We start from the raw sequence: 144,179 nt of genomic DNA on the forward strand, positions 1-144,179 counted from the left end.
TTTTCAGAAATGTCTTGTGAGAATTTCCTGTGCCTTTAACAAGACAGAGTTAGGCCATCTCAACTGATTATTTGGGAATACTATGCCTGTATGTATATCCCTGGTGCTATCCTGTTATGTTACTTTTCTGCAATGAATCACTTCTTCGTTGTCCCTAACCTAGCCATTCCTTTTTCTTCTGTATCTCCCATCTATCCCCCTGTACACCCTCAGTTTCTTTTCTTGTCAGTTACATTGAAAAAACTTCTTGCATAAGTAGCAATATTTAAGACTGGGTAAATAGATGATTGATCTGGCCTATAGACAATTTAAAGGAACATCATTCAGTTGTTGCTTTCTTAAAAACAGGAATCACACAGCCAACAGCAGTTTCTTTTTCTTATGTCGTTACTTTTTGGTAAGGTCTTGGAACATATATCTCTAATTTTTTTGGCTTTTCTGCAAGGTCATGCAGTGTTTGTCCATTCTATTTTTTCTCTGTTGTATAAAGGAGCCTTTTTTTTTTTTTTCTGTTTTATAGGTGGTTTACTTCACCACTGATGAAACACCATCAAGGATTGCCTACTCCCTAGTATAGCAACACTGTGGGCTTTCACTGAATATGAAGCATTAGTGTTTGCTTAGCAAGTCTGAGCAGTACAAAGTGAGAGAGAGAACATACTCAGTAGTTCCTCAGAAACCTGCTAGAAAGTCAAAATGGGAATTTTACATTAAACTGGGGTAAAAAGAGTGAGGATTATATTTATGGAAGGATTAAGTTTTACTAATTTTTTTTGCTGATATGGTTAAAATGCCTGGGTAGAATTAGGTGAGGGACAGGTAATACAGAATCATCAAAAAGAATAGAGAGGTGCCATCAGTTTTGCCACTTCATGAATGAAAATTCAAGTAAAGGGATGTGTGGTGTGGGGAGCCTTTAACACAAAGAATGTCAATAACAGAGACTAATATGTAAGTGTTTGCCATGGTCATGTACAACATCAGTTGATTCAGTAAGCTAAATATGTGATGCAATGCAAGACAAATACCAGTAGAGGTCATGAAGCAGGAATAAAAGCATGAAAAACAGCGACTTATGGAAAAGTTATCTGTGAGGGGTAAAAAATAACGGCTGAAGAGCAAATCAAACAGAGAAATTACGGAGTACCAAATGAAATTCAGTAGCTCATAAACCTATATAATATATTGCACTAATTGTGAACTTAATGAAAGTGTCACCATCTCAGAAAAAATCAAACTAATAAAACCAAGTTAAACTAAGTTGCATCAAACTGCAGTGCAAATTATCTGCAAGTAAGATGTAACTAAATAATATACTGGATTAAAGAACATTCAGGAAGATATTACAAAAATTAAAATCAAAAGCGAAGTGCCATTCATCCCAATATGAAATGACAGGTTTTTAATAAAGACCAATTGTATTCAAGGAAAAAAAAAACTTGGTACAGGTAATTTATATTTGCTTATTCAAGGTTCTCTTTGTAAAATTTCAACATTTATGTATGTAAAACTTTCATGATTGTATACACTAAAATTATTTTCTTTTGGTTATTAAATCATTAAAATTACTTCTATTGGAAACTGGGAGGGTTAAGCTTAATTAGGAAGCTATTACATTCCATTTAATTATCAGGAGAAACTTTCAGTAGTCTGATTTATGTGAAGTTTATCAGACTGTATGCACAGTGCCATTATTTTTATAGGGCAAATAAACACATATTAACAAGAAAAAATTTAAAGTCTATTTATTAATGTAAATAGTTTGACAAAGTTTTTACAAAAATAGTTTTTGCTTGCTAAAGTAATGAAGCTCTAACCAGGAAATGGCAATCAAAGAGGAAGAAGGAAAAGCTTACTAGTACCTACATTTGTGGCCTCTATTCCCCTACATTAACAAAAGCTATAAATCACTAGGATGTAAAAGTGGAATAATTTTAAATACCAAAGGCAATACAGAGCAATTCCCCTAAATGCCTTTTATGTTTTAAATGGTACTACAGTGATTTCTTTAGAATGAAGTCTAGCTCCATTAGAGACAAATCTTTATTTTTTAATGAATCTGCTATTGATCGACCTGAAAGGATTGAGCCAAACATTTAAACAATGGTCTCTATGTTTGCAGGTCCATGTTTTTGTATGCTCCTAGTTTGGGTACCATCATGTTTTGTCTTTACAAATGTGCAACTTTTATTATTGTAGATTACTGTGTCCTGCAAAAATTAGAAGTTTGAGGCTTTGATGTATCTTAGCCAGTGTTTGCTTTAAGTTACTCAGAAAAATAATCCACTGTTCTTTTTTAAACAAAGATTAATTTTAATCTTTTGAACAGTAAAAAAAAAAATAAATAAATAATTCATGGTATTGAGATTGTAAATAGGAGATCTAACTCATTAAAAGATCTTTAATTGATTATACTGTGGTCAGTTAGACTTGCTTAATTTCTCTGACACTGGACAGGAAGAGAGGACCCTAGAAGGTTTCTTCCTTGATCTTTTTTCAGTTCAACTGGTCAGCCATAAATGAAAGTATACTTGGACTGTAAAATGAGCAATGAAAACATGATCTCTTGATAGCTTTTAAAAATTCTTCCTCTGGAATCTGCTGTGTTGTCATAAACATGTCAGGAGCAGAATCAATTAGATCAATGAATATTCGAAGGGTGGGGTAACTTTTAGTTAGAAAACTTATTTTCTGGCTTTTCGTATTAGTGTAGGCAGGACTGGAGTGATGGCAGCTGTCACCAAGCTTACATATTATAAGTGGGAATATGATCTAATGAAAATGAGTATGTTCAGTAACTTTTATGACTTCTGCTTGGGGAGTCTTTGATCTTAAGTAATTACTTGCAATTACAATTTATAGATCTATAAATTTGTAATTACTGCTTTTTTTGAAAAAAATAATCAGTGCTATTAGAAGAGATTCAAGGTGATATGTATCACAATTAGCATAAAAATTGTGGGAAAAATCAACTGTATGACTAGAAAAATGACCTATAAGATGTGCACTGGTAAGATCCAAAATGAAACTTTAGGTATTATCCTGATTGAAAGTGAAGCTTCTCAGCTATCTTACAGGTAAGGTAGTTGTCCATTAAAAGGGTTATAAGTTTAGCAGTGGTTCATAGGAGTAAGTCACTTACAGTGAGGGCAGCACTTGGGAAGTCTTTAGGAGCTTTAACAGGTGCTCATGGCCTAGGATCCTTTTTACTCTTGCTTCTGAAGCAAGTAATGCCTATATACCTTATATCATGTATATCCATATTATGCATATCAGAGACATTGTGAAGCAAACAGCTAATTCCATCTGAGCATAAGAGAAGAGGTCTTAAAGAATGAATTTTTTTATGAGTACCTTTACTAGATAAAACAATGAAGCATGAGAAATGCTGAGTGATGAAGCTTGACATGAGCAGTGATCAAACTTGCCGTGACTGGGATTTTCACAATGTGTGGACTCTTTGATGTGTTTAATCAAGAGTGCACTCCCAATACAGAATTAGAACAATTTATTTTTGAAAAGACAGTTAGTCACCAGATACAAATTATTGAAAAACAGATTTTTCCATGCCAGTACTTACAGGACTACACACTTAAGAGTCTAAGTAGTTAATACTGTTTGGTAGCAGTGATGCGTTCTAGCCCTAGCATGTGATTCTCACTGCACTATTAGCATATGCCTTCTAGCTTTACCTATTTCAAGAACATGTAATAATAAGTTCAGGCCACTGTAACTTTGCCTTTGACATTTATTTTTTGGGTCGCATATTTCATGGTGTTTACAAGTAACTGTACATTCTCTTCCACTTTGTGTCCCTGTCCTCAAGGTATCTGCCCTTTTCACTGTGCTCCAGCAGTAACTTATTACACTGCCATTGGTTCCACATTTTAGATGTCTACTGCCTGAATAATATTTAGACAATTGACCCTCTGATGCCTGTATGTCTTCACTAAAATAATGTGTGTACCCTAAGTAGAAGTGATCAAACAATATATGAGCAAGAAGGAAAGTTTTCTGTTTCGAATGAGAGCAAATCCGCAGAGGCAGTCGATTATAAAGTCGGAGGCTAAACATCACCAGTGAGTTGTCGCTATTTTTTGACACCTCTCTACCTCTCAGGTAAGAAACTTGCAGGAAACTTCAGAGAGGTCACAGACAAATACTAATCTAATTTACCTGAAATAAGCTGGGAGGTAGAGATTTGGGGAGATGCCAAGAAATAAAGATTCTCTTCAACAACTCTCTTTAAAAAGTTTTGACCCAAAATATATTTAATGAACTACAATATGTGGGTGGAAAAAAAAAATGATTATTGCCAGAAGCATGCTGCAGAACCTACTGAGACTTGTCAAAGACAGGAGACTTGAATCACATTTTGTAAAATTTTGTGGATGTAAATTTGATCTGACAAATCATTTATTAAAACTTGGAATGCCATTTATTAAAATTTGGAATGTCTAACTCAGAAATAGCTGGACTCAAATTATGATTCACCTTTGGTAAGTAACATTTCTTAATTCCAGGGGGACCTGTGAGTAGAAGGAAAATGGGATGGTGGAGAGAAGTTCGTTCTGTACAAGATGGAGAGTAAATTTTACACAGCTTTAATTTTTCCTAAAGGGTTTCTGAGAACAATGCTTTTCATGAAAGCTAGAGTCGTTTTTTTGGCTGGCAAGCAGTTGAAAGGATATTTTTCCATGGTTTGGTTGGGGTTTTTTGGGCGAGTGGTGGTTAGAAAATTCCCTATGAGTTAGTACTGCTTTGCACAAAGAATGTGGGCCCTCTTGCCTGGATACTACCATACATTCAGGGAGAATACTATTCGTTATCTTATGAGGTATGTTCAGCCAACTGTTCGTATCAAGGTGAGGAAAGGAGGAAAAATAGCTTTATTTTGCAGAAAGGCTAGGTTTTAGCTGGGATTTCCCCTCTATTTGCAGTGCAGCCTTTTAAAATTAATACTTTTGTGCTGATTTTCCACTGATGTAAATGTAGTTGAGCTGTCTTCCACGGATCAACACTCCTTTCTGGTAGTTGAGTGTCTGACATGTGGTATGTGTATCCTAATTTTAAGATTTATGCTCCTCAGTAGACAGTTTCTTAATTTTTTTCCACGTCTGTTATTTCTATGAGAAAAACAATCACAGGATTCTGCTTTGTACTAATGAGGTACATAATGATTTTTAAATCGTTAGTATTAATATCAGTGTTCATAGAATCAGAAATTAAATGATGCTAACAATATGTTTGCTGGAGATCCCAGAAGCTGAACAAAATGAGGATGAATAACCTTGCACTAGCTGTGAAAGTAATTCATGCTGCAAGATACCATAGCTGATTTGAAAGGATTTATATTACCCAGTTATCAACTGGGTAACAAATCAAATAAACCCAAGCTAGAAATGCATTGTACTGAACTTAGTACTTGTACTGAACTTTTAGTACTCATACTGAGAAACTGATACTTGTGTTGCGAAACACTTTACAACTTGAAACACAAATATTTCAGTAAGGGGGAGCCAACTATGAATAATAAAAAAAAATTACCAACATTGCTATAAATTATTTAGACTGGGGGAGTGCGTTCACTCAGCAGAGGACAGGATACTGCATGATTGCAACAAATCCAGGATAGCAAAGAAACACTGGACCAAATTTTGTCTTTGTTAGGCAAAATCTTTATTGTGTTAGGGACCAGAGCAGTTGGTAACTTAGATGTTATTGTAAAAATGAGCTGTAGGAAGGAAAAAGCTTGGAGTACTTTAGTGGCTTAAATTTAAACCATAAAAGCAAGTACAATAAATTTAAGTAAAAGGAAAAGAAAATCAACATAAAAAATATAATGTGTAGCTTTATGAGGACTTTCTTGGAGTTAAAAATCTCCACCTCGACAATATTCACATTCAGTTAATGTTTTTAAGGAGGGGAAAAAAATAGGAACGACAGAAGTACAGAATGAGTCAGTGCTAGCCAACGGGAAAAGTGGATTATCCATCCTTGAGGGGAATGAAATTGGTCATGACTCAAGTGTCTGAAATGCTGAGCTTCTATTTAAACTCTGATTTTAATAGGGAAAACAATGACAAGAAGTTGAGCATATAGGCCACAGTCTGAAATCTACTGACCTTGACCAAATCATGCTTATTAATTTGAATGTGTTGCTGAATTAGCCTCATGGTAAATAAACATAAGGACCTAAAAAAAGAAGCATGTATGAATGTAGCCTGTCAGCCTGGTGATATGCATATGAACAGGACAGGACCTAGTTTATCAACTCACTGTACCTCTTTCTTACCTATTGACCATTTAGACCCTTAGTTACTAGATCTAATGAAGTAGATAGGACACTGTGCTTGACAAATGAATATTGATGAGGAAATGACTCTTTTTTTTAACAACTTATAATAAGGAGTATAGAGGAGGGTGCCTGAATTCGTAAAGGTATTATGCAACTCTATGGCATTATCCTGATGATAATGCTCTTAGACATAGAGGAACACCACCACCTGCTCTTGAGAAAAGTGCCCTGCTTCTAGTGACTCTCTTACAGTTGTTTGTTTTGTATATTTGCACAACTTCTGCTTGGAAAAATAAAATAGAAGAATTAAAGATAATACCTGAATTTAAAAACAAAGATGCTTTTCTCCTTATTGCTTCAAATGTAAGTTGTGTTAGGACTCCGTTCTCCAACTGGAAAACATTAAATGGAGAACAAGCTCTCCATGTCAAAACCTTACCCTATTTACACAGAAACACCTCACTCCCTTTCAGATGCAATTGCTGTAACCAATGAAAGGCAGTTAATGTTCTTTTAGGGATTTATCACAGAGTATGTCTATTAACCATCAGGGAATGAGGAACAGTGAGAAACTTGTCATGAAATAAGTGGCAGCTGAGTAGGTTTCTGGATTTGAGGTTTTTTCCTCTTTTTATGCCGATGATAATATTCTGAGGGAAATGGACACTGGCTGCACTTGTGACACTGTTCCCTAGGTTTTCTGACTTATTAGATGTATGTTACCAGAGAGTCAAAGAATCTAAAAGCAGGAAACCAACAAAATAAAGCATTACTTTTCAGTGGGAACTTATGGATAGGGAAGAACCAACTGTCTTTATTTCTGGAGCAGGCATGGGGAGATGGGGAGTGGCTGAAGGCTATGAGAAAGTTTGCAGTAGAGCTAGAACACAAATCCAGGTTAGCACCTTTAACACATGTCTAAATCCATTGTCATTCTACTTTCTTCTATTAATCTGTTGCCACAGCCTTACCCATCACCATTTGGTTGCTTAAATTGAAAAGAACTTTAAAATACTTTACCAACTACATTTCTCATATTATTTCCCCCTAGTATTTTTTTCTACTTGGCAGATCTCTTGCCTCACAGGTTGTCTGTATCTTGTCTGGTTTTTGGCAGAATCAGATGTTTAGAAAATAAGTTACTGGGAACTTTTTCTTCTGTATTACTTTGTCCATCTGAGAGAACCTTCCTTCTGCATGGTCCACCAATTCATATTAGATGCTGAGCAACATTAGTGTTTAGCTGATTGTATTGGTCATACTCAGAGCTAGAAATCTTAGCTCCATTGTCTGTTTAATTTAGATTATAAAGTCCATTGAGAAGGAATTACATATCTTCTGCATATTGCATATCATTATCTGTAAGATTGGTCATCAACAAATCAAATTAAAAGTATGCTTACTAATAATGATGCTATGCTGCTGTTGTTTGCAGTAACCTCACACAACTATTTTTTTTTTCTAACTGATCCTCTTTTTTTCCCCTTTCCTGGCAACTGACTTTAAACTGATATTGCTAATCAAGCTATAGTTTAACAAAAATTACTTAGTTAACTAACTTTAACTAGTAAAAAGGAAGGGAAGATTCCATTATTTGTTCTAAAATCGGAATATACCATCAAGTTTATTTACCTTAATCCATGACTATGAACCTCTTATTCCTTTTATTGACCAGTAACTCACGTTTATGGGGAAAACCCCTGCAAGTAACCACTCACCCATGAAGCAGGCTATTCCCTACCTGGCTCACAATCAGACAGAACTAGAAAAAAGGCTGCCCCAACCTTGGCCACCTTTATCAGCCATTGTAAGATAAATCTCCAAAGCATATTTAGTTTGCAAACGAAACTGGTATTGCATCTCTCTGTGGGCATTTTAAACCCATTGTTTTGGTCTATGTAATAATGTTTTCTATTGCTTATGACAATCACCAATGTTTTATGAAGTGCTGCATTTATTTGCTTAATGCTATTCCAAATCTTTTCTAAACAGCCCTGAACTGGGCATGCCTGACTGCCTGGAATGCTGACAAATATCAGTGTTCATGGGTGGTTAACTAGGCAATGAGCTGTTCACCACCTCAGTATGGAACATACTGTATTTTTGAAAGGCATAAGAACAAATGTATTTCTCTCATGTAATACAGAATGTAAATTAGATTTATAGCTGGCAGAAATAGATTAATTGGTATGACCAATACAAGCTAAACTTTGCTTAAGCTTTGGCCAGGGGCACAGCACAATGGCTTGTTTTCTGACAGAAAACTCCTGTTCCACCTGGTAAATAAGTTCGTCATTTAAGGGTCACTTGTAATGCACCAGGATGTATAGCTGGTTTTGTTGTTTGTATTATACCTGCACTACAGCACCTGTTATTCAGACTGGAAGTTGGGTAAACTGCTTTTTCAACAGTTGTATAAAATCCTACTTTACTTACGTGAAAGGATTTCTTTGCTTCTGCATTGGTCTGTTTGACTCTTTTTTGACTAATAGATATTTCAATAATATCTTTGTTTCCTGAATTGATAGAAATATCTGAGATTAAAAATGAGTAATGAAGTACATCATTTAAACTAAGAATATGCTCTGAGATGGATCCAGTCATGAGAAGTTCACGTGTTTATTCTGGTGAACTTACTGCTTAAAAGCTGGAAATTTACCAAAGAAAATTTGTATCTGACGATGGGGTGGGTTTTTTTGTTTGTTTGGGTGTTGTGGTATCTTGTGGGGTTTTTTGGTTTGTTTGGATTTTTTTTTGGGGGGGGGTGGGGGTTGGTGGTTTTTGTTGTTTTCTTTTTTTTTTTTTTTAATACAAAAGGTAAAGAAACCAAAACAAACTCTGATGCATTGGTTCAGTTGGTGTATGTTTAAGCTTTGAGATCTTGGTTCCCAACAAACCAAACAGTAGAGATTGGTGTAGCTTATAGCAGTCTTGTCCTTGAGAGTAGATCTTCCTACAATAACTAGAGTATGTGGCAAAAGGCAATGGCATGGTCAGATCTTAGTGCAGAAGCAGACTTACAGACAGTAGTAATGCAGTAAAGCTACGGATTTTGTCAGTGACACAGGCCACGGAGTTGAAGTCAGGGTTATTGACTCAGGCCCAGAATCTTGCAAAACAGAAGCATGTGAGTGTGACTGTATAGCCCTTCACATACTAAATTTCCTGACCTCTCAAAATGTACAACTTTAAACTACCTTGCAGTGTGTAATTTTTAAAAAAGAAAGGTTTATTATTATTATTTTTAGAAGCACTGTATTGACTTTGCTGCAGGCAATAGGTAGAAGGATAATGGCACTGTGTCTCAAGAAAGGATTGTTAGCATTCAGTTAGAGTAAATGATTGCTGTTAGCATTCAGCTGGAATAAATGATTACTGCCAAGAGACAGCTATACTGCAAGCTCTTCAGCTGTTCTGTTTCAGTGTTACTGCATATAGTTGAAGAGCCTTCCAAACTCTTGCATTCGATCTTCCAGAAGAGCTATCAGAATATCAGATTTGTACTCCTGTGAGGGAGTGGAAGGGGGTGGGGGGGAAGCTATGTGTTTTAATATTTGGAATAAAGAAGAAGCTACTGTAACTGCAGCAGCCTGAGTAACAATTAGTGCTCTAGATTGTTTCATTATAAAGCAGCTATCACTTATATGTTGATTAGAGGAGAAGAAGATTCTGAGAGGTTAAGGGAGAGACATGTTTACTTGTGACTTTTAGAATGTGATACCAAATGCAATTGGCCACCTACAGACTGAATTCATTAATACCAAATTTTATTTAATGTTGGAACAGCAGGAATTTACTGAAAATAATTGGGGTTAAAAAATCGACCATTTAACTCCTTTCACAGAAAATCTTTCTTTCAAAAGCTGCTATGAATTTAGGAAAAAGGTAGGTCTCATAGTCATCTGAGGAAAAGGGGAAGGATGGTAGCCTAATTCTAACAGAAAATACAAAACAAGATAATTTAAATGAAGTCATACTATCATGAGGCTAGAGAGTCACTTTATGTTGTCTCATTTACCAGAAATGATGGCTTCTAAAGATTTCAGTGAACACACAAAACATATTCACATGGCCCTTTCAGCTTTAATCATGCAGGTAGAATGCACAGTCCTTCGCAAACTGAATTCTCTGACCTCTGAAAATGTACACATTTAGCTGAGCTGCCGGCTAAATGTACTAAGATTTAAAAAAAGAAAGGGTTAGAAAAAGGCAGTGGCTATTGAGAGTGGCAGTCTGCTGGAGTGGATGATGGCTTTCTACCTGACTTTGTCTGTGTGGAATGAACCTTACTTTTCCAGCAGTATAACCTGCCCAAACAGCCAGTGTCCAACTCCTGCCCGTATCGCAGTGCTGCTGGTGGTGTAGGACAGAGCCAGACCCAAAGCTTGAAGGTGGCTTCTCCTAGCAGCTGCCCATGTGGCATCAGGAGCAATGGGCACTGCTCATTGATTCTCCTTGCAGCATCAGGAGGAGCAAGGAGCAAGGCACTGCTGAAAACTCTTGGTCCAGTTCTGCCAGCCGGATTTGAATAATAAATTCCACAGTATCACTTCCATGTGTTTTATATAGTTATGTTGCTGTCTACGTGTAATCATTCAGAATCTAGGTTCTGTTTCTTCAGCTGTCTCTGTGCAGGTTGTGATCAAAAAACCTCAGCTGCGTGGAGCTCTGGGAAGAACTGAAAGTACACTTTTTGGAACATAAGTATACCTGAAAGAACATTCCAGACTTGCAGGAAGCAAGAAAGGAGATAATAATGCAGGAAGTCCTTAATAATTCAATATATAACAATCAATATATAGAATCATAGAATGGTTTGGGTTGGAAGGGACCTCAAAGATCATCTAGTTCCAACCCCCCTGCTGCGGGCAGGGACACCCTCCACTGGACCACATTGCCCAAAGCCTCATCTAACCTGGCCTTAAACACTTCCAGGGATGGGGCCTCCACAACCTCTCTGGGCAACCTGTGCCAGTGCCTCACCACCCTCACAGGGAAGAATTTCTTTCTAACATCTCATCTAAATCGACCCTTCTTCAGCTTAAACCCATTACCCCTTGTCCTGTCACTACACTCCCTCATAAACAGTCCCTCTCCAGCTTGCCTGTAGGCCCCCTTCAGGTACTGGAAGGCCGCAATTAGGTCTCCCCGGAGCCGCCTTTTCTCCCGGCTGAACAAGCCCAACTCTCTCAGTCTGTCCTCAGAGGTGCTCCAGCCCTCTGATCAGCTTCGTGGCCCTCCTCTGGACTCTCTCCAACAGCTCCCTGTCTCTCTTGTACTGGGGCCCCCAGAGCTGGACGCAGGTGTACTCCAGGTGGGGTCTCACCAGAGCAGAGTAGAGGGGCAGGATCACCTCCCTCGACCTGCTGGTCACCACCTCTTTGGATGCAGCCCAGGACACGGTTGGCTTTCTGGGCTGCAAGCGCACACTGCCGGCTCATGTTGAGCTTCTCATCAATCAGTACCCCCAAGTCCTTCTCCTCAGGGCTGCTTTCAATCCATTCCTTGCCCAGCCTATAGTCGTGCTTGGGATTGCGCCGATCCACATGCAGGACCTTGCACTTGGCCTTGTTGAACTTCATGCGGTTTGCACGGGCCCACCTCTCCAGCCTGTCAAGGTCCCTCTGGATGGCATCCCTTCCCTCCAGCATGTTGACCACAGCACTCAGCTTGGTGTCGTCAGCAAACTTGCTGAGAGGGCGCTCGATCCCACTGTCCATGTCGCCAACAAAGATGTTGAATAGTGCCGGTCCCAGTACTGACCCCTGAGGAATGCCACTCGTCACCGTCCTCTACTTGGACAATGAGCCGTTGATCACAACTCTTTGAGTGCGACCATCTAGCCAATTCCTTATCCACCGCGTGGTCCATCCATTGAATCCACGTCTCTCTAATTTAGAGACAAGAATGTCATGCAGGACAGTGTCAAATGCCTCACACAAGTCCAGGTAGATGACATCAGCTGCCCTCCCCTTATCCACCGACGCTGTAACCCCATCATAGAAGGCCACCAAGTTTGTCAGGCACGATTTGCCCCTAGTAAAGCCCTGTTGGCTGTCACCAATCACCTCCTTATTTTCCATGTGCCTGAGCATAGTCTCCAGGAGGGTCTGCTCCATAATCTTGCCAGGCACGGAGGTGAGACTGACTGGCCTGTAGTTCCCTGGGTCTTCCTTTTTACCCTTCTTAAAAATGGGGGTTATGTTCCCCCTTTTCCAGTCGGTGGGAACTTTGCCGGACTGCCAGGACTTCTCAAATATGATGACGAGTGGCCTGGCCACTTCACCTGCCAGTTCCCTCAAGACCTGCAGATGCAACTCATCAGGTCCCAGGGACTCGTGCACCTTCAGGTTCTTTAGATATTCTCGAGCCTGATCTTCTCCTACAGTGGGCGGTTCTGCGTTCTCCCAGTCCCTGCTTTCTGTGACCTGGGCAGCATGGCTCAAGCATTTGCCAGTGAAGACTGAGGCAAAGAAGTCGTTGAGTACCTCAGCCTTCTCCATATCCTGGGTAACCAAGTCACCTGTTTCATTCCAGAGCAGACCCACATTTTCGCTCATCTTCCTCTTATCACTAACATACCTGTAGAAGCTTTTCTTGTTGTCTTTGACATCCCTGGCCAGACTAATTTCTATCAGGGCTTTGGCTTTCCTAACCTGATCCCTGGCTGCTCGGAATACAGTTTCTCTGTATTCCTCCCAGGCTACCTGCCCATGCTTCCACCCTCTGTAGGCTTCCTTTTTTTGTTTGACTTTGCCCGGGAGCTCCTTGTTCATCCACGGGGGCCTCTTGGTGGTTTTGCTTGACTTCCTCTTTGTTGGGATGCATTGCTTCTGAGCTTGGAGGAGGTGACCCTTGAATATTAGCCAGCTGTCTTGGGCCCCTCTTCCTTCCAGGGCTTTGTCCCATGGTGTTCTACCAAGCAGATCCCTGAAGAGGCCAAAGTCTGCTCTCCTGAAGTCCAGGGTAGTGAGCTTGCTGCGCACCCTCCTCGCTGCCCTGAGGATCTTGAATTCCACCATTTCGTGGTCACTGCAGCCAAGGCTGCCCTTGAGCTTGACATCCCCTACCAGGCCCTCCTTATTGGTGAGAATAAGGTCCAGCATGGCACCTCTCCTTGTGGGCTGCTCTATTAATTGGAGTAGAAAGTTGTCATCGACCCATTCCAGGACCTTCCTGGATTGCTTGCGCTCAGCTGTGTTGTCCCTCCAACGGATGTCAGGGTGGTTGAAGTCCCCCAGTATGAATTGGTTTGACAAGAAACTGTTATATTTGAGGATTTACCGTTACCTTTAAGTGACATCATAATTATTCTTTTGAACTCCACAAGAAAAATAATGGTGTACACAAAAATGCAACTGTCAACTGTCATGCAGAGCTACTTCAGTGTACATACTCATTTAAACTTTCTTACGCAAGAAAATCTTGCCCATTACAGCTGTTGGTTTTACTGATATACTTCTCATATTAACTTTCTGGGTTTTGTCATAAGAGTAGGTTTTCTATATTCTAGCTTAAAATTATTTCCCAAGCAAAAACATGGTTTTTATTTTATTTACTTATTTTTTTCAAATAATACAATGAATGTGTTTATAATGGAGATGTAATGGTATCTGGCTAAGTTCACCTAGGTATTCTTTCTTCAACATCTAGCACATAACATTAGAAAGGTAGGGAGAGCTGGCTTCTTTCTAAAGCTGTACAAGTGTGAGAAGGCAGAAATTTTAGCTATCATCTTGTGCCTGCTCAAAACCAGGTACCACGTCTACAAGAAAAGGTAATGGTTCAAAAGGCTTTGTGAATGTGCAAAGTGTGTTACACATTGATCAACTTTTTCAAGAAAGATGATTGCCAGTTATTCAGATTTAATTTTAGGCCACCAGAAAAAAACCCCATTCTTATCTCACCTAACAGTTACAAAGAATCCTAAGCAATCTATGTTGGTGTGCTCTTTGAGTTTTGAACCCAGCAATTGATATACTGAATATGTCCTAAGTTTATAGTAAGCTGTTGAGGAAAAGTCATAGTGTAGAAATTAATTAAGGGTTGTAAATGAACAATGGTCCAGTGAAACACTGCCTTGCAGAGTCAACTATAGGTAGAAATTTTTTTGCATCCTGAAGGCAAAACATAATGCTTCAGACATAGGCACTAAACCAATGTATGCAAAGGCAAGGTATACGTAGAGTGAGGACTACAGATCCTGTAGTTTTAATAAACTATTCAAATTCAGAAGCACAAGGCCAGATTTTTGACTCAATGAAATTACTCTGTCAGGAAATTTATTTGGTTAAAGTTTGGATGCCTGTGTTACCTTTGAGAAGGCAGTCACGAATTTGCATTGAACACGGTAACTGTCACTGTGTTTACCCCCTGCTGAGTCCTGTCTCCTAAGCTGGCAAATATAGCTCAATGTCTATAAGTAGCTGCTATTCATTGCAAAAATTCAGCTCCTGAAAGCACTCACATTCTGATGAGTGTTTAAGTGGCAATCTGAGACCACATATCAGCACCTGCTAATCTGAGATTCAATTTCAAAGAATTCACTGGCTTGAGTAGTACTATTTCAATCAATATATGTTTGAAAACACCTTTTTCATAAAGAGAAAGAGTCTTTCATAAAGAGAAAATTTAGTGCCATGAAAATTCCTTTAAATAGGTAAATTTAAATATTTGCTGGCCTATTACACACAATGCACAATAAGATATTACTCAGTAATTAGTGTATATTCTTGTCTTTGAAATCAAGAAAAAAGACTTTTCAGTCATCCAGAATTCTTTCCTTGCTATAGTATTCCAGTATATTCTTTTAGCAAATGACTATGCTCTGCATTTTTTTTATAGTATAAATACTGTAGTTTGGATTGCAAAGTTAAATCACAGGCAGCTTAGTTTGTACTCTTGAGATGCACTGAATCAGCCATGAATCAGTATTGACTTCATTTCTCCACTGTGTTTTTGAAAAAATACATAGTTTGATGTCTTGGAAAATTCTGGAGAGCCCTAAGAATGGGCAACAGAGGAGGGATAGCTACTATTTCTAAGCCATAACGTCTTTCCTACAAGGCAAACCTTCATTACGTATTTGTTGTACTCCTTTCTCTCTAACCTTGACCTTTTCAACTGGCTGTTTAATTCAGGATATTGACATCACTATGTTCACAGTTTATGACCTTTTTATATAGTTTCTCACACAACCATGAGAAAATTGACTTCTGAATACCTTCCCTTCTGTATAGGAGCCTACAGTTTGTTTTTCAAGGAAGCACTCTAATAGTCTGTGACAATTCTTCTCAACTGAACAAATTTAATATTAGACCTTTCAACTCCCTTGTCTCTGCTCCCAAACAAATTCACATTTTCAGATGCAGATGGAGTGCTAGTGGCTTGACTCTGCAACTGTAGCTTGTTATCACTGGAGGCTCTTTGAAGAGCCACCAAAGCATTTTAAACTTTACTAGCTTATGCAGGAGAGTGGGTTTGGGGTTAGGTTTTCCTTTATTATTTGTTTTCTGAAAACCAACTGGATTTTCTCTTTTGAAGATGTCCAAAAGTTACAATCTTGATTTGCTTTTAGTGCCTGTTTGGAAATATTTCTCAGCTGTTTTATGATGGAATGACTGCAAATTAGGCATTCACTGGCTCCCAATGTGCACTGCTTCACGTGTAGCTATACCAGGTGTACTCATATCTGCCTGCCAATACAGAATATTTGAATAAACTGGCAAAGGAGAAAGGCATTAAAGAAATTAGGTGCCCAAAATTCCTTTTTTACAAGATAGACTGCTGTTTCCAGTTTCTAGTGTATCCACAGAATTAGTTTTCATTTCAGGCAACCCTTAGGACATGTTTAAATGCCTTTTTTTTTCCTGTCTCTAGTGGTAACAATTATTGTCCATGGGGTTTTTTGGTTTTTCTTTTTCCTGGTAAAAATACCAGAAAACCCAAAGACACAGTTCAGGTGGGCATGAAAAACTCATTGCTCATTCTTAATGCTTGGAGAAGTCATCTGCTGGAATCAAAGTGTCTGGTTGTGTATGACTGACCAAAGTGGTATTGGCATTACTGGATGCAGTGATTAATCAATCTTTCTTTTGATACAAACCCAGAAGTATGCTAAGAGCATACTTATGATGATGAATAGCAGAGCATACCTGATGAACTAGCATATTTATTTCACCACTGTGAAGGGCATTTCATAAAACTAGTTATTTCCCCAGACCCACAGTTTTCCAATATTCTCTTCATAATGGTGGTGCTTGGGGGGTTTTGTGTGTGCGTGTGTGCATTTTTTTTGCTTGTTTTAAGGAGTACTATGTACTATGATTCACTTGCCAATTTGTATTTGCACTGTTGCAAAAATCTCATAGTTGTTAGATTTGAGAAAGACTATAGCAAATCCTGTCAATTTTTTGGTTGTTCCCCTCCCTGGTCTATATCCTTTATGGTAGCTTGTCATGTGTGGTAAAGTTGCTTGACACAAAGAGCAGCCCAGAACTGAATGAAGTCGACTTTGTAAGTTAATAAATTAGTATATGGATACCAATGTCATGTCTGTATGAAGGTGGATTCCCAATTAAGAGATTAATTGTATTTTTTTATGTACGTACTTTTGATCTTTTGATGGTAGGTACATGTTTTTATCTGGAAGTTCTTGACAGGGAATAAGGTGAACTCTGCCTTGTAAATAAGAAGGAGTGCAGGTTGGAATGACTAATGACTCGTCTAAATAGTCAGATACTGAGATACAACATTGATAGCAGCAAGTACATTTGAAAATGTAAAGTATGAATAGATGAGAAAATGCACCAGCAAGAACTATTACATCCTGTTATGAATAGCATAATCTGTGAGCAACAGTTACCTGCATTCTTCTGTGCACATTATGAAATAATTTTAACTTGTAACAAGTCTCTCAGTTGGAGGTATGCAGCCTTGTCTGTACTAGCTTTATAGATAATTGGACTACATATGGGTAGATGAGGAGAAAAAAAGCGTGCATTAGAACATCCTAAAGCATCTGTCAGTTTTAAACAAATAGATTTTTTTTTTAATTCAAAGTGAAATGAGAAGGGCAGGGCAGCTTCAACATTTTCACAAAACATTTCCTCTTTGGAGGAAATAATCTTGGACACAAGTTAACTTAAAGCATGCAAACAACTCTAAGCACCAAAGAGATATTTTTTTATAGTGACAAAGTTCAGTCCCATTACTGAGAAAATGAGAACTTGGCTCTGCAATCAAACCAAAATGTTCTGGTTGTAGCACTGGCCCCCAGATTTAGTGAAAGACTTTTAAAGAAGGAAAGTTAAAATAAGATTTTAAGTATTTTTTGTGTGTGTGTGTGCTAGTATGAAGTATCCCCAATTCAAATTAAATGATTCTGGTTTATTTTCCTTCTTAAATGGGAATGTTTTTTAATTATTTTTTTATTTGATTGTGAAATATTTGAATTTAACCTACTTACAACACACATGAGTCTGACAAGTAAGACTCACAGTAAGGTTACTTTCCAATTTGTGATGCCTATGGGCGCTACACAAGGCATAGATTTAGACCAACTCCATTCCATGTGTACCATCACAGAACTAAGAATAATGAATGTAGAAGCTAAACTAGAAAATATAACATAAACATAATCTTTTAAGTTGTGTTAATGTAAAGTGCTAGAAAGGTTACTGAGGCTTTTTTTTTGTTCATAGAAGATTAAAAAAAAGCATTAAAGCTTGCAACGTCAAAAATAAAGCAAAAGTACATGGCTCTATAAGGCAGCTGAGGAAGAAAAGGTATATGTTATCTGGTAGTGATAGCAGTTCTGTTAGGGAGTTAATTATAAATGGCGTATATATACTTACATTAACAGATCCTTGTTCTTTTACAAAGCAGAAATGTATTTTCAACTGTCTTTTAAAAATAAGATTATATTTGTCTAAAAATATGTCTAAAATTCTAAAAATTATTTACAGAAGTAATGGGCTGGGATATAACTGGCCTCAAACTGCATACTAGAGTTTTCATGTGACAGATATATTATGAAATAGGCATGGTCCTGACCAGACAGGATTTATAACTGTGAAGGTCAGCAAACTTTGTAATAGTTTCTCTCTAATTTGAAATTTATTGTGCTTATCTAGGTTGCTGTGACTTCCAAAAGGATTATAAATTGTAGTGTACAGATGTTCTCACAGATTGTAATGCACATTACCTTTTAGGTTATGCTAATGTCATTAATAGAGGTGTAAAACTATTATAAGATCAGTATTAAAGAGTGTTCATTCCAGAATTTCCTTCCTCATCAGTCCAAATACAGATTAAGAGGGTACTCTTTTTACAGATAGCATGAAGAATATGATGGTAAAGATGCATCGACTTGACACTTGAATGTGTTTTATAATGCATTTGCAATTGGTAGCCTTGTTGGCAACCAGGTTTCTCCCAGGCAACCACAGCCTCTATCTAGTTCAGTTGCTACAAACAGTTTAGTTGGAGAAAAACAGCATCAAATCAATTATCTATGACTGATGCATCTGAATGTGAATTTGCATAACATACTTATTCTAAAATGCCTTGCAAGTGGCTGTTTCTATATTCAGTGAGCACCTAGATATTCTAACTCAGGGCATCACTGATATCTGAGAGTTGCAACTAATTTGCATACTGTTAAATCATCAGATATTTTGCAACCCTATAAAATTCATCTAGCATGTCCAGATATTATCTGTTCGTAATCACAATGGCTTTGTTATGGACTTTCAGAAAACGGATGAGGAAGTGTAGGAAACTCTGCATCGCTTCTCTTAGTGAATTGTTTTCTTATCAGCTGAAACTGTGTTCTGGCACCACTGCTCCTTATGGATCAGAAATAGTGTGGCTTTGGCTGGAATAGAGTCGATTTTCTTCATAGCAGCCGGCATGGGGCTTCTGGATTTGTGCTGGAAACAGTGTTGACAGTTCTTACTGCTGAGCAGTGCTTACACAGAGTCAAGGCCTTTTCTGCTTTTCACATTATCCCACCAGCAAGCAGACTTGGGGTGCACAAGAAGCTGGGAGAGGACCCCAACTGACCAAACAGATATCCCATACCCTGACATCACAGTCAGTAATAAAAGCTGGGGGAAGAAGAGGGGGATGGGGGGACACATTCAGAGTGATGGTGTTTGTCTTCCCAAGTAACTTACGCATGATGGAGCCCTGCTTTCCTGGAGATGGCTGAACACCTGCCTGCCAATGGGATGTAGTGAATTAATTTCTTATTTTGCTTTGCTTGCATGCGCAGCTTTTGCTTTACCTATTAAACTGTCACTCTGTCTGTCTCTAACCCATGAGTTTTCTCACTCTTACCCTTCTAATTGTCCCCCCCATTCTGCTGCAGGGGGCAGTGAGCAAGCGGCTGGGTGGTGCTTGGTTGCCACTTGGGGTTAAACCACAACAATTAAGCAGGTAGCTACCTTGTTCAGGTCTTTCTGGGGATCCTGAGTGAAAATAAGTGCTATTACATTGACTTTTGCTGGCTATGGCTAGGGGAGTTATGATGCCATTCAGAGCCTGAAGCACATGAGCTATGCTGCAGCTTTTGGGAGCAAGATCTGCTTAGATTTCCAGGGAATCCCACTGCATTTAACGTAGACACCTGAAACCACAAACTTCTTGGGTGTGACCTTGCAGTCTGGTAAGCATAGATCACAATGACTTTAGCTTTTAATGATGGTAGCTTTATTCAATATCCCTGTAAGGTCAGGATGTTTTGAAAATATTTGAAATTAAGTAATTAGAAAATTTCTGAATACAGCTTCACAACAAATGTAATGATTTGTAAAAATTTTATCATATTACATATGTGTCTTTCTGACATTTTATTCACAAGAATACAAAGCTCTGTGAATTTCTTTAGTTTGTTGAAGTGCAAACTGTATGGAAATTTATTGAGAATAATGACAATTTGAACAATTGGAGCTACATGTCAGTTTTAGCAATCATTTTTCATTAAAAATAAACATTGGCTCCAGCCCAACATAGGGTAGATTTCTCTTTACACGCACAGCTCTTTCTTGCATATTTTCTTCTTTATTATATGAAAGAATGGCACCACAGGGATTCAACAAAATGCTATATTTAAGGGTTGTGATTCATAAAATGCAAGAGAATTCGGGCATTTGAATTTTACTGATCTATTTTCCAAACATAATATTTCTTTGTGTGGCAGAAGAGTTGTTTGTCTGTTCCTAGTTAGTAAGATGAAGAGTTTGCTTCTATTTGCTATTACAAGCTGAGTTGCTGGTCTGGTTATGGAACAGACTGAACTACAGCTATGAAGGAAACCATTATTTATCATAAGGGTAAAAGCTGCAGCTCAGTAATGAAGTTGAGGAAAAAGGGAGAAGTAGAAGAACATTTCTATAAGTTGAGATGAACCTCAACTAGCTGTTAATGCAGCAATAATTCTATATTTATATGTACTTTGAAAGAACTGTTCTTTTCCCCACTATTCAGCAAATATTCTTCCCAATGTTCAGCAAGGCAGGGAGAGAGGAAGAATCACAGGTAGAAATGGTGAGCTCTGGAAGTGATCGTACTGAGGAATTATACTACAATAATAAAAATAAAATGCAATAACTACTTTCCTAATATTATTTTCCCAAATTACAAGGAAAAATATGGGATTTTGAGCAATGGTGTAGTGGCTTTATAGGGTCACATGGGCTAGATCGCTCCAAGGCGGCTCGGAAGTAAACACACATACAAAGAATATCCAAGGAGTCTTGATGTTTAGTGAATCTAGAATATTAAGTAGATTTGGACAAAAATCTACTTACACATAGGAAGCACTAATCCATGATAAGTTTTATATCCTAATTTTTATTAAATAGGGGACAGTACATGAAAACACTTACATATTATGGTTTGATCTGATCCAAGAGAAATGTCAGAACGAGTTACAGAAAAATGTTTTTATATCTGAAGTTTTTGCATTCCATATCTTGTAACTAAAGGTTTATTATGTTTTGGATCCTGCAGTCATTATTTAGGGCAGTTTTCCTAGCCAGCATGAATCTATTTAACTGTAAAAGTGTTCCAGAAGACATGCATTTTATGAAGATAGTAATACCTAGACATGTCCAAAAAGTTTAATGTTGTTATAAAATATTTCTTGACTGTCAATTTTATGATTTTGTAGGGTTTATGTTAATGCTGCTCTCCAGGACCTTCCTGTGGACAAAGAGATTTATAAACTTACCAACTTTGTGCCAGAGTAAATATTTGGTGGTGAATGAATAGGTTATATTCTTTTCATAATGGGTATCAGCAACAATGGCAGACAAAGTCTAGCATTTTCATAGCACAGCACTGAAGGTAATTCTGAAGTACATAGAAACTAATTTTTTCCTAGTTTTCAAAACTGATTCATAAACTACAGAGTATAAGGAAAAAGCAGAGCAAATGAAGCGGATAAATAGAACACAATGACATGCAGTAATAATGCTATGGGGCTGCTACCCAGCTGGGTTTCAAGTGGAAGCAGGTTTCTGACTGGAAAAAAAAAAAAAAAACAAAACCCAACCCCACCAAACAAAAACCCTCAAACCACATCCTAAAGAGAGTACTGTGATAGAGAGATTGGAGTGTCTTAGTAACATACATTATACAGACAGGAAAAATAAGTATTTTTATGATTTAGAGGTGATGCCATGCCATGCTATGCTGCTACTGCAAGCTAAGATAGAGATCAGATCCATGAGCACCTATAGGGAAGGAAACACATGAAAGTCAATTGTTTTAGTGGGAGGCTGTTGCATCACTACAGTAAAAGTGTAAAAAACAGCAGCTATAAATAACAAGAGAAAGAAGGGGAATAAATCATATGATATGTTATAATAATGCAATTCTATCTGGGATTAGGGATTATATTGATGTTACTGTCTTGATTTAAAAAAAAAATCTTAATTGGAAAAGCTACACTAGTACAACAGTTAGTACCTTTCTAGGAATAGGAAGCTGCTCTTTTTATTTTTACTTTTTTGTATTTTTTTGTTTCGTAGTACTTTAGATGAATGTACTACTAATGATAGAATCTACTTGCATTTATTCCAGTGCCCATTATATAAATTATAAATGCTTTATGTTATTGTTTTTAATTAAGCTTGTGTGTTGGTTTTGCATGGCAAGGTTTTGGTAGCAGGGGGGGATACAGGGGTGACTTCTGTGAGAAGGTGCTAGAAGCTTCCCCTGTGTCTGATAGAGCCAATGCCAGCCGGCTCCAAGATGGACCCGCTGCTGGCCAAGGCCAAGCCCATCAGCGCCTCTGTGATAACATATTTAAGAAGGAAAAAACCAGTTAGGGAGAGAGCGCTTTTGCAGCTGGAGAGAGGAGTGAGAAGATGTAAGAACATCTGCAGACACCAAGGTCAGTGAAGAAGGAGGGACAGGAGGTGCTCCAGGCGCCAGAGCAGAGATCCCCCTGCAGCCCGTGGTGAAGACCATGGTGAAGCAGGCTGTCCCCCTGCAGCCCATGGAGGGAGGATGAGGGGGTGTAGCGATTCCACCTGCAGCCCGTGGAGGACCCCACGCCAGAGCAGGTGGAGGCACCTGAAGGAGGCTGTGACCCCGTGGGAAGCCCATGCTGGAGCAAGCTCCTGGCAGGACCTGTGGCCCCGTGGAGAGAGAAGCCCAGGCCAGAGCAGGTTTGCTGGCAGGACTTGTGACCCCGTGGGGGACCCACGCTGGAGCAGTTTGTTCCTGAAGGTCTGCACCCCATGGGAGAGACCCACGCTGGAGCAGTTTGTGAAGGACTGTAGCCCGTGGGAGAGACTCATGGTGGAGAAGTTCATGAAGGACTGTCTCCCATGAGGGGGACTCCATGCTGGAGCAGGGGAACGATGACAGGAGTCCTCCCCCTGAGGATGAAGAAGCGGCAGAAACAACGTGTGATCAACTGACCGTAACCCCCACTCCCCGTCCCCCTGTGCCGCTGAGGGGGGAGGAGGTTGAAGCCGGGAGTGAAGTTGAGCCCGGGAAGATGGGAGGGGTGGGGGGAGGTGTTTTAAGATTTGGTTTTATTTCTCATTCCTCTACTCTGTTTTGCTTAGTAATAAACAAGATGAATTTTTACTCTCAGTTCAGTCTGTTTTGCTCGTGATGACAATTAGTGAGTGATCTCTCCCTCTCCTTATCTCGACCCCAAGCTTTTCGTTGTACCTTTTCTCCCCTGTCTAGAGAAGGAGGGGAGTGACAGAGTGTCTCTGGTGGGCACCTGGCCTCCAGCCAGGGTCAACCCACCACAGCTTGGTTTATAGAAAAGGTAGATGGTCTCATTAATATTTTCATATAGGTCTTCACAAAGTGAAATAAACTTCCTCAAATTCTTCAAATACCCAGGGTAGGAAACTTCTGAAGTCCATCCATGATACCAGTCTCTAGAGGAGAGTAAAGATGTATTCTTTCCCATTATAGTGCATTAACAAAAATTCGGAGATTAGGAAAGACTGAAAAACTTGTCTTTGTTATTGGGCTGAAGGTAACAGAGCAGGGAGTGGGAAGGAAGAAATGCAATACCACTGCAATAAGAGAGAATGAAAGGTGAAGAATGTGAAACAGTAGATTGAAAAGACATTTATTCTAATCATGACATGGCTTTTAAAAATACAAGCTATCTAATGCTGCTCTGCACTGCTAAACTCAGCACCTTGTTAGTACTGTTGGTATTGTTCACATTTAAACAAGAGATTCCTGGCAGGAAAGTCTCTTTAGGCAATCTTAATCTCGCATGTAATGGGATAGGAGTTTATATTCTGTCAGGGCGACTGGGGACTTAGTTTGATTTGACTTCCCAGATATGTTGTTATGCTTTCTCATAACCAAAAACTAAAATGAAGGTGCACCAGATGGCATTTAAACTAATATTACTTGGTACTTGCTAGAAATATTTATGCTTTGTTATTGAAAACTAAAGTCCCGACTCAACTTCTGTAATTTAACAGCATTCTCCCCTGGAAATAGCCTGACACATGCCATTTTCCAGAGGCAAAATAATTACTCTTTAGAATTACTTTTATCTACCTGAAGAACAGAAGTCATCAGTGGCAGAGATGAGTCAGTACTGAAGGCAGTGACTGAACAGGTATTAGCAACTGGGAATTTGCCACAACGCTCCCTGTTTCACTGTTACTTTATGTTAACAGAGGATGCCCAGAATTTTGCCCCGACACGTAACTGCAGTTCCTCCAAGGAGATTCAGGGCATTGTCATACCTGGGAGTGAGCCATCCTAGCCCTCCTAGAAAGCTAAGTAACCATTAGAAAACAAACTGCTGGATTTCAACCATTTTGAGTACCTGAATAAGAACAACTGAGAACTTACCTTGAAAGAGAAACAAAACTGGATATACTTTATCATATTTTTAATGCTTCTCTACTGTTTCTTTTTTCTGTTAAGTTTTTCTCTAATGTTCAAGATAAGAAACTTACTTAATGTATAATCATTAGATTTAAATGCTAAGCCAAAATTCCACAGAAATACATTTGCAATTGAAATGTAATTTGCAGCAAAGAGAACGCTTTCACTTTAAGCAGTATTGGTTATTTATATGAAGCACCTAATCAGGAATTTTTAAAAAATGACATTGCATTACTTATTTTATTAACACCTCATACATATTTTGAACATGAAGTACTTGTGATAACTACTCCAAATGAGATTCATGGACTCAGAATTGTTTTCTAACGGATGGGATCGAACATTTCAATTGATAAAAGGAAATCACAGGCAGCTTGAGAATGAACAGAGGAAAAAGTAACTGTCTTTTTAGTTCATAACAGCTCTCAGGAAAATGATTAAGAATTTATGAGCTGAATGTTGGCTAACTGTGCTTGTTCAGTAGGAAAACATCAAACATCAAATTAAAATTTGCTATAGTACTTCAAGCCCCACATTAGGCTGAGGTGGCTGCTAGCAACAATTTTTTTGCCATCATTAGGCACTAGATACAGATATAGGAAATGCTCTGCCAGGCGGGAGGAGAGACAGGCAACCAGTGATCATGCCTTTTTCCTTGATAAAGGAGACAAGCAGAACAAATATGTATTTGTTCAAACACATAAAGAAAGTTTTCAAGTGCATGCCGCTGAACAGGTTATATATTATATGAAGATGTAGATGGTTTGAAAGGAGCCAATTAGTATTCCCAAAGACCCTCTTTCTCCTAAATGGATACTGACATTTATGACTCAGTGGGAGTAAAGATGCTTAGGCTTTCTTCATGATATGTCTGTTTGCAAGTAAGTGAATTTTAGTGCGAACATAACTGCTCTGAAGTTGGCAGCTACATCTGTCTATCCATACACTGTACCAGCTATGGTCATCTTGGCGCTATGTGGGAAGATGTATGGGTGGGCTAGAAAAAAAGCTATCTTTTATGATAATGAAGTGTAACAGCTTGGGAAAATGCCTTTCTGTGGAGTTGTCTGGATTGAAAACAAGCCAGGCACATCAAAGGAACTAAATCCCTCGTGAGGGGTTTGAAAAATAGGTCTGGGCATGCAGACAAATGAGAACCTGGCAAATATTGAAGGGAATGAAAGTCTAACAGATAATGTCCAAAAAAAAAAAAAAAAAAAAAAAAATAAAAAAATTTGAGAATGGGCACCTCTTTCTAGAATTCAGTTACTGCTTTACTGAATGCTTTCTCTTAGAGGGGTTTCAGAATTGATATTTTCTGTCAACCATTCCTCCTACACAACTGCCACTTTCTCTCTATTTATGTTTTTAATGAATCTCTTTGAAAATACCTTTTGAAAATTAGACTGGCTTGTATAGTTTATCACCTTCAAGAGAATAAAATCTTTTCATGTGTCAGGAAAAGTAATAAACATGAAGGCTTGGAAATGGGAAGCTGGTATCTTCTTCTTATTTGTTGTTTTCTTAGGAGGCTTCAAAAACAGAGCAGACAGAACTGGGCAAGGAAACTGGTAGGAAGAGGTCCAGGAGCAGCAAACTACTCTTTTTGTGAAGGTAGCTCTAGTAAAATCATCAGAATTTTGGTCGAGGAGTTGAATTTAGTATCGGGTTTGGGTCATGCCACGGTATTTTTGTCTGTGAAAGTAGAGGTAAGAAGTGATGCTTGAATTGGAAATACTCAAACAGTAGTAGTGCAACGAGGGAGACATCTAAATATGTCTCCCTCCTCAAAATTAAACATTGAAAAAATACATACTCCACAAGACTTGGGTTTTAAATCTCTCTTTCATTTGCTTGTGCTAGTTCTGGGAAAATGGATAAAAAGAGAACTTGAAAAACAAGTTAGAAAACTGACTTGCTATGTTATTTGCAGTAGTTTTGACTGTGGAGAAGCAAACAGGAAAACTGTGTCTTTATTAATCCAGTGTATTTTGTTGAGCTTCCACTTAGATCTTGTCAGCGAAGTATAATATTCGGTGTGTTTGTGTGTGAGGATACTTCATCAGTTAAGGCAACGTGCTTCAAACCCAATCTTCTGGGATTTACAACATGTTTTTCTTGAAATATTCTCATTGGTTTTTTTCTTTTCCTCCCAAAATCCACCCTATTTTTTTTAATACTGTAGTTTTTCATTCATATCTATTCCAATATAAAAGTATTTTAGGCAACTTTCCAGAAATCTTTTAGATTATTTTTTGGCAGTGCTTATTAGTGATAATTTCTCCAGCAGGTCCCTTTCTTCTATTCTGCATCAACAATAATTTTTAATACTTGATGTTTTGGGCCAAATGCCCAGTAACAGTTTTCTGGTCACTTTTAGTGACCTGAATTTCAAATCTGAAGGTGGTAGAAGCTGTGGATCTCAGAAGCTATGAAAAATGAAGACAAAATTAGCTAGCTTGAACATAATAATCTTAGGTTTTCATCTGCAAAAAGAATTTCAATTTTGTCTCAAAAAATACTGCAGCGACCTGTCTTTCTGACTATGGTCCATTTAGTAGTGCAAATTCCAGGCAAGGCACCAGCAGACCTGTCAATACTCTCCTGCCCTTTCTAGGTCACTGGCAGCCCAGTAGCTTGTGATTTTCAGCCCCTCTCTAATGGATTTGTACACAGTTAATTACAAAGGGCCATTTTCCTGGACTACAGCCAGAGTGTAAATCTTTCTAAAAACTGCTTTTCTATATGTATCTGAACTTTTTGCTCCCAGAAGGTGAGGACTGTGAAGTTTGCTGTTCATTCACAGAGCAGATGGTAGTGGTGCCAATTTCTACAGGACCAACTTACGTGAACCCTAACATGGAGGATTGGTCCTTTGGAATGAAAGGTTAATTAAATGTCTTACTCTTTTGAGTCCTACTTTTTCTGATGATAGTGCTGATTTCGTCTCACTGCAAATTCGAATAAAGCCAACTTGCCTGAAGCAGCACTTACCATGTATCTCCATTATGTTTCAGAAGTCTAAGAGCCAGACTCTGCAATTCAGCTAGACCTGTTTTATTCTATTTTCTAGTGATAAGTAGCCTTCAGGTTTGACATACGCTGCACGAGGCAACTTTGGGCCAGCAGAGATACTATAGAGGCATGTCTTGCGTCAGCAAAATGATTTGCCTGTAGTAGGAATTAAGGAGAGAATACGGTTAAAACCTTTTTGAGTATAATTTTTGGCTTGGAAATGGAGAAGAAAAGCATAGTAGATTTGTATTCAGTTGTATTTACTTATATAGTATGATAATATTTTGGAGAGAGAAGACTGATCTGGCTATTCCCTACAATTTGTGTTTTATTTAAACATAATCCTGGTTCACTGAGGCTAAGGCTTGTGACAGGAATATAATTGTTGATTGAGTTTTCAGCAATAAGCCTTTGAAAGACCTTTGGTAGACTCTCAATGGACTTTCATGGAATTGGGAGTATGAGGACAAAGCTGAGAAATCTAAAATCATTTTCCTTCTGGAAATTTTGGGAAGATTTTGATCTGACATCAACAGAAATGAAAGCAAGTTTCCAAACCATAAGTTTTGGTAAAAGTCATAACCCATCATAGCCTGCTTGTTTCTAGAGGGAGCTGAGTTTTATGAGAGGTGATGGTTCATCTTATGATGGCCAGAAGATGTTTTTGTCTTGCACTGCATTTCCACTTACCTGCTGAGATTCCCGTTGCCATTGTACTGAGGAGACTCAACTGTTTGTGAAAGAATTGCTGCTGTTAGCAGCACAGCCCAAGTCAGTGCCTATTTACTGTGTGATGGTTTAACAGTTATTTCATAAACAACTGAAAAGTCTCTAGAGTGGGAAAAAGAAATTTTCAGAGATGGGTAGAGATAAAGAAAGCCAGAGAGGACAATTTCCCAGGATAAGCTTTTCCTCACTGAGTGAAATCATCGAGTTAACCTTATGATCTTAGTGTAAGTCAATGCTGCTGCTGTAAGGCTGTGAATTACGAATACTCAGTAAATCCATGTCTTGCACTTTTCCACTCTAAATCAATCCCTGATATTTGGGATAGCAACTTCTTCAGGAGGAAGAAAAAAAAAATCATATTCCTAGTTAAGGAAACTAAAAATGTATAGGAAATAGAAAAAAATAATCAACATTTTCAAAATGAAACATTACAAATTTTTGTTCTGAAGACAATTGAAATGAACTTTTCAATTTATTTTCATTAGTGCTTTGAAACACATAAAAATATATATACCAAATATTTACTACTTGCACATACTAGAGGTCTAAGATTACTTACTACGGAAAAGAACCTACTGTAAATAATTTACAGATCATAGACAGAGACGATACTCATCTACCTGTTGTGTTTGGCTGTGAATACAATTTGCATACTTTCAACCCAAATAATCATAAGGAAAAATTAATCTTTGGAAAAACTGCTTTGTTACAAAAGTCATAAAAGGTTACCTGTTGGCTTTTAGAAATTTTTTTTTTTTTTTAATTAAATGTTAAGAATGAGGGTGTGTTTGTTTCAAGACTACTTAGAGTCCCTACAGCCATACCTCTTGTTCTTAAGCTTCCAAACAGCTGTTACAATAGAAGGACCAGGAAAATCAATAGCTGAATTATAGTTTGGGGATAGATAATGAAGTCCTAATCCAGAAATTAACAGGTATTGTGTTTCTGTATTGGGATATGCTGTTCTTCAGTCCAGATAACTTTTAGTATTTCAGAAGTTTCTAACAGAAGTATTAACAGTTCTTTGTCAGGTAAAGAGGGATGTAAAATATCAACTGACTGTCATCTTTCCTCTGGCATAACAGCTACTATCCTGAAAGAGGCACTAGCTTCAGAGTATTGAAATAATAATCTAATCTGAGTTTGATGTTCAGAGTGCAAGGAGTGAATGCTTGAGTAGTCCAATACACATTTTGAGAATTCTCTATACATTGAAATTCACAACTCGTAATAATACATAATAAAACTCTGATAAAATACAGATAGTTTGAGGAGATGAAAAGGGTCAATCAGTTGAATTGTTATCGCAATGTTTGTATATGGCTGTTCCATTTATAATGTCACCACAGAAATTATTTAATTATGTGCATTTAAGGAAAGACATTTTCATTTTTTCAGTTGAGATTTTTAGATAAGGTTGCCTACATCAAGATTGGAGAAGCTAGGAAAAAATAAGCTGTCATGAGTTTACTAAATTAACTTATTTAAGAGTTCAAAGCAAGCAATTAATGTGCAATACACACAGAATTTTAGGTTAATCAAGAGAGTTCACAGAATTTTAGGTTAATCAAGAGAGTTAGAGAAGTTAAATAGTGAGCAGAATGTTTCCTGATACCAGAATAATCAATACAGATATTTTAGTGTGAGTTTGCTGCCACACCCAATAATTTCTTGTTGGTACTGGATGTTGAAAATTAACACAATAATTAGCAATTTATCAAATTATTAATTTACATTTACAGTGGCAACTGATGCTATTTAGTTGCATCATTATTCCAATGTTATATAAATATAACCCATTATAATTTGAAAAATCTGTTAATGATATTTATAGTCATATTTTTCCTCAGGGACTTGTGTATTTAAATAACTGAAAAGTTTAGACTCCTAATGGCTACCAGAGTTGGACGTTCAAAAAGGAGCAGCAGGTAAGGAACAAGCCACTAATCCTACAAGCTGGGAAGTTAGGAATATAGAAATTTGCAACCTTTTTTCTAATAGTAGATCGGACTGCTATCTATGCTATGAAATTTCAGATATATTCAAATTAGCCCATGATATACTTAAGACATCTTAGACTGTGTTCAGGATGACGATTCAGGACACTACTTCAGCCAGAGATCTTGGAGTAGAAAGGCATGCAGTCAAACTGCTCTATATTTAGCACTGTTAAATTACAATACAATGGAGCAATGGTTATGACCTGCTGACATTTTGTTCAAGAGAAAACTGAAAACAAACATGTCCGCAATGTTAGAAACCAATGTCAAAGTTTCAGGGAGCTGTGGAAGTATAGAGAAAAAGATGTAAAACACAACCACAGTATGATCTTGGGGTGTTTGGAACTATCACTGTCAAAATGATTCTTCGTATTTCTGCAAAAGGAAACAGTATTTGAGACAGTGGTGGGTAACATGAGGTTTCCTCCCAGTTGTAGAAGGCTGTCACCCCAAACAGATGAACACCATAGTGCAACTTTTTTTTCCAGATCCCCATAGAAGAAACAGGAGGAAACATTCCGTATGATGTCAGGCAGCAACTGTGGTATGTTAAAATAGGGCCATGGGATCCAGAAGAATTAAAACAGATGGTCTTGCCATCTATCAACACTCTTAGGGTTTTTTAGCACCCATACTGTAAAGTGGAGAAGCAACCAACAAGACCTACATCTTGGAAACCAAACAATTACTGTAGACAAACAGAAAATGTTTGCTTGAGACAGCTCCCCTTTTATCCTGCATGGCCACAGTACATAAGTGCTAATATTCCACTGCATCTTCCAAGCTTCAAGGTGATTTTGAGTGGAAAACTGATCAGGGATTTTGGCTGGTGAACATATGCTATAACCTGATCTGTGTTCTACTAGTAGTGACACTTAATACGATTCCATTCTGACCTAGGGTATGTGCAGGGTTGAAGTACACTATCTGCAGGTCTGAAGGGGGAACTCTTGGGTTTCCGTCTATTGTGACAGATCACTGTTATGGTCTAACATGTGTGGGAGCTCCTAGTTTTAAATTGCATTAGTTGAAGTACAAGACTCTGTATCACATTGCCTTTAAGATACTTCCTCTCCAGATTTGCACATTCAGATATTGGATGTCCTAACATGCTTTTATGCACAATAGTTTTGTTTATACCTCTTCTCCCCTCCCACAAACTTTATTAGAGCTCTGTATGACTTTAAGATCCCAAGAAAAGGGAAATGAACCTGCACTGCCAAATTGATATCATTGTGAATAATTTTAGGACTCACGCAGTGTCATTCTTTACTCCGTGAGTAGTCCTAGGGAAAATTACAAGGTTTGCAGAATTTGTTAAAATTCTGAAAAAAAAGCTCATTTATTCAGGAGGAAATATTAACTGCTCCTCTGTGAGATTTTTCACATATTTTTAATTAAACTGAAACTTCCATGTTTGCATAATAGGCTGGTTTGTTTGCTTGGTTGCATGCTCTTTTTGCTCTTTTTAATTATTTCTATTTCTTACGCAAGAATCCTCTTCACACCTTCTCTTTGCTCTCTCTAAGCAGTTTGCTGTTTTTCACAGCTTGATCTTCACTGACAGCTTGCTTTGCTGTGTTTTTGGTGCATAAAGAGCAAAACATACATTTCAGCCTCAATGACTTTCATTTTAGATCAGGAAAACTGAAATACAAAGCGAGAACAAATATAAAATCTTCATGAGAGAGAAAGCAAAGAATCTGTAAGATCTGCAGTTTAAAAACCTCTGTAAAACCTTTCATCTTTAATCCTCTTATAATGCTGTCACTGGCTGACAGGCAGGTGGAGAGATTTTTCATTTTATGGCATAGAAAGGACAGATTTGTGATTAAGGCATACATTGGGTCTCAAAGGATTCTAGTTCAGTTTACATCTTTTGATATAAACTTTGTATGAGTGTCGGTTTAGGCTTCACATTGCCTGTATCTTTTCTTTTTCTCTTCTCTGTAATGATAGCATTCTTTTATTTGGATGTTGTAATCTCAAAAATGCTGTCTTTTGCACTGGAACTGTTAACTTTTGCTTTAATATGCAATTTAGGCCTGATAAACGTTATACAATATAACTCCAGTTCAGGGACAAAGTTGTGCATGTGCCTAATCCCTTTGGAGAGTCAGACTAAGAGCATGCTCAGTGTATATCTCCGTACACTTACCTAAACTGAAAACATACAGTAGTTTTCAGAGAAATTAAACGTACCCAACAATGTGTCTGTAAGCAATATGAAATCTACATAGTACAGACATTAAGCATATTTCTCTTCAGTGATGTGAGAAAGATGGGGATATGTTTATATTTGTGTGTCGCTAACTCTGAACTATAAGCACAAATGAATATTAATCTTTTTTTTTTTTTGATGCCACACAGACAGCAGTGGGTATTTCAAGGGCAACTCCAGTAGAATTTGAAATGCCTATAAACATTTTAAAACATTTATTATGTTTTACTCATGTTATCTGCCATAAAGGCAATTTTTTTTTTGATGTTCACATTTAGTTGTTGTGGCTTTATATCTCATCTGACTTTTATGCTGTTCAACTCATCATGAAACCAAGTTCCTTTTCAGCTAAGAGTAACAGACCTTATTTTATTTTAACCTATTTTTTGTGTATTGGGAAGCCATGCAAGCACTCCCATGGTATTCAGTCTTCTAGACATAGTATCAGTCAAGTGAAGATTTCTGCACCAGTAAAAAAAGTGAATTTGTGATGATTTGGCAAACAAAACAGTTTGAATTTTTTTTTTCTAAACTTATGAAACCAGCAAATTGGTTTTTAATTACACATTAAGCAACTTTAAATGGCTCCTTGAAAACCATCTGATATCACTTGCTTACAATTTTAATATCTATAAGAAAGGAGACCTGTGTCTCAAGCTGACTTTTCATTCAGTCTGTAAAATAGGCCCAGGAGGAAAAGAATCAACCAAAAGTATGGAAAAAGGCAAGCAAGAAGAGGCTTGAACAAATGGCCATTGCATTTACCACTTCCCCCAGGAGAAGTACTATCAGAAAAGTTCGTGGTAGGAAGAATTGCTTGGTAGTGTGAACCAATTTATTCACTTTTAGCTTGCCGATCATAGAGTCTATACAGGATTTAGGAGGAATGTTCTGTGCATGTGTTCAGAATTGCTGCAATTGCTCTGTCTCCCTGATTCTTCTGTCATTTTGTCCTAGAAGGTATAGGAACTGAGTTGTCATCTTATTGTCCAGTGTGTTAACATTCATGTTCTTATTCTCCTTCAAAAAACACTTTCAGGAATACATTTTGTGTTCATCATTGCCTCCAAATATGCATTTCAGTCGTAGAATGAGCAAACTCAGGGGATGTGAATAAAAATTTCCAGATCAGCTGTAGAGTATGCATCCTTGGTTTCTATGGTAGCAAAAGGAATTTCTTAGAAGATTGCCTGTACAAGTTAATTCAAGGTACATTTTGTGTTATTAGCTGAGCATGATTGCTTAGAGGAAGATTCTGGGTTTAGCTATTGTTCCTTGAAATAGAAAAATCTTAATTTTGTGTAACAAGATTAGTCAACAATTAGAGAATCATTATGGGATCATGGAGACTAAACCTTGGGATTTTTTTTTGGGGGTGTGTTGTTCTGACATGTGAGATCATACTTGCCTGCTAGCAGCCAAAAATTAAGTTCATTAATTTTCCAAGAGTAATAAATAAGCTGAAAGAACCTGAACATAGGCTATAGGTTGTTTTGTTAACATGAGGAAAAAAGAGGCTTTTTAGATTCAAAAGAAAAGGAATAATGCAATGTATCTTTATATGTCATCCCCCAACCTGAAAACAAACAAACAAAACAAAAACAAAAAAACAAACAAAAACCCAAAAAATTACTTGAGACAAGTAGGGCTGCTGCTGTCTTGAGGTGACGTTCATAGTGCTTCCCTCCTTAACGAGGTTAGGCAGTTTGCTAGACAGTTTGAAAATGCAAAGCAATGCTTCACCTACTGTCAGAACGTATCCAGGTAGCATGATATTGCAGAAAGAATATTTAGTTAATATTTATGAATGTCACAAAATGAAACACTTTCTTGGTTTCAGTATTTGCTGCAAAATATGTAGTATGATAAAACCAAAGATTACTTAAGAAGATGGTATACCCAAATGGTATTTTTAATGTTAAGTGGTAGAGCAAACACTAAAGGTATGAATGAAGCACACACGAATGAATATTGTTGCCTTTTTATACACCTTAGTATTTAGCTTTATATAAGGAAATGTGTCAGAGAGAATGTATCACCAAACTAATAATTTTTTAATTTTGTATGTACTTGTCCAATAATCTGAAAAGAGGAAAAAATAATTATTAACCTATCAAGAACCTTGTAACTGTCTCCTACATGTCTCTTTTTATGCTAATCTATGTATCTCTGTTGCCATCTATATATCTCTGCGAGCTTGTGTATAGTCAGCAAAATCCCTGACAAAATGCAACAAGTCACACCAAACAGATGGTTCTGTAGTTTTGGGGGCCGTTTTTGCTAACAGAAGTTACGATATTCTTCTGCAGTTGTGTGCTTGTGTGGTAGATCTCAGCAGGGGTTTCTTTGTTACCTCTAAGCTCAGATAGATAGGCTTGGGGAGTCTTAGGCTACTCACAAAAATGGGCATGTACCAGAAAGTGACTAGGCACTTTATCAATTTAAAGGCTGTTTTTTCCCCAGTTTTCCAACATTTGACAATGAAATGTCAGTGTTTTCTCTATAAAAGCTCTGGAGAGAATGTGAACATATGAATTCTGAAGTTCACATAGAAGAGTAAGTGCTAACTCTCTGAGTTACATTGGTGTTTTAGTGTTCTAACTCCTCTCCTTAAGTTTTGATTGTCTAAGCATACTAAGGAACAGGTAAAAGGAGATTCACTTAAGAAAATAAAATTATGTTTAAGGAAAGCTTTAGAGAGAGGATTGGTTTCTCTTTCTGCACAAGATAAAACTGAATAAAAATATAGATCTGCAGAGCTAAGTAAAGACGCTAACTTACCTTCAGGTGGAGATGTATTCATTGATATCTGTGACATAATTCTCCAGTGATTCTGATTTTTGAATAGTAATATATTTCAAATTATGGGAAAAGAGGAATGTAAACTTTTTCAAGTGTGTTAACTCTTAAAAATGTAGCTAGTGAGTTTTTAAATTTATGGGTTCCATTACCATATTTTCTGACATGTAGTTCCTTCACGTTTTTTCTTTTTACTTTCATTTCCTATGTAATTATTTTCTTTTTTTTTTTTCTTAAGTAAAGGACTCCTTTTGTATTTTAACTCTTTGAAAAGCATATCATTCCTTATAACTGATAATAATTGCTGAGCATCTTTAGAAACTGGTTGTTGCTGTTTAGAATAAAATGCATTCTGTTCTACTATAGTATGAATGATTTTGATTAGTATTTTGCCTGCTACTTATGAATTAAACAGCGTTTTAAAAGTTAATAAGAATTTTGTTACTAAAATTGAAAAATGGTACTTTCCCTTTCCATTTCAAAATGTTCATTGAACACATTTTCTATGGCAACATCAAAATGTCAATCCATTTATTGGAACTGTGACAAATTATTCAGACAGGGTAGAATTATTTAATTGTACTAGTACTCACAATGATGTAGGGATCTAGTGTACTTCTCATAGGATTGGTCATGATGTTCCTAGTCTACCAAGATTAGTTTCCTAAATTATTAGCTTTTTAATTTTCTAAGATTTTTAGTAAGACAAAGAACAGGAACTAGGCTGCCAATATTCTTCTCTTTCTTTACCTAGAAAAGTTGATTGCAGAGTTAATTTAAAGTTTTTCTATTTTAAAAGTTCCTCAAATACCATTTTTCAGTTCTATGCATTTTTTTTCCTTAAAAGACAGGGTAAAACAACAGCATCTTTGCAAAGGAGTATCTTCTCACATTGTACTCTTCCTTTGCACCACACATGAATTCAAGTGTACTGAGGGCTAGCTCCTTCTGTGCCTAGATGCCAGGGAGAGTGGGAGGGAAGGTAGAAGGAGCGATAACATAATACTTAGCATTTATTTGGCAAAATCCTCAGATGAATTCTTACAATTATCTTGAATGTATGGGAAGTGAACTTCAACCTGTTTACATAATCAAAGCCTGTGTGTCTGCATTAACTGCTTAGTACTATTGGTTGTTTTTCTTTGTACAGGCAGGAAAAATAAACTCTGGAGATTAAATTATATGCTCATACAATAAGCTTGTAACCAGCTCATCCCCCAGCAAATTTTACTATAGCATATCTTATTTTAGGTTTGGGATGAATTTTAAGACTTCTCAGAGCAGTGTTTAGTCCATAAGTCACCTGCAAAGGACAAAATCACACAAAAAAAGTGGATCAAATGATTCTCAAATTTCAGAGATCTTGAGCAGAGCTAACCACTTAAATTTTACTGGCCAGGCATCCTGTATTTTTGTTCATAATAGTTCTAAAATATGCAATTACAGAGATGATGTATGCTACCATTTACACTTCAGAAATTTTTGGTCTCAATTGATACCATTACTAAAAGGAGCAGCCAGAAGCTAAACAAGAGTGGTGTAGAGTAATTAACAAAAACTTATGATTCTTACAGTTATGTGTAGAAACCAACATCAGTTTAAAAATTACTATTTCTAGATAATAACACTGAATCATTAATAAATTATCCTGGTTATCATTGATGCTGTACCATTCTAACCATATTACTTTTTCTACATTATGCTTTTACATGCTGCCCAGAACTTGTGTTGCTGCATTAGTTTAGGAACACTGGACCAGCAAACATGAGTGAGAAGGCACCAGTAGTACTTGAGTAATAGTTCAGTAAGGCAATGGACAGGATATGCTCCTGCTTACACAAGCTGTTTACACAAGCCACAGCACATTTAATTAGAATCATTTTTCCATGATCTAAATTCCTTCATGGGCAGGTGAGAAGGCTCCTTAGAGGCTTTTGGAAGAAAGCTATGATTTTGGTTAAAAGAATCTCACAGATTTTTTGAGAGGTCTGTTCAGTCCTACTCTCAGATATATTTGGGACTTGGGTTTTTTTTTCTTTGCACACAAGAGATAGCGTATGAGGACAATGACAGCTGGAAGGAGGAACTGCCCTACCTTTCTTTAAAGTGAATGCTCCAAAGGACAGAAAAGGCTTCCAATGCCTAAAAATGGTATTTTATTAAAACACAGACTAATGTACTAGAACAAGTTGGCTCTTCAAATAGAGAAAGTTCTGATCAGCTATGGCAGATCATACAGAGTAGTTTGAAACAAATCTCTCCATGCGCATTAGGAGTTTGCAAGGTGCTTTCTTTGACACAGTTTTGTTTTCTATTGTACAGATTTTGGATAGATTTGTGCTTTGAGCTAATGTGTTTCCCCATTCTCTCAGGGAAACCACCTGTTTTGGTGGTTGGGACCTTTCTATCCAAATGCTCCATGGGACCTAGAGGGAAGCAGAACAGATAGACAGTCACACTTCCTGTTGCTCGCTCACTGTTATAACAAAGTCTGACTTAGGATGTTTCTACAGTAAATTTAAAAGTAAACAAATGATTCTGACAAATGAAAATTAGAGGTGTACTTGATGTTCTTTGTAGTTTAATACAATTTTTTTTCTTTTTTCCTTTTTACTGTGGTACTTTTGCAAAATAATCTGTAGAAACAAAGGGATAAAACCATGATCTGTAGAAATAAAGGGATAAAACCACCTTTATAACTAAATGACCATCTCTTAAGCTGCTCTTGCAGTTTCATTTTGTTGAATGTTTTTATTCTTGATATTTCTTCTACATCCCAAGCACTTGTGCTGAAGAACAAATGTTTTGTTTTGATTCAAACATTATAATGTTTAGTAAACTACCTTCTCTCATCCCTGTATAGTCTGTACCTATGATTCTCTGACACTGAGACTCTCCCAAGAGCCATCCAGGGTATGCTCAGCTAGTGTATATCTTTCTGAAAGAGCTGCTGAAGTCTCCTAAGGAGCTGGCAAAGCTACTGGAACCAGGGAGGTCAGCTGAAAAATGCTCATGAAGTGTTACTTGGGGTTGGAAGTTTCAGTGTGACCATTGTCTTTGCTTTCCAGAAATATTGAAGGAGCTTCAGCATCTGTAGTATCCTCAGGTGCTTGACACCAGCAGGGGAGCTGCTATATGGGAAGCATACAGCTTTGGTGAGATTTATGCCACACCTAAATGTTGTCAGGGTTTGCAGATTGTGCAAACAGAAGTACTCTCTGGACTATTACAATTCAATGTAGAGAGACTGGGCCTTAATCAGAGCTGGCATCAGCTCTCCTGAAAACAAGTAAAATAAAGACAAGCTTGAAGTTGGCAATAGGTCTGTCTTATCTCTTTTTAGCTTCCTAGTACTGAGTCCATTAACTTTACAACTTCACTGCAGTTTCTTTAAAAGTGTTAAGTTTCAAATCGCAATAATTTTTCAGAGTTGAAATGGAATCACAAATTTGGGTGAAGCTATGAGGATGGTTATTTATGGGACAGAGGTATTACACATGCAAGAAAGATCCAGAGCTGCTAAATCAGCAGGAAAGCTATCAAATTCAGGTGAATATTCAGTGAGGGCAAAGGAATTGGTAAATTAAGGTTAGGCTTCTCACAGCAAAATGACTGAATCTATAGTTAGGCTTATAGCATATATCTGAAAATTCTGAAGAGAGTGATGGCTGATTAAACCTCATCAGATGTAGATTTCAATATGCTAGTATCAAAAAGCAGGTGTCTGGTGGAAAGATCAATATTTCTAATGTTTTTCATACTGGTTGAATTAAAGCTATATTAATCTCTTCTCATTTCTTATTTTCTCTTTTCTCATTTTGGTAATCAGTATGAATTTTATGAGTCAGAAAGAAAAAATCCTATCCAGTCTTATCACACTGTGCTTTTTTTTTCCCTACAAGAAAGGCAACCTTTTTTTATATGTTTTTCTGAACTAATTCAATATCCCGGAATGAATTATTCAAAGGAGTTTGAGTTGTAAGCAAAGCTTTTAGTTCATGTCTGTTATTCAAGATATTTTAAAGGTCATGAACTTTCTTTTACATATTTAACAGATATGTAATTCATTGTAAATCTTGACTTTAAAAAGAAAAACACAATAATGGGTAAGTAGGAAGTCTAAATCTTTTCATCTACAGGATCCTTCTAAATAAGGAAGGAAAGTGCATAGACTTTTAATTTTTAGAAATAGAACAATAGATCTCTCATAGGTATAATAAAGTGATTTACCTGTGAAGCTTTTCATAAGATTTAATTAAATTATCTTTGCAAAGGAACTGAAACTTTGTTTGAAAGACACCACTTGCATTTTAAAATGTCACTTTTTCCCCTGGGCTGTAATTAAGTTTCATTTAGATGGTTCCTTTAATTTTTTTACTTTTCTTCTTGTGTTTATACTTACCATTGGATTCTGCCTTGGATTCCTTAGCTTAGAATAACAGGCTTTATTCTTCCTGTGGTTCTTCATCCATGTAGATGAAGCCTGAATCCCAAATGTGCTCTATTCAGTTCAAAGAACTGAAACCTTTGTTATTCTGGCCTTGACAATTATTATATTTTCTGTTGATCATATTGACTCTGAATTCCTCATCTTATTGCTTTGGGCAGCCTCTTTAGTCCATTAACATACATAATTCTTCCATAATTCAGCAAATTCTTTTGTTTTCTTCTCTAATTCAATTCTCAGCTGCAGGCTGGATAGAGCAGATCAGTTCAATATTGACTTGAACCTCTGTTCAATATTGACTTGAAACCTGGAGTTTCATTCCTCAACCACCAGGTTCTCCCACAAAGACTTTCTTAGTCCTGCCTTTGCTCTGTATCATGAGAAACACTTCAGCAAACCTGAAAAAATCCTAGCTTTATTGTCTTTCAAATCCCCATTTACAGCTCACCTCTACCATGATCCTACAAACCCCAGATTTTGTGGGTAAGGCAAATAATCTAAAACTATATTTCCCCATTCTTTTTTTGGTTCTATGTATAGGAATGCTATTTACTAAAATTTGTGCAGTTAACAAAGCTTTCTTGTTCCATTTTTCACATTATTCATTTGCTTGAGTATTTTATAACTATTCTTTTTCCTTTTTCTACCTGTGCTTTTAGACTGTGAAGGGCTTTGGGGGCACAGGGGGAAGGAAGTCCGAATATTTGGACCTCCAATATATGCCAATATTTGCTGCTACAGCTCTATCAATGAAACTGATACACACAGTATATTTGTCCAATCCATTCACGCTAGATAGATTTATGTCACTGTGTGAAATGAGGTAGAAATGAGTGAATTAAAAAAAAAAGACCACTTGCTTTTTTTTCCCTCCCTTTTTTTTTTGTGTGTGTGTATATAATCTGTGCTGGGAACTGCACCTTTAGGAATGTTAGCATTTTGTATTGTACAGATGCTAGAATTCTTCAATACTGGCTAGTTAAAATATATTCTTTTATGGTTGCCTAACATTGAAAAAAGGAGAACTATAGTTGCGTCACATTGTCTCTCTGAATACCAGGTCTTTTTTTACAAACTGGGGTTTCTAAATATTATAAATGTATAAAGATTTATAAATGCTTTGAGAGTGTTCTTTTTTGATATGTATATATGATGTAATCCCTGTGACAACAATGTCTCATCTTGGTCAGGACATCTACATACTCTTGGAATATAAATAGCAAGTAAATAATTGTGTCACTAGTGTATACTTGACAAAACTCTTAATGACTATCTGAACATCCTCAGACATATCCCAGAGCAATAGTAGCTATCTGCAATGTGATGAGCTTGAAAACATTTTAGCAAGTCTGTTGCATCAGGAGTGAGTTTCTTCCCTAGAATGCACCTGGGAGTTAATATATATAAAGTATATATTAATATAATATTTTATGTAATAGGTATATGTGAATATGTCTATATAGATAGGTTTCTGAGCAGTTTTCTTCTGAATAACAACCCTCATCATACCCAAATGCTATTTCGCTTGCTATTTTGTTTGCTGTGGTGGCTGTCTGGCTTTACAATACAAAGGTCATCTTTTGATTCTGTGCTAAATAGATAATATAATCTCTATTCAGAGGAACACTATACTTTTTGTTTAGTTAGCACTAGATTGTGCTTTGGTGTCATTTTCTCACTGGGAATAACATGTTTCTCCATGAACTGTCCTTTTCAATCTCATCCATTTTCCCCAGGAGGAAAGGACAAATCACCTAACTGAGTGTGGCAGGGGCTGAGGTGTTGAGTAATGACCGATTAAGGGCTTATTTCCTTTACTTTGTTTTGTACAGTGATATACGGTGAGAAAAGTTCACTCAACCCCTTAACTGCAGGGGTGGCATGCTGCTTCATTTTGTATGGTTTGCATTATCGAGATTGGGGTCTATAAATCTTTAACTAAACTCCTCTCTTGCTGGAAGGAGAAAGCCAACTTGCATGAGTGAGGGATCTGATAGTTTGTTCCTGATTATTGCATCCAGTTCTTCAGCATCACAGGCTTGGTGTAGGCATGTGTAGTCTGATGGCTGAACTAGAGTACAGTGTCATTGAATCCTTAATTTCACTGAGCTTGACAAAAATTCTAAATACGTTAACTGAAAGGTGCTTGGAATTAAAGGGCTGGTTTGGGCTGACTTTCATAATGATCTGTATAAAACCTATTTGGTAGCAGGGAAAAGATCCAAGTAAAAATTGAAACCTGAAATGTATAGCATCAGCCACTCTTATTAACTGCAAGGAACTAACAGAAAGATGTTAAATCACTGACCACTGTGGGGCAGAGGGGGGAGGGAATAAAGTAGTGATCTGTCTGGCACCAGCTGAAACACATTTCTATGTGAAAGATGATTGACACTCATTCACAGAGTGGAGACACTCTCTAAGTAGATTTAAAAAAGTTTCTCTCTTCATTAGGATACTTCCAATTCAGAGATTCTATTTTTTTTTTAAAGAATAAGATAATCTTCAAAACCATCTTCAATGGTTTTACAGATTTATTCTTCATCCTTGAAAGTTATGTGGGTGAGCCATCTAACTACAAAATGAGACAATGCAGAGAGTTATGAGGATTGTAGTAATTTATATTTAGGCAGCTGATGAATCAAACTAATCAAGCAGACTAGTCCTCGAAGCATACTTTTAACAAACTAATCACAAGAAATCTGGAATTGAGTGCAGCAGTTTTATTGAAAAATTCCACAGGTGTGTGCAATTCCTTTATTAAAATGTTTTCAAATACATTGGACAAGGAGCAATTGATGATCAAGAGTTATTCCTTTTTTTATACATTTTTATTTCCAAAACTATACAAACATTGGAAAACTTTCCTTTTCCTCCATTTTAGCTATTAATAATTCTGTAATGATAAGTTATATATCTCCCTTTTTCATTCTGCAAGCTGACTTTCCTGGAGGTGACATTTTACATCTTTGACAATTAAAAAAAAGGTCAGTCATATTTACATGTGCTTAAGGTTGCATAATTGAGTATCGTACAGGTTCTGAAAACCAGTGGATAAATGGTTTTCAAGATTCACCCAGGTGGGTTGAAGGTTTAAAATACACATAAACTGCATACATGTGATTTAGTAGCCAAGACACCCTTTGTTCCCTTGTATTTTCAAGGCTATCTATAAACTGTGTGCTAGCCATGGTAAAGGTTTGTTTTAGTAAAGGTACTCACCAAGTGAAAAGCAGCACTGACAACAGCTATTGCTGATCAAGGACATGAATGAGCAGTGAATTGTATGTGACTATAGAATACAAAATCTAATGTTTCAAAATGGACTTGAAGCTCTTATGTAAAAATAATGTCTAGAATAAAAGCTATTTCCTGGTCTGGATTAAAGAATAAAAAAACCCCAAAACTCCACAAACACGTGTGTAAGGAAAACAGTAGAGCTCAACATGGGAAAAGAACAATAGAAGCACATGGATTAAATTCAGAAGCTGATCTTGCAATGTATAATTACTGGAAATTCAGTTGAAATATAGCAACATTATCAATGGAAAATGAAGGCTACAACTGCAGCAGACACATACAGTATACTTTATGAGCTATTATATTGGCCATACAGATTTGTCTACAAGTTATTTATTTGACTCCTTAAGGCTTCTCTAATGTCTTACATGAAAGTGCTGTCTGCTTGGATCTTCCATGCATGAGGGAAAGGGGTAATTTTTCAAGGAAAAAAAATGTCCACATTTCAATTACAATAGCACATCCAGAGACACAAAATAAAAGACAAAACTTTATGGTACCTTTGTTTCATTTATTTTGGCCCCCCAAAGATGCATGCACTAGACTTTATGTACTACAAGGTATTGAAATATTTACAGCATTGTACATGTGCTCTTAAAGGGATGGCAAAGGGAGAGGTCTATTTTTATCTTGGTGGGAGTAGAAGTTACTTTCCTAGCTTAATAATACCTATTCAAAGTGAGAGATGACTCTTCCAAAAAGAAAAGCCCACAGAGAATAAAGCTATAGCATAATTATAGCCAATGTTAACAAACTGTACAGCACTTTACCTGGGAATCTTCCGCTCTCTCACTCCTGTTTGAAATAGCAAGTACCAACGATTAAGTGATGTTGCTGTGGTCCCCTTGCCCTGTCTGCTCTGTTTCTCTCTATTCCAGCAGGTATAGCTGTGTAGTACCTGTTTATATGATTTTTATTTCAAATTATTTCAGCATGTTGAATGGAGATGTAATTCACAATAACCTGATGGCAATTTTTGGACAAATGATATGATTGATATTTACTGGGTTATGGCACTAAAGAATTCAGACCACTATAAAGCACATCGTAAATACTTCAAGTGGACATAGGAAACCATCTCTCTAAGAAGTTCAGTGACTAAGGCTCATATCACTGATTTCCTTCTGCTTTTAAAGGTAAAGATATGATACCCAATACACCAGGTTAAACAAACAGAAGGCAGTTGGGAAGAAGATTCGGGCATAGGAGTCCATTTTGGCAATACGGATATGTATTCTTCCATGCCTCCATGCTCCCGTTCGACAATCCTCAAAGCAGCAAAAAAAACTGGCACAGTCCTTGCCATCAAGACACTCATACCCATATTCTTCATCCCTTTCCTGGAGGTGTGTAGCATTGTTCATTTGAATAGTAGCTGATCGAGGCCGGATGTCAATTGTAGGTGCCTAAGGTGGAGTGGCAAAAGAAGAAAAAGATGGCAGGAGGGAGAGACTCTGTTATTTTCACCAGACCAACAGGGAGTTAGAGACTAATGGTCAACATGTGAATGATGATTTTGCATGGGGTACATGGGAAATTGCTGAGGAGTTCTAATGGTAATATTACCTTGAACTTATTAAAACTAGTCGCATCATACACTTTACAGGAAAGCAGCACAAATCAATATAAAATTAACAGCTGTGGACAATTAGCTTTAAAGCCAAACTAAGTAAACATTAGAGGTTAAAGGAAACATTCAGGAATGTAACTGATGTTTTTTTTAATTTCTTTTGTTTTTTATATTTTACATAACTGCTTGATATCTGAATGCAATTTGTGTATTGCACATGGAAGAAACCAAAATAATCAATTGGAAATGCAGGATTTTAATATAGGGCGGGTTCATGTTGAGACAGGAGCAAATATATATACAGGAAAAAAGGCAAAACCTGGGTCTTTTGAATAAAGTTCGGAGAATCTCTGCAAGGCTCTCCAATTGTTTGAACATATATAGCAGTTCACTATCTAATAATGTTCACCAAGTAGAAGGTTCAACATGTTCCAATTTTTATATAGTAGCTGTACATATATATACACACACATATATATTTGGAATCAATTGAGCAAATTAAGCATTTAAGCCACAGTTGAGCACTTGGCAAACACTAGGATGACAGGCATTGAAATTTCCTGCTGATAGTTATTAGGGTAAAATAACAACAATTCCATTCCATAAGTATGTAAATTTCTTGGCTTTTATTTTATGTGATTTCTTTTTTTCCCTGTGGGTTTTTTTTTTAATTGTTTGGTTTGGTTTGGGTTTTTTATGAAATCTCTGCATTTCTGAATGAAGATAAGGTTTAGGTATGGAACATGGCTAGATATATTTGCTAATTTGCTAAGAATGTGTTGATCCAGTGACAGCATTAAAAATGTGCATCTTTAAACCCTTTCAAAACTCTGACTTTTTTGTACAAGGAACAGCATTTGAGTAATTGATGATGACATTGAATTTTATTCAGGTCAACATCAGAACAGATTTGGGTTTATAATTTGGAGTGAAATCACAAAGGTTAAAAAGGCGAGGTCAGAGTTGAGTTCTAAAAGGGTGTACTGCGGGTTTCTGGTCTAGCTGGTGCTATTGGATCCCATGGCAAAATGAGAAAGACAGGAGCAGAAATGTTTTAACATTAAACTCTCTTAATTCATGCGATCCAATAATGTTGGTTACTCTTGAACTTAGGTAAGTTCAGGACCATCGTGAATCAGTATTTGGGCTGCTGAATCAACTCTACAAATTGTTTAGAAATATGTAACCATTCTACTTAATTAGGAAGTTACCTTGAGTAGAATGCTTAGATGTCTCATTAAAAAAACCCAACAAAACACCACTCTCATATAAGCTCTAATAGTTAAATTCAGCAGTCGCATGCAGTGAATTTCCATTCCAAAAAACATTATACCTTGAAGGAAAACATCCGAAGAAGCTTTCATTTTGTAGACAGAAAAGAGAATCAGAGGGTTTTGTTTTAAATTAAAGAAAGAAAGGAAAGAAAGAAAGAGACAAAAATAATGTAAATTAAAAATATGTTTCTAAAACATAGTAAGTCAAAAAGAACTAAATTTATAGAAAGGTTGGGATAACAGCAATTTAAACAAATATCTGTAATATAACCCCCCCACATTTTTGACTTGGCACTGTCTTGTAACTACATCTGGCCCAAAGACAGAAGATAGCAAACTCCGTTTAGATCTTTTCATATTCCCGGGGATTTAAATCTTTTATGTTGAACTGTTTTGAAAGAGACCATTCACAGTTTATAAAAACACTTTTTAGAAAAAAATTCCTTTTACCTGCAGACTGGGTCCCAAACACTCTAATTTTAAGGTTTTTTAGATTCTGTGATTAGGATCCAGGCAATCATTCATAGTTCTGTTTGTTCCCAAATGCTCACAGATGAGTAATGTAAAGAACAAGTAATCTACCCTCATATGGAAATCTTTAAGTGAGACAACTAAATTTGAGATAGTTAATCTTTGTTCCTTTAATTGATTGTGAAGGACATACACAGACACAGACAGCCTTTAATTTCTGCCACAGGCCAGGGTGCATCACCCTCTGGAAATGCCTCTTTCTTTCATTTGACTAAACCAGAGGCATATGATCAAATCCAACTTTAGCATACCTAAAGTTAGGTGAGAGTTCTTCCTCCATAGTCTTACAGATGTTTTTCTGGCTGTTTATCCACTACAGAGTACATTTTTTTTTTTTTTTTTTTTTTTAGAGTCTACTTCGCAATAGCTCTTAAATTTGAAATTATAGCAATAATGTCTAATAAAAGGTTCTTTAATTACTATTTTTTTCTATAGTCTTTTAGTGCTGTATGTAATAACTCAAAGAGAATATCTTCAAAAGTCTTTGAAGATATTAGCAGAGCAAATCTGAGTGACTTCATTGTTTCCTAGATGCCTGAAATGGATTTGAAAATACTCCCTATTCATGTAAAACACTTGTTCTTCACATTTTTCTCAGGCATATTTGGGAGGTTTTTGTAGACGATTAGGCTAAGTTTCCCTATAGGATTTTACACTATTTTTTTTCACCTCAGAGATTCCAGACAACAGACTTTTCAGCTCAGTTGCAAAAGGCAAGGAGATATCTATCCTGGACAAAATAAGCAACAAATTTTTTCTGTATCTGGGGAAAAAACCCAAACTCCTACTGAGGGTAATTTTTTTTATTGTGGCTATTATATTTTTTTTTAAAATTGTGTAGCAGGTATCCATAAGCAACATTGTAAACTACTAGCTAAATCACTTTCTAAGGGAGAGAAGTATATAAAGGAGGTAAGAAATACAAGAAAAAGAAGATAAGGAAACAATGAAAAGGAAACAGATGCTTAAAGGGAAAATTAGAAAAAACATACTGTGTAGTTTGAGTATAAAAATTTAACTGTAGTCCTGATAATAAGAAAAACAATCATGTCAATAATATGGACATAAGTTAATGGCAGAGAATATTACTAAAGGTAAGACAGAGAAACTGACAGTTCTTCCATAAAGCTCACAGTAACACCTCTATCTGTGACATAAATAATTGTTTTGGTGATAGTTATGATTTGCAGAACACTTTGGTTAAAAGGATCCTTATTCTAAGAAATTAGTTTCTCTGGCATCCAGACAACCGTCATATGAGCTTCTCATTCTCAAGGTGAATGTTTGCATTCCTATAAGTACAAAGGGAGAGTATATAGGCAATAGAAAAATCTGAAAAGAAAGCACAAGTATAAAGAGGGTATTTAAATGCTCTCTCAGAAAACCTATTTAAATTCTAGACCTTGCTGGTAAAAAGATACATACAGGATTTTTCTTCTTTTTGTCTTTGTCCTTGCTTGGTTTTCTGTTGCTGACAAAGTAGTGCAAAGTTCCATATTCCACCAGTGCAGAAAAAACAAAAATAAAGCAGACTGACACAAAAAGATCCATTGCTGTCACATAGGAGACTTTGGGAAGAGATTTACGAGCAATTGTACTTAGGGTGGTCATTGTCAGGACAGTTGTAATACCTGGTAGATAAATAGAAAACAGAAATACTATTACTTCAAGTATCAAACTGGTTTTGCCAGTTATCTCTGATTTTGAAGTATGCCTGGAGTTCAGACATATAGCAAAGATATTAAACAGCACATCCCAGCAGTGAAATGTGGAATCCTTCGAGGAGACACACTTGCAGCCCTTATATGAGGTAGAAATTAATGAAAATTCCTAAGAAAGCATGTAATCCAGCAGAGGAACTTCAGGACAAAACGTGTGTAGATTTGTATGTGTGCTACATAAAGAAATAAAACTGTTTCCTTTCTCTTGCCTAAATGCATTTTAGCTGTATGCAAAAGATACTAGCCCCACACAAATTATCTGGCTGCTCATTATTTAAGTGATTTCTTGCATATAAAGCTGGAAGGGAGAGTCTATCAGTGCTTCTTGTAACTGTAATACTGTGAGGTCAGATTATGTCTATGCCAGAGCAGTATCTCTTTTGTCCTTCATAAGTGACTATAGTGTATAACTGAGACGTACTCTGACATGCCTCACCATCCCTTCTCCTTTCAAAACATTATTCCCTGTACTACGATGTGAAGAACATTAAAAATGCATCAGAACAGTTAAAATCCATCACATTTTATATGGCTAATTTCATGCCACTGATTTTACTTCCTCAGTGGCACAAACAGGCTAATTCTCAATATGAAGGACCAGTCTGGTTTGTATATCTAAGTAGAATTTAAAATAACAGCTGAATGCCTTTATTAATTTTGTACTTTAAAGCAGATTTTATAACCTCTTTTTAGAGAGGATGTGAAAAAGGCATTAAAATGCTTAAAATTTTGTCATGGGAGCTACTGGTCCTCTATCCCCTTTTTTCAAGGGATTTCTGGAATGAAAATGCTGTTCTTTTTGCATTCCAGTGCTTTGTGCTGTAGTTCTGTGAAGAAATGAAAAGGCAGAAAGAAATCTAAAATGATTCTCACTTGTGTGGATTTATGCAGAAGTAGAAAATGTGTTTAACTTTCTCTAGTTGAATGTTTCTACTAATTCTTACAGCTACAGCTGCTTTGCACAAGCAAGGTTAGTTTGGTCTCTTAGTTTTTGTAGAACAGTTGCTACATGTGTAGAAATTACTAATTCCAATTAATTGGATGTCTCATTTTCATGTATAGGATTTTAGATACCACCAAATTCAGTTGATTTTGTGGCCTGAAGCCTAATTTTGATGGTTGGTCCCTAAAGTAGAAGTCAGGGTACTACATTCTCCCCTTTTTACCACTACAGCACATAGACAGCCAGAAAGATTGATTCCTTCTTGGTATTTATTTCATTTGTATTGCTAGTCACCATGATATGGAAGTAGAGCAAATAAAATTACTGCATGCCTGCCTCTAATCCAGCAATGTTCCCATTTTCTTGATGTTTGTAGAAAATACTGCGGTCATCAGAGAAGATGCAAAAGTTTTTACTGTAGGCAGTCTACAATACTAAGAGCTAGGATCCGACATAGTAAAATGGAAGAGATGCAAATATGGTTTACGCTGTGTTATTCCTTGGAAATGACTAAATCCCTCTAAATGAGGATAATTTCTGTGAAATTGTGTTTCCTTTTATATTTACAAACTGATGATCCACAGAGGTGTCAGTTAAACATCATAACGCTTGAATAAAAGCAGGAAATAAAACCAACTCACCCAGTGATGTTCTGGCTGGAACTGCATCCTTATTAATCCAGAAAGAGACCCAGGACAACACAACAATAAGTGTGCAGGGAATGTAGGTCTGAATAGTGAAATAACCCATTCTCCTGCTCAGGTTAAAGTAAACAGACATGACTACATAGTCTCCTGTAAAATAAAAGTATACTGAGATAGAATAATGTGTTAAAAACCCAACATAGTATTTCTATATAATGGGTAGGATTTTTCTATTCTGTGTCTGGGTTATATATATTAAACTGGTTCACCAGATATACTGACAGCAAATACATGCATACCATTCTTCAGCACTGGTATAGCTCAAGAACTGGTGGATTTTCCACACTATGACAGTAAACAGTCTTTCAGGTTCACTTGGGTAGCTTGTACTTGAAGATTTCAAGGGTAACCTCCATTGCGTAGCACAGCAGGCTTCTTTCTACACAAGTCATTCCTCATAATTTGCAAATGCCTGGTGTAGCCCTCTTACAGCAACCGAGTGATTGGTGGTGGTCCAGCAAACCTCCAGTCACCATGCTGTCCTGTTAGCATGCTCTCAGCTCTGCTCTCAAATAATGCATGCTTTCAGATGTACTTTCTAAATTATTCATGTTCTCAACTATTCTTCAGGGCTAGGCTGTGTCAATAATTAATTTTTTATTTGCCTGCAGATCTTCTGTTGTATTGTCTCCTCTAAAAGGATTTGAACCCACATCTCCTAAGTGTCCCAAAAAGCCAAGCTATATGTTACTCCAGTGTGCATAACACATCATTCCCATTCAATAGTTTTGTGATTATTTTTCTAGTTTTTTTCCCCTCTCAAACTATTAAGTAAATTCCATCTGGATTCAGGAATACAGCAAAGCTTCAGTTTTTGATTTATTTTTTCTAAACTAAAAAAACCTTAGTGCTCATCTTTACTTCAGTTTACAGCACTCCTGGGAAATCTTGATTGTAAAAGAACTGCAGAACCCCAGGCTACAAAAGACTTCATTGCAATTCAGTGAAATGCAGTCCAGAGAAGTCTCAAACTGAAACAGAATAGGATTTGCAAATTTAGAGTGAGACAGTTTTCCAGTGTTATCAAAGAGACTCTGTGGATAATACGTATTCTGCTTAGATCAGTACCTTTAGCTAACATTGAGTTCTCTGTTTTCAGGCATAATTAAAATTTTAATTTCCCCTAGAATAATCTCTTTGAACCTGGTCACAAAAGAAACTTCAGAGATCATTTTTCAGCTGGTGCTTCTTTGTTATATTACTTTTTTCAGTATGAATGTCCATATCCCAGGGATTAACTGGTTTTAATTTAATTATAGTATGTTATAATTAAACCAAAAACTTTAAAACCAAATTATATATGTGTGGTTTACAAGGAGATATGGCTGAATACGAGCAACCATTTTTAATAACTACAGTCTGATTATCTGCTTAATTCACAGATAAGTTTGCATATACCAAAAAAAAAAAAATCAAACCCAAACCAAAAAAACCCAAACCACCACTGATCTGAAACACTGTAAAATCCAAGTCATAAAATTACAGTATGACTCATTCTTCATCTCTCTGGATAATGTATTAACTTCCTTAGAAGTTATTATTTTGTCAATTTTGAGAATTAACTTTTTTTATTCATTCATCTTCATACATGCTATTAATAGCATTAGTATTTCAAAATTGGGGTTTTTTTCCTGCTATACTATGGTAGAGATTACTTGAAGCACTAGCTGTATTACTTCCATGCAAACAGTTTTAAGGAGAAGGCTGTTTTCATGCTCAGTGTTATTATATTACTTTAATGAGATAAAAAAATATCAGAAGAGGTTAAATATAAATCCAAACATAGATGAGAACATAAAAAGGTATAAAAAATTAGCTCAGAATTGAAATTAAAAAATCAGAAGTTTTCTTTCTGTTATTGCTTCTTTTTCTGAAGCTGCAACTGCTATAGACTCTTTTGGAGTAGCTGAACAGATATATCAGATCCTAGGTAACTGCTTTCTCTTTATTTTTTGTCCTGTACTTGGACAGGTCTTTTTGCCCAACTGTTTCGGTAGTTTTAGCACTCTTGCTTGTAAGATCTTTTATTCAAAAGAACAGAAAATACTAGAATCTAGTATACAAGCCAGAACTTTCTTACAGGTATTAGAATGAAATCCAAAACTCAGCACCTGTGCTGAGAAAACAAACAGATAAATCCAGGTGACCTAGACCAAGGCATACTGCAAAGACTTCATACATTGTCTTTCGTCAGTAACAATGTATGCGCACCAAGCCAAATGGTCTGAATATACATATTGTGTATTCACAATGTATTCACATTGTATTCATATACATGAATATACATACATGTGTACAGAGAGAGAGTAGTCTCAGTCCTTCCATTTTATAGACCATTTCTGCATACATTGTTTTATTGTGTTTTTTCTAGAAAGCTTAGTGGTGATCATCTGGTCTCCTTGGAGACATGTTTAGATTTTTCTCTTAATGTAGGGAGTGTTTTTTATACAGTAAGCTATTACAATAATATTTTTACAATATTTTATGCATTTTTTTTAAAAAATATTTTTGTTCAAAATGTAATGCATAAGAGCTTTTAAACTGTTAACTAACTTATAAAGGCCTTGGTCCATTCAGCAGCAATGGAAATTACTTTGAGTTCTCTGCCATCAGAGGACAATCCATTTCCACAGAGCAACAGCAGCGTCCTGTCACAGAGCATTTGCTACACAAACTGGAGACACTCCAAGTGGATGTGTTATATCTAATTGAACACAATTTCCTCTGCGTTTTTTTTTAATAATGAACTTCTCAACCAACTATGTTTAGAAATAGTGTATTTCTGCTAACATGTTCCAAAAAGTTAAAAAGTGATGTAATTTTTCTAGATTTTGTTCAACCCTGCACCGTTCTTTAGGCAAAAACTTTCATTCCTAATGGATATATGTGTGTTGTGGTTTAATCCCAGCTGGTAACAAAGCACCACACAACTGCTCAGTCACTCGCCCCTGGTGGCATGGGAGAGAGAACCAGAAGGGTAAAAGTGAGAAAGCTTGTGGGTTGAGATAAAGACAGTTTACAGGTGAAACAAAAGCCAAGTGTGCAAGCAAAGCAGAACAAGGAATTCATTCACACTTCCCATGGCAGGCGGGTGTTCAGCCACCTCCAGGAAAGCAGGGCTCCATCATGCATGACAGTTACTTGGGAAGACAAACACCATCACTCCGAATGTCCTCTCCCTCACTATAGCACAGTGTCATTCATTAGCCCTCAGCTGGCAAATTGATAATCTTTTCATTATTATTTCATCCTCTTTCCCTGAGCTCTCGCTCTTGTTTATCCAATATTGTCTACTGCAGCAAGAAAGCTTCTCAGACTGCCAGATTGCTGTTTGGAGGGCTAAGGTGCTTTTGGATTTTTCTAGAAATGAATGATAATACAGCCTGGCAGTACCTCTGTAAGACAATGTACTTATGTACTTAACGTTTGGCACCCTAATTAGAAGATTACTTGTCCTTTCACCTTACAGTCTTGCTGCTTATTCTAAGGTATATATAACTATTACATGTGTCTAGAAAATAATACCTAGATAATTTTCAATTTTTACAGAAATACAAAATTTCCCTGGAAAAAGTAATGTTATTACATTGAAGAGCATAAGTCATCCTTCATAAATTTACACCTCATCTCTCTCTCTGTATGAATACATGTATTTCTCCTGTATTCATCTATATTTGTATACATAGATAGGCGTAGTTTTCTTCATCTGAAGATACAATAACCAGTTATCAGTTTCTTCAGTAGCATATATTTAAACCAGCATGCAGTCCATCGGGAAAATGCTATCCAGCTCACGTTTATCCTCACATATAATAGCCATATCATGTTTTCTACTAAATGCATATTCCTAGCAATTATGTTTGGAAGGTCACGAGATGAGGGCAGGGTTCTGACTTGAGCCACAGCATCTTCATACTGCTACTCTGGGAAGCTGAAGATTCCTCTTGGTGCATGGGTCTTAATTCACTTCTAGAGTATGAGATATTTTGAAAAGGAGATGCATAGCATCAGTACCCAGTGATCATGACCTTCGTAAGCTCTTACAAAAGGTTTTATTTCTAACAGTCTTGTGCCATCGTAATTTACACAGACTCAAAACAGACTGTGGGAACTTTGGAAACTGGGAAGCTCCTCCTACTGTTCACTTGTGTGATATAGCAATTTGAATACTAGGATTCAGGCTCTGTTAGACAGTAGGTGAAGTGAATTCCTGATCTGAGGAACCATCTGTGCATGCATCCTGGCCTAAGTCCCGAAGGTTCAATAGAAGGAATTAGTCGTGCCAGGAAGCCTAGCCAGGGGGAATGTACACCGCACTTAACTGATTTAATCAGCACAGTGGGTGTGATCCTTCATTGCTTCCTGGTAGTGGAAACATTTATACCTGTGCGAAGTGAATGGGAAATTATACCCATTAGTCGTCTCTTTATGCATGTTTAAGTGACTGTGCAAAGTGTAAGGTACTGGGGAAACAAGCCTCTAATTTGTACTCCAAAGTGATTTGGAAGCTAGTACAAATGCTAGAGAAAAGAACAGCTTTCTAACATCAGAGGAAATTGGTGTCTTAATTATAGTTCAGGTAGCAACACTTATAGCTGAGATTGTCTCACACTTACTAGTATAAGATTCTGGTTTCTGTTGTTTAAAACACTGCTAGATTTAAATTATGAAAAGAACTGCAGAAGAGCTTCAAAAATTGTATGTTTGCCACCTGGTCAAGTTATTTGTATGTGTCATTTCTGTTCATTCTCATAGATAGTTTTGTAGTGGAGAAAATTCAGCGTTTCTTTTCTGTTAAATATATGGAGTTTTGAACAGGGAAATGCAAATAGGTGAAGGGCTGGCCTTTTTACATGTTGACATTTCTGTGAAAATCTTTCATGGCTAAGTTAAAAGTTTTGGAAATCAAACAATGTGTGCATAGACATGTGTCCATAGACATAAGGAGTTTTTTGAGAGTTTATAAGACGACTATATTCCGATTAGCCCTGTGCTATCTCTGTTACAGAGCCACACACCACACTGAAGGGCACAGCAAAAACAGATGGATGGTAGAAGTGGCTCTGTTCTACTCAAACAGTATCTGTTCCATTATCTGTCCACTACCTAAAATCTCTAGAATTTCTCTGTGTGCTGAAAATATACAGCACATGAGCTCCTCACCTCATGCCGACTCCATGGTGTCAGGGAGCTTCATCATGGAGCTCTTCTACCCCAGCAACTGCATGAGTTCTATCCCAGGATCTGAACAGGATTTTCCTTGAGTATTTGGTTACTTTAAATACTTTTGCCAGTGTTTAGTAGTATGAAAATCAATGTATGTTTTAGTAATTATGATAATGTTTATAATTTAGTTCTTTTTATACCTAAAATGTAAAAAGCTGTGGATAAAATAAATTATGTAGGAGAATATTGATGATGAATCAATAATTGGCAGAAAAATGCTACCAACTATCATTATTATATCTTTTTAAAACTTGGAGTTTTCCTCTGCTGGATGGATTTGTGAAATTGCTGGGGGGGGGGGGGGTTGGGGGGGAGGGGAAGACAGGAGAAGAGTAACGTATGAGCCAAACTCTCCCAAAATTTCAGGCCATCATTTGTTCTTTAAGGACTGATCAAGTGACTAGCAACTAGGATTAATGTAGGTCACTGTTTGTATGGTAACCAATAGGCACAATTTTCTTAGTGCGGCTAATAGCAGTTCATACAGACCTAGACATGCACGAGCTGTCCAGATTCCCAATGGGTTTGTCTCTCCTAATTTTACACAGAAACGATACAGAAAAGAGCAAGAACTTATAAAAGATTTGTTCAGAGAACTATATGAAAATATACATAGAAATGGAATCTTTTCTCAAAAGTAACGCCTATAGAGGAGTACATAAATAAATAACTTGTTTATATATGGGAAACCCTATCCTGTTCATCTCTCTGGATGGAGTACACATAGGAAAAAAGCAAATAAAAAAAATTGTGCCACGGGAGGGCACTGTCACCTCAGAATAGAAATGAGAAACGATTGCAAGTCTGCCAGTGGAAAACCAAATCTTTAAAATTTCTAATTATTCTCCCCATTGAGTGTTTATACAAACACTCAAATGGCATTACTGACTTCTACAGCTCTGTTAATCGAGGAGCACTTGTAAGAACTAAACCGACTCTTGTATGATAGAAATATTACCAAGGTAACATCACCTTTGTGCTACAAGTAATGAGTATAAACTGCATAAATTGTTAATGAAGAACAACTGTGGCAGCAGAATTTATCTTCTTTTCCTTATAAATAACTAATAAATACATCCTTGTTCTCTCTCTCTCTTTTACTGTTAACATGGCTAACAGTCTCATTTTCTGTTAGGCAGAGATCACAGCTAGCACTGTTGTTTGCTTTTGTTTAAAAGAATGAACAGGTAAATGGTAGTTTAATGGAAAAGATGTGTTTTCTTGGTTTTAGTCATGGTATGTGGAAATACATATGATAACATATGATTTCTATAAATACCTCCTTTAAGGTAGGAGCTCTGTTGTAAGTTCATTGTTGTTGGTGCTCTAAGTAAAATCTCACTCTGAATTAATTGTATTTAATTAAAAAAACCCCAGACATTATTAATTTTGAAAATTTTTTTAAAAAATATCTAAAATATTTTAACAGAACTGAAAGGCTTTAATCAATGACAAATTTGTTTCATGATGTACCCACACATAAAACAAGATGATCCCGGACCCAAAGGGCTTATTGGCTAAGTCTGCAATATTCAGATTTCTGGAACACGTGAAAAACATCTGTTATTTTTCTAGAGGTGGCATTATTGCATCTTGCTGTGTATTAGTTCAGTGCCTTACATTTCTGGGCTGGAGCTATGTACCCAAATCCTACTGAATCCAGATCTACTTCTAATTCTCTCTAGTTCTTAAAATGCTAACCTATTGGACCAGTACTGCCTATAAAAATAATAGTAAATGGGATCCTAAATGCATCCTTCCTCTTTAAAAAAGGAGTCAGGCTTGGTGCCATTTTTATACAGCTATTCTATAATACTAAATAACTGGTAGGTAAGCTTGTGGGGCATTGCCAATTTACTTCACATTGTGTGCCCTTCTTCCATTTCTGGCACACTGAAGGGCAGCAGTGTTACCCAAAAACTGCTACAAGTGGAGAAATAAAATTAAAAAAGAAAAGGAATGGTAAAATATGGACAAAGCCTTTTCTCTTTCATGTCAAAACAGGTGATGGTACCACAGCTCTGGTGTTTGCTCTGCTCAGCAGTGGCTGGATACAGATTACTGCCCCCAGAAAAGGGCAAGAATGGGTGACCAGAATGAGACCTCTCTCTCACACTAGGGCAAGTGTCAGGTTGTGGACTACATTGTATAGTGCAGCTCTAATCTAGGATGAAAAATCATGTAAATAGTTTAAGATTGGTGTATTTGTCCTGATGTATCTTCATTTGGCTTTTGCCCTCATCTCTTTTCTCGCCTTGACAGGGTCTATATTTGGAATTCTTATGGCATTTACTGTCTTGATGAGGGAACTGAGTCAGCCTGTAAATGTGGTTCAGTGAGATGTCTTGCACTGTTATGGTGGAATGAGGAAAACATAATAGTTTTTCTAAACACACTTTTTTCTGTGAGGATTCAGATTTAACCTATTCAAATTATTCTCTTGTATGAAACCTAAAGTGACCTATTTCTGATGTTTTTTTTCTTCTTCCAACAGACCAGATAGTTCTTAAGTCTGTCTAGTTCAGGACTAATGAAACAGTACTTCTAAAATTGGTCATTTATCACATGAAGAGATGATATTGGCTCCTCCAGTGCAATATTTTTTTACATATATCATAGGAAAATAATTTTGGCTGAATTATTTGATCACTGGGCACACGAGTGAATTTTCATAAAGATAGGACAGAAATTTGCTCACAGTGCTGATCATAAGCTGATATTTATGAGCTTTATTGGTGTCCACAGCCAGAAATAAAAAGTCTCGGGAAAAGGCAAAATCAGAAAGAACACCGTCCCCTAGATATCTGACCATGAGACCTTCTCATTATCTCATCTTTGCCAAATGCCCTTTTCGTTGTTTCTGTCCTTCACAGTTTTTTGTTCATTTACTCTTTTTTAGACTGCATAAGGGCCAGAGAGTTTCAAAAAATAAATAAGCCTCTTCCTTTCCAAAAATGCTCAACAGTCTCTTTCCCCCTGGGGTTTAGCAGCAAAATACCACTATTGTGTCATAGGGAAGTCATGATGTGAAATATAGTGAATGTTTAGCCTTCAGGGCAAAGAAAGAAAAAAATCTGCCATGGCATTGTAGATATTTGCTTGTAACAGACTCGAAGCGCTTGGCAGCGGTGCCATTCTCTACCTGACTGTTGGCACTCACTCTGTCTGTGCGTTACGTAAAGAATGGGGTGATTCATGGTCACTGCTGATACAGCACAGCAACTGTGTTAAGTGATTTCACCCCAATTCTAGATATCTATTTCTAAGCCGTGATTATAGCTTGATTATGTAATGAGGTAAAACAATATTAAGACTTTGACAAAGCTTGCACTGTAGTCCATTTATATAAGATTATCTCTGGGATTCAGATAGCTACAAGCCTGGTTTTCAATTTACATTCCAAAGGATGAATCCTAACTACATTTCGCAGCAGGGCGGAGGACAGGGGATGGGAGGAGATTTTCTCCTTTTTTCTGTTTTTAGAGAGTAACGTGTATGTCTCTGTGTGAATGTGTCTGACATCAAACACCTTGATTTCCTGCGGGAGCAGGGAGAAGAGAACTGGAATTAGTTTATGTTTGTGTGAAATGACAACCCCAGTTGGTGAAATTCCTGCAAAATAAGATGAATCATTACAGCCATCCAAGCAAATGAAATTTCTTTATGTATGACATGACTTTCTGCCCGACAGTTCTGGATTTTGTTTGGTCCTTAGCCACTCATTCCACTTGAAGTGCTGTTTTCTCAGTTCATTTGACAGAATGTGTTCCACTTCTCATTAGTTTCTAATTATAGAAGGAAAGAATGTAATGACACTAGACAGTAATTAAAATCTATTACTGTTGTTCCCACCTTCTCTTTGAATTCACAGAGACAGGATTCAGCCCAAGAATTTTTGTTGCTGAAAAATGTCAGTATGTGGAAATGTATTGAGGGATTGAAGGTAAACTTAGGTGTGTTTTTTTCTAAGGTTCCATCGGTGAATGCTAGAATTTCAAAGGGAAAATGAACATTACTGACCGTATATCTTTACATGTGATTTTTTCCTAGTTTGGGACATAATTTCAAACAACTAATCTTTTTTGTTTGTTTTTGAAGGCAGCTAAGCTACTACAGGGGCATTAGCAAACACAGGAGGTTTTTTATTGTGCAGGATTAGTGTTCAGATGTGGCAGCAGCACGATGTAATAGGTTGCAACTGCTGTGAGTGAACCATTATGCTCCAGTGTGTAAATAATCTGCAAATTATAGAACCTTCTGCTCCCTTTCCCACTCCTCTCCTGCCTAGGAAGCATCAACCCAGGATGAAAGCTCAGCGTCTCATCTCTGAATGGTTAGGTTTTTAAATAACCTGTTTGACTTACTGTGATAGAAAATTGGAACAAAGAGATGAGAAAATGTGAGGATGACAGAAATCTCAGTAACATGAGAAAGTAGAGAGTCACAATCTCCAGGCAAACTACCAGTTGGGGTGCTGTTCTGTTAGAAATCTTGCTGTGCCTGACACAGTCAGGCATCCTGTGTCCTTGGCTCTTTTGGATGTCTGGTTGTTGTCTGAATACCTAAGGAAAAGCTGTCTGCTTCAAAAAAAAATTATCGCACTTATAGCTAAGACCTCTGTGCATTTTTTAAAGCAATGACTTAATTAATTTTGAATATTTGACCTATTATCGTTATAAAAGTTTTGAAATATGGTGAAATCACCAATGTGAGCAAATATAAGAAATATGTTTTATAATATTTTCTTCATTTCAAGGTATCCAGATGGTATACCCACTACCTGGCAACATCCAACCCTGCCTGCTTTTATATACAGGGAGAATTGGAAATAACTGGTTTGTTTCCATACCTCAAAGCATGACGTACATCACATCCCTGGTACTTTAGAACAAACACTATCAGGATTATGAAACGGCATGAAATAAGAATTGCCAAAGCTATGTAAATTTTATCACGTTGAAATTTTCAGTAGTTTGCATCAAGGAAAAAAAGCACAGAATGGTGGCTGGTTTTATTTTACAGGGGTGGTAAAGCACAACATTTATACTTTATCATTGGTCTACATATTTGGACTTCCTAGACAACAAACGGATTTGTGTGAAATGGTAGCGTGGGCAATTCCAGGGCTAAAAAGATAAATGTAAGATGTAATAATAGGAATGAAGTTAAAGGTGGCACTTTAAGACCTAGGTTAAAAACTGCTAACACTAAGTACTTGAATTAACAAAGTGAAAAGCAAATGGTCAGTCAAAAGGGACGCACAACTCCCAAAGGGAGTCCAATCTTATGTGGACCAATTCCTTTCATGGTGTCATCTCCGCTAATCTGCTATTAGACATCAGGGCTCTGTTTGTGGTCAATGGATGAGTCTGTGGACAGAACTGCTCCCTTACTGGCTGAACAAGAGAACCACATGCCATCTCTATGCTCTACTGTAGGCTTCCTAAAATTTCAGAAGTGGTTGAAAATTAGATGCAGACGTATTTAGTGAACACCATAGGAGAAAAGGAAGCATTTAATATTTTTGGTCTGAATAACAACAGACTTGCAGACATGCTAGAAAACTCACTTGAAATTAGTATTGTTTAATGAGCTTTGTGCATGTCCTGGTTACTGAAGTGACTGCACAGGACTAATGCAGTTCATGAAACATCACTTCTCAAATTTCCTTTTACATCTTTATAAATTGTCTTGCATGGCAAAGGTCATTCTCGAATTCCTCTGAAAGCCTTTCATTCTGAGAGAAGAGGAATTTGAGGATATAGTACATTTAATCTCTGATCTTGATGTTTCCAGTTATTTTCAGAGCCAGGAGACAGTATTACATAACCCGAGGCTGCAATAAAACTTGATGTTTTCTTCTACTTCCTCTCCTGAGGAGAGAAGGCATGACTGCATGGAGGCAACGTTCTGCAGGGGAGCTACAGATTTCACAGATTCATTCTGTCTGAACCCCCCAGCAGAAGAAATATTTATACAAGAAAGTACCACTTGAACACCAGCATCTTGCTTCCACTGAATGCACAGGGAGATTACTGGAAAGGCTACCATAAACAGAGAACCCGAGGGATGCTAGGAGGAATATAACATGCTTTATTGCTTGACTTCCAGCGTTATTTATTTTTTTTTTAGGACTTCAATTCCATTTATTTTTGGCTTCCTTTAAATATTTTAGAAGATTTCATCAGTGAATATTTAGTTTTAAACCCCCAGGAAACCAATTTAAGTAACCAAGAAAAGACTAAAACTCACTCGGGTATGAGATCCTGGAAGGCAAAAAAATCAAGGAGCAAAAGTAGTACAGATCAAACCCAACTTTCTTCAGAGCTCAGTGTGATCAGCTACCAAATGTCATGGGCTTCAGAGAGCTAGGGCAGCTCAGTAATAAAAGTTGACGACTTTGAGCACAAGAACCCAACAAAGATAGCAAAAAGCAAATTGGCTTGTTGGAAAACAACATAGCCCAAAAATATCTCAAAGAAGTGGTGTGGATTATTGATTAGGACACTGAAGCAGCAGGCAAGATATCTCAGGTCTGGTCCCAGCACTCTCACTGAACAGCTGTAGAGCTGTTGGACAGCTATTTCTCTTCTCTCAACCCATCTTTCCTCCCATGGAGATTCTTTGGAACTTATGCACACTATGTGCTTCAACATCTGGCACATTCTGCTCTAAACTTACATGGAAATATTTAGTGGGAGTGGTTGAAAAAAAATTCTTTAATTGCATAAAATTTATGATTTATATTTATACTAATGCAATAACTTTTCTTTGGCTTCTCACACAAAAGAAAACTCAAAAACATTTGATAATTACTATTCTGTTTCTAGTGATACTAAAAATTACCAACGTAGGCATGGTCATGCAAAGAAGCAAAATAAACTCACAAATATTCCTATTTAAAATCAGAGCCCATAATCAGTGCCATAAGGATTGGTCTGAAACTTTCTGTGTTCTTCCAAACATTGTTTTTCTTAAAATACAAGGAAAAAGCCAAACCTCACTCAGTTTTGTCATGTTCATATCTTGTCACGTTTCTGAGTCGCCCAGAAAAAAGCGGGCTGTATGCTTTGGAAAAGTTTTTTATACAACATGGAAACAAGGCGGCAGCTATAGATGATAAGAGAATTCAGAAAATAGAATTTTGGAAAAATAATAAAAACCCTTATGGATTGGGGCTTACAAAAAGTAAGACTATTATGGGTGACACATCTATGCCAGTTAGATTATTTCATTGTCATCTAGGATTCTGTCCCTGCACCTTCCACTGAAAAACTCATCCATATTCAGAATCTGGCTAACCACTAAATGATAGGGGTTCTTGAATGATTGTGGTGATTCTGAACTTTGTGATACTCCTGATTCTTACAGGATACTCTTATGTAGTTGAAGGGTAGCCAAATCATTCATTTAGTAGTTAATTGAAATGTAAGTAAGTGCATAAACCAGGTAATGATTATGTGTTTGAGAGAGATGGTCCACTATTTTTTTGTTCCTTTTATCGGTGACAGACGCAGCTGGCAGCAATACATAAGTGCATTTTAAACTTCTGTTATTTGCCTCTGTTGAGTATTAACTTAATATGTAATTACATAGCAAAAGATAATTCTGTTGCTTAAAAATTCATGGATTGATTATAAAGGCTTTCAGTGGTGTAAAGTCTACAGAATTCTGCAGGGAGTCCTCCCAATCAGCTTTCCCCTTCTACTTGTTGACATATTAAGTTCTTCAGAAACCTGTTGTTTACTCAGACACAGAGGTAGGAACAGAGGATGTTCACACACCTTGTTAAACTGAGTTCTAATGCAAACTTGTTGTTGAAGATTTACTAGCACTTGTGTAGAAATTCCAGTGCATATCTTAGTATTCATCTGCATTAGCAGATGAACATGTAAATTGGTTACACCAGGAGGAGTTGCTGTTTGAATGAGTGTTGAACATGTCTGTGTATGTGTATCACACGTAAGGTGACAGGAAGAGAGAAGAATACACTTCTTGTAACTATTTGTCAAGTTTTAGTATTCATCAATATTTATTTATTTAAAATTATAATAGTGATTACCATGGTAATCTCACTATCTGTATGTAGCACCATATGGTCTGTTTCTATACCAGGAAAGTGAGCCCTGTGCTCCTGCTAATGTTGAATGACACCTTTCTGAACCTGCAGCCAAATGTAGCTGCTGTCAGGGTTCCCATCATCAGTAGTACTTATTTACGGACTAGGTAATTTTTGTTTTCTACTTACATCTAATGCCATGTTCTTGTTTATGAATGGAAAATTACTTTTTTTTGAGACATGGTACAATGTCTCAAAATGAGTACAATGGTACAATGACCCTTAGAAACAGCTGCCTGACAGAAGTACTGGTTTCTTAGACTACCAAGTACAAGGAAGCTTCCTACCTATGTCTGTAATCTATAAAGCTACTTCAGTGTTGAGTCCCTTCCCCAGATGTTTTACAATGATAATAGTGATAGGTCTATGTAGATTGTCTTAGGGTCTTTTTAAAGGTGGATGAAAGTATACTTGTTGTTTTCCTCTAATGGTTAATATGTGGCTGCCTAGAATTGAAGCTGAGCTAGCTGCATTTAACTTCTACAAATAAGTTAAGTTCAGTTGCATTTAACTCTCACAAATAAAACCAGGAATTAAAATAACCCATGGTTAGTCCATGCTCAGAGTTTGGTCATTCTGGAGAATCTTTATTCTATTTTTCCAATTTATGTATGTCTGCACATATGTATTTGAGCTTGTTTCAAATGTGGAAGAATTTCAGAGACATTTTGATCCATATTTTTAAGTAGGTAAATCCATTATATTGCTGTAAGAGGAAAAGAGTGCTCCAGAGTTCACATCTATGACTATTAAAAATAAGATATTCTGAAGCATATATATGGGGGTTTATAACTAAGAAAAATTTTAAATAAAAATATCACAAATGTATTTGTTTTCCAGTTTGAGTCATTCCTCTAGAAAAAGCTATTGTGGACTAATGTTTGCGAGGTAAGGAGCATCCTCATTCTCCTGCTGTTGGTTTGCCTGAGGACAATGCCTGCTCTGTGTGCAGTTTCCAAATTGTTTCTGGTTTCTTAAGCATTTTGTCTTGCAGGAACCAGGTGCAAAGCTTCAGCAATGTGCAAATTAATCTTGTTCACAATCACAGCTAACATGGAACAGCAGAAACATCCGCTGGCAAAAGTAGGTGTTGCAATATAGTCTGAGGTGTGATTGGTGAGGAAATGAAATGGAAAAAAACTAGCTCTAATAGAACAGTTATTTATAAGCTAAGAAAGGAGATGGCAAATGTGTTTGGGTGTATTTTTAATGTCTTGAGCTTTCTAGGAGGATATTATTGACATCAGGTAGAAAGTAAAATCATTAGAGGAAAGAAAAAGAAGCTGTTTCTTTAGTTATTAGAAGTTATTATTTTAAAAATTAGAGAACAAGAAGAAATAAAGGCACTGACGCAGAAGGAACTAGGTTATGGTTAAAATAGTAAATAAATGTACCGTTAAAAAAGTAGGTGTTGGAGGTAGGGAGAGAGAGTAACTGTGAAAAATGGCAAAAAATGAGATGATGTTCTTAAATTATACTTAATACAAAGACAAGCCTGCATGCAACAGGCCTGAAGGGAAGAATAGAGATGAATATGATGTTTAGTTTGAAGATCATGTCTCGGAAGAGACAGCTATGAATGAATAATTTATAACCAGTATTACCATTTGAAGTCAAACAGATCAAGCTTAGGATGTAAAAAAATTCTTTAAGGACTACAGATACCATCTTGAAGTTTCAGTTACCAGCTTCACAGGAATAAAGGTAGAGCTTCTAGATGTATATAATCACCCTACAAATCCAAATCCTACAAGGTATTGAAATGGCTTGCCCTTTTCGAGAGGAGACCTTTGAAGAACTATTTATTTCTCAAATAGACATATTCAGGATAATGTCCATGGCTACTAAAAAACAGGCTCCCCTGGGAGTCTCCATGCTATGTCGCAGTGTGAATACCATTACATTGTATGTTTTCAGGCCAGGAAGTGCAACCTCTTAATCTTTTCTTAAAAGTGAGGTTATAACACTGTGAATCCCATGGGTTATGTCTTTTAAAGACTTTTTTCTTTTAACATTTGAAAATGTTACATCCTGGAAAGTTTTTAAAAATGAACTGGCAATTCCGGATCTGAAACACTGTGTGGCATACAGAGAAGGATGCATTTGCAATCCCACAGGACTGTGATGAGGGAACTGTGGATTGAGCTTTACCACGTAGGCTGGAATGTACCCTACACGTTGGTGATGTAATATGAAGTCACTGGAAGCTAGATCTCTGTAAAGTCTCCTACATTGTTTTTTAGAAGTTCAGCTGCTGTGTTTGTAACTCCACAGAGAGATAAGGCTGTAACTGGTGCTAGGCACAAAAAAAAGGTTAATATGCTCAAGAGTCATCCAATGCTTTTAGCATTTATCTTTCTGCGGAGGTCGCTATCATAAAAGACTTAAGGGCTGAGATGGTAGGTTGAATGCAGAAATGATGCAGTGGTCATTCAAATCTTGCAGTTGTAGCTTGTTATAGAGATTCTCTGAGACAAAGTCAGTCATGACTTCTTCAGATGCTATAAGAGAGAAGAATACTCAAAACCCAAGAGGCAAAGCAATGAAATTGCAAGCAATAACTTCTTACACTCACAAAATAGTATTTGCTTTGAAGGGGCTTATGAGTTTCCTGGAAGGGATGTGGATATGGAAATGTCATCCAGTTTACTTCAAAAAACCAACATTCCCACCAGATAAATGCAGCACTCCTCCTCCACGGCGCTGTGCCCAGCAGCAGGTCTCCCTTCTGGTTCAGCTCTGCTGGCCCAATTCCCTAGCAAGCACTTTGCCATTCATACACACATACGGCAGGTGGGAGAGAAAGAGTAGCCAGAGCCAAGACTGCATTTAAAATACTTTGGTAGAATGAAAAAAAGAAGACGGAGGTTTGTTTTTTTGTCATGACTTTCAGTTTTTACGGTGGAAATGACAGCAGTGTTCTCAAATTGCATCCCAACTGTTCCAGCCAGATGAATTTTAAAGATTTTATTATTTCTAGAAGCAGAATAAGTTCAAAAGAAGATGACTGATTGTAGTTTTTGAAAAATACATGTTTTACTGATGTAGTTTCCTCCCTGTTTCTTGATTGTAACAACTCTATGTGAACACCTTTTTAAGCAAAGTGAATATTTGAAAATATGAACACAGGTGTAAAGAAAGTTCACCAAGCAGCTCCCAATGTGAAACAATTTATTTGTTGTTTAGTTGTATTACCATGAACTAGCAACCCTGATCTTGGATTAAAATTCCACTATCATAGAAATTATGTCTAGATGAAAAAATAATTTGCATTCCTCAAGTAAGTGAATTATAGAATTACAGCTTTGCCATATCAAAAATAATATTCCTCACTGCTCTTTTTGAAAGGCTACTTTTTCCTTTAAATTTATTTTTGTATTATATTTTAAGTTTTATGCATGGGTAGTACCTGTGGCACTGCATTCTGATGGGCATGTTAACAGTTATCATACATTTGTCTTTGATTTTAGCTAGTACAGGTGGACTAAAGCTCGGTATTTAACTAACCTAGTCTGATGTGTAGGCTCTCTGTGTGAAGAACTTTAGCTTGGGCTGAATTTCCTCATTTTCAGAGGTGCTAGAGTCAAATATTACTTTAAGAATATTTCTGTGTAAAATATTTTTCTCAAGTCTGCTAAAGCATCTTCATGCAAAAGTTCAGTATATATTAGAAAATTACTATCTCTCTAATTCTAGACACCAAATCCAAACTATTTATCTGAACTGTGCATAAAATAATTGCCATTCTTCACCCCACAAATATTAGGCTGAACACTTCTCAGTTGTTTCCTGATTTCAGCTTAATTCCCAATATTCTCATTGGGATATTTTGGCATGCAGAGCTTGAGTCCCATCCGGAGGTTGGAATTGCAATGGCTTGTGAAATGTAATTAAAAATGAAACAAATAATGAATAGCTCTTTTTTATAAGCTTCAAAACTGGTACTGTTTAAGCTGTTGTTAGAACTTAGAGAAGCATATTGCTTTTTATCCTGTTCCTCTAAGAGAAACCAAGGTTATATTATCTCAGGTCTTCCTTGTTTATAATTCTCAAAATATTGATCAGTTATAAATATTAAGACAGAAGTTGAAAAGTGACAGGTAGAGGGATTTGAGGAACTGTCACATAATGCTGCCCTACTGTTTTCCACAACATCAGCCACGCCATACAGTCTTCCTTCCAAGAAAGGTTAAGGCATGAATTTGGGTCTTGTTGGACTCCAGAGAAATGACTTAGCACCTGTTGTGAGGATTGCTTCAGCTGCTGAAAAAGCTGAAATTGGCATTTACATGTTCATTAGACAGTGGGGAATTCTGCCACGAGATGCAAATCTGTAAGAAATCAGCTCTTCTGCTCACAGAACTATTCATTTTTTCTTACTTAATTCTCCCTAGACAAAATCTCTTATCACACCAGGAAACAAAAATCCATTTTAAACTTTTAAGGACATGGCATTAGGCATGAGGTGGGCCAGAAAGAAAGAGATAAGAGGTAGAGATTTTTTTTCCTCCCAACTCATCAGTCTCATCAGCACAGGATTATGTTTAGGGTGTATGGTTAATTGTAAAGATACCTAATGAAGAAGGGGTGGGCACCAAAGCTGGCAAACTCAGCAGGGGAATGTCTGCTTGTGGTTGCTTTTATATGGACTTGTTTCAGAATGTAACCTGAGCTGTGGTAACTATTGCAAGCATAAAATGATTCATCCTCCTGCACAGAATAGGCACTACCACATCTAATGACATGCCAGCTGGGTTATCCTAGATCACCTGGCTGCTAGGAAGTTCAACATCAGCAGTCTTAGTCATTACAAAGCCCTGAAATTAATGCTAATGACCAACAGCACTATGTTCTAACAGAAATTGCCATGCCCTCTGTGGGAGGATATTGTCGTACCTTTCCTCTCTGGGGCACTGGTGGGATTTGCTCTTGGCACATAAAATGAACCAGTTCATTACTTCAGGGAAATATTGTGTTTCCATATTCCAGTATTCAGAGGGTTGATCTTTTCTTCTTTTACTTTTCTCCTCTGATTTAAAGAGCCATAATGGGTTTTTAATATTTGCACTATTTGCTAGTAATACATTCTCCTAGTGAAATTCTTTGCTTTTCTTGTCACAGAGATACAGTGCATCTCTCAGAAATTAAGGATATCATAGATTTCCTATACCTAAAAGTCTGCTTCTTTTTTTCTGCAGTACTGATAAATCTACTTATACGGTTTTTGACAATTATTATTTTTTTAAAAAATAATTATAGGAAAAATAAAAGTAATATCTTCATATTCAATAATATTCTTACTTTTCCCAGGATGACCACAAATGGTGAGAGTTATTCAAGAACTCTTATTTCATAGCTCAAATTCTTAGCACTAAAGCAAACATAGCCAGAGTGACAATATGCTGTCATGAATTGCCCTGATTATTGCTATTGCACTTGTACAACCAAAGTTAAGATATGCAGTTCCAAGACACTGCTGTTTCACTTTATGATTTTGCAGCTGGAGCAATCCAATAGCTCTTTCCAGACCAGTAGTTTGGTACAGTGATAGAAGAAAGGAAATTCTGGTGAGCTACAGGGGTGGTTGGAGGTATTCAAACTTGGTTTATTTTCTTGTTAAATAAATGTTATTGCATAACAGCAGAAAAAAATCTAAGAAATCACTACTAGTCTTTATTGACTGTACATTTTTGCATTTTGCATAACTAGAGAAGGTATGTTAAGTAAGATCAAGTAGCTATTGCTATCTGTAATTTGAATGGAGAGTATGTGAACTCATTTTAGGGGATTTGGAGGGGGGCAAGGGAAGGGAGTTGTTTGGTTTTGGTTTTTTAACCTATACATTCACAGAACAGAAGCAACCTTGTATGACTGATTGTTACCTACACAGTATGACTCTACTTCCTCTTCCAACTCATATTCTCAAGATTCAAAGAGAAGAAATTGAGCTACAATCAACAGGAACACTTTATTTGTGATAGTCAAGATTTTTGATCATTTTATCACTTTTTTAGAATGATGCACAAGAAAGAACAAATGGCAATTTCCTGACTAGTTTCATGATCGTTTCTAGTCACTAGCATTAAGACACACAAAGGGTGTTGTGGTACTTTATGCATTAAATCTTGAAAAATATTTTAAAATTCTCTTATGTAGGGCATGATACAAGAAAGTATTATTACATAAATTTTATCCTGCAGCTCTTTAGACTTAATTATGCAGTCTTCTTGAGAGTAGCAAAGAACTTGCTTAATAGACTGTATCACTTTTTGAGATAAGTGGCATATTTATAGCTTCTATAATGTACATCAAATGAGGACGATTATGCCTTGTTTAAAAAGGCCATGTTAAGACAGACGTTATTTACAATTAAGAATTTGTTTTAACAATAAAAATGAGGGAGTTAATGTTTGTGAAACATAAAATGATAATGACAAATATTTGAACATTACTACTGTGCTTAACACAGTACTATATTCCTCTCTGAGAATGCATTGCCAACATTATGGGATGGTTTTATGGAGTTATAGATAAAGCATATCCAAAATATAAGTAGAACATTTTATAATCACAAGGTACTGCAGAGAGTTGTAGAAGTTTGTACATACTGTGCACATTTTCATTTAACACCCTAGTCTATTTTCTTTTTGTTTCTACTGTTTTATTTGATACAAAACAATTAAAAATCAAAGCTCACTGGGAAGGTCTCTTTAAACTTAGTGGTGTTAAATTAGTTTAATTTCTTTTTTCCATGGGATATTTGGCTGGATTTGAGTATTATTAGCTCCAATGAATGCCGCCTGACTCAGATACTCTTGTTACGCAGACTTGTATGTCTTCCACTCAGCCTTTCAATTATATCTATTCAAATACAGTGATAACCTCCCCCAACAAAACAGCATCTTAGATAAGTAGGTTACTAAAGAAGCTATGTAATGACATGAGATTGAGAAATTAGAAATTGCACTTGCAAACTGAAGGGATTTAACTCTGTGAGAGCAGCCTTAGAGGCATATGTTTATTATGTAGGACATATATGTGCCCCAGGCAAATCCAAACTTATTTCAAAAGAACTCTCCCTACACTATATACATCATGAACATTAAGCTCTCATCACCTTCGAACATCCTTAACAAGTATGTTTTTCTCCATTTGAAGGAGCAGGAAGATGATGTGTAAGGTGTAAAACCAAGGGGAAAAAATGTGAAAGAAATTATCTTAAAATCATTGTACTACAGACATATTTTTTTGAACACAAAAAGAGTCTAGAAGTGAAACATCACTGAGGAAATGGACCATCAGTGCTATGCTGATCAATTTACAGGTTACAGAGATTACCTTGTGACTCTACAGCTGAAAGGCTGAGTGCTCAGGAACCCTCCAATTTATCACAGGATTGCTTGAAATTTAATTATTTAAACAGCAAAATAAAACATGTATTTATTTAAAGCGATAATTTAAACATACTTATTCACTATGAAGAAAACTCTTCTAAAAATGCTTAATATTTAAGAGTTATTTTTGAGCTAAAATAATTGTGAATATACATTGTTCTTTATCTACTAAGCCATTGTGTCTAATCCTTTTGAACCAAATATTTCTCACCACAATTCGTTATAATTAGATCTAGCTCCAGTTGCAAAGAGTGGAATTAGAGTGATTTTCTCTTGTGATATTACAACAGTTTCCGTGAAAGTCAATCAGGGATGGGGTATAATGATTTCATTACCAAACAGGAATTAAAAAAGGGAGTGGGGATGTTAATATGCTTTGTGTCTCAAAGAGTCATCAGTACTTATGAAAATATATTCACAGGGACATTAGAGGCATCACAAAAATTTGTATGCTTAGTTATTTGCAGGAAAGGCTTTACAACATAGAATCACTCTTAATTTGCTGATTTTAACATAAAATTAAAAACTTTCAAAATTACATTTTTCTTTATTTTTAAATAATTTAATTTTCCTAAAAGATATAACTATTTTCTTGCTATTAAATGAACAAATATTATTTCTTAAAGCCACTGTTCTGTTATATCCACAAAACTATATTTATTACAAAACTAATCTTGCCTTTAACATCTGCGCTCTTGCAATTACCCTGCATTAGCTTCAGTGGAAATGCTTCTAAGATTCCACATTATCCCTTGTTCTCTGGTTACTTGTATATTAATCCTTTTTATCCTTACCTGACCTTTCAGATATGTTCAACCTTCACCAGGACAAGCTCAGAAAAATAAATTTGACCCTCGAGAGTCTTTGTGGTGGTATACGAAAGTTAAATAACTCAACTCCTCCTGTATTTTCTTTCAAATAATAATATGTTGAGTACAGTAACGTTAAACGGTGGTTCATGTGAGTTAAAATAAGGGAGAGATTAAATGGAAAGAAAAAAAAAAGCAAAAATATTTCCTGGTGCTCTCTTTCTGGACAAGTGACAAGAATATTTCTATTAGGAGTGAAATCTTAAGGTATAGCTATTGAGATATTTTAGGGTTATCTTAAGGATATTTGCTTAGAGCTGAGGATTTTCTTTGAGGCAGCAAACATAAAAATAAGCCTTTCTGTCCATTGTGTCTGCCTACTGCTTTAAACATTTCACTGTCCTACAGAGACAGTATTCCTTTAGCAAGTATGTTTAAGATAATAATTTAATATAGCTTTTCAAAAAACAAGGATTTAGAGATAAATACCCTCCTAAACCATAAAGAGAACAATAAAGATACACAGAACAATTTAATAGTAGGTTGGGTTTTCTGACTTAAAGCTTATGTCATCATTTGCTCCTCTGCAAAGTGGATACAAAGTGTGGTTATACTCTGCCAAAAGCAAAATGCAGGTACTAGTATCTTGTACTAGATTCACTAGATTGAAATCTTCAAACAGGGAATGGTTTCAATTCTCAGAGGTATCTCCCTGACGATGCCATAAGCTATAATCAACCCATACTAGAACCTAGAGCTGTGTATGGGGCTGTCAGGGATTTCTAGGTACAGTGGCAATCCGCCTATGTCCGTGTTTTAACGTCAGGCCTATTTTCCAACACGGATCTTCAAATATGATATGCACCTGTCATATCACATTTTGACTTAAAGAAGCATAGGGAGAAGGCGCCTGGTTTTTTTTAAGCATTAGGGAACCTCTAGGGACTACATGCCTGCCAACAGTTCAATTCATTATGATGCAGCATTAAAATAAAGTATAAAAGTCTGCAAATACCTCCTCTTCCACAAAGTAATAGCCTTGACCACATTTTCCTGATAATACAGAAACCAGACCCAGATCTATTTATGTGACTTAATAGATGCATAGCAGGATAAATATTTAATTACAAATTTGACACTGTTTATCAATTATGAGCAATACACTGTCTCTACTGCACAGCTCTGATTAGCTCTGTAAAACACAGAACAGGAAGAAAATAAAAAGGAATTTACAGATATTGGCTCACCAATCATCTCATGGATTCTGTGTAGCTTGTTGAATTGCTGTTTATTGATTAGTCTTATAATGCTTTTGTATCTAATTAAAAATTCAGGACGGGCTCTGTGAATAAGCAATAGACAATGTCTGGTCTAAAAAAGGAACTACCCAGTCACAGAAATGAACTGGGAATACCAGAAGCTCCATCTGTCTTGAATAATTACACATTCACAAACTGTTTTGCATAGCACGGTATTTCGTACGTTCAAAAGCCTTGGAACAGTGAGTAGAAATGCAGTTTGTCTAGTAATTTTATGGAATTCATAGAAACTTATTGATGGGAAGAATTTCAAGGTACAAGCTAGTCCTTTCCTCTTGGTCTGATGTATGATTTCATAAACCCCCTGATTTTAGGGTTTCTACAATCTCCCTAAATGGAATGTGCCAGTGCTGATTATTATGGTTTTAAAACAGTGTGTTTTACCCCTTTAATCACCAATTACATTTTTTTCCAGACAAGTTCCATACTTCCAAGTATTTCCATAGGTTATGCTTTCTAAATCATTTACTTATTACACTCTCCTGCACTCCTCTATCTTTCTTAAAATGTTGCACATTAAAGTGAATTGTTTTTTAATCAACCAGCATGCAGCAACCATTTGACATCAGTTTTTCACAGAATAGAACAGTGAATATTTCTCCCAAATTCACACAGAACACTCTGAGCGATGCAGCCCAGAAAAGGGTTTTTTGGGTTTTTTTGGTTTTTTTGCATTCTTTATCCTTGTGTGTCTGTGGACTACTAGAGCCCCCAGATTTTTTTTTACACAACTACTGCTCTTTTTATATTTTTGCATTTGATTATTTCCTTCCTACAATCTTTCACTCTTTATTTAAAGTAGCTAATTACAAATTTTGGAATTTTCCTATTTTTCTGTTCCCAACATGCAACATGTCCCTAATCAGTGTCATCTACTTGTGCATTATATTTTTAAAATCTTATACTTCTGTATCACATGTTGCATTGCAATAACAATCAGAAAAATTAAAGCTTATCTTTCTTTTTAGTTAAATCTGAATTGAGACAATTCTCTGGAAAAACTTGCTTGAAGTCCCTCCAAGGCAATAGACACCTTTTGTTCTACAAAATTTTTCTGGCTGAGCTCTATAGTATTTTCATTTTGACATCCAAAAAGTGAAGAACAGCAGTATTTGCTGATATCATTCTCAAGTGGTAGACTTGCTGGACTATTTTCTCATCTACTTTGTTTCTTATTTTTAATCCACAGTGAATATAAAAGGTCAGAAATCAGATACAGAATAGTTTTTAAAGGGAAAAAGAATAACTAACATTCATTTGAATTAAATGTATTATGCAATAATAAATGACAATATGGAGGATGGAAAAGTACATCCTGTGCTAAAGCAGTCATTTTTTGTTTTCTTCTCTGTATTATTGCCTCTTATGATAGAACTATTTTTCTTTTTATGTTGTGTCTGCTTTCTGCCACATTTTCCAGCTAGTCCCATGTATAGACCATATGTCTAATAAATTATGCACCCTTAAATAACTAAAGACATTGTTAAGCATAATATGAACTCTGAATATGTCAGTAAATCAACTAACTTTACTATGCAACCTCAGCATAAAGTTTGAAGTAGGAATTTGTAAGTCTGATGCTTGCTTTGTAAGGACAGCTCATGGCAGCATCCATCCACATTTCAGAAGTTAGGGAATTTTTATTCTTTAGACTTTTCCATTTGTTCATCCCTTTTTTATTGGAGAATCTCACTGCTATTCAGTGGATGGGGCCTTATACTTCTCAGTTTATAAATGTGTGAGGTCAAAGTAGTTTATATAACTCAGATGATGTTATGTTTTAACATGTACTATATTGCAAATAATCTAAACTAAACCACCGCTGTTTACACATCATAGGTTGTAGTGAAAAGGAAAAAATATATATAGGTGATATATTATTATATGTACAGACTATTTAGTTATTTTAATGACATGTTCATAGAGCAGAAGGTTGAGTCAACTTTTCTTAACAGTCCCTGCTATTAATGGATACTGGACTCCATTAGCTAAGTCGCTTCTTATTGCTTGGTCTGTGACTTTCAAAGAAAATTAGTCACATGTGAATGTTCAGTTTGGAGAGAAACAATCTGACAATTCAGGATGACTCACTTTAGATAAGAGAAACAGGATGGTTTGTAATGTTCCACTTTTTTTTTTTCTGCTGTTATCAGAATTTGCTAACTGATCAGGGACAGAATTCCAACATCTGGCTCTTTCTGGAGTGCATGCAAAGGAGGAGCAGCAGACAAATGTAGTCACTTCCACAAGTCCATCAGACCTTATGAAGCTTACACTAAAACAATCTTTGTTCTTCTCTACCCATAACTCAGCCCAGATCTCAAAAGTTCAGCTGTGGCATGACAGAAGAAGTAACAGAGTTTCTAATGACCAAGTCTCAGCCATCCTTTCTGATTCTCTTCTGTGCTCCAGTCACCAAGCAAGCATGGCCCTCAAGGACTAGAATGTGTTAGTCACTGGGAGGCATGAAGCTGGAGACAAGAGTTGGTTTTGAAACAGAGTAAATGCAGATGTGGAATTTACTCTAGTTTCACATGCTTTAACACTACTCCCAGGCTGTTTCTGTTCTGTAACTGTTCAATCTCGTATTCTCTAATTTGCCCTTCTTGTGTTCAGGTTTCTCTAGTTCCTGTTGTCACCTAAATTTAGTTTTGGGGAAGAGTTCTTGGTAGTATAGTATAGTCCTATTTCCAACATCTTATTAATCTTTCCATTGCCTCCTCCGCTGTACCTCAGCTCATATCCCCACCAAAGCATTGGCAGTGGTACCGTCACTAGTTTGTACCTAAATTTTATTATATGCAGCACTGTAATTAGTTGCATAACATCTCAAGACTTATTTTGGCTATATGGGCATCCAAAATTTTAACTTGTGTACTCAGTCTGCACTTGCTAATAAATCTATAAGCTTGGAATATTTTTCTTGTGTTTTGGGGAAACTATTGAAAATGCGTGCACGTAAGAGAATAGAGTATGGGTCTGGTTGAGGAATATTGGACTTAATGTAGTTCTCCACATGTTAAGAAGGTAATGAACATTCTTTAGGTTCTGCCAGTTTTAGCAAAATATTTGTAGGACATAGACTAGATTCATGATAATCCCTATTTTGTTGGGGGTTTTTTTTCCACCTTCTAATTATTTAGATACTGCACCTAGATCAAAATCAAATCTAGTTTTCTTGCATATCTGTGTCATAAAAACAAAAGGAGCAAGGAAAATCAAACATAAGATAACTCAGCAGAAGAAATATATAGACAGGACATTTTTCCAAGTTTTTATACTCAGCAGGTCTTTGAAAGCAGCTCAGCAGGCTGAGTAGCTTTCAGGAGCATTTCTCAGGAATCAAGTGATGACTAGAGTGATTCTTTGCTGCTTTAAAGTGCATGCTAGCTGCTAATTACTTTTTTTTTAAAGCAAATTAAAAGAGCTGGTGTGTGTTGTTATATTAGAAACTACTGATGCAACCTTATGGTAGTACTCCAATACAAGTGAATACCACAAGCTTGAATGGCTATCCCCTGAAAAAAGAAAAGGTTTTCTTTGCATGGGAAAGTATCTTTTTGCTTTTTGTGTTTTACTGTTTGTTTCCCAGTGTGCACTTTCTTCACATTAGCAGAACATTAAAGAGTGCTTTTAATTTGCCAGTGTAAGATGCGTCGAGTCAGTGGATCTGAAGCTTGTAGCATGTTAAGATTTTTTTACTTTCTATCTCTTGCCAAAAAAAAAAAAAAAAAAAAAAAAAAGATTATTAGAGAAAGGCTCAAGCAGAAGATGAAAGAAAAAGAACAAATAAAAGATACTCAAAGTAAGGCTGAAATAAAGTTAGTTTTCAACCTGGGCAGGATGAGACCTTAGGACACACATGGGTACACTGCTGCCTTTTGTGCTTTGCCTGTTGCAGGGGCAGTCTGAGATCAGAAGTATTGCTGTTTATATTTTTGCTTTGAGAGCAATTCCACCATGTCATGTGTAATGGCGGTTATTAGCAGCTATGGCTTGCATACACACTGCTCTCTTGTCCTCTTTTGCACCTTTATTTTTATTTTCCTGGGAAAATGAGAAAGGTCAAATGCTTTCTTGAATAGCTGACTAAATATCTTTCTCATCTAAAATGGCAGAAGATGCTATAAGGCAAATGTGGCTACAGCTGGGAGGCTTCATTCCATTTTTGCCCTGCTCATAAGACTAAACATGTCGTTGGTGCTTACTTTCCAGTGATTCAGGAGTTGGAACTTGACTAATTCTCAACCTCTTTGTTTGCACTCCAGTATAATGCACAGCAGGCTCCTCTCAACTCTAGCATATCTCGCTCTCCTTTTGAATATAACAACAATGCTGACCTTTCAGAAGTAAAACGGATGGTGATATTTCTGAAGTCAGAATTAACATAGATGTCTGAATTTAAATCAATATATTTGCCAGAACAATAAAATAAGGTAAAAATCAAAGGCAACCTGAAAAGAAAAACTGCTTTCATTTCACTGTTCTTTCTGAAAGTAAGAAATCAAAGACAAGGGATATCATGCACAGACAATAATATTAATATGCAATTTCTCTCTACATCCGTTCTCATATTTACTGATTGTCTTTCCACTGAGAAATAAAACAATATATATGTCTAGAAGAATGTATTTTCCTGCTTAGTTAGTAGGGTTAAAATTGCTATTTTTATTAAATGCTGAGTACTTCCTCATTTATCATTTTAAATTCTGTTACTTGTTTCCAAGGAGATAGAAATATGCAGGAAAATCATCTGAGACTGATTTGTAAGGCTGTTCTCTTTAATGAGAGTTGAATGTGCCCTGTTTTAAGGAACAAAATAAACTCGATGCTGCCGTAGTAAAGAGGTTGGGACTTTGAATTTCATTTCTGTGCAGACCTACTTTCTGCTTCTGGAAGTTAGAAGGGGATTGTAAAATATTCAAATCAGTATCAGGTTATCATTTCGTGGCTCAGCTGCCCTGTTTTCTACACTGAAGCAGGACAGGAAGTTCTGTTGCCCATCCACCCCTTGTAGTAGTGGCTTTCTCTTGACAGTTCTAGGTATTTCTTGGAGGACAAGAATGGGCAGTAAACAAGAACTTATTTTCTTTCTGTGAGTTCTTTTTCAGAAATACTAAATCCTGGATGGTTCCACAGGTATTTAAAAGCCTGTAATTGTTCAGTGAAGTGCCAATGCTAAGTTCTAAACAGAGATAGCTTTCTTTTTTTCTTCCTAAAGGAATCTGAAGGTAAACAGATCAGTTGTCTTACCTGAAGTAGTCTTCACCACCTCAGTTGTATTTCTTAATCCTGTAAAGGAGAACTGGTAAAGCCTCCAGGACCTGGTGTCCCCCACCTCCACTGAGCTGCGCTTCCATTGGTAAATGATTTCTTCTCTTGGGTAGCCATCTTATTGCAATGGAAAATACAGAATGCTTTGTTTCATAGTTAAGATTTTAGTGTACTTTGGGGAGTAAAAATACTATTTTCAATTTCTGGAAAAACCTGGAGAAGCATATTGCAAGTGAATTATAGATATGTTTTTGTCAAGTTACTTAGTAGTGCCTTTTACTTAATGTCACATTTTATTTATTATAAAATCATATTTATTAGAAATTAAAATAGCACTTGAGATAATTTTTTCAAAAATTAGTTTTCTACTTTTGTGGACCCAATAGGATGGAATTTTGCCCATCCTTCAGTCATGGCCAAAAAGTCTGCAGCTGGACCAGGAATTCACACCTTGACCTGACTGCAAAATGTCAAACTCTTGATTCCAACTATTGAAATAGTGAAACACCCATGCACAGAGCAAGTGTCAGGTCATGGGACTTTGATGCTGAAAGTAAAAATTTCTACTGTTGTGCTAAGATATCAGCATAAATTAATCACATAGGTCCCAGAAATTGTATAATTTTTATATAGCATTGCTGAATTATATTTGTGAACATATATGATTCATGTATTTGAACATAAGGTCAAAATAAAACTGAAAACCATTGAAGTATGTCTAGTTAAGAACATAACCCTCAGTGACTCTAAGTGTGTAAATACAAATTTATAATAAGTGGTTCAGTGTGAGTCAGAAAAGGGATATTTCTAAGCATGTTACTTACAGCTTGAAAATTCCAGGGGGCAGGAATGGGCATCCATTGGGAAGTTGTGTAGCTGTAGCTGACACTCAGCATCAATTGTCAGCCTGAGGAGAAAGAGATCAGGATATACAGAATGCACTTAAGAAGTTTGTCCTGAAAGCTGCATCATGGCAAGCAAAACGAGATTTTTACTTATATGGAACCTGACTATGAAATATGCAAATATATATATATGTATAAAAAGCAAAAGTAAACTATTGATATATATGAATTAATCTGGATATTCCAAGAATAGGAAGACAGCATGGTTACTGCTAAGCAGTGTTTCTTTTTTCGTTACATAGGCCCTGATCATCTACTTTCTGGACTGTGTAATAGAATAAGGTATTAAAGTTCTGTTCCTATGTATCTGAAATGGCAGCATTACTCATGACTGGCAAATCCATAAGTAGACATACAGGTCATCTCATGAGCAGTGACAAATCTTTGTGTCACAACATGCCATAATGCACTAGGGAAATGTATTTTGTGTGACAAAAATTCTATTTCAGAAATGATGGATGGGAGTCCAAATATAGGCCTATGCATCCAAGACAGCCATCTAAACTACCTTCACAGCTTGTGGAAAGGCACTCTGAGGATATACTTCATTTCATTCCAAAATAAAACATTTAAATTAAATCAGAAGAAGAATGTACCAAAAGGTGTTTCTCTCCATTGAATATCAAGAGATACTCCATGATAACTCAGGTGTTGTAGGTGCTATAAATCAGGCAGACATATGTTCTTTTAGAAATCCAAAATTAGATGAGATGTATCCCCTGATATGCCTGCTAAAAACTCTACCATTGTTCATTCAGTCCCTTAATTGTTGCTAGCCTATACATAGTCTGAGCCCTGCCATGAGCTGCATGATACTTGGATTTTGGAAAGGAGGGAGGAAGTGGGGTGAGAGAGGAAAAAAGGAAAAGGAGAAAAAAAATAAAAGCAGAGTGATGTTTATTTGTTCTGTGAGGTCTAGGAAAAACGTAGGTTTCTGGTTTTTGCTGATTCCTGAATGCCCAATGAGCCAACCCTATGAGCTGGGTTTGTCTCCTGGCTCCTGCATGTAGGTGCTGCACGCTAATGACTCCCTAAGTCTCTTACTGTGGGATGCAGAGGGAGTCTGTGACCACTAGCCACCAAGTTAATGAAGTCAAAAGGAAATGTTTCTGTGTAGGGATTTAGGAACAAATCTAATTTCCTTTGAAACTAAGGGAAGTTCTGTTTGTGACACAGACAGAGGGCTGATTCTGTGTGCTGATATTATTGCCCTTTCTTTCTCTTCTCATTTCCATCATCTTCAGTTTCATTTCAAGATAATCATAATATGAATGCAAAAAATGATCAAATTCTTTCTTCGATATTGCCTTTTTTCTGGTCAATATAGTTAACACTGTTTGAATTCGGGATAGGCTCAGATTTACTGCTGGGTTTCCTTTGTTTTCTCTTGTGCAATTGAGTAGATTTTATTCACCAGCACAAAGCACGATCCAGGCTTTGAACATCTCCAAGCATGGAGTTTTCTGGGCAACATGTTCCACTGTTCGACCATTCGCACAATAAAAAAGCTTCTTTGTATGTTTAAACAGAATTTTCTGTACTTCAGTTTGTGTCCATTGCCTCCTGTCCTGTCACTGGATACCACTGAGAAGATTACATCTCTGCCTGCTTTACCACTTCCATCCCCTGCCTTCTTTACCCCTACTCACGTTACACACATTGATAAGATTCTCTGAGCCTTCTCTTCTCTAGGCTGAACAGTCCCAGCTCCCTCAGCCTCTCCCTGCACATCAGATGCTCCCAGCCCTTCAGCATCGTCACTGCACTTGCTCCAGTAAGCTCATATTCCTCTTGTACTGGGGAGCCCAGCACTAGACCCAGCATTTCAGAGTGTGTCTCACTAGTACTGGGCAGAGGAGAAGTATCATCTTTATTGACCTGCTGGCAACAGTCTTCCTAATGCAGTCCAGGATGCTGTTTGCCTTTGCTTCAAGGGCATTTGCTGGCTCATGGTGAATGTCCACCAGGATCCCCAGGTCTTTTGCTGCAAGGTGCTTTTCAGTTGGTAGGCCTCCACCCTGTACTGCTGCATGGGGGTTATTCCTCCTCTGGTTCAGGATTACATTTTCTTTTGTTGATCTCCACAAGATTCCTGTTGGCCCATTTCTCCAACGTGTTGCAGTCCTGTGAGTGGTACTACAACCCTGTGATATACCAATCACTCCTCCCAGTTTTGTATTATCTGCAGACATACTGAGGGTGCGCTCTGTCCTATTGTGAAGATCTTAAACTTTTTTAGCCTAGTATAAAACTGGGAGTCCACCACTATTGACTGCTTTCCAGTTGGCCTTCACTGAAGGCAGGGTTTTATCAGTAAAAACTGAGGCAAAGAAGGCATTCTGTACCTTGGCCTTTTCAGTGTCCTTTGTGACAAGGTCCCCATTCCCATTCAGCAGTGTGCCCATATTTTCCCTAGGCTTCCTTTTGCTGAGAATGTACTTGTAGAAACCCTTGCTTTCATGTCCCTAGCCAGACTGGACTCTAGATGAACTTTGGCTTTTCTAACCCTGTCCCTGAGTGCTCAGACAGCATCTCTGTATTTCTCCTCGGTTACCTGTCCCTGCTGCAAACCTGTAGTACATTCTGCCCCCCCCCCCACTTGAATCAAGAGCTTTGTGTTGATCTATGCAGGCTGCCTGCTAACTTTGCTTGATTTCCTGCTGGTCCGGATGGACAGTTCTTGAGCTTGGGAGGAGGTGATTGAGAAAATCAACCAGCTCTTCTGGAGCCCTCTTCTTTTCAGGACAGAATCCCAGATCTGTGATGATACCATCACATTTCACTTCTGGATTAATCCAGGCTGAATCCTTACTTGTGTTCACTAGAAAACTAAGTATATATTAATAAGAGATAACTGTCTCTAAGTTCTGTCAGATATATCTTTTTCTAATGAGAGAAACTGAGGGGTTTGAAGAGAAAGGTAATGAAATCCAAAGAGGCAGTAGTGTAGCTAAGACCAAATTTACCATTTCAAAGGTGGATATAGGATCTTCTTTATCAGACTTTGATTTGCACTGGATTTCAATTCCAATCATTCTCTTTTCTGTTCTCACGATGCAATGTGTAATGAATGTAAAATAACTATGAAATAAAACTCCTTTTTGTAATTCAGACCGTTGCAACATTAAAAGGTTGTCCTAACTAAAGCTTCAGTTCTATTCGTTAACAATAACGAAAGTACTTTTCCTCAAAACTTAATTTTTGGCACCCAATAAAACAAAACCAGAAAAAACACTTTGAAAAAAATGCAGTCTAAACCTCAGATGGTCTTATGTCTAACATCTTTGATTCTGTAGTCTCATTTTAAATTATAAATTCCCTTGAACAAATGTTGGCTTTATCTACATTTTACATAGAACCAAATATCATATCACATGTAAGAAAAAGTAAAAAAAAATGCCCTTAGGATCTTCGCATTTAGGAAGTATCTTATGGTCATTGGGAATATGATGTATGAGCTGTTACACATTGCATGTGTTACACTTGAATGTAGACATGCATAACATTTATTCAAAAGATAGTTTTTAAAGGTAATCTGTCTCAAAAGAAACGTTATACATATGACTGAGAAATCTGGAGATGAGCATATCAAGTTCAGAGTTATGAAAATTTTGGTGGAACAGGGCATATCTGTAGGTTTTGGATTAAATCTTAAATGACCAACGCTGAAATATTAATCTTTATTTAGCTTGCTTCATCTAGCTAAATTGTAATCAATTCATAATAAGAGGCCTTTGGTGTATATAATACCTCCTTTTATACCTTAATTCAAGGATATTTCAAATTCATCAGTTTCACCCAATAAAAAGGTAAAAGGCAATATGGACCAAGCTAGTGGCAAATAATAAACCATACCTGAAAATTAAGATGAATTACTATAACAATGCTTATATTCATTTTAGTATAGGAATGGGACTATTGTGGAGCAAGATAGTACAATCTGTAGGAAGAAATATAACTCTTTACTGTGCCAATATAAAATAATTGCATGCAAGTAATATTTTCTAAATATTTGCCTTTTTCAGGGTTGTATGCATAAGTAAATAGGAAAAAAGAGTGTTTTCTCCTTCAGGTTAATGTCAAATGACCTGAATTCACAGGATCTTTCTCTTTGGCTTTCCCTAGAGAAACTGAAATTAAAATCAGGTATAAATACCTCAACGTGTACAACACTCTGCCGTCATTCCAGATCCTGAGCATCCTATTAGGAGTTGTTATCCAATGAGCATCAGCTTTCTTGGAATTTCGGAAAAATGTATCTGGTATCCAGATCTTCCCAACCATGTTGCTGTTTAATCTGAGCACTTTTATAGTGCTGTTGAACTTCAGACGTCTGTCATACCACGTTTGGGCGAAAAATATATCAATTGTATATTCCTGTTGTGTTAACCAGAAATACTGATGAAAACATAGTACTCAGCATTTCACATAACTCCTGATATGTTTTTCTTAACTTCATATGAAAAAAATGTGAACTACAGAAGATGATACTAGAACTGATAAAAACAATTTTTTTGTTCATTTTTGAGGGCATAGTTTACCAAAGATTATTGTTTAAAAAAAAAATTATTCTGTTATTTTCCTACTGACAAGTGAAACTAAGATGCAATTGAGTGATATATGCACCTTTCTAATTCTCTGTCCCCACACCTCAACCCACACCTGACAAGGTCAGAGAACAATTACTTATTCCCTTGGATCTAGGATGGGAAAAATTTGAGCTGACTTGGCTGCCTTAATTGCCTGTGCCCCCCAGTTAATACCAGAAGTGACGAAGTCTCACTTTCCCTGGCACTACTGGGCAGCCAGAAGCTGCAAAGGGAATTATAGAATGGACAAGAGCAATCTGAGATTGCCTTTTACACGTGACAACTAAAAGAATGAAGTAGACGTTGTGCTAAGGCTAGACCACTTTCCCTCACCTGGACAAAAGATAAAATAAAATTTTTTTCTCTGGGAACTTTGGGAAGAGGAGAGGAGATAGTATCTAGGCTTTTTTCTTTTTATCTCTCATTGGCAAGTGTGGTAATATCACTGGTGATTGGTTTTCCTTATTTTGTAGCAGTCTGGAAGCTCAGTTTTTCAGGAGTTAAACTGTCACAAAGCACTTGAAAGTAGAGCACATAAGAGTGTAAGGTTATGTTAAAACTACTATTATTACATTTTTTTCAGCACAGAGCTCCATTTTCCGGTCTTGTAGAGATTCATAGCTCAAATAGTCCTCACATCCATAGAAATAATAATGAGATTTTAAAAATAATATAGGTATAGCACAACATTAAAACTAATGGAAGCTTTATAATGTCAAAAATGATGGAGGATTTTTAACAAAGAGAACATTGTAGGAAATTTGGAAATCATTTACCTACCATGTTGATAGCATTCACAGGCCCAATGCTATTTACATACATGTCAGTGTGAATTACTGTCGGTTTAACTGTAAGAGAAACAAAAAGAATCAGTAACATGAGTGAAGGTCAAAATCAACTACATGAAAGTCAAACACAAGCAAAAGATTATTACAATACCTCTCTTGTATGGCTACGGTTGCATCACATTTAAATGTGTCTATACATTAACTAGAAATTTGCAGCGATGTCTCCAGTTTGAAATTAGTTGGAGACACTTTAAGACAAATTCTTATATGGTTTATTCTATCATAACAAATTCACTTACGCTGTAAGAACAAATACTAAACACAGTGTCGTTACCTTAGAATGAGTCATATCTGACTGAGAGTATGTATATTTTGTGTCAGGTCACAGCAACACATCTGACAAAACACTATCAATGAAAGCAAACTTATTCTTCTTATGATGTCTTGCATCACCTGTTTTACATTATAATGCCAAATACAACATGACTGCTGTTGCCTGCAGAGATGTCTGTAGGTAAGTAACAGTTTCATGAGCCCAAAGCAAAAATAATACTCAAGGAAGCACGAATGAAAAACAATTGTTAGATTAATTTATTTTGAAATTACTCTATTGCAGCTTTATTATTCTTACACACCTTGACTAAAACATGATTGTTTTTTTCTAGATGCTTTTATGAATGCTTTCTGTTCTCTAAAGTCTTGGATTGGGAGAAAGACAAATTCCTCTGCTAATTTACACTATATATGTACATTGAAAGTTAAATACTCATATTATCCCTCACTGTGAAAAATTCCTTAGTTTATAAGCCTCTATAAACTTGTTAGAATCAGCTTCCTTCATAAATTTTGCTGCTTGCTGCTTTCCTCTACCTGCCTCATCCATGAATTCTCTTTGCGTTTTTCTATAATCTTATTACTGCTGTATCCTCTTCTACAGAGGTATTGTCTGCCTGTTCTGTGCACACATGGGGCCTTCTCAAACTGACTTGCAGCAGCTCAGGGAGATTTACCTCTGCGAGCTCCCTCAGTAATCAGTGGAGAGGAAGATTCCTGCAAAAGGTGATTCAGTCAACTTTTAAGACTTCCATTATGAGTCCTATGTTGGGTCTATATATTTGTATTGGCTGTGGGGGAAATCTAGGGAGGTTAGCCTTACTTGACTGCACTTATCTTTTGTGAACCTCTTCTGCTGTGCCCCATTCTGCAATCATTTCTTGCCCTGCCGTGCAAGTGAAGGCTTGTGCTGCATCAGTCAATGCAGACCTGCTGCTCTCTGAGGCTCTGTCTGTGTCCATTGCAACATGCAAAAATCAGGCTGCATTACCTTTATTTTGGCCTTCCTTTCCAATATATTATTTGTGATTGTCTAACAATCTCACTTAGGCAAAGAAGATAAAAACTTGCTTTTTCATTCTCCAAACGTTAAATTCCAACTTTCTATGCAGGTGCATCATTACAAGCAGCCTGATTCAACAAATCACAACAGTCATCTTAGATGTCTCAGGGTAGATTTAGCAATCTTAATTTATGTCAGCTTCCAAAATTATAACTACTTTTTGTGCCACTGATGTTTTACTACATTATATTTTGTTTCATAACTATTTTGAATGGATTCTGCTTCCTGTGTAGCATAACATGGTATGAAAATTCTTTCTCTTCACTGCTCAATCAAAAGTGGTTTAAAAAGAAAACTAACATACCTCCTATGTCAGGTCTCAACTTGTTGTCATACCCTTCCAGCAAGCCATTTAAAATAAGAGTGACATCACTCTCATGGACTTTGGGAGTCAAAACCCAAGTCTTATTTGAAGTGTAATCTTCATAATCATCATCTCCCTTTTGGGTGGAACTGTTAAAGAAATAAAAATGAAGAAAGACTTGAAAAATATGAATTTGTAGGCAACCTTTTCAGAGACAATATACACATAAATTGGGTTTTAATAGTAGTGTACAAAACATTGAATAAGTGCCTGCTTTATAAAAGGAGACTCATAGTAAAGATGTCACATAACAGTTGAGGTTACAGTTCACTTTAGCAACATTTTCTTTTAGTACAGTTGAGATCATATTCTGTCTTCGAAGGAACATCAGTGCTTATCACCTTTGGCATGCCTATTTTTTCTCTCACTGACTCAGGTGGGACCTGTTATGAAACAAATCTAATTGTCACTCAGCTTATGCAACTCTCCACCAAAATATCACTCAGTGTTGTTGCATTACTTCTCTCTGAGAGAATGATTTGATGCAACACATTACTGACAAGACCAACAATTAGGTTCATTCAAACTGTCACACAGCTTTTCTCCACTCCGATGAACTTGAGCTTATTGTGCATTTGGAAGTTCAGCACAAATTTTCGCAAATGGTTTTCATTTTCATTTTTGCTAACCAGAACCCAGAGAGGATAAAAAAATCTGTCTACTGTTTTTGGTTTTGTTTTCTGCTACTGAGCAATATGACAGCAGATCTAATATAATTCAACCTGCTTAGCACAGTAAAAAGGGCAAGTTAGGAATCAGAAATGTGTAGACTAGCTTTAATGGATGTTTTGTTTTCTTAAAATCTGTGCCTCCAGTTCTAGATAACATAGAAACTACTTTAGAATATGACATCATCAGATATTTTAATTTCAGAATGTCAGTGGTAATCAGCTTAATGGTGCTAGGCAACTGTAAGCTTTTTGCATAATATGCCAGTGCCCTTCTTTCCTAACGTGCTTCTGTGACAAAGTTAGAACACTGCTGGATATGAAAGATCTTAATGATACTACAAACGTCTTAAGCCAGTGGGTGGGGTTTGGATAAGAATGGGCCAAAAGCAGAAAATTTAATTATTTTCCTGTTTCAGCTAGAATCTGTGGGAAAGAGCACAGAGAAGTAAATTCTCATGGGAGCTGAAACTCATGCTTGGCACACAAGATTGAAAGCAGACACAGCTGACCATGGTCACAGGTGCAATAGTGAAGGGATGACTAGTCCCGGAGTCTGAGCGCGCCATTCTGTTAACACAGATCTTCACTCAGCTGTCTTGCCCACTCCTCCCCTACAGTGCTATCCTGCTGCATCCTGCTTATACCTACCCAGAGTTGATGGCCTGAAGGCTTTCCCATGTTGGGCGTTTGGGAGCTGTAAGCCAACTGCACAAATACAACTTAACTACAAAAGAGGCTTTAGCTTCTTTGTTCCCCATGGGCACAGCCTAATAGAAAAGAGCCCCAGCACATCTATGCCTCTCTGTATGAGACCCTGCTTCCCAGGAGGTGCTGAAGGTAGAGTGAAATTTGAAGCAGCCTTAGACTGTGCATAGGACTGTAGCAACTAGGAATGCATAGTATGCACGAGAGCACCAGTCTTGCATTGCACTGAATTGAGCTTGGGAGCTGCTAGTGCAGTTAGGTTAATCTACACCTTTATTACATGTACTGAGTGTCACTGGCTGCCACCTCCAGGCATCACCTAACCCACCCTGCACCAGCAATATGCATCTGGGAGCTTCAGCTTCCCAGATCAAGAATAGGCAGCCCAACCTCCTCCTCCTGACTACACAGGCCTGAACCTGTAGTGTTTTACTGGCAATCAAATGCGGAGTTTTAATTGGCAATGTGCTACATAGTATTCTGCTGGTACTGACAAACAGGCCAGGATAATTAAATTGGTGGGGGAAATTTGTTTATTCAGCTGTCTGGAGTTCAAAGATCTAATTGTAATTCAAAGGAACATAACTGAAGCAAGGTTCTCCCTCCTGGAGGAGAGAAAAGCCTTCTAAATAAAGTCTTTGCAAACAGAAGGCACTAGATTATATATTTTCAGTGAAACGAAAAAACATAACTTTATGTATAAAAAGCCATACTTTTTTTTTTTTTTTTTTAAGCAATTAAACATCCATTCTCCAAAAAGAACAGTTTTTCTGAATGGAAAAGAAAAAGTAAATCAAATATATTCTTTCACAAAGACAATGCGTTCATGAATACCAATGTGATGAGAAAGCTTCAAAAATCAAACAGCTAGGTAGCAGAGTCTGGTGTACCGGCCAGTGCAAGATCAGAAGACAAAAAAGTATGTTTGTCTAGGACTTGTCTCAAGTATATACAACTGTATTGAACAGCAGCCCACAGTCAGTAAAACTTCCATTTCCTCTTGGTAATTATTTGTAGGAAAGAAATAACTATTTGTTTGCTCATCTGCCATTTCAAGCCATTTTGGCATTCCAAATCTCAAAAAACAGCAAATGCTTTATGAAATTAGTGTGAGAGAGAGGAGGAGAACAGCCAACGTAACTAGGGAAAAAGGCCACTGAATTCCAGCTTTTATCTGAATTCCAAGAGAATCATAAGTGAGCACGGGTATCCAGTTGTCTAAATGTCTGTGTAAGACTGCAGTCAGAACAATCAGAGGTGCATCTCTAGCCAGATGAGCAGGGCTTTAGCTGTGCCATGCCATTAATAATAATGAAAGTCATAATGACAAAGCCCTTTTCATCTCCTTGAGACTTTCAGATCAGTCTATCTGATAATATGGCTTAAATTTTGCAAGTGCTTTCATTGTCCAGAACAAATTCGATAAAGTCCAGATTATTCCCAAATGCATATTGAAATCTGTTTTTATTTTTATGACTGCTAGAAGTTTTCAAATCTAGCAATACAGGTATGCAAAGAAACATGTTTACCTATTTGCAGATTACAGTATAATTTTTTGAAAGTTAATGTTTCAGACACTGAGTACAAAATCTCACCGCCTGAGATATTCCTACTTCTGACATTAATGCCATTGCAAGATGTGTGCAAGACTGCTTTACATAAATCCAGTTTCCCTATTTGGAAAAGAGATGGCTTAAGAGGGTCAAAACCCAAATTTGAAACTTCAAGTTGTAGAGTAATTAAAGGTGGAAGGCATTTTTGGAGGTCATTTGGTCCAATTCCTGCTCAGTTTGCCAGCTAAGCAAACTGTGTGAGGTAGCTGTGATTGTAATTATTTACATATATATTTATTATATATATACTTTTATATGTAATCATGAATGTGCCTAACATTCGGGGGGCTCTTTCTCTGTGACAAATTAATTGAAATACATCTGCACAAAGCAGATAGAGGGCAGAAATCACTACATGCTAATAAGCATTTATTAATTTAGATCGGAAAGTGCATTAATTTGGACTACAGGAATATTTGGGGGGGGTGACAGCACAAGATTGAGTCATATTTTTAATTTTTTTTTGATAAAATGTGCAAAGATCTATGAATTGGTAGCTTGCTCTACGACTGCAAACAAATCTCATTCAGCCAATGAGGTTTTTACCATGGCAGGGGCTAAAAAGAATTTTAATTCATGTTTCTTATCTTCCTCACTGTAAAATACATGTACTAATCCTAATTCTGCATTACATAAGTTGTTACTTGATTTATAACATTTATATAGCTCTTTCGAGTGCTCATTGGTGAGGTGTAACTTTAGCACAAACTGAGATTACACCAACTAAATGTTCAGGACTGAATTCTCTAGATCTTTGCTAGTGCACATCATAAGTTTTTTGCAATACTGTCTGAGAAACATTTAATCATTTGTGGAGCAAGTGTAACCTCTGTGGGCAGTAGTGCCTACTGCAGGTAGAACTGGGTTACCAACCAATGGATAATTCATCACTGTAGCCTCTTTTACAGACCCCTTAGCACTGAAGGCATTATTTCTGTACTGGAAATAAGTTAAAATAGTGGAAGATTAGTCTGATCAGTCCCGGAGGATATCTCTGCTGAGAAATCACTGATACATTAGGAAAATATTTTTTTTTCCATCTTCTTTTCTGATCCTTGTCCAGAAGACACAGCAAAGTCCGTAAGTCAAAGGTTTCATCAATGTGCTGGCACACTATTCTCTTAGCAGTCCAAAACCATGGAAGTACACATTACAGTTTGGGGATCCATTCCTTTTTTTAATAGATTCAGTATGATTTCTTCTCTGTTTTCTTTATATTTCCATGAAAGTAAGATTGATAATGACATAAAAATAATCACTTTAGTAAAATTTAACAAATAATTATATTAATGGTATTTAGCTGTCCTTTGGCTTAAATTCTTTAGTTCAAAATTCAAAATAAAGGGTGGATTAGCTATTTAAAAAATACTGTGTTTTAATTAATTGCTAACACAAAGTCAGCATCATAACTTTTGATGATCTCTGCTGTTCCATGACATCTCTGTATCAGAGACACTGTAATGTAACTTCCAGAAAAATCATATGTAGCATTTCTTGGAAAGACACTACGATATGTTGGTAAAGATATACTATACATTATTTAAAATCACAGACAGCAGCAATAATTATTCAGGCAAAACTGAGGGATAGATTGGGCACATCTTTCATTTATGAGCAATAACTCACAAAGGATATCCCTTTGAAATAAGGTAAATATTTCCTGATCTACAGGAAGGAACATGATTTTCACAACTTGTTACAAGTAGTAGAAGGGAGATGATATGCTTCTCTGATGCAAAAACCAACCATGACTGCTCAGTCTTTCAACATTCAGGGGTGAGGTCATATATTTAGCTGGTCAAAATCTCTATAATTCCAGTGACTTTAAACAAGATATGCCAATTTGTACCTGCTGTGGCTCTGTCCTTTAACTTTTCTAAATATAGAAAATGAATTTTAACTATTTGCAAGTGTTCTATTAAGAATCTTCACACAAGAGTCAATTATCCCTGCTGGAATCTGCCTGCTATTGCATTGCTGTTTACAAGCAGAATCAGAGTAACCACGAAGTGCCTAAAGAAAAAGACCTGTAGCAGTACTGAATAGCCAACAACTAATTAGTTTAACTCCAATTAAAAACTTAAGTTTATTTGTCAAAAAAATCTGACCAATTTCATCTTCTATACCAAGTAGGCTATAGAAGCTACAGAGCCTACAGCAAAGGTTTAATAAACTACTCACGCATACAGTGAGTCTTCCACTTAAAGCACCAGTGTTTTCTACCTCTCAGGGAAGGACTGAAACAAGGCTTGCCATTTTACCTAACAACACTGTTTAACTTAATGAACAGTCAAGCTAAATTCATTCTCCAATATGCATAAAAAATTACCCTAATCTATAGGGCATACGTTATTCATGATGATAATATGGTCACTGTGAGGTAAGGACATATTCCTGCTTCCCACTGGGGATACAGAGATGCCTTATGCAGATGTGACATATGAGTATGTAGAGAACAGAGTATTTGCAGGAGATCAGTGTCTGTGGAAATCTAACTGTATCTATATTCTCTCTTGTTGACTGCCAATGATATTTTAAGTAACGCTATCTCATAGAATCATAGAATATCCTGAGTTGGAAGGGATCATTGAGTCCAAGTCCTGGCTCCACACAGGACCAGCCGAATCAGACCATATGACTGAGAGTATTATCCAGACGCTTCTTGAACTCAGTCAAGCTCGGTGCTGTGACCACTTCCCTGGGGAGCCTGTTCCAGTGCCCAACCACCCTCTCGGTGAAGAGCTTTTTCCTGATACCCAACCTAAACCTCCCCCGTCACAGCTTCATGCTGTTCCCTCAGGTTCTATCCCTGGTCACCAGAGGGAGGAGGTCAGCACCTGCCCCCTCGCTCCCCCCGCTCCATGAGGAAGCTGTAGGCCGCGATGAGGTCTCCTCTCAGGCTCTTCTTCTCTAGGCTGACCAAACCAAGGGACTTCAGCCTCTCCTCATACATCTTCCCCTCTAGACCCTTCACCGTCTTTGTTGCCCTCCTTTGGACACTCTCCAATAGTTTTGTGTCCTTTTTGTACTGTGGTGCCCAAAACTGCACGCAGTACTTGAGGTGAGGCCTCACCAGCGCAGTGTCGAGTGGGACAATCTCTTCCCTAGACCAGATAGCAATGCCATGCTTGATGCACCCCAGGATACGGTTGGCCTTCCTGTCAGCCTGGGCACACTGTTGACTCATGTTCAATTGAAATAGAAAAAAATAGAAAAATAGAAAATGTTTTCGCAAAGTTGTATGCTGAATTGTCTCTCCCTGTTCATGTTTCTATCCTGTCTATTTACATTGTTCAAATTCTAAGGCTGTGCCCAGGACCATGCTCCTATCTTTACCCTGAAAATGGTACCCATTTTCTCTTTTACTACTAAATGTTCATCACAATACCCAACCTTCACTTTTCTCAGGATTGCAAATCATGCAATGTGAAAATTAATCTCATCCCAAGTCCATTCCCACATCAGAGGTGGAAACTCAGAATAATCCTTTGCTTAGAGAGGAAAAGAGGAGATCCAGTAGGTCATCCGAAGTTCCATAAAAGGAATCGGAGACTGTGTTGAGAGATTTGGGCTAAGAAATCACAGAGAAAGTGTCGTCTTGTCCTGCTCCCTCCATCTAGAGCTCTGGTGCTGGTGAGACTGCAGTTCTGGTACCTGGATGGAGCTTTGCTCCAAAATAGCCTGAAATACTACATTCACAGTATTTCCAGAAGGGCTTGTTTCAGACTTGGCCACTAGGGAGTATTAGCTATATTTTGGCTTCTTGATGTAGTCATGTAGTGAAGGAGGCTGAGAAAGTTCACAAGGAGAAAGAAAGTAGTTTTTACCTCTACTTAATGATTGGGATAGGTTGGATTTTAAGTAGGTCACCTGTAGAAGATAGTATATTTCCTGGACAACTGCTACTGCTTCAGCTATCATTCTATGAACTGTTCAAAGTGTGTAAAGTATTTAAAAACTTGTCATGAAATGATCACTGCTTAAAAACAAAACAAAGCTGAGATTTTTGTCATTCCTAAGCCACAGAGGTACTGATGTTGACAAGAAAAAAATTATTAAAATCATACTACAGTTCTCATAAATAAATTGTTACAGCTGGAACACTATGATTAAGTAGTGACTGACCACGTAAGTCTTAAAATGGGCATTGAAGACTCAGAAATTACTAGAGTACCACAGATGAGTACTCCCCAAAGATGACACTTCAGTCATCTTTACAGTACGTGAAGTCCCTAGATTTCCAGCAATCAGTCATTTCTGAAAACCATGTCTACACTGAGATTTAAAGGCTGGCCAGATTCCTGTGAACATTTACACTGTTTTCCACTGAATGCGATGATACCTGGCAACAGAGCACCTAAGTATGCTGTGGATTTAACAAGCCTTCTTGTAGTCATTCAGTAACGCACATTATCCTCACCCTTACTTGTCAGCCATTTTGAGTAAAGCAGTCCAATTCTTAAACGTCTTCACAGAATTCTAAAATATTACATGGCAATGATGTTTTTGTATTGGTTGCTATAAAACTGTCAGTCATAGCAGACTGGTTTATCTTGCAGTCGTTCTACTTCTTCCCCAAGGCGTGCACTCACATTAGCTACTGTACCTTACAACATCACAAATTTTAGCCCTATGTAGTTACAGTTAAAGCATCTATTTTCCATATTTGCAGATGCAGCTGAATGTGGTTACAGCAAGTGTTTAAACAGAAAGGTTGAAAATGAAACATTTAACTTGGTTTAAGTTTTGTTTCCTTCCTGTAAGTTTGTGAAAACACTTTTTAAAAAAGCTACCAATAAAACTTTAGGTTTGTAGTATTTACTGTATTTTCTAGTTCACTGTACTGAAAAATTGCAGTGCAGGTTTTGCATTGCACAACTTATTGGATTCAAGTTGTAAGTGAGCATGAGGATTACTGTCCCTTTTAAAATATTTCTAGTACCAACAAAATGGGCTCATGGCCAGTTGTCACTAAAATTACCAGAAACAGGGACCAATGCTAGCAGTCCTGGCAAAGAACCAAAAGCTGAATCGTAGCACCAAATCTAGAATCAGTTTCTCCAGCAGAAAGCTGAGGCACATTGGTTAAATAAGTTGATAAAAGATTTCCTTCTTCGGATCTATCAGAACAGACTGATGTAATTGACCAAAACTGAATTACACTACAATATAAAACTTGTGGGCAGGAAGAGGAAATACATGCTACTCCCAGGGAGGATAGCAAAATGTAGAGGGATGAAACAAACTTGTATAGCCGGTAAGGAACAAGAGAGGTAATTATAGAAACAAGCACACATCATTCATTTTGAACAGCCTGAGCTTGAAATGCAGCATTTATACTTACGAGAACTCTGGGGGAGTCTAAGATGTGATCAGATGATTCAGATAAGCCTCCATAACTTAAGATGATTATTTCAATTTTTTTTGAGCTGGAATTCTGTATGAATATGTTTTCTTACATTTTGTTTACTCACGTATCTCTACTGTGGATATGGCTACTCATTTTAGTGGCAAGCAAAAGAAAGCATTAGATTAAAAAAAAGAGAAAAAGGAGAAATGGATTCAGATATTCTTCTGCATATTATGGTTAGCTTGAGTTGATCCACTTTATTTGAAATTATATCTAATTGTAAAAGGTGTAACCTTGGCATTATGTGAACCTCAGAAGGTTTATTTTTTGGTTTACCTCTCTCCTCTCCACTTGTCTCCCCTCCCACCCCTTCTTATCTCTTTTTTTCATTTGTTTTAAAACTATTCTATATATCTCTGCATGTGAAGTCTAAGGCACTTTGGGCATGACTTTTGCCTGTTGCTATTACTCAGCTCCTGCAGATTTTTGCTGTAGCTGGGAGAGCTCAAAAGAAGAAGTTAAATATAATGGCCATTACTGAAATGTGATCCAGCTAGGTCTTTTTTAATGTGAGATCACTTCATTTTTTTCTGGCTGTGTTTTAGTGTATGCAATTGTCATCTGTTACTATTATATGTAATTTCTCTTCCCCAATAAGGTACATTGCTTTTAGAAAAGATTGCTCTAAAATCTCACTATAAATTAACAAGAAGAGTAAAAAGCTTAATTCTGTTCTCAGTGAGTAAGATTAGGAAAACATGGATGCCCTCCAGCCATCTATTTTAACAACATTAGCTCAAAAAAACCAATCCTATTGCTCAATTAGATTTGAAAAATGAAGGAATAAAGATTCTTGTTCTGTAATACCCTAAGAGGTACTCATATTCATGGCTTTTCAGAATACTTGCACGACTTTTTTCTATATTTTGTCAGCATGGTAATTCCCCCCAGAAGGAAGTCACTTCTGGAATCAATCATTCATGATGTAGTCATCTTTACATCACTATCTGTCAGTGTTTAAAAACAAATATATGAGGTGCTAGAAATGTCAGCAGTTTTGCTTATTGAGTAACCCTCCTGAGCATTTTTTTTGAGATTTAGAGTATCTTTTTTTTTTGCCTATAGATGTGAGCTTTAAAATTCAAGTTAAACTGAATATAAATCCTCATTAGAATTAAATTTGTCAGGCAATGTTTTCATTCTTATTTTCTATGTCTCATTACACAGCAAAGCACTATAATGGGGTGTTCCCAGTGTTGATCTGGGAGTCAGGAATATTGAATGCTTACCCCAGTTAAAGGACTAATGGCCTTCTACTTGCCATGATAAGCCACGTTATATCATCTTTGCATGTAAGTGTAAACCATTTTTATAATGTGAACAGGCACATAAACGTGACTTATTTTGTGTGTTTGGTGAAGACTAGGCGTGATGGTAAACCATCTTGTTATGGAGGAGTAAAAAGTCACTGACTATGCCTGAGGAAATGACATTGCATTGCTGGGAATCGCACTTCCATTGCACTTATCAGCAACATTATAGCCCATGTCTTTGGTAAACCAAGCAGGTCTGATAAACCCTGAATGATTAGGGAGCCAGTCAAAAAGAAATTTAAAACCCAGTATAGATTTATTCTGAGTATATTCTTAATTCTTGCTTCTTTCAGACTATGGAAGTATCATTACTGAAATGTTTATTAGATAGAAATGTGTCTTGAAGAAAGAGCTGAATGAACAGAAAATAGTTGCTTGATACAAATATCTTTAATTAACTCATCATGAAGCCAATTCATTCACAAAATGAGTGTAAGCAAATGGTGCAAATTAAACTGGGTTTTGTTGGTTTTTTTAAACAATGCTTCTGATTTAACTTAATTTTTAATGCATGGTAACCAATAGTAACCCATGTGTTCCCACATAAACCAACTTATATCATGCAAGACGCTGTTTGCACTTATGCTCATAAAACAGACTGTGCAGGGGAGGATGTGGAATTTAGTTCTGATAACAGGGTAGATGTGTGATATATTAAGAATGTAAGTGGCAAGCTAATGTCTCTATGTCAGCTGAGTAGGAAAATTGTCAACAAGTGTGCCTGTATTTCCCCTATGGAATTTACTTATTTTGATGAAATGGCCTATGTTGGTTTTGTTACGGAATTCTGATGGATTTTCCTTGGAGGTTGGTACTACTGGGGTGGCTTCATGTCAGGGCCTCCTTAACTCTGTGGGGCATATGAACATCCTAGCTTCTGGATAAGGATCGTTACACCTCTGCTGTAATATGTACCCAGGCAGGGTTCTTCACTGGCAATGTCACCCCATGCCTGTACTCCCCTATGCTGCATCCCGTGTCTACTTCTTGAGGCCTCTGCTGTCATGCTAGGCTTGTATTTCTCTGCACTACATAACTATGTAAATAACTCATTCTTCCTCGAGTCATTGCTTGTTACTATTGTCTATATAAAACTATGGTTGTACCATACAAAAAGTCAAACAAATTAGCCATAGATGCCTGGTCAATTAGAGAAATTGCTGTGGCAGCTAAACGAAGTACAACAAAGCTGTGGGCAGGTCAAGAAAAGTTCAGGCCCAGCAGGCCTGACAGGCCTCTGTCCTGAGGCCTTGCAAGCTCAGTGCAAAGATTGCGGCGTGTCATTAGCAGTGGCAATGCGGTATTGCAGGGCTACATGCTGCTATTCACAGATGGTCCTTCCAAGGTAAATATTGATGCAAAGTTGCTACATCTTCATTTCCTATTTATGCCCCACTATGACAAATGTTTTGGAACTCATTCTCAAAAAGAAATGCCGGGGTACAGAAAAAGATGTAAAACATATACTTTGGATATTTATTCCACAGAAAGAAAATCTCACTATTAAGTATATTCAGTTTTTTATGCAAGAACTTCAACATCTTTTTCTAAAAAAATGGCAAATTGTTTTAATGGAGCTAATTAATAAATAATATGATGACTCTGCAACTTTATTTTAATGAAAAGAAATGGTGAATGGATTCACTCAGGGTCTTATTTCTCTCTTTTTGGCCGTTCTATCAGTCTCCAATAAGTAAAATGTAAGGCACATAACATGCAAATTCTACCTAGCTCTGAAATTTTTGACATTTGAGTGGGCTAGGCATAATGATCACTGCAAAGCCTATCTTCCTTCCCATTCCCTATATTTAAATATGACTATTAAGGCTAGTCAAAACACTAGGAAAATAGGAGCAATTTCTGTTTCACACACAGACAAACATATATCTCCCAGGCTTTTCTTTTGCCTCCAGAAGTATTTTGGCATACCTTTTTTTTTTTTACTATCTCTCATCAATATAGTAGAATTTTACTTTACAAATTTTCATTGTTCTAATTATGATCAGAGAAGTTTATCTTTATAAAAGGAAAGAAACTTTTAAAGAGAAAGCTACTAGAAACTTATTTTATAAGTAGATGATGTTCAGGGATAGAGAGAGGTAGATGCCTCATAACTCAAAAGGAGGGCAAGAATCAGAAGAATAACCAAGTAAAGCAGAAGCTAAGAGTGGGTTTGATTAATGTGTGGAACTGGCTACAAGGGTCAGAAATAGCAGTAGATGCAGCCATAAACATATTTCAAAAACATTATTTTGAAAAACTGCATTGGGAGCCAAGTTTGTAAGGTACAACTATTACCAATTTATTTCTGAAATTCCTGGAGGGGAAGAACCACATCAAGGTCTAAGAGATGTAGACTCATGTAAATAGACTTTCAAAATATGTTTAGCAATAGAATAATACAGAGCGCAGAAGATACTACAGAGAATGATACAAAGTACAGAAAGACACAGAGGTGAAAATGTTTCCTTCAGTTTGAAAGATTATATAAGAGGATTATTTTTTTTCCTCCTCATCTTCACTGCAGCTCTATACTGTGACTGTCAAAGGATCTACTAAATGTGCTACAGAGACTGTTTCGTAAACCGAAATGTCCATATATTCAGGCCACAATGTCCAGATCCCCAGCAGATTTCCTTGCCCCTTTGTCAGAGCTCTATGGAGCATCCACCATGGCATAACAGCAATAAGTTTTAAAGGTGAATCAACACCAGACCAAGCAGTGATAGGCAGCTGCTACCATCTGACGTTACTAGGTCATCTTGAACTAGTCCATTCCCAGCTGCGGGGGCTTCATTTAAGAGATGTGAGCACCAGCTACATGTGGAGTCATTTTTGGAGATCATACTGTTTGTAAGCACTGAACCAAGATCCATGAAGATATTTAGGGTAGCCGCACAAAGCATCATGGCAACTAAGAATAAGCTAATTGGCAAAATGCAGATGGTTGCAGACCCCATTTTCCATGGTTACAGAGAAAGCACCATGATGCTTCAGAGATTTTCTTGGTTCTTTGTGGATCTTACCCAAACCACATAGTCAGGAAATTTTTAAAAACAGGAAGAGCCTTTTCATGATTTGAAAAGGGTCAATCAGGTGAGGATGGAGACCTGAAAACTTGGAAAGAGGGCAAAACCCTGAAATTAATGGAAGATGAGCATAAGCTAAAGAAGAATAAAGATGTTTTACTAATCATAGTATATGTCTCACACGGATAAATTCATCTTCAGTTTCCTTTGCTGCAGTTCCACTAGCTTTTTATAAGCAACAGACTTATGCAGAATAACTGGCAGAGTATTGATGAGAGGAAATTCCGTCAGAAGCCACTGAAGCAAAACCTCTACATGCAATTTGTTGTCTTGAATCCTTGTGGAAATTGGCAAACATACCTCAACATAATTTGTTAAATAAAGAATGAGTGCTATTCCAAGCCCTACAGTTTTTCCAGGAGATGTTCCCAGTGAAATAATTGACAAAAGAGGATATAACTGGAATACACTTCCAGGCAATGTTGGCATTTTTAGCCTATAACTGTCAGATTTTCCAGGATTATACTTTTCATACTGCCAGCTGCTCAGTATTCTGATTCTGGTGCCGAAAACCATGTTGGTAAACATTTTAGCACAAGTGAAAGTGCTTTCCTGGATGAAGGCTTGACCACTTAAAACCTTGCAGAATTGAACCCCGGTTTAGCTGCCTCAGCTTGTTTCCCAAGGTGTCATTGCAGACATGATACCTCTGTCAAAGAAATACATTCTTCACATGCTGTTTGGAATTTATCTTGCAGATAAACTAAACTGAGAAGTTGTATTTAAAATATGCACTGTTTATGATTGGATATAAATTGACTTTATTATTATTATATTTGACTGGGGCTTTTTATTAAATCTTTTAATTACTATTTTATTGAGGAGCTCAGAACATTGCATATGCAGGTAACAATTGCAGATAACAAATGTTAATTAATCTGAATATATATTCCATTGAATTTAATCACCTCTGCTGCTTATCTGCTGTAGAGATTTAAAGAGATAGTGCTTTGGAAACCATAACAGAAGAATTGATTTTACAGATATAGTATGTTTCCTGGGTTTTTTTTCTTCCTTAACAAATTGTATAATCAAAACTGCAAACAATTTTCTAATACTCTCCAAAAGCCTTCTGATACTCAGAACTTTTTCAAAGTTACCACGTGAGCTAAAATTCTTGGTTTCTAGCCAAATATTAATTTTATTTCAAAGCTTAAAATAAAATCCACTTTTTGAAATCTGTAAGGCTAAAATTATTCCTATTTCCTTTTAAAATCAAATCTATATAGGGTTTGTTTTCACTTATATAATCCCTAGTTGACTGCATAGTAAATTCTGGAACTCATTATAGAAATAATCTTTATTAAGAACTATAGCCAGAGTAAAAGTGATTGGATAATAAGTGGTTAACGTGTATTAAGTGGGTTTAAAAGTGGTTAAAAGTGGTTGGATATTAATACCAAATAATTTGGAATTGCTTAATTTAATTTCTAAGGAATGAACTCTCTCTAGAGGCAGTGGTGGCGTGTTGTGAGAGGAAAGAAACAGTGTCCTCACCTGGGGGAAATAAAGGTTTCTCAGTTTTACGACCTTTGACATCAAGGAGGCAGAGTTGTGATTCTGTATCACAATAACTATTGGCAGAGAAGAATATTTTCATGTTGCTCGCCATAGCTTCTTAAATATGGTGTTCAGAGCTTCATTTGGTATGCTGGACCTGCAAGTTAAGAATTTGGCCCTAAAGGTTTGTGGCAACTTTAATCTCATGTGCTGCATTAGAGCTTTATTAAGGTTTTAAGTCATTTTAAGTGCATGCTTTAAGTCTTTAAAGCAGCTTAGTGAGGTTTTTTAGCATTTCCTTTAGAAACCAGGGAAATAAAATGAAAAAAGCCATATTAATGTAATGTTGATCGTCCTTGCCCCAAAGAGCTTACAAACATCCAATATGTTTATTCAATACAATGCAGTCTTTGATACTGGTTAATTATTTTGGTCCAATAAAAGCAGCAATATTTGTGATTGTATTCTAAGGTCCTCCAAGTATTTTACTGCTGGTAACCTTCCCCTCTTCCAAAACCTTACCTTCCAAGAAAACGGTGATTCCTTTACTACATTACAAAACAAAACTGTAGTACTCAAACATATTTGGGTTCACAGCCCTCACAGACTGCAGGAGCAAAATGCATCATTTCAGTTATCTATACAGGCACCAAAAGGTGTCTTTTCAGTCTTCAAGTTCAGCTACTAATACAGTTGTTGGCAATGTAGATATCATTACATAGATCACACGCCTCATCTTCTTTCCCAAGCCATCTTACAGCAAGACCACTCCTCCAACCAGTGTTACTTATTGTAGTAAGGGAGTTGCTTTCTCTGCTTCTCTCTCCTTTTACTACATAACTGAGAGCTACTACCACCTTTCTCGTTTGTGTTCTTATTCGAGTGTGGCATTTTCCTGGCCTCTAACTTCCAAAACATATGCACAGGCTACCTTCATTTCATGCAAAATATTGCTCTGCATTTGTCATCTTTGTTAATTTGATCATAATAACTCGTCTTGCTGAATCTCTGCACTGGTTTGCTATTTGAAGTAATAGTAGGCTTCTTGTCACTAATGTTAAAAATGCTGTATAATTCCAGCCTTCATTATTCACTTCCATATCTCTCTCAGTTCTGTCTCCTATTCACAGTAACTGTGCAGGCTTTCTGGGCTCATAGCTAAAGTCTTACTCTGTGTATTAAGTAACTGTAAGAGTTATCAGCGATTCATCTGTAGGTCAAGCTGACTGTAATTTTAATTATACATCAATTATTTGGTGGCATTTTTCAATAACTGACATTTGGGTGCTTGTTTGCCTTTGGTGTGGTATTTATTTGGGCAATGGTTTTGCAATTGTTTTGAAAATATTTGCCATTATCAGAAATAAACATGAGCTAATGATCTGCATATAGAATTATATTATTGATTACTTGATCAGGTGATTACTTTTCTGCACACAGAGGCAGTTTGAATGCTGAAATTTAGGAAGGATGGCTCTTAGGCCTATGAAAGTAGAAACCAGAGTTGTTCAGGGTAGCAGAAGAGGAAAGATGAGTGCAGACTACTTGATGAACTGATCTCCCTTGCCTGCATCAATATCTGCTGTACTCCTAATTGAAGCCTTTTGAGTGTTAATCTACAGTGCGAAGTCTTTTGTGTCTTCATCGGTTTTTGGAGAGGAAAAGCAGGGTACATCCTGTAACACCCTTTCACAGAGTATACATGAAATGGCCAAGAGATGACTGATCACTTTATCTGACCATTTCGAGTATAATTCATCCTGGTTTGGTGACACTTTCTCCAGCTTTATCAAACACATGCATAAATCAGTAGGTCCCAGAAGTGCGTTATCATTTAATTATATATTGGATAATACATTGACTAGTTTAGTAAGGCTTTCTAGCATTATCTCATTAATATTAATTGTTCTAAATTGTTCTCTTTCTCATTCTTTCTCCTATCTCTTTTTCTCTCTCTTGAAAAATAATCTAAGGGAATTAAAATAAAGTGGAATTCAGTAGATAATCCTCAATCTGTCACAGCAGGCAGATTTCTGTTTAGATCTGAAGATATATTACTACAGATTAACAAAAGCTTCATATGACCAGAACATGCTATTTGTGTTACACAATATAACATTGAATCACTGTTGAAGGAAAACATTCATCACCCACTGTTTTCTAGGGAATTCTGTCAGAAGGTTATTTTGGGTACGCATGAGATCCTCTTTAAGATGCATTTCTCATCCATGTATCAAACCATAGGTATTTTTCTGTAGAACATGGAGCATTCAAAAAGCTTAAGATGCTAAATAGCTCAGGAAAAAAGCTAGCCTTTCATCTCAAAGGTTTGCACCAAAGTCCAAGATGATATTCAGTGCAAAATACAATTTCATACATGATTACCTGGATCATTTGGAAAGAGTTAATGATAGTATAAAAAGTAGATTTCTTCTTTTTCCATTCCTTCCAAATGCTTGTTATTATCCTTCATTTCTTTTGAATAGGGTTTTTTGTGGGTTTTGGGGTTTTTTTTCTGTACATTGATGTTTTATTTCTGGTAATAATCTACATGTGTTGGCTTAGGTTTTGTAAAAATGCTATTTCTTTAATGTTGTGCTGTCTGTCTGCGAACAGATGAAAGTCCGGTCTTGTAAGAGTAATATTTAGTTTCATATACAATGGCCAGATTTCACAGCTAGGCCTACGCATTGTGTTGTACTTTACTGAATATGTGTGAAAATGTCCTTCCACTAAATCTGAAAAAATAGAACTGATCCTGTAGATAAGAAAATCTGACTTATATATTAGTGATTTTCTTCCTTAATTATAACCATTTGTTGTACTGAGATTCTTGTATAAATTACTGAAGTTCTATTACGTGCTATCACTTTGCAGTAATCATAATGTAATTATTACTCTGGGTCACATCAGCTATATATTGTGCCATGTATTTTGCATCTGGCAGATGCCAATAGCGGAAGCTAAGAGCCAAAGATCAGGACAAGAATATAACGATGCTTCCCTGGTAAAACCTCTCCACTTCCAGAAACATACAGCTAGAGATTTCCTGTAACAAAATGTTATCACTGAGTTTCATGGACTTTGAAGTATTTTTCTTCCTTTTGAATCTATATAAATCTTTGGGCTCTGCATTCCCTCACTGATTAGAAAGAAAATCATTTTCATACGTTTTCAGGCAGCCAATGATAATTCCATTGGCTGCTCTGTGCCCTTTATGTAAGTGAAAACAACTACTGTTTCTGTAGTCAACTTTTTCCATGTTGCTTAGGACATCACATGAAAAAAACATTATGCAGCCGAGGTAGTCATTTACATGGGAAGGTGTTCGCTGTATTTCTCTTCTGCTTATGTAGTCACTGGTGGTTTTCAGCAGCATTAAAGCCTCCTTTTTTTTGACAGTAGTTTTGTTAAAAATATTACCCAGTTACATAAACAAGAGGATATCACTGTGTGTCAGACTGAATACCCAATATTCAGTCTGACAAGACTCGCATATTAATTTCCTGTCACAACTGTACAAATACCCCAGAATCACACTAGATGTAAACCTCACTGTTCTCTCAGTAGCTTTCTCCAACCTACCACCTTCACCCCTCTTTTACCTCAGTTTGTCTCAGCCAATTGGCAGGTGCTGGGACTTGTGAAAATATGTATCCACTACCTCCCTCTTCCCACTCTTTTTTCATATGGATTAAAAAAAAAAAAAGAGATAGCTTTTTGTGGATTTCTCACATTGAAGGAGATGGTTGCACATTGTGATATAAGTGAATTTCTAAGTACTTCATATGACAAGTTTAAAACTAAGTAATATTATTTTCTTGTTTCCAAAGATGAAATTAAATGCTGTTTTTTCCACCTTCTGGCTTTGTGCAAAGCTGAGTTTCTTCTTAATTGGAAGAATCAAACAAGCAGGTTACTTCTGGGCATCACAAATAGAAAACTGGACACAATTCAAACAACAGCAAAGCTCCTACTTACTGTACCAGAGCTCTTCTGAGCCAGGAGCTCACCTAAATAAAATGCCTGTAAAGACAATGCGCCTCTATAGGTGTACACACTAGGTGAATTCAGACTCTTGTGGTATGTTTTTTATTAGCATCATGACAATTTGGGCCATAACCCTGTATCAAAAGGAAGCATGAAATGAATGTTAAGTTTTTAAGTCATCAGAAGTCACTCATCATATTGAGTCTAAAGTCTAAAAAAATCAGTGCATTTAGAATGGACACTTTATGCTGTTTCTTGCTCATCTCTCCTCTCTCCTTCAGCTAAAATAGCTCTTCACCCTGGTTTTTGTGCTTTGAATATATTCACTAGGGGCAACTGTTGTTCCTAATTTCATTAGTACTCAACAAGTTTGGTTTTAGTCTCATTCTATGAAGTAGGCTCCTTACCTAATAATAATTATAGTTACTTGACTGTGGTGATGGACTTTTTTTTCTGCAATTTATGGTTCTTTCCTGGTACTTTCTGCAGTCTTTTTATTCATCATACAGTGAACGTATCTTGTTCTAAGTAAACAGCCTCCACCTTTGAGCCCAGAGGCATACCGTTACTTGCAGTGACTACCTGGACATCTATTTCTATCATCAGTTGTCATATTCTTTCTAAAAAGAGATAAACAAACATGTGTGTGTCTGTCTTTTACTGCCACAAAGTCTTCCTGGTTCTTGTTCAGAACTTCCATTCACAGAAAACTAGCACCGTTCTTGAATGGAGAAATTCTTTATGTCCAGAGGGCCAGGACAAGATCTATGTGCCACTTAAGATCAATTTACATTACAGTCTGTGGGCTGAAGTGGAGTGTAAAGTTTAAGCTGATCTTCTATACGGAATACAAAAGAAGGAATGAAGAAAAAAGTGTTTAGAGGTGTTGTAAATCAGCTAGCTAGAATATAGGTTGAGAGCTTTCTGCAAAAAGTAAAAGCATTATGCAGTGTAAGAAACACTTCTTGAAGATTCTTACTGAGTTATAATTTAACTTTGGGTTATTTCCCAGTTCTTACTTATGACCACATAACTACCATGTACCTGTAAGAATTTGTACTGTAAAGATCCTGACTTTTGCTTCAGCAACAGACTGACTTCAGTGGGTCGGGGATTACCGAGAGGCTAAAACTAGACCCGTCATGTGAGGAGATTCCTAAAACTACTGAGATTTTCAGCTTTGGATATAGGATAGGGTGTTAATTTCTTAGTAGACATACTGCGAAAATGGACAGTCAAACCTTACCATCTGTGTTAAAGGGAATTTATATTGCAATAAATGTCCATTTTAAAAAGTACACCACTAGATAGGCTATGAAGCATGAAAATTAAAAAAAACCACCTTCAGTTCTAAGATCCCTATGTCAATATTTTTTAAATGTATATATTTTCTAAGCCTGAATTCATATTAAGGAAGCCCCCAGCTAGCATTATATTCTTCACTGCCATTCTCACATAATCTACCTCTTTTTCTGTATAAGACTGTGAGTGGGGCTGCAGGTACAATAGTTTGTAAAGCAGCAGTTCAGCCTGTACCAATGAAGCAGAACCACAGTACACTCTGGTTATTCTGTTGAATGTTAAAACAAAAAATAATCAAATGATCACCCTAATAGAATCTTTGTATCTAGGGATATATAGAGCTTTTATAGCTAGAGTGACTAAACATAACAAGAAAAAGGCTACAGGGTACAGAGCTAGCTTCAAATGAGCTAGTGCATCTCCACATAGCAGGACAGGGCCAGTCAGAGGTATTGACCTTAAAACTACCTCTGCTTTGGAGCTTACTTGAATGTATCTCTACAAGGTACTGTACTGATCAATACAGATATACTCTAAGCAGGCATAAGAGGCAGAATATGAAAAAAAATCAACCTTACTATAAGCATGTGCATCTGTCGTTGCTCGCCTGTGTCTACTGCTTTATCTAATCCTTTAATAATTCATGCTTTCAATTCACAATTCAGTTCTTTGTTGGAGAAAGTGGTGTTCATTACTTAAGTATACAAGAATTTAATTGTACTGCAAGTGAGACTTGGAATAAGTTTCTTTTGACCAGATATTTGCTGCTTTTCCCTTCATCTTTTCACTCCTATCAGAGTCTTCATCCTTTTAAATTTTTGTGCAATTGCTACAGAATTTCTTGACATAGGTCAACAGCGTGAATGTAGCATAAAGAGGAAAACAATGCAACCATAATCCAAATCAACTAGATACTTTTTCCACATCAGCACTAATCAAGAACAGTTTAAACTTAAGACCCAAAAACATGATTGAGATGGCCATGAAGACGACATATAATATGAATCATATGGGAAATACTACATTAAAAGAGTAGATTCATTTCCTAAGCTATTTTTACTGTAGTTAGTTTCTACAGGTTTTTTTATTAACAAGTTTCACTTCTCAGATTTTCAAGGATTCAAACTTTTTGAAAGACTTTCTAACATCACTTGGCATACTCATTAGAGTATTTTGGAATACATTAATTTTGGCATGCAGGTTATGGTTACGTGGTGTAGTCACTAGTCACTAAAGCAGAAGTTAGTTAGAGGGCTTAATCCATGTCTCCAATTTCTTATATGCTTGCAAGTAGGGAAAGAGTGTCTGTAATCTTTTTTTGGCCCATCAAGTTATTAATAATGAGATAGTGAGAATTTAATTAACTGTTCAAGTCTACTTTAACTCAGTGTTTTTAGTAGTCTTTTTATTACAATAATAGTTGCTCCAAGTTTGCATCCCAGCATTACAGCTGATAGCAGTCAGGAATGCAGCATGGCTATGAAAAACTCAAAGGCAGTCTCACCGTCATTGCTACCCCTGAAATGTTCAAGTAGAGTGCAGGTCCTGTGTCCATACAGCCACAGCTCTGCTGAAACAAATACTGTAGTATATAGGCCACTGAGCACTAAATATTAAATTTCATAGTGTCATAGACAAGGATAAAGTCATCATTTAACAGCACCTAGATTCACACCTTCTGTCATGACACTTCTTTAAAAGGGACCGTTCCTTGTTCATTAAGAAATTCTGTCTTGTTGAGCAACATCTTATTCCAGTAACGCTCCAAGTGACTTCAATGGGACCTCTGACTTAATATTGCTGCTATACACTGTTTGAAAGTATTGGAAGCTAGTGTGCGAATAACGACGGACACAGGATTCATAACAACCTTTACAGTAATTCTAAGTGACTCTTCAGCTCAGGGATATTAATGCCCCTTTTAATCGTTGTTATTATATCACATATCACACAGCGCAAGAACCCAACTGTCACTGCTAGTGCTTTACAAGAACAAAACAATTTTATTTACTCCCATGTTCAGTAATTTACAAGTAAAAATACATATACTTACACATGTACCAAACTACTTTGGTGCTAAATGATTGCTTTATTTATGCTTTTTTCTGATCAGTCTTGACAGTTTTCAGTTTTAGGTATCTAGCTGCAGCATAGGAACATTGCCATGACACTACTTGGGCACTAACGAATGAAAAAATAAAAGTAGCTAGTGTCCAACATTTTACATCTGGACAGTACTTTGCACTGTGTTCATGTGATTGTTGCTGACAGTTTGTTAAAGCTAAGGACTATGCAAAAATAACTAATGAAACCTATATGTAAATAGTGTGCAGAGTACAGCTTTAAATCTATTTGAAACTTTGCTGGTGAGTGAGCTCTATTACATGTAACGTGTTAATTACCTATTATATGTTCAATAAGTGTAATCAAACAATTAGTTCCAATTAAACCATATGTTGAGGTATGCAAATATTAAACTATTTTATTTATGTTTTTAAAGTGTTTCTAAACCCTAAGATTTTGATGCACAATTTTCAGAAATTTGGAGTTTGGTTTGACTCATTTGCACTGAAACACAGCTTCAGTCAATGTGATGGACTGCACAATGCTGTTGCGTTCATCTGAGTGGTAAGATGAGGGGGGAAATTTATGCAAGAAGTTTGCAGTACAGTTATGAATGTCAAGAAACAAATTGGAAGAAAGCACTTCCTAAAAGTTTAGTGTGCACAATTGTAAGGATGTTCTCTGTGCATGTAATAACACTATCACATAAAATTATTATAAAGGTAAAATATTGCAGTGCTGTAATATGACATTTGTTCTGAATTCATTCAAATCATGGTTTGCTGAAGTCAACACCAGCATTTTAGCTACTTCCATTAATGCCTTAATGATGTCTTAACTTTCCTCCTCTTTCTCTAATCTTCTAAATATCAGCAATTGTGCAACAATTAATTTCTCTATATAATAATATTTTTTTATTAATAGGGGAAAACTGCTGCACAATATTTGTAATCAGTGTTTATGTTTTCAATTACTCTCATCTGATTCTGCAAATACTTAAACTTTTCTGTGTATCCTGATTGATTGATTGATGTCAACACATTTATTCACATGCATAACATGGAGCACAGATGTAGTACTCAGTTACATTGGCCTTTAAAAATTTCAGTGTCCACGACAAACGACACATAATACAATGATATTCCCCTCCTTCTGAAGTGTTTGGTGAGTTTTTAACAAACAAAAACTTTCATCCTGGCTATAAATTTATGGTATGTAAGCTCAACTTCTGTAACTCTGTCTTGGTCCATGAGTTTCCAAAACTAATAGTAAGGTTTCTTCCACAACAGAAGGAGAAAAGTGTCCTGATTATTAGAATTGAAATCATATTTGCATGTTGACTCATTAAAAATATTTTTGTAAAGCACTAAGGATAATTTTCCCCTTTACTGTAGCTTTTTAATATTGTGTCTCTGTCTATTATTTCTTCTTTGAAATTATGAGGTCAGAAAGCTGTCAGAGGAAACCATCTTGGCTATCAGATGGCTATGGAAAGAAAACAGAACCTTTTGCTGAGATAAAACTTTAATTTGCATTATGAAGAGTTTCTTTTAAAGCTTATGAAATATTTTTGGCAAAATTCCTCTCAGGCTATATTATTCTGAAAGATGAGTGAAAAGAAGGAAGTGTGTTAAAATAAATATCTGGGATTATTTTAGTGGAAGTTTTACGTCAACATAATCTGAGACCCTGTGTTCATGGGATCCTGTAAAAGCTCATTTTCCGTTGCTGTATTCACATAGTAATCATAAATGATTCTGTATCAGAGATGACTTACTCCCAATAACAAAGTATCCCTCATGGTAGGCTCAGCGAGTTTTATTTCACTTTCTACTCAATTTTCAACCATTTTAAGTTTCTTTTCACAGGAATTCTTCACAAAGTCCTTTTTGTGTGAAGAAAGTTACTCTAAAACCCAGCCACTTTTAATGTCCCTGGCCAATAATTTTGGCCTTTTATTTTGTTTAGAACCAAAATCCTACCACTGCAGCTGAAAAATCTAATTTTTCTTAAACAAGCAAACAAAAAGGCAAACAGAAAGAACCTACTTTTTAGTATGGTAGTGTCCAGGTAGAAGGAGGGTAGAAGAAAGAAAGTAAATTTGCGTGAGGAGCCTATATGAATACAGCATTAACAGTGGATAAGAGAGTGGGCACTAACTTCTCTAACGTATCGATGACAACATGGCTTATGCAGCTGTGAGGAAAAGTCTGTCACCACTGGAGAGGCCAGGTACTTTGCAATGCAGTGCTACTTTCTCATCTAACCTGTTAAATGCACAGTCCACAAATTTTTGCAAGAATGTCTGGTTCAGCGTAATGCTCGGCACTGCAGCAATACTCAGTCCCCCCTCCACTTTCTACTCATCCACATATAAACTCCTTCTTCCTCTGCAGTTAAGATTTTTACCTCTACGTTTATGTATACAATACACGTATGCAGCATTCAAACAGTACATGTGTCAGTGCGGGGGGGAATGCTATTGTAAACATACATCTCATATGATCAGCGAACACTATTACATCCCATTGCTCGTTCCATCGGCAAGAAAAGCATTTCAGTAAGTGGGAAATGCAGGCAGCACCTCGCTGCCTGCCTTGGCAGGGCTGGGCAGAAATCTGCATCCCTGTCCTTGCTCCTAAATCCTTGCACTGGCTCCTTACAGACGGAACACCCGTACGGCGCTTCGGAGCCCGTAGCCCAGGCACAGCCATGATGTGGCTGCTTAGGTGAAAACAAGCACGAATGCACTGACATTCTGCCCACAAAACACAGCTGTATTATAACTCCATGCACTGTAGCAAACAATAATTCAGAGATAAAAGGCTTCATTAATATGGCATCAAATTCTATGAAACACCCGGCATGTACCACCATCATACACACCCGCTGCTTACCCTCCCTGTCCATTTCAGAGCGACAACAATTGTAAGAGAAATAAAACATTGCAAGATCTCAGCTGCTAGGAGATAGATGAATGTAATGCCACTATCCAAACCTCCGGCATTCTCACCACAGCTCTGCAAATTTGCAAACAGATTCTTCACCCCCCAGCCCTCCCTCTCCCCCCCCCCCGCCCCAAACAGAATCAGAAAGCACATCTTACCACTGGATGAGAGAGAGGAACAGAAGTGCCCACACCATCATTTTGAGAGAAAATGCAGGATTCAAGAATGCAGTGCTCCCCAGGCTTGTTGGATTTGGAGGAATCATCTCTTTTTCTCTTCCCCCCCCCCCTTTTTTTTTCTCCCCTTTCCTCTTGGTTGCAGATGGATCCGTCCCCTTCTTTAATTTTTTTTTGGTAGTGGTTCTCCCCCCCCTCCCTACCAGGTCCCGTCAGTGGGATGATACATTGCGCCCAGCTGCAGGAATTAATATGCAGGGGGACAGAAATTAGATCTGCACAAGCCCTTTGCAGATATAATCAGAAAACGTCAGCTCAGGCAGCAGGCAGCAGCTTCCAAATCTAGGGGAATAATATAATTGGGAGAAAAGAAAAAAAACCTAAAACCACAGACACTCACAGAATAAAAACAGTCAAGGAAAGAACAAACACATACACATGCATGCATTTACAGAACCACTCACACATATGCAACAAAATCCGGTAAAGCAATAGAAAGAGTAAAGGGGGGGGGGGGGGGCAAAGAAAAGAAAGAATAAAGCAATGGAGCTTCTGCCTGAATGCAGATTAACTCTGAGGTCAAAGTGGAAATGATGCACTCTGCTGCAGCACAGATTAACACATGCGTGGTGTCAGCCGGGGTGCTTTTTAACCTTTGATTACACATATGCAGGCAGCCTGGATTTTCATTTTGGAGGCGAGAAGGATTTGGCAGGCATAAAAAGGGAGGTTGGAAGGAAAAGCTTGCCCTATGCTGCTGAGCATCCTCATTTTTCTAAACAGCCTGGAAATCGTGATTGCAAAGGGAAAAAAAAATGAAAGGATGGATGGGGGAGTGGAAAAGGGAGGGATGGTTGTTGCTAAGTAACTCAGGAAATGGGGAAAGCAGCATTGGTGGAGTCAGTATGAATGAGGTGATTTAGTGTGTGATAGGATTAGGGGGAATATGCAAGGTTTTTATCTCCCCTCCCCCTAATAAAAATCAGGCTACACAGACACAGGAAATGCTTCCTGGCCAGAGGGGAAATACTAGATGCCCGTAAAAACTGGACCTTGCCAAATTTTGGAACCAGAATCCCAAGTTTCATTGTCCAAAAATCCAATTTAGCAGCTACTAGTGAAGTAAAACATTCAGAGAATCTCATGATTTCCCAAAGTAAGAGCACCTCAGTTTAAAATAGGTACTTGGACCATCATCTACAATAACAGATTTATCTCCCCAATTTTTTCTGCCTAAAACCAAAGCAAATACAGACAACATCAAGCTTCCTCAATTCTTTTATAAACTGGGAGATTGATGTGCAAACATAATCATCAGGAACTGGGAGATGTGACCTGACACTGCTTCAGTTCAAAGCCCATCTTTCTAAAACTCAAGGGAGAAATAAAGAAATAATTCTTTTGAAGAACACTTAAATGGAGAGAAAGTGAAATGCTCCTAATACAATAACAGCATTAAAATTTCCCTCCGGACTGAGTCTAGTTTGAACCAAATTTAACACTTGGATCCTGCTCAAACCTGCCAATATCCAGGCCAATCTGGTAATTCTCAATGTCCAAATGCAGAATGGAATTTATCCATAAAAAATAGTTACAGTAGTTGCCTTCCCATATTCTCAAAAAACATAAATCCAGCCCTCAGGCATCAAGCTGATTTTTTTTTTCATTTCCAAACATGATATATTTAACTACAACAATAAGCTATAGATCAATGTTATTAGTTGAATGAAATACATCTTGGCCCCTGGATAGTTCTGTGATAATTTGAGCCCATATCTAAAACTGTCACTGTATTTTTGTCTTTTTATCAGTGTTTCCAAACAAAGTAACAAGTTATGAACCTTGTTCTTAATATTTCCAGCCAATGGTCCTATTCTTAATTAAGTCACTTCACCAACTTGTGAAATACAGCCACTTCAGAGATAAAAAAACTCTAAAATATTCCAAATGCTCCCTGCGTATCTCTCTCTCAGTGTCTGTGTGTATATATATATGTCTGCATATTCAAATATCAACATTTGCTGATGGTTCACTTCCTTACCTGTGAACATGACACTTTTGTGATTTTACTGCTGTAAACTCTCTTATCATTTACCAAAACATTCCTTTGAAGGTTAACAATGCTGTGTATATTTTGATGAATCAAAATTGTTGATACCGAAGAGTTTGAACTGTACAAATAGTTATTGTCTTAGCTACAGCAACTATGTCTACTGTAACAAAGGGAATATCAGCTTTACACTACACTTTATTTACTGAAATTTGTCCCATAGCTAAATGTTTCACATCTGTCTTGTCTGAAAATAGTTCTTGGCCTTCCTACAAACTTATTAGGCAGTTTGACTCCAGAGGTTCAGCTCATTATTCTTATTCAGAGAGGCAGGGGGTCTGCAATAGAAGGAAAACCTGCTGGAGTCAAATGTTAAAGAGTTTTTTCCAGGCTTCCCATCAGTTAGAGGGTATGTCAAAAGGAGTTAGATTCTGTAAGACTAATCCTTGACTGCTTGGAGTTCATTAAGTACAGAGACATAGCCCATTGATAATATTATTCCTATAGGTATTTTATTAGCTGTACCTTCTATTCACATTGTTAATTGGATATCGATGGGTTTTGATGGACAAGCATACACTGAAGATTGTGTAGACTGATCTGCAAATTAAAACTTGCATCATCATTTTATGATCAATTTTTCATCTCAGATGTTTCTACTTTAATTTTATTTTCAGATGTGTGCAATTAACATTTAGGCACCAAGTCAGGTGATGGGAATTAGAGTCTTTGGCCTCTGATACAGTCAGTGGACTACACAAAGGCTAATTCAGGGTTTTCAGCGCTCCTAGGTAGTAGATATCAGAGCTAACATCATTTAGGTATCAAAATACTTGACCACAATACCTAAAACTTATCCACCAATAATCAAGCAATAGTGATTTTGCCAGTAAGTAATTTCAAATGCAAAGTTGTCCTTGCAGTTCTTTGCAACCTTGGCCTGAAGGAATAGAAAGCGAAACCAGGTTTTATGCTTAATGCATTTCAAAATTAGAATCTCTGGTTATGATGATAACCTTTGCTGGGAAAAGAACTGTTTATCTGTAGCAGATAGAACTGCTACAGAAAACAAAAATCTTGTAGGCTGTTTTCTATTTAAACGCATATTGTCTTTGAAGCACAGCATTCTGCTTTTTGTGCCTATAAGCTGGGATCAGACAGTGATGTTTCAGAATTCCATCTTAACAAATTATCACAAAGGACCAAATTTACATGAGGACACTGCCTAGGTGAAATATTTTCCTGACACCTTTTTTGTGATAAACCAATCCCACATAGTAATTTACACCCAAGCACAATTGTGGTATCTTCACAATGAATTCCTTAAAGATTTTTTATGAAAAAAATGTCTTATGAACAATAATGAAACACAGCAGTGATTGGTCCAAAAATATGCATTCTATATCAGACCAGAATAATATTCACAAAAGTATCGTACTATATTTCAGCAGACAGGTTGTCCATTTACAAGGAGGTTCTCAGCTCCCATTGAGTTCCCCAGGTGAATGTATCTTTAAGGCCAAAGAAAACATGGCTCTTCCTTACTCTAAAATTATTTTTTCCGGTATGTCAAATATTACATCATACATTAACAAAGAAGACAAAAGATATATGTGAAAAAGCAATAGCAAAAATAGAAGTATTATAAAAGGTAGATAAAATTAAAAAAAGGACAGTGTCAATGTCAATATATTGCCAAGTTATCCACAAAAGAGATTACTTTTTTTTTTTTTTTTCTTTTATCACATGTTCATATCTGGAAGTTCTTTCTGTTTCAGTTTGTAATTCCTTGTGTTGCTTTATACAAAAAGCAAAAAATAAAATGCTAATTTCACTGTCTCTCAAATGGCACAAGATTTGGGTAAGACGTAACAGTTTTTTATGGGTCGTGCTGAGGACGGTTTCTTAAAGGCAAAAGAAGGAAACATCTAGGTAGCTAACTTGTCTAGTGATGATTTAGGAGACTGTTAATTACATATTAAGTAATGTTTTGATGCTTAGAAAAATACATTAAATGTGTCAAATTATTTTTATCCAGAAATAAAATATCCTAGTCACAAAAAAAGCCTTTTGAACTGCATGAATCCAAACCATTCTATGATTCTATGATTCTATGATTGTATAATTTTTAAAAATAGCTTGTTTAAAGCTATATATAAATATATATTTTATAGTAGTAGTAATAACACTGATAACATTTTGATTTCCTCCAGGATTCTCCTAGCATATTCTAGCCCTCGCGAATTCCTGAGGAAAATCCCATCCAATATAAAACATTGCTTAGATGGAATTCTATGATTTGATAAAATCTCTCCATTTTCCCGTGGCCTATATTCTAAGAGATTTTCTCCTCATCAATAGAGGTATAAATGTATATTAAAAAATGGAAGCAACTAAAAACGAATCTTGCAAAACTCTTAGAAGAAAGGTAGCTCATGTTCTTGTACCTTCATTAACATACATATATGTGTGCGGTTGTGTATGGGAGGGTGTGTGTGTTTTCCTATTAGCTTATTAGTTTATTGAAAGAAAATTCTGTAGTAGAGCAGGAACTGCCAGGTCTGACTATTTACTGCCAAGTCAAGGGACTGTGGGTGGACATTTTATTTAGAAGACCTAGACGTCTAGTTCTCTTTTAATTCATGTGCACAGAATACAAATATTTTGTGGAGGAGTGGTATGGAGGTGGACTGAATAGAAAGCACACTTTTTAGTGCTAGACTAAAATCATAGTTTAGAGACGATTATTGACTTCTTAATGGACAGGATATCTGGGCCTTTCAAAGAGTTTTCTTAATTAAGTGTAACTGAAATTCTTGCAACTGCATGAATTTATACATTTATATCAGTACTAAGTAGATGAACTCAAAACTATAGTGCATCATGTATCCAAACACAGATCTGTCCACTTTGGCAAATGTCACTTAAATCTAATTATTTATTGTTATATAACTAAAAATAGTCACTTCTTAATATTGAATCTCACTGCTGCTTTCCCCTGGTAAATATTGGATGAAGGAGTCTGACAAATTGCATATCATTGTGTAGAATATGCATATTCTGGATTGGCAAAGTAGGACTCCAGATGGATTTTATTATTTAACTGAAAAAGTATAATTTAAGCATTGTTTCAGTGCTATTTATTAGAATTAAGATGATTCACTTGAGCTGTCAGAATAAAAGAAAAAATAAGACTAAAAAGGTGAAAATAATAATTCTTTCAAGAAAGCTATCAAACCAAAGCCAACTTCTTAGAGGATTCAACCTACTGCATTTTTTGAAAAGCTTGGGAAATTATTTTTCAAAGAGTTACTTAAGAGCTTAGCTATAAAAAATTGGGAATTCTTTCCTAAAATATGTATACAGTGGTATTTCAGGTTTTTAGGCAAAATGAACAATTTTTTCAGAAAGACTTTGATTTAAACTGTTTTGTCAGGTTTTTATTCCAAGCAATCACTTTCTGAGTATTTGACTTGCAAGAAAAAATGCTGGTAGCCTAAATACAACAAAACACAAACCCAGAATCCTGTGTTTGTTTATGTGCTTTGAACTAGTGCTAAAACAGTAAAGAAAACAAGCTTTTGGCTAAGAGCTCTCTCACTGTACTTAGATTTACAAGCTCCTGCCAGCAACAGACTTAACAAATGCTATTTTGTGCTGTAAACATCTAAGACTTTCTTATCATAAAACTCTTTCAGCAAACTGCATTCCCCATCTCCCTGCCAGTGACCTGAGAAAGCTTTCTTGTCCTGTAATATAACCTAGAGGGCCCAGTTCCATTGCGCTAAATTCTTATGTGAAGAAATCATCATTCGAAGACACTTTCTGAGGAACACAGTAATGGTTGTTTTCTGAATAGTTTTATCAATGACTAAGAGAAGTCTCTGCTCCACAAGAGTTTCAAAAAACCATGAATTGATATATATTCATATATATTAGTCTTTAGCAGGGTTTCTTGCGCACACTATTTTCAGTGTGTTTATAGTGTATAAAGAGCTTAGGTCAAAACCCTGTGTTCAACCTATAGCTTTCTCCCCTTACGTTGTGCTAAATCTCTAAGTTCAAGACCAATGGCTTTTGAAGCCATCCCAGGAAGGCAGTCTCTGCTTCCTGTAGTCAGGCACCGAACTGCAGGGGAAAGGAGAATGCTAGAGTTGTCCTCCTCACTCCTGAGACGAAAGAGTGAGGGACAGCAGACAGGCAATGCTGTTGTCACCTTTGGGATGCACACAGTGTTTGGATTGTGTTTATACTGTATAAAGAGGAGGAATGAGGGAACTCTCTTCACATAATATGTACTTTCAGTGAGTTTAGTTCAATTATTTCAAGTATGATTATGATCAGTGGTCATTCAACCTACTTGCATCCTTCTTTGGGAGGTTATCTTTCAGTATCTGTACGGCATAAGTGAACTTGTAACTGCATGTATCCTCTATTTAGTGATGAGAGAGGAAGGAATACAACATGTACAGAAGCAGCACTGAATACCAAAGGGAAAGACACATTAGAAATTTGAGGAAATACTTTTGAAAGGGTGCTTTTCAATAACTATGTTCTGGTACTTGAATATATGTGTATTGGAATGAAACCAAACAGGTATTCTTGAAATCATCTAAGAAACAGCACGTTTGATGGACCAATATGCTTGCAAATATATTTTCATCTGTGTGTACTCACAATGGGCAGGATTGTGTTCTGTAAATGATTTGTTAATGCTCTAAAGCACTGTATATATAACAGAGAGCTATCATCACTCAATTATTTCATACTGCTAATGGCCAGTTTGCCATTACATGAAAAGCATTCACTATCACTCTATTTTATATTAAGGTATAGGTGAGTGATAACGAGAGGAATAGAGTTCTGTATTTTTTCTTCAGTTGTTCAGTTCAATCTTTTAATTTTCTTTATGGAATGTGATTTTTTATGCTTTTGGAAAATTAAAAATTTAAGAATATTTCTTATTTAGTCTTACCAAAAAAATAACACTCTTGAGGATGCTTAATCTGTTCATTTAAACTGTGCACATCTACAATATTATTTTTATTCTCAGACGAAGAATGAAAATTCTCATAGACCAGGAAAACATGATTTATACATTTATTAGTTTTCCCCAATCTATAATGCAACAAGAACATCAACAGATACTTGATCTCCACACAAGAAAAAGACTTCAGCTATCTTAAGGGTGATTACTTCTTTCAGAAAGAAGTATTTTATCAGCTTTTCCACAAATTTATATATTTTTCAGAAGAGTAAAGTCTGCAAACTCATGACAAGAGGCCACAGGAAGCAGCTTGAAATGCATGCTTAGAATAAAGCCCAAGCTCAAGTCTCACAAATTTTGATGAGCATTAAAAGCATGTTTAACTGCTGTCTATGGCATCATGGTTATTCAAGTCCAGGTCCTACCTTGCACAAGTGTATCTGATTTTTTCATTAATGCAAAAAAAGGCCACTACTTGACAGGAAACAGTTCAACCGCAGAATGTCAGTTTTCACAACTGTAATTACTATTTTCTCATTGAACATATTTTTGCTGTTTCTGATATTCTCTCATACCAGGAAAGTGAGATCTAAAAGTAAAAAGGTGAGATTTAGCAACACAAAACCTGACTTTGTTCATCAGTGAGTATTTTAAGACACTGGTCTCCAACATCTGTATTATAGCAAACATTCAGAGTATGTCACTCTTTCTATCAGACTCGGCCTCATGAACTTTTTCTGTGGTTGTCATCCCTTTTGTATAGAAAATCTGACTTGACATACAATGTAGGTTTGACATTTTGTTTAGCGTTCACTAACAGAGAGCAAAAAGCTCTGTATTTCCATGACAGATTCAGTATTTCCTTTAGACAGGTCACATAATCTTAAGATCTATTTTGACGTATCATTATTTACTATGACTGCAATATTCAAAGTCTATTTGCATCAGCAAAGCATTATCTCCTCCCCAAGTAAATGTGAGGAAAAACTTTCTGCCATTTGTGTAAGAACACATTTGGGCACAAATACGTTTTTGTGCAGGTTGAATGGAGCGGGAATGCCTACATCAGGAATGGATCCAGAGTACAGAGGTCTGAGCAGCCTATGCTGTGAAAGTCTTACAGGCAGCCTTCCAAGAGAATGTTATGTCCATTCTGTATAATCATTACGAATTGTTTTTGATATCTTCCTTCAAAATGTTAATGAAAGTGGTAGGCCATAAAGAATGTTTTCTCCTGCAGAAAGGAAGTAGTCTATTCTCTCCTTTTAAGAAAGAAGAAAAACAAGAAAAAAATCCATGCTAAACTGTTATATTAATTATGCAATAGTAAGGATACCAACAGTATAAATAGTTATCAATATAGTATTCAACATCTGTTTTTCGTGTCTATGTTTGAGTTAAAAGGTTGGCTTATTTTTTGTTCGTTTTTTTGCCTTTATATAATTCTGAAGAAGTGGTACAGTATGACCACGTTTTCTGTTCAGGGTAATCTCTTTTGATCTCTATAAACAAACTTTCAGCATTCTGAAGGATCACATTCCATACAGTGGATGCAAATATACATTGGAAATTATACCTGATAACAGTCCACGTGTGCTAGCAGGCAAGCAGTACACATTTTGACTCCAGACTTATGATGTTGGGTATGATATTCTCATAAGCAAACTAGGGATATATGGTCTAGTTCTGGAAATTTGCTCTCAGTTATTTTCAGTGGTTTGCTTTTAAAATGCCTGTGGGTACTGAGTAGGATTCATCAGGTGTTTATTCTGGACTTTTTATTACTAAAAATATTAATTAATGATCTGGATGATAGTATGAATAATATCCTTACTATATTCAGTAAGGAAGCCAAGCCAGGGGCAGGAGGGGGTTGGGCATGTTAGGGAATAGGGTTAGACCTTAAAAAAATAGAAGTGGATTTGAAAAAATATGACAAAGTGAAAAAAGGGAGTAAATGCAGTTCAGTCTGAGAGGAATTATGCCAAGTTTTCAAATATGTACTGGTGGAATGAGGAAGGGAATAGCTGGTATTTCTGTTTTGTAGGATGGTAGAGATTAATCACAGCTTCTTAGTTTATCTTTGGATAACTTGGAAAAGATTTCCTATGGTAGGAATCCCAGAGCACTGGAACAGTTTGCTGAGGTCATATATGTATATGAGGTCCCTACAGTGTTGCTTTCTATGACTGATACATAAGTGCTATGTTAAATAATGGGCTGAAATTAAAGAAACAGAGAATTGTTCAGTCAAGCTTTTAAACACAAAAGTAAAAAGGCAGCCTCCTACATATTTTTTATCTGTAAGAACTGATAAAAATTCATTCATTTAGTAGGTTAAAGGGCAATGAAAACATTTGATGCCACAAAAATAAAGGCATGCATTTTTCATGATTTAGATGAGAAAACCCACACATATTAAAGGTAATGAGAAATCAGGCACATGAGTTGAAAAGCAAATAGAGAAAAAGTAATGGGAAATTAGGAGTATTGCTTACAAGATCAAAAGAAAATGAAGGGAAAAAAGTGATTGCCAAGGATATACAGTTTATAGCTTCTTTTCATCTCTGTCTCTCAAGTTCAGTTTTCTGACATGAAAGTCCATTGCTAAGTAATGACTTTCAGGAAAATATTCCTAATAAAACCCCAAACCTTATTACTTTTCATGTTATTTGGTCTTGTAGTACTTACAACATACTCAGAACTGTAACTGCATTGAAAAGCTCTTCAAATTTCTGGGACTGCAAGAGACCTGTAAGGCTTTTATTCCTCTTTCCTGTTTGTTTCTCAGCTTGTCTTTTTTGTGTGTTTGTTTTGTAAACATTAAAGATTGCATCATTCTTTTATAGTGCCCTATTTTGCACCTGTAAATGACATGGACCATATAATAACAAAAAAAAGGAGATCTGAATTATCCCTTCTCCACTGAAAGTAGATTGTGTGATGATCTCAGTTGCAGACTAGGTCCTAGCTTTTACCTATGTTAACAGATTTCTGTTTCAATGTTTCTCTATGGTTTTAAGTTTTCAAGAATCATAGTGCCCCCAAATATAAACTTCCTAATGTATTTTAAACAGTGACTCATCAAGGGAAAATGAAGTGATGTAGTTCTATATCATCCATATTAGTAAGTCAAGTGTATCTGAAAGAAACATTCCCCTACTGTGAAGTCTTATACTCACAGCTTTGTCCTTAACTAGCTAGCACAGTTTATTTTCTCAGATGAAATGAGGCTTCAGGAGCTGCTTTGAGGCCACACCGTGACAGGAAGTACAGAAATTGTAGGAATTTAGCATTCGACTTTTTTCAACACTATAAGGCTCTCAGAACTGGGACTGAGAACACAAAATGTCTCTAAAAACCTGTAATAGAAAAATGTAATTTATTGTCAGGCTGAAACCTGAGGCCTAGGTACATTGTTGGGATGTGCTTGTAGAATCAGACGACAGGCAGGAAGGGACTGCATGAGGTCTCATCCAGCCTCCTACTCAAAAGCAACGTCAGCACTGACTGAACCAGACCTTGCCTGGCCAGGTCTAGAAAAGATTCAAGGATAGAGGTTTCACAACCTCTCTGGGAAACTTGTTCCAATCCTTAAGTATGGCCACAGTGGATTATTTTTTACCCTGCTTTGATTAATGACCCTTTTCTCTGGCACTCCCTTCTGAGCCACTTCCCTGAGGGTCCTGGGGAGCTGCTCCATGTGCAGCCACTTTCATGGCCCCGGGGCACTCACTTATGTTTATCAATAGCTTTCTTGTATTGAGGCCCCCAAAAAGGACACAGTGTTCCAGATGTGGTCTGATGAGGGCCAGGTAAAGGTGAACGGTGACCTCCTCACTGTTTGCCTTCACCACTGCCAGGACACAGTACTCCTGTTTCTGACTGCTTCCCTGCCAGTCAGTCCCCAGCCCTTCCCTTGGTGGGGGATTAGTCCATTCCATGTGCAATACTTTGTATCTGTTCGTGCTGAATTTCAGGGTATTCCTGTTGGCCCATTCCTTCCACTTATTGAAACCTCTCTGAATGGCAGCCCTGCCCTCAAGCGCATTGACAGCATGCCCCAGTTCAGTGTCATCCACAAACTTGATGGTCATGTGTTCAGTCTCCTCTAGTACAGAATTTTATTAACAACAAAACGTGAAATGTAAAACTGCTAGCTAAACCAGACTGAGATTAACTATAATTAATATTTGGTTCACATTTATTAAAAAAAAATTTAAAATAATTGTAAAATAACATCACTGCATGCTTCCTAGGGGTTGGTTTGTTTGTTTAATTGTTTGTTTATTTATTTGTGCTTACTTTGTATTCTAGGTGCTTTGTACACCTTCTCATGGTAAAAAAAGAAAAAAAAAATTAATCTGTAAACTGCCTTTATTTTCAAAGGAAGCTAGTTTAGTTTCCCAGTTCTCTTACAGTAAAGGCTTTATTATCAGAGGGGCTGTTACAACTAATGAGTTCATGTTTCAACACAATCCCATTAGAACTTCAGTAAATTAAACTGCATTTTGAAGCAAAAATAACTGGGGAAAAAAAAAGAGTAAGTTCAAATAAATTTAAACATGCAAAACACTATAATGTCTAGTCAGGTTAGGATAGAAAAATTGATCATGTGATAATCATGATTAGGTGGCATTGCCTAGTTTGAAATCTGAAGGCCTTGAGATGTCTGTGCTATTATTCCAGGGGTTTGGATTAAAATGAGTAGTGATGCATATATTAAAAAATATAAAGCAAAACAAGAAAAATGGAATTAAACCAACTACTATGAGAAAGCTTAATTTTGAAGGGATCTGGACAGAGGGATCTAGACAGGCTGGATCGATAGGCTGAGGCCAACTGTATGAGGTTCAACAAGGCTCAGTGCGGGATCCTGCACTTGGGTCACAACAACCCCAGGCAACGCTACAGGCTTGGGGCAGAGTGGCTGGAAAGCTGCCTGGAGGAAAAGGACCTGGGAGGATTGGTTGACAGCCGGCTGAATATGAGCTGGCAGTGTGCCCAGGTGGCCAAGAAGGCCAACAGCATCCTGGCTTGTATCAGAAATGGTGCGGCCAGCAGAAGTAGGGCAGTGATTGTCCCCCTGTACTCAGCACTGGTGAGATCGTACCTCGAGTACTGTGTTCAGTTTTGGGCCCCTCACTACAAGAAGGACATTGAGGTGCTGGAGCGTGTCCAGAGAAGGGCACTGAAGCTGGTGAAGGGTCTGGAGCACAAGCCTTATTGAGGAGCGGCAGAGGGACCTGGGGTTGTTTAGCCTGGAGAAAAGGGGGCTGTGGGGAGACCTTATCGCTCTCTATAGCTACCTGAAAGGAGGTTGTAGCCAGGTGTGTGTTGGTCTCTTCTCCCAAATAACAAGTGACAGGACAAGAGGAAACGGCTTCAAGTTTCACCAGGAGAGGTTTAGATTGGATATGAGGAAAAACTTTTTCACTGAAAGGTTTGTCAAGCACTGGAACAGGCTGCCCAGGGAAGTGGTGGAGTCACCATCCCTGGGGCTATTTAAAAGAGATGTAGATGTGGTGCTTAGGGACATGGTTTAGTGGTGGACTTGGCAGTGTTAGGTTAACGGCTGGACTTGATGAACTTAAGTGACTTTCCAACCAAAATGATTCTATGACTCTATGATTCTATGGTTCTATGTATATCCTTGTATCTACTGTCACTGTCACATACACAGAACCAAGTAGAAATTAAGATAGGAGAATCCAAAAATTTATTCACCTGGAAAGGACGTGTACTGTCTTCTGACACAGTAGTGAATGCACTAGTGAACTGATACTGCAAGAAACCATTAGAAGGAGACTTTCAAGTACTTTTTAATTATTGGTTAACTGTTACACACTCCTCTTTCTTTAGAATAGTGTCTCAGAAGCTATAAACCAAGATTTATTTTCCTGAAACTTTTGATCTTTTTCATTCAGCAAATATTGATTTAATTTTTTATACTTTTCCCAAACAACAAGCCAAGAAACTAATGGACTGTACACTTTCATCTTTGTCAGATGATGTCAACAGTGATGTCAGAGTGAATCCAGAAGTAAAGGCTAACCTGCTTTTGTATGTGGATGTTTAGCAGTAGGCACCTGCACCATTATTTAAACTAGAATTCAAAAGGAAATAAAATGGTTGATTTTTTTCAGAGATGCTTCTTAACTAAGTTTTGTTTAATTTCAGAGCAATACTGAGGAATAACAGAAGCAACTTTTTATGCCTCTGAGGTAGCATGTTTGCATAACGCCCAGCAAAATATTTCTGTATTATTCATCAGGATCTATGAAACAGATTCTAGGAAAAACACAGAGCGGTGTGGCAAAGCTCACAAGTTTAGATTCAAAACTGAAATTTCATGAACCTCAGTGGAGATATGGGAAATCAAAAATTCAGAAATTTTAACTTGTTTTAGAGCTGATTATCCTGCTGGCCCTGAAATAGTTTTTTACATGTGAAATTTCTTTCTTTCCACTCTTGAAACAGCTATACTCACCCTACTGCCCAGAGTTTGGCTTTGAAACATACAGCTACCCCAGTGTTTGTTGGACAGTTTCTCGCTGAAGGGTGAGAAAGAGCACTGCTGTGCCCCTCTGCTCCCAGCTCCCACTCTTCTCCACTAAGGCTTCACCAGAGAGGAGAACAAAAAGTGGCATTTCTTGCAGGCAGAGTGCTACGTTGAGATTTGAAGGGATTTAAGCCGCAGGTTACAGTGCATTAATAGATGCCCTCTGGTTTTAGGAGTATAATTTTCTATCTGAATGTAAGCCCGCTCTTACTTTCAGTTAAACACACATTGTTCTTTAAGACTACTCCACTCAGTTGCATTTCCTAGGTGTTCATTCCAGGCTGCTGCTGCACAGTGGTAATGGAATATATGGACAGTTTTTCCAGGGAGAAAAAATACTACTTAACACTGTTTAAAAGAGACAACAGATGGGGAGACTATTTCTCAAAATAATCCTCCCTAATGGACATTGCAGTCGCAATTGCAGAAAGATGAGGAGAAAAAAAAAAAATCTCTTTGCAGCATCTGTGAAAGGAAATCCTGGGAAAACAAATAAATTAGGCTCCTTTAAACAGACAAATGATTGCACAAGGACCCAGAGTTATTTATACATAACAACATGTTTGCTTAGTTACTTCCTTCCATTTTGTTTATGGATGGTGTAACTGAATTTTCAGATGTGTCGTGTCAGATTACATTCCCAACCCTGGTTCTTTTACATTGCTTCAAAGTTCTTTTACATTGCTTCAAAGTACAGACAGAAAGTTGCTTAAGCAGCTAGGAAATTCTTGGCATCAGGATCCCAAAGGTAATGCCAGCCAAGTTTAGGCCAGGTTTTTCGCCACTTATTCTTGTCCTTCTAACCAACATAAAAAGCAAAATGTTGAAATAGACAGTTCTTCCTTTTTTGCTTGAAATGCCATCCATACATGCAAATAATTCTCATCACTTCTGTTCTCCTTTTGGCAGTGAATAAACTATTAATCTGTAAAACTTCAGAGAATTCTGGTTTGGTCCCCATTCATTTTTTAGTGTAATTAAATCATATTTTCTTTATTCTATTTGTTGATCTGGGCAGTGTCTCGTATATTCCTTTGCAGTGTCTAGAGGCTAATTATAATACTTGTTCTGTGTCCTAACATTCCTTACAGCTGGTCTCGAACATTTCAGTTCTGTATTTATAAGTAGACAGTCTGCTTTTTTTTCACAGCTTGCTCTTTCAAAAGTCTTCTATTTCCAGAATTTGCATATTCATTGTTTGATTGGGTCTATTAAATTGTATGGAAATAAACATGGGTTTTCCCTGTAGCAAAATGTCACAGAATGAGCTCCAGTACTGCTAAAATGAGTTAAACTAAGGGAATGCAACAGGAAAAAAAAAAAAAAAAAGGAAAAAAAAAAGCATGCTGGAAATAGGAATAAGAACAGATGGCCTAAGTTAGCATTTTTAGATGTTATATTACATAAAGTGGTAGGAGGGAAACTAAAAAGGTAAATAGCAACCTTTTTAATAGTAGAAATATTCTGTTGATACTCTCTCATCCAAGCTTATCTGCAGTAATGAAGTAAATAGATAGCTTTAATAACTGGTAGTTATTCTCTCTGCCTTGCATGGATATGAGAACTGGAAATCACATGCTAAAGAGTACCAAACAAAACTGGTTAATTAGTTAAATTGGAATTGCGAGGATACCTACAGTAATTATGAATATCTGATCTTTGTGACTTTTAAAGACTTTTGCATTTATTTGAAAGAAAATTATTATTTTACATGATTAGATTTGCAAGACTCATTTGCAAATTAAATTCACAGTAATATCCATCAGAGCCACTCTGCCACAATGTGTCTCCAAAGGAAAGAGGAGTGTCTCTAGTTTCTGGCTTGAAGCTGTCTACCACACTTCATGCTCGATTTCTCCAACATCTAACTTTATTTAGGAGCTCAGTTACTAACCAAAATTTTGTAACATTGCCAAGAAACTTCCATTTGAATTCAGGCAGATCTTATTTTATTGTGTGAGAAGAAAAACAGAGTAGGCTCACTTGCATGTTCTGTGCAGGGAAAGGTTGTTCAACATAGTGGCTGGGACTAGACAAATGCTTTTTATTTGTGTCGTCATGAAAAATGGGAACTGGACAGTTCCTCAGAGGATTGTTAAATTGTCACTGGCATCATATTAAAACACAGTTATACACATAAGTAGAAATATTACATATAAGATTAAAGAAATATATATATATAAGGTTAAAGAATGTAGGTCATGTTTAAAATGTAAAGAGTAGTATCAGAGACACAATGATTCTGAAAATGGTCTGGGATAGTGGCTGATTATTGAATCATGCCTGAGAAAGTTGCAATCCAAAACACTGAAGTATTTTAAAGTACTTAGCTTTTAGGCAACTGGTTAGGATACACTCTTTGGAGGAATGCAATGTAGATGTGAATTGATTTAGGCAGAAGAGGGCCTTGAACCTGTAACAGAAATTAATGTTTTAAAGCTGTTTTTTTATTGAAAAATGCAGGCCTGCCTGGTTTAAAGGAGAAATCAGCTATATCTGAAATTTGTCAAAACACTCTTCATTACATATGCTCCAAAAACCTTTACCAGCCTAATTAGCTAAGATGAGACTGGCAGCAGAACATAAAGTGTACTACTTATGATGATGTTTAGGAAGACTAGGTACAGAACTGATCAGCATGGTCAAAACAGGTACTGCGGGCAAAAGCAGAATCAGGAGCAGCAGGAATCTCTCTGACAGCGTCTGGGCCCCATCAAGGTCACACAGAAGCTGAATGACTGGTGTCGAGTCACACATCAAAATGTAGGTGCCTACACCTAAAATGAAAGTTCCCTTGAGATTTTTGAATCCTTTTCTGAGTCTGGACAAATACACTGAAGATATAAGTAAGAAAAGAGAATGAAGAAAGGGTAAAATGAAAAAGAATTTCTAAAATAAGCATTTACCTTCCAAAGATGGAGCATTTTAGTGGATCCATTAAGGCCCAAAACAGAAAATGAGTTACATCTTTAGTTGATAAAGTTTAATATTGAAGTCAGATGTTCTTCACTAATTTATTAGCTAAGAAACTTTTCTTACTTATTAATTTAAAACATGCTATCTCTCTATTCCTGTCTAAAGTAATTTTTAATACAAGTATTAAACACATTTCACTGAGCCACTTAGTTTGGCTACAATGCATCTTTCCAATTAGATAAGACCTGAGCAGCTGTTCAGAATATAGCCATAAACCTCTTTATGACTGTGCCTGTTTCATACGGAAAATCAGATCGTTTCATTATATTCACAGCTTTGAACAAAGTAATGCTCCCCTACATTATAAATAGCCATTTTCCTTTACCTTTTGATGTCTTTGCCATTCAAAGAGGATGTCATTTATAATACGCCACTCAAAATATCATAGGAATCAAAGTTCTGTGAGCAACTATGGTGGGTCATATTCATCTGTGCAACGAGAATGAATGCATAAATGATTTATTTAAGTAATTTTATATTTTGTTTTTGTAATTATGTTTAATATAATGTTCTTATTGTATATCTTCAAAGATGTATTTTCAAATAGATAATGGATAATTAAATTACATAATTTCTTAAGATAACATGATTTTAAAGAGTGCTGTGAATGAGCCTCATCATTAACAGGTTTAGCTGTCTGAAGAAACTGTCTTTCTACTTTCAGAAGCTTTGTCTATACCAGGAAAAAAAAAATCAAAATTTCCATTTATGCCAGCAATATTTGTTTAAAAGCATAGGCAAACCTTGATGAGAGCATGATTCAGACAAAACATAGACAGGGCTTTATCTAGATGAAGTATAGTTCATTGGTTCATTTAATAGATACATATAAAGTAGAGCTGTGCTATCCTCAGATCAGAAGACCAGGCTGCAGTCAGATCCTCACTTCAGCTGAACCTCTAGTGTTCTTAAGCTTTAACACAGTAATGACAGGATTTTTCAGGTTTTTAAGCAGTTCTTAGACATCTTTCACAGTCTCCATAATCTTTCTTGTAGACATTTCATTGGCCTGCTTGCCTACTCATTGACAGAGTACTGCTGGTAAATTCAATTTAAGAGCTATACTTTCACATGCATTCAACAACTTTTCGAGCCTTACTGGCTTGTATTCCTGCAATAAATTCTAATTTTCTTCCTAAATCTTGCTGTGAATATTCTGTTGTTTAAAGACCAGGCAAGAATCTGTAAAAAATAGCACACCATTAATTTTTGGGGGGGATTTATATTGCCTCAGAGGCATAATAGGAAGAGCTCAGGAAATGAACCTTTAAAAGTACACAACTCACTGCCTGGACTCAACCAAAGGCGTTTTTTCTCTCTGCAGTGTTTTGGAAAGTTTTCTTTCTATACTTATCCTCACTTTCTTGGACAATACTGTACTCTGTAGCATTGAAATATCTCTTCTTTATGAATGGTGTCTCAGAATAAAGGAAGTGATGTTGTTTTTCCATGTGATTATTAACTTGTCTTAGCTTAGCTGAAAATGCTTGTATTAATTCCAGAAGTATGCACACCAAATGAGTGATCAAATTTCATCAAATTCCAGGTGAATCTATAAATAAATCTGTCCATAATGAATTAGTATAGGACTTAAATGTATTTTCACCAGTCTTTTGCCATATTTGTTTTATTTCTGATATAGTTTTATAACACTAAAAGGAGAAATATATTGTAATCAATATAAATATATATATTGAACTATTATTTTATGTGCAGATGCTCACTTCTAGAAGGACACAGTAATGTAAATGACTCATTTCCAGTGAGGACAATTTTATTTTCTTGCAAAATTATTTTTATTTAGGCTAGTGGTAGAGAGGAAAAACTCAAGTCAAGAGTCAATCAATAATTTTTCATAGCAATTGAACCAACTGTAAATAACAATATCTGTTAAATGTAACTGGTTTTGATAGAAATGTTTCCATAAACTACTTTCAGGCTCTGCTGAACTGGCAATGTATGTTAATCCTATTAGAGGGAAAGAAAAACTTGTGGAAATACAATAAACAAGCCTCAAGGCAAGGTGAAGAGTCTACCATTATATTACTGAACCTGTGTGCTGGTTTGTGATGGGACGGAGTTAATTTTCTTCATAGCAGCCAGCATGGGGCTGTGTTGTGGATTTGTGCTGAAAACAGTGTTGATAACAGAGGGATGTTTTTGTTCCTGCTGAGCAGTGCTTACACAGAGCCAAGACCTTTTCTGGTCCTCACACCACCCCACCAGCGAGTAGCTGGGGGTGCACAAGGAGTTGGGATGGGACACAGCCAGGACAGCTGACCCCAATGACCAAAGGGATACCCCATAACATATGACATCATGCTCAGCATATAAAGCTGGGGGAAGATGAAGAAAGCGGGGAGAGGGGGAGTCAGCGTGATGGTGTTTGTCTTCCCAAATAAGCAGTACGTGTGATGGAGCCCTGCCTTCCTGGAGATGGCGGAACACCCGCCCGCCATGGGAAGTTGGGAATGAATTCCTTGTCTTGCTTTGCTTGCATGCGCGGCTTTTGCTTTACCTCTTAAACTGTCTTTATCTCAACCCCCAAGATTCCACACTTTTATATTCTGATTCTCTCCCCCATCCTGCCGTGGGGGGAGTGAGTGAGTGGCTGGGTGGGGCTCAGTTGCTGGCTGGGGTTAAACCGTGACAACCTAGAAGTGGGTCTGAGTGGAAAAACGCCTTTAATTGGTCAGTTATCACCATACACTAACTGTCTAAATTGTGTTAGCTATTGTAGTTGTATCTTGCGTTTTGAGAAGAGTGCTTCATTGCAATAGACCATTCATATTATGATAGAAAAACAATATCCAATGATTGATTGTAAACTGTCTTATAATTTAGGAACCATACCTCTATTTTTTAATTAAGTTTATTCCCCTTGATTGAGCAGACATTACAAGAAAACTGGTGAAATAAAACTAGGTAAAAATCATGCCATGAAGGTTTTCTGTACTAAGCATTTTCTGTTCCTGTGTTTCTGGAAACTTTTCAAACTTTTTGCTGTGTAGTAGCTGCTAGAGTCAGGAATATCTCTGGTGTCAAATCAAGTAGTTTTTTCTTTTCATGTAGGCTTGCACTGACTCGAGGTAAAGCATACAGCTCCAAGTATATTTATTGTGGGTTAAAGGGTTTGCAAACACAATGACAGTTAATATGAATAGCTCTGTATGTATTAATTGATGATTAGGATGGCTACTATGAGCTAGAAATGTGAGAGTGATGTACTGAGTCTTTGCATATTCTTGGATATCAATAGCATAACACTGCTAACATTTTACTTCTCTAGTGGTTTTTGAATTCCTACCTGCCTTTTTTAGCTTTATTTTCACTCTTATCTTTTTTATTTTCCCTTGATATTAATTCAGTTTCATTAGAAATAAGTTCTTTTCCACTATTTTGAAAATAAGGTTCAATAATGAGAACAAGGGAGACAGGGATTAACTACAGGGTTTTTTTATATTGGGCTAGTATAATGGAGCTTAGCAAGAAGGCAATTTTTTTCCCATGATACTTACCATTCTCACATGAGTTCCGTTAGAAATTACGATGCAAATGGCTGATATTATGCAGGAGAGCAAGAATAGAAAATTTCAAAACATTTCAAAGTACCCTAGATGAATCACTTGAAGCAATAGCAAAGGCAACGAGTTAGATTCACAAATTGCCAAGGGAAGACCCTTCCTCTCTCTTCAGGTAAAAGGTGGGGGGGGGGGGGGGGGAACTAAAAAAAAAAAAAATATGATTAAAACTGTGCATTATCCAGCATTGTGTAACACCTAGGTTCAATTCCTTCTATAGCACCTACAAAAGACTTCTAACCAGTGCACTGTGGGGTCACACGGAGTAAGGTACTCACTCACCATTTCCCCTGTGTGATTTCGTTGATTGTTGTATATTCTTTTAAATAATTACTAAACTGAGGAAGAACAGATCTGTGGTGTTGCCAGCAGTCTCTTTGTTTCTAATCCCCAGCCTGAATGAGATAAAACTAGAAGTTAATAGAACTTGAATCACCTACCTTATGTGAAAGTACCTGGTAAATACTAGTTTATTATATTAATCAATAGGAACAAACATGTTCTACCTCTAGGCTTGATCCAAGATGAAGAGATGAAGGAGATAATATACAAGTAGGTAGATAACTTGGGTGCTACCTCTTCTGCCACAGACTTTTTACATCTCATTTCCCTGTCTGTAAAACACAGTTAAAAAGTAGGTTTTTCTTTATTTTTTCAAAGTATATTGTAAAATCTCAGAAGAAATAACCAGTTCTTGATGTACACATGAACTACACGTGCCAGTTCTCAGTTGTGAGCGCTATTGCAATACAGATAAATTAACTGCAAGAATTAAAATCAGATTAGGCTTCTAAGTGCTAGAGAAATCTTAGTCAACCATTTGCGTTTTCCTCTTGTGCACAGGCTCACAGTGCCTCTCCCTTTAGCTCAAAATCAAGCTGGGATCCTCTTAATAAAACTGTGACATCATGACAGGAGTTACTGTATGCACATTTGCCACTTATAATCAAATCATCATTTCCTCTATCAGTTTGGTAGCATTATTAAGTGACACTTACAAGTAATTTTGATGATTAAATGAGCCATTCTTCACAACAAGCACGTACTTTTCTGTTTTCCGTGAATACAGATCAAGATAATGACAGAAGTTCTGTACTTGGTGCATCTATGCCAGGTGTAAGAAAATTGGTCTGGAGTTTTACTTCCTTCTTTATCTGCTTCTTAAATGTTCCCATCATTTGTAGTATATCTTTCTTCACATTTTTATTTGATAGTGAGGAATTATTTTGCTCCCAGAGGCAATCCTGACAATAACTGCATAATTATTGTTGCTAGTAAAATGGGAGGAAAAGTAAGGTGAATACGTTGATTCAGTTGTTCCTATTGGTTTCTTTTGGAGTTGTCAACCATCATTGTGACATCAGGTGGTATCTCAGTGTTTTAAATTTATTCTACAAGCCTCGTGTGAGCAAATGGAAGCATTGTTCTTTTCACTCGGGCCTCCTGCTCAGATGTTATTCACACTACATCTAAATGCCATTCAATGTAAGAAAAGTCTATCTTGTTACCTTCTTATTCAATATGATTGAAGACATTGGAACATAAGATGTATTTGATATTGTGACATATTTAATAAGTCATTATATGATTAATTTTCATTAAACACAAAAAATATGGTCTCTTAACCCTCTTAGTGATTGGTGTGTGTAAGAAATGGCAGCAACTCAGTTTATGAAGGACTTTATTTGTTTTCGCTTGATGCACGACTGTTGAATTTTACTTTCTGCAAATAAAGGGCTCTAGCTGCTACAGTGATAGATTCTATTTATTAATTTGACAGGTGAGACTTAATCATAGATGGAAGGAAACCAGAGACATATTTTGTTAGCAGGGAACTGTATTCATTGCTTCATCTGTATACATTTTATGATTTTTGATCACTATATTCCTGTTTTGTAGATGCTTATTTTGTTCTTTGCCTGAAAGACTCAAATTTCTGGCTTTATACAAGGAAGTTACTTCAAATTCTCAAGTCAATGTGAGAACTGATTGCTATCATATGAGTGTAATTTACCTATTAAAATGTTAGGAAGCTGTTTGTACTAGATTTTCAGAACTCTAAATCCCAAATGTTCGTGCCTATAGCAATAACATTTGCAACATTCATAAACTTAGGTTTGTTTCTGTCATTCAGTATTTATATTAAAATATTAGTCAGTCTTATGTGAGATACTCCCTACAAAAAAAAAAAAACCAAAACCAAAACCAAAACAAAAAACCCCACAGTGGACCATGTGGAGTAACATTCTGGCCTTGTTAGCACCAGCAGGACTTTGACTTCAATGTCATTCGTTGCCCCTTTTCTAGATATCTAACATACCAGTCACATGTTACAAGAACTTTTACAAAGACAATTGTGATCATGACACCAGCGCTAACTACCAGTATCTGCAGGTGGTGGCCAAAGAGTTGTCAGTGTATCTGACTGTGCATCCTTCAGGGCAGATGAATGAAATGCTTCGCTCTTAGGGGGCAGTAGTCAAACCGTCAAGCAGGCAAGCAGAGGACTAGCAATCTATGAGTGGAGCTCTCCTAGCCCAGAAGTACACTAGGGAGGAATTCCAGCTTTACTAGGTCAAAGGCTTGCACGCAAGAGAGCAATTCAACCAGCCTGATTAAGAAGTGAAAGAAAAGAAGTATATAATGCTATAAATACATAAAATTTGATTAATTTAGGAAAACAAGTGATGTATTCTACTTATCAGTGTGATTTTCCTTTTACATCACATAATCCTGTTACCTATTACTCTGCACATCTTTACTCCTGTTTATACATTTCAATTACAATATGTTTGTTTTTCTGTTGCTTACTAAACCTTTGTTTAACCTTTGTTGATTTTTTTCCTTAAAAACAATTTTATTTTATTTTTAATAATGTGTTTCAACACAAGCTTTTGGAAAACTCCAAAAATGATAGAAGGATTTTCCAAAATGACAAGTGCTGTCATACTCATCAAAGAAAAATTCCATCAATTCTAAGTGCTTTATTAAGTCTGTATCTTCAGAACTCACTAGTCAATGTCTAACTTCATCAGTTCTTTTAAAAATTAGAGAAATATATACCTATTAAAAATTCTGTTCTGTTGGCTGGGAACATAGTATTATTGTTCAAATGTCTGCAGCAGTATGTTACTTGATTGTTCTTTTTGTAGCTCAAATTCAATTTTAGATTATGTTTAAAATTATCTGCTGAATTCTTGGTATCAACTGCCAAGCACATGATATTCTGGAAAGCTGAAACTGCTAAACCTCTTATACAGATTTTTTTCTAAATGTTATCCCTAATTTTAGCACTGTTAACATTGTCATCTTGCAATTATATAGGGGCATATACAGCATGACCTGCAAATAACGTATCAGCAAAGGGTTTTCCCTCCTACAGGCTTCTATTTCAAATGCTTCATGAAATCAGAAGGTATGTAAAAGTTATTCCGAGCTACTAGCCCACCTACAACATGTCACTGTGAATTGCTGAAAAGTACTATTAAAAAATGAATTTAAGAAAGTGAGGAGGATAGGAGTCATTATTACATTTGTTGTGACGGAATTTGTAAGCTGTTCAGATTTATGAGTCAGTTAAAGGCAAAAGAGAGAAAGAATGTAATATTTCAATCCACAGCTTCACCAAAGTAGTTTCATGAGTTATTATGCTGCCAAGTGCCAGATGGTCAGTGACTTATCTGAGGGCTTAGATAATTTATTGAAAATCACATTCATTCGTTTCTATCAAATTTCTATTTACGAACAGTTTGCAGTCTTTCTGTCTTACTATCTTTCTTCCTATGCAGTAAGTGAGTAAATGAAGAGATTTGACATGTCCTTGTTGCTTTGCCCTGTCCTTGGGCAGGAATTCATGTGCGTAGTTTGAGCTTCTGGTAGATGGCAAGACAGGATACATTGAATGCACGATGACTTTCCAGTTCTGAGTCATTAGCAGACCTTTAGCTGAGAGTAAGGAAAAGAGTTGAGCTGGGCCCAGCTGGTACAAAATTCACTGTTGAAAATTCACAAGCATATCATTCAGCAGACATTGACAAGATCAGAAGTTTGCAGTTCAGTAAGGAAAACATGTGCTCCTGTGCAAGGACAATTACAGCATCCCAAACAGTGGTCCAGGTGACCATGCGAAGGACAGAGGGAACAAAGAGGCTCTCTCTGACAGCTGACCTTATTTTTGCCTTCCCCCAGCTGCCCCCTTTTTTTTAATTTCTCAACTCTTGTTGTTGAAAAGGGTTTTTTTAATTTCTAGAATGTATGGGACCAGCACTATTAATTGCCACAGACACCAGAGGTCTGATACAATGGCGTAGTAAAAGGTGGCAGTTCAGAAATTTTATGGAAGTTTTGGACTAGGGATAGACTTTTAAGAGTTCAGCACAGCTATGGAAGGATTTGGCAAAACTCATTAACTTCGATTTCTTCAGAGTTTACTCCTGAGTACTTTCTTAAAAATCCCACTCTACAATAACGAACATTAGTGAGGTTTTCTAGCTGATATTTTCTTTAACTAGGAGCTTTGAAACAGAAATAGAAATTATTTTCATAATGCTCTGAAACAAGTCCAGCCCACAGAAAGTAGTTCCCTGGTACTATTGTTGGGCTTGCACATATGGCAGTAAGTACAAGAAACCTGTTTATGCTTTAGAAAATTAAATCCTGCATTTATTACAATAGAGTACTGAATGAAAAGCAGTATCGTTGAATTAGATGAACTCCATTGAATGTCTCATATCTTAGCAAAACAATACAAGTAACCAGAAGAATCCTGCAACCTTGACTCTAATAATAAGAGATAAGAGGAAAAAGATGTGCTGTCTCTAAAATTAATTTTTCTAAGGGCAGGGGGCATAAATGGAGACTGTATGGTGTTCCATAGTGATATCACAACCCACATGACAGTATTGTGCTCAAGGGTAACAGGGACATGCAATTCATTAGATATGCGATTAATGGGAAACATTGATAATGCTGATGAATCTATCACATAAAAGGGAAAAAAAATGAAACAGAGATATCCAAATGAATAGAGAAAAATAAGTAAAAAATTTCTGTTCAGAATCATCATTATTAATCTACCAGTCTGTTGAATTTGTATTCTAGTACTGGTCTTAGTAAAGCACTGTGTGCCAGTTTGGGGTATTTAGTGTGATATTTAATTTAAAGCTGTGATTGACTTCTGGAAAGTCTAATAAGCATTTAGTTTCATTTATTAACATCTAAAGATGCAGTATTCATCATCAGTGATTTTAATTAATGCTCCCCTCCAGCAGTGATATACAACAGTTAGGTGACCTTGATGAGAGAACATTCCACACTATTAAATAATAGACATCCAAAAGATTATTTTGATTTCTGCGTCTGCCTGAATCATTGATTCCTTTGGCAAAACTTGTTGTTGGTAGAATAAAGCCACACATGCAATGAGACGATTCTCTGAATTTTAATCAATTTTTCCTTTAACTTTCAAATTGAAGTTTAGCTTCCTTTGGGGGGGATTATCACTAGATATTAAAGGTCACTTCTTGATGAAATCTTTTTGTCCAGTGACTGCTTGTGCTTTGGAATTTTTCTTATCTTTTCCAGATAATTCTTATATAGACCAAAAGTTACAAGTATTAATAACTAAACAGTACATATTTATCAGACAACTTGCATAAGTGCACCTCTAGGATACTTTGGATGAAACTATTCACTGAACTTAATCAAAAGACTTAGGGAAAAATACTTTTATCTGCCATTTAACATGGAAATGATCCAAACGTAGGAGAAAGTTTGATTAGGCTGAGAAACATTCAAGAAATTTATTTTTATCATTAAGGATTTGATTTAAGACACAGTATTTAATAATAAAGAACTTCAAGGAGGGTTAAATGATTAAGTATTACAGTAAGAAAGTATTTTGTGTTGAAAATATATTCTTTAAAATCCACAATTTCGATTCATGGTCAGGTCTAGTCATGAACAGTATGGGACAAATGCATTGTTTAGTTAGCTGCATGCAAGAGAGGAACCTTATTCTGGACACAAATAGGTGGGGCATAACCTTCTTAGAGTGGACTGTCTTCTGCATCTGAGTCCATTGAAAGGCTTGTGATAAAAATACCACAACTGAGGAGTCACAGCACTCGATCTGCTGTGCTGAAAATAAATATTCAAGCCTTCCACTTTCAATTTGCCCCTCACCTGCTGAAACAAAATTTATTAAAGTTTCTATGCCAAGGCAAGTTTCAATATTTGCTCTTCGTTAGATAAGGATTTTCCCTTACCACATTTCGCAGGAAGCCATTTCTCAATTCCCTTCAGAAGCATATAAGTTTTACTCTATTTACAGTTGTTATTTATTTGGTGTGAATGTGGAAACAGTAAAGAAACATCAGTGGTGGTATTCACTTAATACCAGAATGAATTCTGTCCCCAGATTGCTCCTTATGTTCTCTCACCAGTGGAATATGTAATAACTTTTTAGATTAACTCTGGAAGTTTCTAGCCAAGTGCTGTGAGGCTGCTGATGCTGACAAAGGTAATAGTAGCCATCTCATCTTATTCACTCTTAAAACAGAGATGACAGAGATTTTGACAGTGGATAATATGGCCTTTCTCTGTGTGTGTTTACCCTGAAAAATTACTGTGAGCCAAATGCTGAAGCACTATAAGCAAAGAAAAATATGGTGAAATCAGTAGAGGGTTTTTTTCCTACATTTAAGGCTATCTTGAATTTGACGAACTGAAAATCTTTTTAATCTCTAGCACATAGAATTGATTAAAGAAGAAAAATAAAGCAAGCTCCTTAAACAAACTCTTACTGGAGAGGATTGGGATATTCAGATTCAAAACATGGAGAAGAGGAATAGAATTCACCAAAAGGAAAAGTAGAGAAACTGACACTTTTCACTTATACTGTAACCACTGCTTTCCTTTCAACATCTCATGAATTGAATTTGCTCAGGTCAAGGAGTACCTGCCCCTTCTTACTGAATTATAAGGCCAATATAAAATAAGTATGAGATCTTTTTGCTTCTAATGTCTTGAAAAGGACCTTTCATTAGTATCACTTGTTTGCAGTTAGCTACACATCAGTCCTTGATTTTGCTGATAATGTAGTTGATACAGCAGGTGGTGAAAGTTCTTTGGAAAGTGCACTATATATATTCAGACTTGTAAATACCTTAGAAATCCAACCTCTGGTCATTTGCAATGGAACTAATTACTGTAGAGTTCTGGATTATAGAAATACTTGTGGGAAATGCAGAGGCTGTCTTCTAAGAAGTAGTCTCTAATCAGGAGATTGCGTTTGCAATTGGTTGACTGTATCCTCAGTGAAAGAGTGTGCGCTCAGGTGTGGATACTTTGGTAAACCATCAGAGTCTATAATAGACTGGTACCAGAACAAACTGGCTAGTAAATGGATGTCTGGGTTTAGTTGTTAAGAGAAGAGAGAGGTAAGTGCTGTGAATGCAGTGTGTGGCTTTGGGGAATTTGGCTAGAGGCTATTAAATGGAAATAAGTGTTCAAATTTCAATTGTCATTTTATGATATTTGTTAGTAGTAGTGTAATGGAAAAGAATTACAGGAGCTTACAGTAAAAAGTTTTTTGTTGACGTGTTTTACTTACACTGTGTTATTCTTTAGGTACCATACAGGTCTATTCTCTCCATTAATATAGAGTGCAGCTAATACTTCTGACCTGGACTAGTTTATTTAGAAAGTGATATATTAATCTTCACTAGTTTCTCAAAACTCTGGATTTAATTTTCTTTTTAAAGATAATTGTCTAGTTTACTATGAGTTCTTGATAAAAAAAGGTTCAGGAGTAGCATATCTCTGAAAAAAACTGGCAGCAGAATTACTGTTTCTTTGGCGTTAGCTTGCAAAGTATAGTATTGATAGCTTTTTAAACTGTTAGTTTGAGAAACTAGCACAGTGTGAGCAAGTAACATTTTTCTATGGAACTGAGGCTATGCAGGGCTCCTACTTACTTGAGCAGTAGCCGGCCTGTTGAACAGAAGAAGTGGTCATTGTCATAGCTGTAGATTTGTATGTTAAAAAGCCTGATAGTACATGCGTTCAGAAGATATATGGGCATTATAGTTCAGGTATTAGCTGAAAAACCTTATACAGATGGTTGAAACCAATTAGTTTTATATTATATGAGAAATTTGATTGTAGCTCTTAAAAATAGATCTTATGACTGATTTTTCTCTCTGTCCTTTGTGGCAAAAGGGGTTTTTTTGGAAAAATTAGGTAGTATGCAGAAAGTAGTAAATACTTGCCACTTTGAAAAGTAAAACTGTATGATCAATCTTAAATTATAGCAAAATTATTTCCTTGAAGCTACTGTTATACGAAAAAGAAAAAGCTGATTAAATTAATAGAAGTCATAAGTGCATTCTCACATTTAAAAAATGAAATAACTTCATTACATGTTTTCAGAGGTAATTCCATGCTTGTTATCTTGGTGTGTGTCTTATGTATTTTTCATGGTGGAAACCTAACGTGATATGAAATCTAAACCAGCTTGGTTTCATCTACTGAAGATCCAAGAAAAATTTCCCCAAATACTCTTTCAAATACCTCTAATTTCTTTTAGCTTTCCCTACTGTCTCTAATCTGCTATGACTTCTGTTGCTCCTCAGACTTCATATGGAGGCACTCAAGAGTATATCTCAATCAATGCTTAATGTTCCTTGCTTTTGTGCAATGAGGGCCAAATGAAGGCTACTCCTTTGATCAATAGCAAGCAAGTGGAATTATTTAGACCTCCTTAAAAGTCTCGTTCTTTATTGTTTGTTAAACTTATAGCACTAGTTAAAGCATTTGTCGTTGTGACCAGTAGTTTATGTTCACAGACAGAATAAAAAAAGACCAAATAAAAATCATGCAATGACTGAATAACACATCATGTTGCTATACTAGGGTATCTAGCCGCAGCCCTTACGTGCAATCAAGCAGTACAGAGTCTGACTTGCTGTGGTGGGTTGGCCCTGGCCAGCGGCCACGTGTCTACCCAACTGCTCGCTCGCTCCCCCTTGTCAACTGGACAGGGGGTGAAGTAGGATGGAAAAGTTTGTAGGTCAAGATAAAGACAGACTGCTTGCCTGTTACTATCACAGGAAAAGTGGACTCAACTTGGAGAAAATTAATTTATTGGCAATTAAAATAGATTTAGGTAGTGAGAAAGAGAAAAAAATTAACACACTGCCTGCGGCTGCTCAGGCACCTGGAGGGGCCCCTGGAGCTCTGCTGATTGGCTTGCCGGGGTCCCACATGGGTCGCCTGGAGCCAGTCAGAACCGGCTGGAACGGGCCTGGCCTCTCCTCCCAGAGGGCACCTCTGCTGCCAAACCCTCGACATCTACACCCAGTACACCGGCGTGGTTTTAAAATAATGCAGATAAACTTGAGACAAGAAGATTACACGGCCTTTTTGGATCAGGGAATAGGGCAAGTGGTTCTCAATACTTAAGTTCAGGATACCTTTTTCTATCAAGTCCTTTGCTTAGCAAGGAATATCTAATTGGGTAACAATGGATAAAATCTCCCTCCGTGATTATTTTTTAATAAGTCTCTCTTTAAGCTTACAATTGTAAGTCTTAAAAAAGTAAAAGACCCAAGAGCGTTAATATAGTAAATCAAAGAATGCTTAAACAGAAAAATAATCTTCGACAATTCTGTAGCTGGAGGCTTGAAAACAGAATGGCCAAACATATTTGCTAAAGAGATGGGAAAGTGAAAAGTATCATGCAAACCAATGCAAATTAGACCTGTGATATTACTTCAAGGATCTAACAGCACAAATTAACAAAAAATAAGGGAGATTTTACTTGTGAGTTTCATAGGTGATTGATTTACCATGGTTTGTTTGAGGCATGTTATGATCTGATGATAAGAATAATGATTTGTAGTTTTATCAACCTTTCCAGACTCTTGTAAAATGTATTCTATCGTGAATCTATTTTCCTCTACTTAAAGAAATAATTTAATTACAGAAAAAAACCCAGATCTGCTGTTGATTTAGGAATCACTTGAACTCTAATGTCTGTATACAAACTGTCTAGCACAAGTGCTGTTTCTGTTATGCTGACTACCCTGAAGCTATCCAAATGTATGAACACTCAAGTCACTCAGTAATTTTGCTGTCACTCTTGATGTAAACACCATGGATGAAACTTCCATTTAAGTGAACACCCTTTCTGCTCCCCTTCCTATTTTTACACTCACTTTCAAGTATAACTGAGAGTAGCTATCTCACCAACATGTGTTTAATGATCCTAACTTTTCATTGCAACAAGTTCTTAAGTAGGATGTTTGAAGGAAATGTGTGTGATTGTACTCAAATGTATGAAGCAGTGCTACAAGAAATGTTGACCTGCATTACTGTTATGTATTTCCTGGAAGAGCAGTTGGCAGTGGAGGTGTGGGATTAGGACCACTGAGTTCAGATTTAGCTCCAACTTAAATTCATTGGTTAGCTTTAATAAAACAGTGCACTACTACTGCTTTAGTTTAGTCCTGTGTAAAGTGGACATGATAGTATCCATCTTACCAGGGTTTTCTGAGGCCTCATGAAAAAGAAAACTTGTATCTTAAAAATTGTTATAAAATTGTACAGCAGCAGCATTACCCAGCAATGCTACAACAATTAAATAGATTCAAAGTGAAGGAAATTCTGTATCCGAGTGGCTTGCCAAGTGTTCTGTGCAAGGTAGAAGGAAGCAACTTCAACATTTAATAATATAGCTATTGGAATGACATTTGAAAACAATTTGAACAGGAATATTCCAATTATAAACAGTGTTAGGAAAATTTGATTAAATATTCGGCCTTTTTATGCATTCACATAATTAAATTGGCTTATTTCTGCTAACTATTTTAGATTCAAATTTCTGTTTTTAAATAATTTCTGAAAAGTACATATCTTCTCTAATATTAATAGTTGGAAAACTACAAATAATTTACTGTACAGCACAAACTGACCATCCTTTTAAAGAGAATCTGAGGAAAAAAAAATCAGAAAACTTGGAAAATTTACCTTTTGATAAATAGATAATCTCTTCTGAAATTTGTAAATGCTGTCCTTATATGTAGGTTTGGAAACAATAAATATTGAAAACTTGGAAACCCTATATGTTTTAATCATTGTTGTCTTCAAAATGTGTAGAACTGTGCCTGTTTTTCTTTTTGACTACTTTCTGCCTGTGCTGTAACTCGACTTTCTTTCTCTCCGGACTTTGCAGTAAAATTTTTATAAGAGACTAACCCATTTTCTATCGCGCTGGTTTAAATCCAGTATGTGTACAAGCTGACCAGTACCATGGAATTACAATTTCTTAAACTTTTTGTGTTGCCACCAGGGTCAAGTTTAGGATGAGGGAAATACAAAATAATATAGCCAGGGTCAGAGAATTCATATTGATCTGTCACTCGTGTCTAGGGATCATAGTGGCCACTGAAGAAGCAATTCATCAGCTAAATCTGATCTGATCCCATTCATCTCCTTTAGGTTTATAAAGGATTATGTCTAGCCACTAGAACAGTTAACATTGTTTTTACAAAAACATCTCAATGTCTGAAGAAGTCTACATTCATTTTCAAAAACAAGTTCAGCATTTTGAAATCTAATTCAAATAGGCTAGCTCTAAGATTATAACAAATGGGACTTCTAAGAGATTTCAAGTTTTTGTATGGTTTTAGATATTTGTATCTAAGTCTTTCCAGATTTTTGCTGTAATAGGATTCAATTGTCTATAAAATTTTCTTTACGTATTATCAATTTCTCTTTTATTTTAACTTAACCCAGCAACTGAATTCACCAACATGATTTTTTTTTATAGCAAAAATGAGCCCTCAGGATGCCAAAATATTTTTCAATATTTTTGAAACACATTCATGAAACTGAGTTCTTAAATTGTTATTTAATTTGATTAATCATTTCTTTCCACTAATATCAGTTTTGCCTTCACAAATCTCCCACTGAATTTATGAAGGAAATTTTATCAGGAATATTTTGGACCTACAGCATTAACCATATTCTGGAAACCTTTCTACCAAGTGATAAGGTAGTCATATGGACGTTTTGCTGTTTTTTTCAGGAATGTGAAATCATAAAATATGAGTATATGTTAATACCTTCTATGACTATCCATTTGAGTGAACAGATTTGGTGGGGTTTTGATGTTGTCTTGTTGGGGTTTTCTTGAAAGCCTGGCCTACCACTGCAAGCTCTTACCATTTCATTTGCAATTAATGTCCCTTGGGCAATGTCCCTTCCCTTGCACTTGAAGACAAACACTCAATGGAATAATCAGACAATTATTGCTTATAAATGTTTAGGATTAGTGAAATGTTTTGAAATAATGAGCTTGAAGGTTTCTGTGTATTTATCATAAGTAAGTCTGCTCATCTTGTATAGATGTAAGTAGCTCATACCTACGTCTATCAGAATAAGTTCTGATACTGCCAATGTACACGCAGGGACTGATGATACAATTTAGATCACTATTTTCTATAAAACAGCATAAAATGTTTGATATCACAAAAGAACTTCAAGTCAAAGCCTTTGATTAGATTTTTGCAGAAATTAGATGATCTGTTTTGGAATGGTGTAGTTCAGTAATAATTAAAAAGTGTGTGAAAAAATTAAGCCAGTTAGTAGGAAGTAACTCTCTATAGTCAGCATAAGTAAGAATCCTAGTAGATTAGTATGGGAATGTGACAGAGAAAAACATTTATTTACTTCTATGTTTCCTTGTAATAAAAATTTATCATGCTCATTGTTGCTGTCGTCTTGTCTTTTAATCTGCTGTCACTCATTTCCTTAGGATCCTTTTCATATTTCCTAAAACTTTTGCTATTTTATTTTTCTAGCTTCATGCCATATTTCTGGTGGTTCTTATTTGCAAGCACAAACATTTCAACCCACCTCTAGAATGACAGTGTGACATGATTCCACCTGCTCAATATAAAACCATGACATGTTTTTCTGACTTGTCCTCACGGATAAATCCACCTCCTCTTTAGGCAAAAACATAATGCTTTCCATTTTTCTGTCTCCTTTCTCAAAGATAGATCTTTCATTTGTCTCCTGTGCATCACTTTTTTGCTCAGACTTATATCTAGGT

The 144,179-nt window shown here is 36.6% G+C and overlaps 1 protein-coding gene across 3 annotated transcripts; it reads right to left on the reverse strand.

Annotated features, from left to right (window-relative positions):
- Positions 1–42,607: 42,607 nt before the first annotated feature.
- Positions 42,608–111,722, reverse strand: GABRG2 (gamma-aminobutyric acid type A receptor subunit gamma2). Of its 3 annotated transcripts, none has more exons than XM_075766333.1 (10): positions 110,889–111,722; positions 86,066–86,214; positions 84,358–84,425; positions 83,145–83,365; positions 78,908–78,990; positions 78,063–78,200; positions 49,880–50,032; positions 48,000–48,205; positions 46,103–46,126; positions 42,608–44,605 (listed from the first exon to the last, which is right to left on the reverse strand). In XM_075766333.1, the coding sequence occupies exons 1-10, from the start codon at positions 110,993–110,995 to the stop codon at positions 44,330–44,332; spliced, it is 1,425 nt and encodes a 474-aa protein (XP_075622448.1). In that variant the 5' UTR covers positions 110,996–111,722; the 3' UTR covers positions 42,608–44,329. The 3 variants fall into 3 exon arrangements, with proteins under 3 accessions (XP_075622448.1, XP_075622450.1, XP_075622449.1); XM_075766335.1 differs by lacking the exon at positions 110,889–111,722 and adding an exon at positions 110,680–110,818; XM_075766334.1 differs by lacking the exon at positions 46,103–46,126.
- Positions 111,723–144,179: the final 32,457 nt, after the last annotated feature.

Source organism: Balearica regulorum, chromosome 14 (genome assembly GCF_011004875.1).
Source record: "Balearica regulorum gibbericeps isolate bBalReg1 chromosome 14, bBalReg1.pri, whole genome shotgun sequence".
Lineage (NCBI taxonomy): Eukaryota > Metazoa > Chordata > Aves > Gruiformes > Gruidae > Balearica > Balearica regulorum.

Coding starts and splice junctions, on each gene's coding strand:
- GABRG2 (XM_075766333.1), bottom strand. CDS start 110,995: ATGATTCCTCCAAATCCAACAAGCCTGGGGAGCACTGCATTCTTGAAT. Junction 78,991..83,144: donor AGAGTGTTGTACACGTTGAG/GTATTTATACCT, acceptor CTTTCTCCTCAG/GCTGACAATTGATGCTGAGT. Junction 46,127..47,999: donor ACAAAAAGAAGAAAAATCCT/GTATGTATCTTT, acceptor ACAAAATGAAAG/CTTCTTCGGATGTTTTCCTT.